Source organism: Salvelinus fontinalis, chromosome 39 (assembly GCF_029448725.1).
Source record: "Salvelinus fontinalis isolate EN_2023a chromosome 39, ASM2944872v1, whole genome shotgun sequence".
Taxonomy (NCBI): Eukaryota; Metazoa; Chordata; class Actinopteri; order Salmoniformes; family Salmonidae; genus Salvelinus; species Salvelinus fontinalis.
Genome location: NC_074703.1, coordinates 10,357,861 through 10,493,678, shown reverse-complemented (window position 1 = coordinate 10,493,678; position 135,818 = coordinate 10,357,861). Strand labels below are relative to the sequence as shown.

The window sequence follows — 135,818 nt, the reverse complement described above, 5'->3', positions numbered from 1 at the left end:
GGCGGTGTCAGAGGAAGGCCCTAAAAATTGTCAAAGACTCCAGCCACCCTAATCATAGACTGTTCTCTCTGCTACCGCACGGCAAGCGGTACCAGAGTCTATTTGCACCCCCCCATACGCTGCTGCTACTCTCTGTTATTATCTATGCATAGGCACTGTAATAACCCTACTGTACCTGCATGTAAATAATTACCTCAATTACCTCGACACCGGTGCCCCTGCACATTGACACATTGACTCTGTACCGGTACCCCCTGTATATAGCCCGCTATTGTTATATTGGGTGAGATTTAGACCTTCAATGTCTCTGGTCCACAATCCAGTCCAGTTGGTGGCGGTAATGCACTTTAAAATTGGTTGCCAACCGCGATATAAATTCCACAGAAGAAGAAGAAGAAGAACCACGCCTTCTGCACCATTCACTTTTCTTTTCTTCCCGCACAGCAACCGTTATTTATTCGTGCTGTGTTGAAAGACGTAGAAAATAGTTTTCTATTTAGATTTAGCAGAAACGCCTAGCTGTAAACATGGGGGTAACCAGATTAACGCGTCATATGTTTTTATGGAGTATGGCAATTATTTACATGTTTGCTTTTGCATCCCTCTATGTCCAGATACCAGGTAAAACAACATTTTACTTGCGTCAATTTGTTAATTGTAATCTAAGGAACTTGATTATTGGTTGACTGTTGATGATAATGGAAATGCATTCAGCTCTGCATCTTTGAATCGGGTGGATCCCACTTTTTCCAAATGTTTAGCTCGCTTCCTCATATTCCAACTGTTGCGATTCTGACGATGCACTGATTGTAGTTGCGTCTGTTCGGTAAAGTACACCGGGGATTGCAAATATAAAATACTGTCATACGAAGTAGCCTGATATGTCTATAGGATGAAATGACTACTTTCTGAGCTAGCCGGTGTTGTTGGACTGATCGGGCGAGCTAATGACAACTTCCACGTGCTAAGCTATTTCGCTACATTCATTGCCTTTGCTACACTGTTACAACTCATTCGCTGTCACTATTGTCTAGGCCTAGAAAAGGAATGTATTTTGATTGAATATTCAGTTTCAGATACTTTACATACACAGATCTATATTGCTGTGTTCGTATTTATTTATAAACATTAACTAGCTGTATACGTGAACGACTTGTTATAGAATGGCCCCTACACGTACTAAGGGAAATCATAACGTAGGGGAGACTTAGCCTAGTAAGAACCATCCTGATCTCGCGAGCTCGCAAGTTCGTACGAAGCTAGGGCAGGCTGGCTTTATGAAGGAGAATGAGGTAGGTTGGCAGCGATAGAAGTGATGTGGCCTTTCATGCCATGGCCACGTCCTGACAGCACTGGACGTTATTGGACAGATGCCTGTTTAGATATTTGCTTGGGGCAAGTGGATGTTTTCTTTGCACGATCGCTGTCGTTGCATTTTTTTATGCCTATATCTGTCTTTGAGGTTTAGGATTTCCCTCCAGAATGTGTACACGTCAGTCCAGTATTCGAGCTTGGCTCAGACCCCTAACAGTATACAATCGATCTAACTTGTAGTATCATTTTCATTTTTTCCCAGTCTAAATACAAACTTGTAGTCATGTTAATTTGCCATCACTGTCAGTACACCACTTTACTTTATCATGCAACCATCTTATTATGCAAATTATATGAGAAATGTACCAAGGTAAAATGTGTTTTATATTGAATATTGGGTTGCTATTTGGTTTTGTCTCCTCAATAGCTATTGAACCAACCATTCCATTATTCTGAAAATGAGATTCTGAATCGGGGGAGGATTGACAAAAATCCACTGCTTATTCTTATTAAGGACATTTTGATTTTCTTTATGGGGGATTTAAATCTTCAATAGCTTTTCTACGCAAAGCACGCTGACTATGAAAATGGTTTATTCATAATCAGGGGAGCTGATTATACGCTATAGAAGATAGTGTAAGAGCTCTCTTCAATAGCTCTTACACAAAGTGTGCCATGACTATGAAATTGATATATTCAGAATCAGGGGAGGATGGACAATTTTTTTTTTTTTTTCTATAGATGTATTTGTTTATTTACGTTTAGTCTTCAAAACCTCTTTCTGTTAAAGAACAGGTTGTTGAGGTGGGAGGAGGGGGTTTAATGGACTGTCCCATTCACTCTAGCTGCTTCACCGCATGGAGTGATTAGGTCCACCTGCTAATCAACTCAGCATTTAGAGAGAGAGTGTGTGTGTGTGTGTGTGTGTGTGTGTGTCAGTCAATGATATTTATCCTTGGAATCCTTCACAGCTCGCTCATCTATTCGGTGCGGTATTGTAGTCGGCTGTTCCTGTGTGGAACATTCCATGGATTTCACCACTATTGTAAACAACACTACACCTTGTATTCCAAAACGCCTGAAACCGACATCCTACGCAGGATTTCTGACTAGACAGCGTCAAATTGTAATCATCATATACTCCCGCTGATGTCGGTTTCAGGCGTTTTGGAATACAAGGCGTATTGTTTGTACTTTTCTTTACACAAACAAACATGTATTTTTGTCCATCCTCCCCCGTTTTAAGCAATAAAATCCGAGAAGGTGTGGTATATGGCCAGTATACCACGGCTAATGGCTGTGCCTTGCACGACGCATTGCGGAGTGCCTGCATACAGCCCTTAGTCGTGGTATATTGGTCATATACCACATATACCCCTTATTGCTATTATAAACTGGTTACCAATGTAATTAGAATATTAAGAGAAAAAAAGTCATACACGTGGTATACGGTCCGATATACCATGGCTTTTTAGCCAATCAGCATTCAGGGCTCACACCGCCTAGTTTATAATGTAGAATTGATCATTTTCATAGTCATGGAACACTTTGTTTAAGAGCTATTGAAGATTGAAATCGTATTATAAAACAATTCAAAGTGTGGATTTTTCTCCATCCACCCATGATTTAGATAAAACTATCTTCATAGTCATGGCATGCTTGGCTCAATAGCTATTGAGGAGAGAATCAAATATCCAACACAAAACACATTTTACCAAGTGCAAAATATGTGTGTGTCCATTACTTGCAATCCACTCCATAGTCAATTTACAGTCAGGCAGCCGGTGTGCTAACTGAAATAACACATCTCATTTGACAAGTGCTGGCAAGATGAGATGCATTGAACATGAATGAGTCATCATTGCACAGTTCAGTGTTTGTTTTACTTTATTGCTCTGCTTCTAGTCCCAAATGTGAGCATGCATCCAGTTGGTCCACTCTGTGTGCCAGGTATGTCGTAGAGCCACTTCTCGTCTCTCAGCTTCACCAGTCGTCTCAAGTGTACACTAGATTCCAATGAACTGTAGTAAGACTAGTTATATGCGTTCAGTTTTTGAATTAAAAAGTTATGCCATGCATAATGCCACATTCCAATCAGTTGATCACGATCTTGGCTCAACTCGTAAGCAATGTTATGGTAATGTAATAATATGCTGAAATAGTGAGATGTTCAAATTTCTGAACTCCCTTATTTCATATGTTCTCTTTGACTGAATAAGCATACATCACAGATTAAAAACAAGTGTCTCGTTTTCACATACGTGACCTTTGACCTATTTAGCAGGGTACCATAAACCCACTTACTGTAAGTATATGAACATGACCTCTATTCACTAACCCCATTCTCAATAAACACAACCCCACCCCCCCCCCCTCTGTTTTGTTTATCCATCCATGCTCTTTGTCTCTGTGGCCAGGTCTCTATGGCAATGAGGGGGTCCTGCCTGTGCGCCTGGTGGAGCCCCGTGTGGACGGCTCCAGGCCAGTGTTGGAGCAGATACATGCCCACCCCTCCCTGCTGTGGCTGGGGCCCTGGCTGGGTCTGGACCTGGACGCCCAGCAGGCAATGGAGCTGCTCTGCCTGGTGGGGGCTCTCTTAGCCCTGGGAGCAGCCCTAGTGGAGCCCCTCCGAGACAGCCTGGTGTTCTTCTGCCTCTGGGCCCTCTACCTCTCCCTCTGTCAGGTCGGTGGGTGGGGGTGGTTGTCTGTCTGCCATTGGTTTGGTTAGATACTGTACATTAAATATATGATACAGTAAATGAATCAACATCTTTTTCTCTTGACAGGTGGGTCAAGACTTTCTGCGTTTTCAGTGGTAAGTGACCTGTTCTCTGACTTCTCGTATGGGCTGAATTGATAGAGCGTAACATAGGCTGCAAATCTCAGACTTTGAAACTAAAAGTATTTTGTTTACTAAAGTGTTATTGCTGAAGGCAAAATCTACTGGGTCTGTGTGACGTCATTTTGTTATCACTAATGGGTTTTACTGCAAGAGCATTAGTGTCAGACAATAAACTGCTATTGGAACCATTTACCAGTAAAATTCACGATCCACTCTTCATAATTCTGCGTTGATTACAAACTACAGTACACTGCACCGGTTGTCAACTTGAGAATAGAACGGATGTTGAAAGTGTTTGTGCATCTTAGACATCATGCATATTCTATAGGGGTAAGCGGACTTTGCATTGAAGGACATCTGTCACACATGTAATATGGTTTTAGAGTTATGGACTTTTAGCTAAGCTTGGAGATGTGCTAGAATCGCAACACATTTACTTCTGATATCTGTTTGTAGCAAAGCAAGATGGTGTAAGGCCAGGGCCGGCTGCCCATTAGGCAGGATTTGGCGGCCGCCTAACGCGGCAGATTGACGAGGGCGGCCTTTTCTGAGCTAAACTGACCAAGACGTACCTCCGACAACACATCAAACCTCACATAATTCTGCCCAAAAACGATGACAATTTCTCTCAAACAGTGGCATATGGGAGTTTTAGGTGAACGCTGATGCCGCCCTGTGATAAGCAGTGCCCACTTTGTCAAAGGCAGGGTTGCAGAATATTTTGCTGGTCCATTCCCAGCGTGCCACTCCAGGGTGTTGTTGGAGAGATGCAACCACCAACATCACGTAGCAGATATAGCCTATGGTAGAAAGAGTATGCAGCCTTTTCTGTAGCCTACAGGCTGGAGATAAAATGTACGCCAATGTAATCTGAGACAGACACTTTTTACATCATGCACGTTTCTCCAATTGGCTTAATGTAAATGGCGCCCAATCAAATGAAAAATGCGCTGACAAGTTAGCGAACACCATATCCCCTCCAAAAAAATGTCACAGGAATCAGGACAAATTAAAGACCTGAAAAGTATGTATTTTTCAGCATCTGGAAAATACGTATTTTTCTACCTCTGATATAGGCGTATTATATTGCGCAATTTCTTTTTGTCTCGCCTAGAGCGTCAGAACGGCCAGGACTGGGCCTGTGTAAGGCAGTGGTTTTCACAGCAACAGCAATTGCATGGAGTGGTAAATAGATAATAAATAGTTGCCTGGTTGTGTTTTTATGAGTAGTGGGTGTGTCTGAACTGTTTATAGTTAGGTGGTTATCCCCTAAGGCACACCATGTGGTTCCGCATGAAGAGAATGCCAACCTACAACCAGTTTTAAGATGCACAGCTACCAATATGTTTTGCCATCTCAGTGCCTCTGGCTCTAATTGGCATTGCTTCTACTAGGCTAACTGATTTCCTGAAAGGCAGTCATTGGATTTGAAGCTCAGTGAATATTTACTGTATTCCACTGTTTTGAGCAGGAATTTCATGTAGCTATTGATTTTAATACGTTTCAACTTTGTAATTTCTTTGAGACCTGAGACTTTGGGTTGTTGGAGGGATTTCAGTGCCCTATACCTTATAGTTATGATGCGAGTTGGGATTGGATTATTGGATTATTAATGTCTCATTTGATTCCCTCCTATAGGGACAGCCTGCTGTTGGAGGCGGGCTTCCTGACCGTGCTCATCGCGCCGCTCAACCTCCTGCGGTGCTCGACGTTCCGTCAGCATGACGGCGTGACCTTCTGGCTGGCGCGCTGGCTCCTGTTCCGTCTCACCTTTGGCTCCGGGGTCGCCAAGCTGGCCAGCCACTGCCCCAGCTGGTGGGGGCTCACTGGTGAGACGGGGGCGGGGGGGGGGACTTCTTATGACACACAACTGTACTGTTCAATGTATACTGAACAAAAATATAAACGCAACAATTTCAATTAGTTTACTGAGTTACAGTTTATACAAGGAAATCAGTTGATTTAAATAAATTCATTAGGCCCTATGGATTTCACATGACTCAGCAATGGGTGGTCCTGGGAGGGCATAGGGGAGTGTGAGGGAACTTGGGAACCAGGTCCACCCACTGGGGAGTGTGAGGGGAAAAATGATGTATTCACCTTATTTGTTTGAGATTAATAGTGGACAATACATTACTTGAAAGGTCCTATTAATGTTATGGTTTTTATGGTCTCCACTCTAGCTCTGCAGGTAGTCTGGGTGTTGGGCACATGGGTTTTTACTAGAGATAGCTTGAAGCTGACAATTGATTGATGTCTCGGTGATAAAAACCAAACAGCCACATTCCAGTCTATGATTAGTGGTGCATGTGAGACATATGTCTCAGGTCTAACTGGGCCTGCATTCTATAGATAGAGAGACCCTGAAGGAATACAGCAAACATTTCAGTGTTTCTCTTCCTTGCATCTGGGAAACTTGACCTGGAGGAGTAGAATACCCCCCCCCCCCCCCTCCCCCCGCAGTTTTAGGTTTGGTATTTAAAGAACTGGTATTCTCTGTATGATTCAATCACTCGGTCCGACAGTCAGGACTGTTTGGATTGACGGCTTCATTATTGCAATAATTAAGCAATATTGAATAAAGATGATTGTTTGAGGAAATGACCGTCTCTCTCACTTGAATAGAATTTTCACCACAGGAGCCAGGCCCAGCCAGTCGGAGTGAGTTTTTCCCCACAAAAGGGCTTTATTACACACAGAAATACTCCTCAGTTTCAGCTGTCCGGGTGGCTGGTCTCAGACGACCCTGCTTGTGAAGAAGCCAGATATGGAGGTCCTGGGCGGGTGTGGTTACACGTGGTCTGCAGTTGTGAGGTCAGATGGAGTACTGCCAAGTTCTCTAAAATGACATTGGAGGTGGCTTATGGTAGAAAAATTAACAAATTCTCGGCAACAGCTCTGGAGGTCTTCTTTTGTCCCCAGTACAATGTGCACCTGTGTAATGATCATACTGTTTAATCAGCTTCTTGATATGCCACGCCTGTCAGGTGGATGGATTATCTTGGCAAAGGAGAAATGCTCACTAACAGGGATGTAAACAAAATTGTGCACATAATTAGGTAGGAAACATTTTGTGTGTCTGGAAAATGTCTGGGATCTTTTATTTGAGCTCATGAAACATGGGACCAAGACTTTACATATTGCGTTTATATTTTTGTTGAGTATAGCTTCGGGACCGCAACTAAATGAGAGTCTGTTGCGACATTGGGCTGAAATTGGGACTCCTGATCCCAGTGTCCCAGTGTCAGACCAGTGTTAGTTGCGGTCCAGAAGCTATGTTCAATGGTACGAGAAATGTAATGTGCTGTACAAAGACTGGTTGAGTAATGATAACATTGGCTATGATTGTACATTGTGCATCATGTAAGGGGTATGTACCTCACCTAGCGGCAGTATGCTCATTAGCTTCCATGATGATGATAATGATGATGCCTGGACCCTCACTACACATCAGTGTTCAGGAAAGGTGTCAGATATTAGCAAGAAGTAAAACATGTGATCTCAAAAAAGGTGTGAGGTGCAGTGTTATGGGTCAATCTTTACTCATCCATGTCTCATACCCTCTGTCACCCCCTCCCTCTTCCCAGCGGTGAACCACATGTTTGAGGCCCAGGGCATCCCCCTGCCATTGTCCTGGTTCATCCAGCAGCTGCCAGACTGGTACCTGAAGCTGGGGACTGTCGGTCTGTTGGTGACAGAGATCGCTGTGCCCCCCCTCTACTTCGCCCCCATCCGCCACCTCAGACTGACAGCCTTCTACATTCAGGTGTGTGTGTGGCTACACCAGCAGCTGCTAAACATGAGCATGTAAAATGTCTGAGAAAGGATTGAACACACTGAAATATAGGCTTCTAGTTTTCCACCCTCCGCCTAAATCGCTATCAAGTGTTGAGGTCTGGTTGAGAGAGGAGAGGTTCAGAAAGACACCTGAATAAACACCTACCTACAGTACAATTGACCTAGTCTGTTATCATCCAGGGAATCGCCAGACTCCGATGCTGCTATAAGGCTCTAGACTGTGTCTGTGTGTGACTTTTGTATGTTTGACGGTGAATTATTGACACCCAATGTCTAAGGGATTTTGAATGTTGCAGGATTGCGACCGCAATGTAATTTGCATGATGCCTTTATGTAACTATATCTACTGTACCTACTTCTCTCTGTAACTGATAACCAGGCAACATACCAGGTGAAGTTGATGCTCTTGGGGAACTATGGCTTCCTGCCCTTCCTCTCCCTGGCTCTGACTTTCTCCCTGTTGGACGACGACCATATCAGCTACTGGCTGGGCCACGGCAAGAAGAAGAGAACCAAGAGTATGACCTCACTGCTCTACTTATGCAACCTCACAGCTCACATTTAACACCAGAGTAGACGTTCAGGCCAGCTTTCTCCCTAATACAGCATTATCCACACCCAGTATGGTGTTTAAGCTGGTGGAAGGTACTATAAAACACAAAGGCTGTTACAGTAATTATTGACATTACACAGTGAGGGGTGCATTGCTGAGTGCATGCCAGCAGAACACTGGTTCAGTTCTGATGGGTGTCCTTGTGTCTCGATGGCAGGGAGAGGGAAAAAGAGGGGGTTATTGTTTCATTCCCGGGCAGAGTGGTCTGATCTGGCAGGATGTCAGGTGTTGTCCTGTTTAAACAAAAGACATCACAGAAGTACTTAACTGCATTTAACATTCCTAATGTCCTAATGGGTAACCCCTTAACTTAATTTACAAAATACATTTTTAGTAGCTGGACAAAAACAAATGATGGGCTCTGTTTGTGATACTAAGACTACCTAATCTAATGAAGTTTTTTTTTTTTTTTTGCAGCCTGGCCCCAAACCGTAATGTCATTGCTGGTTGTACTGGCTGTATTTGCTGTCATCATCTATGGAACTAAACTGCTCTTCACACTGGAGATCGACTGGGATGCCAAGTCTATAACCTCCAAAACCGGTAGGTTATCATCTATATACAGTGCATTCGGAAAGTATTCAGACCCCTTAACCTTTTCCAGATTTTGTTACGTTACAGCCTTATTCTATTTTAATTGCTCAATCTAAACACAATACCCCATAATGACAAAGCAAAAATAGGTTTTTAGATTTTTTTTGTGCAAATGTATAATAAATAAAAAAGATAACCTACTTATGTAACTGTGTTCATCAAGGATCACTCAGCACTAAGGTCTGTTCATATTTGTCTCGATCCTGACTATTCTCCCAGTCCCTCCTGATGAAAAACATCTCCACAGCATGATGCTGCCACCACTACCATGCTTCACCTTAGGGATGGTGACAGGTTTCCAACAGACGTGACTCTTGGCATTCAGGCCAAAGAGTTCAATCTTGGTTTCATCAGAACAGAGAATCTTGTTTTTCATGGTCTGAGAGTCCTTTGGTGCCTTTTGGCAAACTCCAAGCGGGCTGTCATGTGCCTTTTACTGAGGAGTGGCTTTTGTCTCGCCACTCTACCATAAAGGCCTGATTGGTGGAGTGCTGCAGAGATGGTTGTCCTTCTGGAAGGTTCTCCCATCTCCACAGATGAACTCTGGAGCTCTGTCAGAGTGACCATCTGGTTCTTGGTCTCGTCACTGACCAAGGCCCTTCTCCACCAATTGCTCAGTTTGGCCGGGCGGCCAGCTCTAGGAAGAGTCTTGGTGGTTCCAAACTTTTTCCATTTAAGAAGGATGGAGGCCACTGTGTTCTTGGGGACCTTCAATGCTGCAGACATTTTTTTTGGTGCCCTTCCCAAAATCTGTGCCTTGTCTCGGAGCTCTACAGACAATTCCTTCGACCTCATGGCTTGGTTTTTACTCTGACATGCACTGTCAACAGTGTGACAGGTGTGTGCCTTTCCAAATAAAGTTGTAGAAACATCTCAAGGATGATTCATGGAAACAGGATGCACTTGAGCTTAATTTCGAGTCTCATAGGAAAGGGTCTGAATACTTACGTAAGTAAGGTATTTTTTTTTCTTTTCTACATTTGCAAAACAAAACAAAAAACTGTTTTCGCTTTGTCATTATGGGGTATTGTGTGTAGATTGCGGAGGAGTTTTTATTTATTTAATCCATTTTAGAATAAGGCTGCAATGTAACAAAATAAGGAAAAGGTCAAGGGGTCTGAATACTTTCCGAAGGCACTATAAAACAGTATACCTAGTGACCCGGTAGGTTAGCATCTATATATTACGGTATACCTAGTGACCCAGTAGTGTTTCTCGATTTTATTTCCTGTAGGATGTCAATCATTGATACATTATGTTCATGGTTAAGTGATTTTCATGTATTTGTCCTGTTTTGTAGCCTTCACCCAGCAGCAGTTTGGCAATTGGTTGAAGCTTGTGACAGGACCCACTATCTGGGTAGGAGTTCTCTCTCTCACCTGGGAGGTGGTGGCAGCCATGCTTGGGTGAGTAGGCCTATTTCATACTAAAACTGTATCTGGAATAAAGTTTGTGATTCAAAGACTGTGGTAGATCTAGTTCATATCTAGTTCCATTTTGTTGCATTTGCTGACCCCAGAACAGTGGTCTGCCCCAATGCAGTGTGAGTCATTCTTGTTTTGTGTTAATGTCCACTGATCTCAGATCTGTGTTTACTCCCACTAGGTGTGTGTGTGTTAGAGGGTGCCTCTGGAAGCTCTGGGGCCTCGTCCAATGGGCTGTCTTTGCCTCAGCTGCAGTCGCTGTGTTTGCTATCAGTGTGGTGAGTCACACCTGTCAATCACACAGGGAGTCTTCTGATTGGTTAACTTTTTCTTTCGTACTTGCATTCATCTACTGAGTAAAACCCATCTAATTACCTTAAGTCAGTGTTTTGTGTAATAGTGAATCACTTTAATGAAGACGGCATACATCTACCTAATTGGTCTGTTGGAGTTACTATTGGTCTAGTAGATAGCACTGTTAATAAGATTCTCTCTGATTGGTCATGGTGTTTTCCTCATCCCCAGGTGCCCTACTCGTCCATGGAACAGGTGTACAGCAGTAAGATCCTACCGGAGGTGAGACAAGCCTACAAGCTAGTGGAGCGCTACAGACTGGTCAGTGCCTACAGCCTGGACAGCAGGATGACAGGGGTGGACGGGAGGTCAGAGGTCATCCTAGAGGGCAGCATGGACAAGAACACCTGGACGGTAAGAGAGCGGGGACCAAAATAATAGTTATGGATGAAAAGTTTTCAGTTTATTTATTTCTTTCTCATTTCAAAATGTTAGATATGGAATGTCCTCAATCACGTTATCTTCCTCAACTACTTGACTTTTATAAAGTTAAACAATCGTATATAGTTCTGCAAAAGGTGTATCGTGTGTTTCAATGAACCTTTCCCCATTGGCCCTCTTAGGAGATAGAGTTCATGTACAAGCCGGGGAACGTGGGCGTGGCCCCTCCAGTGGTGGCCCCCCACCAGCCACGGTTAGACTGGCAGATGAGCCAGGCAGCCCAGGGACTGGCCAAACAGAGCCCCTGGTTCACAAGCCTAGTGCACTGCCTACTGCAGGGCAATAAGGATGGTATGTACTACCCTCTGGGATAATGACTTTTATTTTTCAATTATAGTATAGAGCACATACGTCTTTGTTTTAATGAGGAAAGCACAAGTTGCATCTGGCAGGCTTCTTGTATTTTGGCTCTTGTTGGGTGGTTTAGGCCTGTGGTCTTTTCTAGGATCAGCCCCCCCCCCCCCTGCCTATTTAATCTTATTGATTATGATCTTAAAGGAAAAACTAATCCTAGATCAGTACTCCTACTCTAAAACGCTTTATGAATACGGGCCCAGAAATTCAGTGGTATGCGCCTGACGTGTAAAACCGCTAGTCAGTGTGAGTGGGCAGGATTTACTCACACATTGTAGATCATTAACCTTCCAACAAAGAAGATATATATCAGCAACACTCAGATGACCACATACCTACATGCTGCACTACGTTGCTCACACATGACTCTTTATCTCTCCCTGTGTCCCAGTGGTGAGACTGATCCAGACAGACTCAGCCCAATACCCATTCAGCCAGGCCCCCCCGGTCTACCTCCGAGCCAGCCTCTACCGGTACTGGTTCACCCAGACCACACAGGACGGGTGAGCAGCCTACGACATCCACTACAACAGTGGGTGTGCTGGGGAGAGTGTTAATGGGTTAGCCTGTGGATTTATTAGATTATTCATTCATAAAATCAGTTAAGATATACACGTGAACTTAAATATTCGCTATATTAAGTAATGTTATTCACAGAATGCCCACAAAATGTACAGTGTGGTATACTTACAGTATGCTAATCGTCAGAATTCGTTAAAGCCACTTGATACAGGTATTCAACCAGACACAAATAAAATAATTTTCTTATGGTATTGAGTGGTGTATTGGTTGTCTTCCTTGTCAGGTCTGGTCCTAATGAGTGGTGGAGGAGAGACTATGCAGAGGAGTTCTATCCTGCAGTGCAGCTGGGTGGCCCTACTCTGGAGGCCAGGCTCAGCCAGCACGGACTCAAGGTAGCTAAGCCTTTTTGCTCAACTGGGTGACGTTGTAACTTTGTATTGTGCTAATAATATCAGACTGTGGCTTGTGGTGATTGCCCCTCAATTTCAGATGTGGTGCTGTATTGGCTATATGGATTTCACGCTCTCCTTTGCGCTTTCATCTGTCACATGGCGTGTGTGTATGTGGTGTGTGTTGTATGGCCAGGTGTACCAAATCTGATTTCTCAGACACGCATACCAACAACACTCACACTCCTACGAGTCTTTGTTGTGTATGTACATGTGCTTACATATTATCTTATGTGCAGGAGAAGTTCCCGATCCAGCCCAGTCCTGACTCTCCTCTGGCCCAGGTTCTGAGGCACGTGCGGGGCCACGTTCAAACTCTACCCGGCCACCTGGTGCTCTGGTCCCTCCTGGCCACTGTCGCCACCATCTGGCTCCTCAGAACCCTGCTCTCTGGGGTCCTGGGGGGCCGAAAGGCTAAACCCTCCCCAGCCGAACCCAAGGCCAAGAAGGCTAAGGACCAGCCAGCAGAGAAGAGTGCCTCGGCCTCCAGTCACAAAGCAGAGAGGGAGAACTCTGAGGAGAGTAGACGGGATGCTGACAAGAGCCCTAAGAAGAGGAAGTGATGTGGGACTGCTGCCATGGGACTTCCTGTTACGTTCTTGTTGTTGCCCCTTGTCTCGGAATGGCGGAGAGAAGGGGTGTTACCTACATGTAAATCTCAGGTGTTTCTACAGTAACTGCCAATCCGACCAGCTCTGTGACTCGGAGACCACCACTGTGGCCTTGTATTCAGTCAGTTCTCATCTGTCTCACACACACACACACAAAAACACACGCATATACTGTACATACACAAGCAAAAACGTCTATTTTCTCTGTGCCTCCTTGCGTCACCATATTCTCAGGTCCGCCTATGGATGAGTCTTCAGACATGCCAACGGATGAGTCCCTGACATTACAGTACAGTGGTGCTTTGCCATGTTCTTCAGGGAACACTTGATCTGAATTCTGGGAATGCATTCATACATTTTAACGGTTGTTGTCCAACAGTTGTTTAATCTTTAATATGATATTCAGGGTCCACAGTCATGCTAGGCTGAGTGCAGTTGTTGTACCTCAGTGAACCCTTTTCATGGACCGCTGAGATCAGTTTTACTGTATCAGACAGACTTTTGTCATGTGAAGTTGTCAAGTGGTTCCATGTAATGATATCAATAGCTAGGTCCTCTATCCCGACCATGAGAAACTGTATAGCTACATCGTCAAGAATACTGTATTCTGCTTTGTCCTGCTAAACCCTTTGCCTCAGAAATCTGTGGATTGCTGTTCTAACTTCAAAAGCCTTTGTCGCATTCTTTTTAACAGCTTAAATGCCAAACTACTCCTAAGAAATCTTTACATTCCACATCTGTGTATATTTGAGACGTAGTATTACTAAAGCTTGGTGTATTAGGTTAAAGCACTACTGCAAAATTACTGGGCTCTAAGGATAAATTCCCAGCCCTAGGGCGCTCTTCAATCTGTATCGCTGAATCATTACAGATTGCACGATAAAAATGGAAATGTACTTTTTACTGGTCAGTGTTTTTATTCTTGGCTGTATGTTGAAACTGAACACTTAGATTTGACAAATAAACTACAGATGAAAAAGACTGAAACATTCCGTGCTTGTCAGAAACTTGACTTTCTATCTAGTTGACAGGTGTGCTTGTGTCCATTACCGGGTATACTAACAGGTCTGTATGTTATGTGACGAAGTCTGTGGCTTGGAGCTTCAATCCTTTATAGTGATTTGACCAATGACCAACATGCTCTTTGTGTTCCTGCATTTCTTCATGACAAATGTACAGAGACGTGTTCAGTGTGAAAGAGCCAGTGACTCTCTGGTAAGGATCTCACCAATGAAGTATGGGGTTATAGGGTCAGCTCCTGTGTGTGGCTGTGTTGGTAGATGTCATGGGGGTGAATCGCTGGGGTCACCTATAAAGAGTAGTGGCAGTTATGGGGAAAAATTCCTGGGGGGAAAAAAGCGGGTACTTCGTTTTTAAAATATATTCTCATTGAAACAAAGTGCCTAATTACGGTAGTTTTTCCTCTAACCGCTGCTATTTCTGTCTGTCACAGGGGGAACCCCAAGAATTTACCCCGTCTGCTTATGTTATCACACCCTTTAGCCAATGCCAGCTTTATGAGGCAGCCACTCCAAGTGGCCTTGACTCACTGACCTGCAGAGTCCTCAGTAGGCAACAATGCCCCAGAGTTCAAACCTACAAACCAATGCTTATGGGGCGAGATCATGACACCAGAGCCAGACTCATTCATGCTTATGCTGTGCTACATAATTTGACATTGAGAGGTTGGTTGATATGTATATTTGGCTGTGGTTAAACATTTTGTTGAGTGTGTTGGTTGGATGAATGGAAAGGTTTGCTCAAGCTTTGCTTTAAATGTTTTATCAACAAAGACGGTTTCATCTGGTTATCGCCGTTTCATACTATTAAAGATCTGAAATTGTGGGTAAACCCTTTTTGACAGACACTTAAAATACTTTCTTTGGTTAATTCACCAACAAAAGATACATCCCATTTCGGTATATCGGTATAAGATTTCTTTCACGATTTTGCCACAGGTAGACTGGTAACATTACTAGACAAGGCACTGAGATTGAGTCCATAATGAGGTTGTTTTGTGGGAGACTGAGTCCTGTTTGTCCTTCCTAAGGCACTGTCCAACTCAGAGGAGAATAGTCCAAAGATGGTAATCTTCGGGCTCGATTCAAGCTGTTCAGCTCTTTAACGGTAACGATCCCGCATTCACAGAGAATGCGTTCATGGTAAATGCTTCTTATGTTGGCGCAATCGGAAATGACCTTTACATTTCAGTATTGCTGAACTTCCGCGATACGGATTGAATTGAGCTCTGGATAGTCCCACAGTGCTGCCCTCCACTGGTCAACACGTGTACAACATGCTGCAGCACTCCTCACAGCTTTATCAGAGGGAGAGTGAGGACTGTGACGTGTGTCTCTCAGCAGTCCTGGAGCAGGTCACACGAGCCACCCTCTACCACCTGGTGTTTGTCCTCCTCCTGTTAAAACACATTCATATGTCATCTGGAGTTATGGTGTCACCCCCTAGAGCAGAGGTGCTACTTCACCACATATAGTTCAGTGGCATTCATATTCATGCACATATATTTTCTCTCCAGTGGTTAGTATACAAAGACAATGGGGTGGACTCACTTACAGGAAGCTCAGATGGAACTGGTTCACTTATGCCTCCGCCCTTGCCATAAGTGGGGTTAACTATGCTAGGGTTGCAGTCTGGAGGTGTGTCTCGTCCTCATCCTGCAAAAGAGGGCAAAGGTCAGTTATCAAGTTTGAGGTCCCCCACGTTTTATTGTACATTTAGCTTCTGGACAAACAGAATAGCAGTAAACAGCTGATTGCCTGCAATGAGACAAAGGGTCATAGTTGAATGATGTCGGAATGTTGTACAACAAACACACCTTAATAAAGTAGTGGGACTGGAATGGTTTGGTCTTGTGGGTGTAGAAGTGGTAGCCTACGAACCCAGCCCCAGCCATCAGCATGATCAGTAGCACAACTCCAGTCCCCATCCCTGCCTTGTGACCCGCGTGGAGCTGGGGGACCAGTCACAGATAGGGTCAGAGGTCAGACACAGGAGTCCACCAATACCTGACCTTACCAACTGATTTAGGATCAGTTCTCACAATTTGAGTCCGTCCTAATCTTAACCATAAACATCTCGTCAGAGATCAAGGAGAGAAACTAAACCGAAAATGATGTAATAACCTCACCACTAACCAAGGGGGTAGGGCTTTGAGGGGTCCCTGCAGCAAATGGATGATCCCATTGGATGCCAGGATGTCGGGAGTCGACGATGAAGCGGTCGTTGATATAACGTGAGGATCTCTACAGAGAGAGACCAGGATGGGACACGTTTGAGCTCACTGAGACTACAATCATGAAGACAAACTCTCTGTTCTATAAAATACACATATGTGGTCTATGAGGCTGGTTAAGTAGCTAATTTTCACATTTCCTCAAACATCTTAGTCCAATCTAGGAGACCCGGTTAAGCAGAGCAACATATAATACGTTCATATAACAGGGGGACTGGAAAAACAACAGAAAACCAGAGTGTGGTACAGTGAGTGGATGAAGAAAGTACAGTAAGCACAGGGCTGATGTGAACAGTACGGTAGCTCCATGTCTCACCAGGGCCTTGGGGTTGAGGAAGTCAGCGATACCCATGACAATGAGGCTTCGGCCCAGCTGGGTGCGGATACAGCTGCCGTTGGTCAGGTCCTTCATGGCCAAGACCCGGCCCTCTGAGAGATGGTACTCCATGTCCCTGTGGGTCAGTTTCTGGACAATACAACACAGGAGAGTGTGTATGAGTGGGTGTACATATTTATACATATAAGTCTGAGGAAGGGCTCTATTCAATCAGGATCGCTGAAGTGGTATAGATTGTGTGATTGACATTTAAAGGTAATTTCCGATTGAGCCGACATATGCAGCGTTTACCGTGAATGCAGTCTCCGCTAACGTGGAAAACCATGTGTTTGATGTATTTGATACCATTCCACCTACTCCGCTCCATCCATTACCACGAGCCTGTCCTCCCCAATGAAGGTGCCACCAGCCTCCTGTGGTTATTTTTAACTAAAAAACAAAATATGCTTCTCTGCTAAAATCTGGGTAAAATATTGAAAGGAAAGAGAGTCTTATTCAGTACATTTAGTAATTGCTTGCTTTTCTAAAGTCTACCAACTTTTCCAAGCATGCAGGCCAGCTAAGATAATTAGACAAGCTAGCTACTCAAGGTTGCTGGAAATTGGCGCGATATCGTACGCGTTGATCCAGAGCATCCCAAACATGCTCAATGGGTGACATGTCTGGTGAGTATGCAGGCCATTGAAGAACTGGGACATTTTCAGCTTCCGTGAATTGTGTACAGATCCTTGTGACATGGGGCTGTGCATCATCATGCTGAAACATGAGGTGATGTCAGCGGATGAATGGCACGACAATGGGCCTAATGATCTCGTTACAGTATCTCTGTGCATTTAAATTGCCATCGATAAAATGCAATTGTGTTCATTGTCCATAGCTTATGCCTGCCCATACCATAACTCCACCACTACCATGGGGCACTCTGTTGACAACATTGACATCAGGAAACCACTCGCCCACACGACGCCATGTTTGCCATCTGCCCGGTACAGTTGAAACCGGGATTCATCCCTGAAGAGCACACTTCTCCAGCGTGCCATTGGCCATAAAAAGGTGAGCATTGGCCCACTGAAGTCGGTTACGACGCCGAACTGCAGTCATGTCAAGACCCTGGTGAGGACTACGAGCGCTCAGATGAGCTTCCCTGAGACGGTTTCTGACAGTTTGTGCAGAAATGTTTTGGTTGTGCAAACCCACAGTTTCATCAGCTGTCCAGGTGACTGGTGTCAGACGAGGTGAAGAAGCCGGATGTGGAGGTACTGGGCTGGCGTGGTTACGTGTTCTGCGGTTGTGAGGCCGGTTAGACATACTGCCAACTTCTCTAAATAACATTTTTATTTTATTATTATTTTGTATATTTAAACAGGACAAATCTGACATCTCTATGGGCATGATGCCTCTGGTGGTAATGTACAGAGCTGTGTGAGACAGTGCCTGCATATGTCTGGTGGTAATGTACAGAGCTGTGTGAGACAGTGCCTGCATATGTCTGGTGGTAATGTACAGAGCTGTGTGAGACAGTGCCTGCATATGTCTGGTGGTAATGTACAGAGCTGTGTGTGAGCAGCTGTGTGAGACAGTGCACAAATATGTCCGGTTGTGCATAATGCATGTCAGTGTGTGTTCTTGTACCTGGTTCTGGTACAGTCCAGTATTATCGGGTATAAACAGAGTGGACTGGATGGTCAGGTTACTGAGGCGCTTCACAGACTGTTTCACAGACTCTGACATCTGGGAGTATTCAGGATTTTCTGCAGATAAAAACAACACTGGATCAGTAACAAACCATTGTGAGTGAACATAGATTAAATCAAATCCTGAATATAATGATATATCTTTCCACTCTTCCTCTCTGAGGAGGGATGCGAGCGCTTTACTCCTGTTTTTTTGTCACACAGCACTGGGATTCAGTGGCAGTAGCAGCCAAGTACACGTCTGAACTCGTATCAAAACATTCCCTCAGAGTCCCCACAGCATACTGTGTCACAGAACCACCAAAACAAAAGCACATACGGGAACCCTCTGTTCCAAAGCAAGCCTTTGAAAAGAGAGCATCTGGGGTAAAATAGGGATTTCAGAAATGTTAGCACCACCGAAATGGTTTGTCTTTTCATCTCGTGTTGCTTTCCTCATCAACGAGGCTTGATGACTCAGCGATGAGCAGCAGTGAGTGATTGCAGTTTTGGATGCAGTGTGTTTTTTTACTCACCGATGCTGTCTGGTCCCCAGTACCCTGGACAGCTGTGGGGCTCAACCACCTCCTTGTAACACAACACCGGACTGGACATGGGACTCACACGGTACCTACACAGAGAGAGATGACATATTACTGTGAGATACCTGCTGTAGGGTATGGTGCTACAGTAGTCACAATGCTTTGTACAACATATCTGGTTGTGTCTTATGTTAAGCAGGGACATTAGATACTACTAAGAGATAGCCCCTTTCATTTACTTATTTCTCCCTCACTCTTCTGTCCCCTTCTCCCCTCATATCCCTCTTCCACCCTCATTTACGTCCCATCACTCTCTTCTCTATCTCTCTCCCTCTCCGTCTGTCTCCTTCAGTTCCGTGATTATGCTCTGTAGTTCGTGTCCTGTGGCCACTACGTCCCCCGTGTCTTTGCCGATACAGATGACACCGGTCCAATTGGCTACAGACGTCGTGGAAACATTCTGCCAACACCAATGTATGATCTTCATTTGAGCCAGTTTGCTACAGTAGGAATAATCCTGCAGCAACAGGAAATGTGAATTTAATTAACTGTTATTTTTGTAGGGGTTGATACATTTTTCGTAAGGGAAAATCAAGTCTGAAATTTTTACGTGGAAATTACAAACTTCAGAAGCCTTTTTAAACCTCAAATACATTACATTTTAATATGTCTTAAAATGTCATGTTTAGAATACATCTGTGCCTATCATCGTGGACAGAACCATTGTTCAGTCTCCACTGGAACTGATATACACTAAAGCTAGAGGACACCGTACATAGTTTTAAAGTGCTACAGTATTATTACTTGACGTGTCTTGGACATCTGCTGTGCGTATAAGCCTTTACAGACACTATTTTAATCAAATTTGACAGCAAACAAATGATACGCTTCCAGTGGTTTCAGGAAATGGTAAGCTTGTGTGACCCTTAACCTCCTTCCAACCCCTTCAACCCATAACGTTTTTATCCATGTATGTCATCTGGCTCTCAGCGGCTGCAAAGGTCAAGGCTCAAAAAGCATTTCTGAAAGCTTAAAGAAAACACTCTGTCCTACTCCTTTGTCACCAGATTTGCTGAGATGACTTCCTGATTAGTCGTCCCAGTAAGAGCATCTATCATCCCCAATACAGGATTAGGCGTTTCTGAATAACATAGCAACATTTTTAAAAAGACGATTTCTTATTTGATTTAGTGGATTGCCTCTGGTAAATATGGGTGCATGTTCATTCATTTTCTCTAGCAGGTTTGTCTTTGTCCACATTATCATGCATTTGAACTCAAGAGGGCAGCAGAGAGTACAGAATGAGAGCAGGGCTGTAAGGACCTGTTGAGGACATGCTGTAAATGCACTGCTCATCATTGGAGGCTGGTGGAAGGAGCTATAGGAGGACAGGCTCATTATAATGGCTGGAATGGAATAAATTGAATGGTATCAAACACATCAAACATATGGAAACCAAATGTTTTTCTCCGTTCCATTTTTTCCAGTCCAGACAGTTGAATGAGCCCATCCTCCTATAGCTCCGTCCACCAGCCTCCACTGCAGCTCATTTTATAATAAGAAAGATAGTGAGTGAGATATATCTGGAAGAAATACAGAGAAAGAGTGGAAAGAGAGAGAAAAATAGAGAGAAGGAAAGTCAGAGAGAGAGATTGAAAGAGAGGGGATACCACTCATTAGGCAGAAAGAGGAATCGAGGAGAGGGAAGAGTGAGTGTTGTGAATCTTAAGAGTGGTGATGTATGCTCTGGATGCCCGCCTTAGGGTTAGATGTCACTGGCACCAAGAATGCTCCGTCCAGCCAAACTCCTAAGGGTTGAACCCATGCCGACTAGCAGGGGTTTGCGATGGACGCCACTGTGAGATTCCGGACACATGAGAACACACAGTCGAGGAAAGACACAGTCTGAAAAGAACATGAAACTTGGCTCAGTCTACTATGTTTTTATGCTTGGATGCACAAGTACTTCCCGTGGAAAACATGAAGAAATATATGTCAAATCCAAACAGAGACAAAACATGACTTATGGTCCACATGTGAATGCGTCCAACTCTGTGGGCATAGAGCACATCAGCTTCAAACAATAGTGTCACTGGGTTTTCACTGGGTCCCAATGTGTTTTATTAAGCAGATATTACTATGCTGTCACGGCTCTCATAGCACCTTTGAAGCAAATCACCCCCTCTGTGATTGGCTAAGAAAAAAGCACTCAGAGAAAAAATAGTCTGGGGTTGACTTACTGGAATAGGCATTGTTTTCAGCTGTGGATCTCCTGTTGACTCATCCCAGAACAGTATCCATCCATATTCACTCTGTTTTTCATTCTATCGTATATAAACAGACCCGCAAGGCCACAATGTGTAGTGGATTACAGAGATCTACATTGATAGACTGTCTGTTTCTCTGAATGTGTTCACATGGGTTCTAGGTTACGTGGCAAAGACCTCCATCTTAGAAACATTTGGTGTATTCATTACGGAAACTGTTTAGAGTTTCTATTGGACAAATTCAGGTAGGTCCCTCCCTGTTTCGTTCTGTTTGCTTACGTTTAAAAAACATTTTACAACAGAGTTGGCGTAATGAATACGCCCCTGGTCTTCATCTGTTTGGTGAAAGTGACATCTTACAAGGCCCAGTTTGTGTTTCCCTCTGTCCTGTTAAAATGAACTCACGAGAAGTCAAACGAGTGCTATGTTCCTCCTCACATACATGTGTCAAACTACGGTCGGCCACCGGCTTCAAGGGAGACTTCAAATGAATCGATAGGAGGTCTCCATGAATAGTCTGGATTAATTTTAAGTGTTTATTTTAAAAGTTGGAAAGGGGGGGGGGGATATTTATTGAGTTAAGCGTAAGAGGTGAAGATTTATTTTGGTCTTGTGGACAGAGAATAAGTTAAAGCATGGCCAAGATATGAGAAAGGAATGAGTGTTGACCTACAGTATGAATCTATTGTCATGTTGACTCAGGCATAGACATACAAGGACACAATTAAGACTGAGGAGTTCAGAAAGATTAGAGACATGAAAAATTATTTCAAAATAACTTTTATACCGGATATTATAGCCCTGTGTGCAATCCCGTGTGGCTTAGTTGGTACAGCATGGTGCTTGCAACACCAGGATTGTGGGTTCAATTCCCACAAGAGACCAATGCAAAACTGTATGCACTCACTAAATCAAATGTATTTATAAAGTCCTTCTTACATCAGCTGATATCTCAAAGTGCTGCACAGAAACCCAGCCTAAAACCCCAAACAGCAAGCAATGCAGGTGTAGAAGCACGGTGGCTAGGAAAAACTCCCTAGAAAGGCCAGAACCTAGGAAGAAACCTAGAGAGGAACCAGGCTATGAGGGGTGGCCAGTCCTCTTCTGGCTGTGCCAGGTGGAGATTATAACAGAACATGGCCAAGATGTTCAAATGTTCATAGATGACCAGCAGGGTCAAATAATAATAATCACAGTGGTTGTCGAGGGTGCGACAGGTCAGCACCTCAGGTGTAAATGTCAGTTGGCTTTTCATAGCCGATCATATAGAGTATCTCTACCGCTCCTGCTGTCTCTAGAGAGTTGAAAACAGCAGGTCTGGGACAGGTAGCTCGTCCGGTGAACAGGTCAGGGTTCCATAGCCGCAGGCAGAACAGTTGAAACTGGAGCAGCAGCACGGCCAGGTGGACTGGGGACAGCAAGGAGTCATCAGGCCAGGTAGTCCTGAGGCATGGTCCTAGGGCTCAGGTCCTGAGAGAGAGAAAGCGCATACTTAAATTCACGCAGGATAAGACAGGATAAATACTCCAGATATAACAGACTGACCCTAGCCCCCCGACACATAAACTACTGCAGAATAAATACTGGAGGCTGAGACCGGAGGGGTCGGGAGACACTGGGGCCCCATCCGACGATACCCCCGGACAGGGCCAAACAGGCAGGATATAACCCCACCCAATTTGCCAAAGCACAGCCCCCACACCACTAGACGGATATCTTCAACCACCAACTTACCATCCTGAGACAAGGCCGAGTATAGCCCACTAAGATCTTCGCCACGGCACGACCCAAGGGGGGGCGCCAACCCAGACAGGAAGATCACATCAGTGACTCAATCCACTCAAGTGACGCACCCCTCCTAGGGACGGCATGGAAGATCACCAGTAAGCCAGTGACTCAGCCCCTGTAATAGGGTTAGAGGCAGAGAATCCCAGTGGAGAGAGGGGAACCGGCCAGGCAGAGACAGCAAGGGCGGTTCGTTGCTCCAGTGCCTTTCTCTTCACCTTCACACTCCTGGGGAAGACTACACTCAATCATAGGACCTACTGAAGAGATGAGTCTTCAATAAAGACTTAAAGGTTGAGACCGAGTCTGCGTCTCTCACATGGGTAGGCAGACCTTTCTATAAATATGGAGCTCTATAGGAGAAAGCCCTGCCTCCAGCTGTTTGCTTAGAAATTCTAGGGACAGTAAGGAGGCCTGCTTCTTGTGACTGTAGCGTACGTGTAGGTATGTACGGCAGGACCAAATCGGAAAGATAGGTAGGAGCAAGCCCATGTAATGCTTTGTAGGTTAGCAGTAAAACATTGAAATCAGCCCTTGCCTTAACAGAAAGCCAGTGTAGAGAGGCTAGCACTGGAGTAATATAATATATTTTTTTGTTCTAGTCAAGATTCTAGCAGCCGTGTTTAACACTAACTGAAGTTTATTTAGTGCTTTATCCAGGTAGCCGGAAAGTAGAGCATTGCAGTAGTCTAACCTAGAAGTAACAAAAGCATGGATAAATTTTTCTGCATCACTACTGTAAATTGCTCTGGATAAGAGTGTCTACTAAAATGTAATTGTGTCCTTAGTATCTCACTTCATGGACTAATTTAACTGAAAAGGGACAGCGAGATGTAAGGCATACGTAATCCTCCATTTATTTTGTAAGTGGAGCACCTGATTCCTGAAAGCTGTCCTCAAAACAAAAACATGACTGAAAAGCCTTGAGGTCAGAGCGCTTTGGGCACACGTCAACTGCTCTCCTCTCCTCCATCTCGTCCCACTTTCTTTAGGTCTGGGTTTCCCCCTTTCCTCTCACCAATAAGTCATAGTGCTGGAAGCTTCAGGGAAATTTAAGGGTCAGTATCGTTAGACTTTTAAAGGCCCTTTAAGAGAAAGCACTCGCGGTATTTAGCATAGCATCGTCACTTCTCACATAGCACAGCCTCTCATTCAGGAGAGAGAGAGAGAGAACAAGAGAGAGAGAGAATGAAAGCGAGAGAGAGAGAGAGAGAGAGGTGGACAGAGGTAAAGGAATAGAGAGACTGAAAATGGGAAGAGAGTGAAAGAGGAAACGAAAGGAGAGAGAGGAAGAGAAGGAATAGGCTTAAATTCTTAGAGACAGCAAGAGGAATGCTCAGAAACCAACTCATCTCCACGGTCCTGCTGCCAGTGGGTCTACTGAGAACAAACTCAAGCATCTCCACGGTACTGCTGCCAGTGGGTCTACTGAGAACAAACTGCTTCATTCCATTCATGCATTCCTTCATTTATAGCTGGTTTCGGATCCAACAAGACACACGCAAACACAGGAAAGAGAAAAAGTTGATTGGACAGCAAAAGTATAACAAAGGACCTTAGTAATACAATGATGACAAACAGAACACCAACACATTAAATGGTACAGTTTGACAAACACATGCTGTATGTCTGAGAGCATTGGATGGGCTTGAATCTTAAGACACTCATCGTGTGATACAGCATAATTTAATATTTACAAAATGTAAACAATTCACAAAAATATTACGTCATCTGACATATTCTCAATTAAAGCACCTGTAGCTTCACTCTGCCCTGAATTTTGCAATCTGAATAGTACAAAACAAATATTTTAGATTTCAAGAAATCTTTCCAAAATATCTCAAATAAAAATGTCATGGTACCATATATTTTTGAAGTCATTAGCAGTTTATTCCAAAAATACAAAGCATTTGAATGATTATTTCAAGACTTATTTCTATGCATAGATACTGCAAGCTTTCCAACAAGAATAAGCCTAATCTATCCACCATCAATCACCATAAAGCCATGGGTCTGTCCTTACTCCCTAGCATGTAAGAGAGCCCTAGAAATGACACAAAAGATGGCAACCTCTGACGGTCTCCCAATCCCTGTACTGTCTATAGCTCTAGCCTGCAGTTGTCTATATGAGACTTGGTTCTGATCTGGAAATGTACTGACACTGTTTGCTGCATCTACTCCGCGTTCCTTTAAAAAGCAGGACTGGGTTGCCGCCCCCTACAGGCACTTTTTGGTCCCTTTCTTCTCCTCTTACACATCATTCACCGAGTCCATTTGAAGACTTGAAGAGTTTTAACTTCCATCAAAGTGCAGTTTGTTTTCATCATTGAGTTTTGTGGCTCATTTCTACTCTGAGTAAATAATGAAGATGGCCATGTTTGGTAGTCAGAGTGTGTGGATCCTCAAGCCTCTGAAACACTGTGGAACTCCAGTCCCATTGGATAGCCTCCTACAAGGCTAGGCCCTGATAGGCCAATCAAAGTCAACTATTATCCACTGTCTTTGTTCACCTCTAATGGTGTGGTGTATAAATACTGTCTTCCTGAGAGTTGAGATCGAGGGTTGTTGATGCGGCGCCCCCCCCATTGTCCATGGGAGAGAGGAACGATGGGGGGAGTCTTTTAGTCTCTCATTGGGGACAGTGTGATTGTGTTTGTGTGTGTGTGTGTGTGCCATCACCTGCCTCCCTCTCCCTATTTACACGTGTGCATGTCATTCATGCTCTCACACTTCTGACACCTCACATAGCAACACCACATAAACTTACACTCACACCTCTCTATGTGGCGAACCACGTGTGTATTATACCCCCGACCGCAGCAGAGCAGGTTACACCCGTCGGGGCCGGCCGAAGTGCGGTTACACTGGCGCCCTCTAGTGCCCGCCACGCCCCAGCGCCGGTCCTCCAGACAGTAGTTAGGAGACTTGTTGAGGAAGATAAGTTCTTCCTTCCCGATGGGCACGCGACGCTGGTCCTTCTCCTTCCTCCTCACCTTCCTCTTGGAGCGGTCCAGCACCTGCACGCTTCCCTCATAGCGCTCCTTCAGGAAGTTGCCCACGCGCTCAAACGACGCCATGGTGCGCCAGCACGTCTTGACGGCGCACGAGCCCGACACGCCGTGGCAACGGCAGTCGGTGGCCATTGTCTTGGCGACAGCCTGAAGAGGCGAAAGATGGAGAGGATGGTGTTAGGACTTACAACAGACTTACAACACTGTAAGAATTACAACACTGTAAATGTTACAACAGACTAGATATCATAACTCTGTTTGATAGAGACTGCCTTTTGTTTACACAAACGCTGTGGGAATGTTATGATCAAAATCATGATCTATTGTTCTGAATGCTGGATCTTGGACTGGGACTGTAACGTGAGTCCTGAGGTTTGTGCATTCTACTTCTAACTCTGACACAATAGACTCCCTGGGCGCTGTGTACAACTGGAACAAAAGTTAAACCGTCCTTCACAGTTTAAACTGAGAGATTGAGGAGACATTTTCTTATGACCACAAACCCCAGGGCTCTTCCATTGGATTTAGGATGACCCCAGAAGAGCCAATGAATTTCACCTCTTTTTCACCTCTTCTCCCACTCCCTCTTCCCTGTCGGTTCAGTTTAGTTGGAAAGGCAGTGTGTGTGCGTGTGTGTGTTACAGTAAACAGATACACTGCTACCATTGTTACCACATCCCTCTCCAGTAGTGAAGCCCTCTCCTCTTGACAGTGGCTAGTAGATAAGAGAGAGACCCAGTAAGTGTGTCTTAGTGAATGCCATTTAATGGTCACGCGCATGCCCCGCCCACCTGGGGATCTTTTTCAGCTATCTATTGCTAGTGTTTGATGGGTGCACAATCCGCTTGTCCGGATTGATTGCTTTCATTTTACTCCTGCTTCACACTCTTGCTTGTGCCTGACGTTTTTTCCCCCGTTAACGTTACGACGGTGGAAATGGTTGTAATGACCTGTAAAACACACTCCGGTAATGGCTGAAATGGGCTCCATGGCAGTAGCATAAAGTATTGAAGTAGTACTCGTTACATTTTAAATGCTTAGCAGGACAGGAAAATGGTCCAATTAACATACTTATCAAGACAATACGTGGTCATCCCTACTGCCTCTGATCTGGCGGTCTCACTCAACACAAATGCATCGTTTGTAAATGATTTCTGAGTGTTGGAGTGTGCCCCTGGCTATCCGTACATTTTCAAACCAAGAAAATGGTGCCGTTTGCTTTGCTTAATATAAGGAATATGAAATGATTTATACTTTTACTCTTGATACATAGGAATATTTTATCAATTACATTTACTTTTGATACTTACGTATATTTAGGACCAAATACTTTTAGACTTTTACCCAAGTAGTATTTTACTGGATGACTTTCACTTTTACTTGAGTAACTTTCTATTAAGATATCTATACTTTTACTCAAGTATGACAATTGGGTACTTTTTCCACCACTGCTTATGTGATACATTGTTATACAGTTGAATATATAACAACACTAAAGCTTTGTCTGGGATTTAACGCACGTCTCGACACACACTGTACATGACGAGAAAGATAACTTTATTTTGATGGGTGTTCATTTTTTGTGGAATTAAAAAAACTAATCATTTAATACAGTTGAAATGTTTACAAAATAGATGCGCTGAAATGAAAGCAACTCCCGAATATGAACACTCGGATTATAGTGATATGTCTGATCTCACAAACCATGTAAAGTACGTTTAGATAGGCGTAATCTAGAGCCAAGCGTGTTGACATTTTTTATCCGTGGGTATCCTGCACACTTGTTGAATTATGCAAGAGTGTGTGACATTAACAGTAATTAATTAGGCAGTCTAGGCAGTGCAGGTGAGTGCAGGTAGGGTATACAGAGAAATTGTTGGGTGGTTACGGCCCTCTTCCACTCCGTTATGTTAATGTATTCATTTATACAGCCTGTGTATTTATATTTAAAAAATACCTGATACACTAATAGAATGTATAGAGTGCCTTCAGAAAGTATTCACAGACCCTTGCCTTTTTCCACATTTGGCTGTGTTACAGCCTGAATTTAAAATTGATACCATTTAGATTTTTTGTCACTGATATAAACACAATATCCTTTAATTTGACAAATTAATACAAAATTAGAAGCTGAAATGTCTTGAATCAATAAGTATTCAACCCCTTTCTTATGGCAAGTCTAAACATTTCATATAATAAGTTGCATTGACTCACTCTGGGTGCAATAATGGTGTTCAACATTATTTTGTAATGACTACCCCATCTCTGTACCCCATACATTCAATTGTCTGTAAGGTCCCTCATTCGAGCAGGGAATTTCAAGCACAGATTCAACGACAAAGACAAGGGATGTTTTCCAATGCCTCACAAAAAAGAGCACCTATTGGTAGATAAAAAAAAGGATAATTAAAGCTCACATTGAATATCCCTTTGAGCATGGTGAAGTTATTCATTACACTTGGGTGGTGTATCAATACACCCAGTCACTACCTTCCTAACTCTGTTGCCGGAGAGGGATGAAACCGCGCAGGGTTTTCACCTTGAGGCCGATGGTGATTTTAAACCAGTTACAAAATGAAATGTGGGAAATAAATACATTTTCTGTCCTGAATAAAGGCATTATGTTTGGTGGTGGTCATGTTATGGGTATGCTTGTCATCGGCAAGGACTAGGGAGATTTTTAGGATAAAAAGGAAAGGAATAGAGCTAAGCACAGGCAAAGTCCTAGAGGAAAACCTGGTTCAGGTTGCTTTCCAACAGACACAAATCCACTTTACAGCAGGACAATAACCTAAAATGCAAGGCCAAATACACACTGGAGTTACTTACCAGGACAACATTGAACATTCCTGAGTGGCCTATACCTAAATCTCCCACCAAAATCCCTGAACTCCATTCATTATTTGTCTGTGCCAGTCAAATGTTTTATATGCTATAATTAAGTCAATATCCGATGGATTATAACATTTCAAAAAGTTTAGAGTATCTTCATCCATTGTTCAACTGTTGCATTTATTAGACTTGTTTTTAAAACCTTTTAACAATGTTGATGACCATTGCTACAATTTAGATGGCCTGGTGTCTGCTTGAACTTTCATTAGTCACGCTGTCACTCATTAACTCACATTATCGAGGATGTTCCACTTTCTTTCCCCTCTCTCCTTCTGTCCCGTCTGAGCATCCCCCTCTCACACTGACCTTCTTATTCTCCCTTCCCTCTACTCTGTTTCCTACAATCTTTCTGCTTTTCTCCGAATATCGTTCCCGCTCTCTCTAACACACACACACACACACACACACACACACACACACACACACACACACACACACACACACACACACACACACACACACACACACACACACACACACACACACACACACACACACACACACACACACTTCCTAGAACATCTCCTGAGAGTACTTTTAACAGTGTGTGATAAATTCTATTAACCACTGAATGGTTTGGTCCTAACTCCTCTCCAACCCCATATGGTGAACGAAACCCATAACTATAATAGCTACAGTAGGATTCCTTTCACGGTGCTAGATTAGTACTGTCATATCAGTCATTCATTCAGACACAATGAACCCTACACCTGCTAGAGACTTGACTACTAGAGTTATAGCTCCCATGAGCCCTATTCAGCGTTTACATACTTCCCAGAGTACCCGAAACAACTGTGTTCACTATACAATACTGTCTCTCTCTAGCTAGGTTGTGGATGTGTGTGTTTTGTTCTAGGGTGTATTGTGTCTAATCTAACTTCATTGCTGCGCTGTTTTTTGTTCTGTACACTGTCTGTGTGTTGTACATGCTCTGTAAGTGGTCTTCGCCCTCAAAGAGTCGGTGTGTGTGTGGGTTGGGTCTGTGTGTGTCGCGTCTCACCTGTCTCCCGGCTTCACTGTTGTGCTCGTTCATGGTGAGCAGTGCATCCCCTCCCCTGGCTGAGGACATATTCTTCACTGCATTATCTAGGAACTTCCTGCTGAACCATGTACCGTACTGGATATGGTCTGAGCAGCCGCCCCAGTGCCACCCTTCGCTGGGCGAGCCTGTGCCCTGCAGGCTGGTGTCACAGCCGCACTCCGTCATGTTGCCCGCACTGCAGGAGCGCGTCACTGCCTGGACCAGCCCCGCCGCCATCACCGCGTGGATAAACGCCGTCTCCTTGGTCCCTGTCAGAGTCAATGAAAAGAGGTTGTCGGAAGGGCAAATGTACGCATGGATTATTGCGTAACAGTGGCTGTGGACCTCTAAAACATGCAATGGGTGGATTCTGAAAAGATTCCACTGCCAGAGCTTTCAGCCAATAACACTTCAGACAGAGGAAGATGGAACAATTCTAGCATTAGAACTTCGTGTATCTCAGTAGCACGGGCCTAGATATCCATACAACTTCCATCCATTGTAGTCGTGTAATACATCTTAGCTCTGGAGGGATACATGTGAGATGTGAGTTGAGCAGACACATAGCCCCATGGGAACTGTCCTGCCCTGTGGGGGGGGGGGGGGGGGGGTTACACTTCACAGGTTAGGGGCCACAATAGGCCCTGAGTGAGGACAGACAGCTCTGGCTCAGAGAGAGACTTAGAACATGTTGGTTTGATGATAACAGTGTAGCATGGATCAAACCGGTATCACAGTTACTTGTAAGGCCATCTGGAAAGCTGACCGCTGGACAGAAACATTAGATTGTCCTGTAATGAACGAAGGCTGAAAAAATGTTACCCCAGGTGAATGTTAAAGGGGGTAGCCTACTAATATGTATAGCTTATGGAATGGGCTTGATAGACAAAACTCTAAAATATGCAGAATCGTCTGGATGGAACAGAAACATAATGACACCTGGTGACATCAATTGTAATGATTCAGAGAGTGCAGCTTCTAAGAATCACATGGTGTTTAAAGGTCATACATAGTCTATCTTTGCTGTCAATCAAGGATAAAACGTAAATCAAAGCTACAAGTTGACCCAAAAGCCTTTCCAGTTATGTAGGTTATCTGTGCTACATTATATTTTAAACATTTCTTGCTGCGCCCTAACCCAATAAGAACATTGTCTCCGAGTCCGATTAGATCAAGTTCCCACTTTTAGAACACGAAGACAAGACATCTGTGGTCAAACAGCAGAGCATACGTTTTTACAGTTGATTGTACGAGTCCGGACATAGGCTAAATCTATGCATTTCCATCCCATTGTATTATGCATAGGCCTAAATCAACATCATCTATATGGTCCGTTTTTTCTCCGATGTTTTGCGTCTGGGTTGAGTGAAGAAAGTTGATAGATGGCATGTGACAGGGTGCAACAAGGAGAGAGAGGAATTTGGAAGAATGAGTTTCATGTGAAAATAAAATGTTGATAGCTAAATCATGCGCTGACTCTTAACCATCTTTGAAATCTGCATGGAAACAGATTTCTGGAACGATATCTCTGAAAACAAAGAAACGGTGTTCTTATGTTACATGTCGACCATGAATCTCCTAATTAGGATAATCCCGGCTGGTTTAGGACCAGAGGGGAGCAGGAGTTCTCTGTTCAAAGACCACACTTGACCGTGGATAAATGCTGTGTTTGGACGGTTAAACCGAAACAGATGTGCGGACATGTTCTCTCTCTCTCTCTCTCTCTCTCTCTCGCCCCATAGGGCATACAGCTGTTCGAGTCGGCAAATCAAATCACGTTCCCTCCCTGGACAACATTAAACATTTTCATGACTCAAACCAAACCGATCACGAGTAAAGAGTTATGGAAAATGGAAGACGTGCTTCTTTTTGACGCACTATCAAACAGAAAGACAATTGAGGGACTGTTTTTATATAGCAATTGCCTTAAACGGTCAAATACCAAATGATGTGGGCACACATATTAAATACAGGATTATGGAATACAACCACTATAATGCACCCAAAATATAGTCTCATTTTCCAAATTAAACCCAATCAAAAAGAACATTATCAATAGCCCAGAAAAGTGCACACTTTTTTTGCCAGCGGGGCACAAAGCACCCTATTGTTTTATGTCTATTAAAACGAGTATTTAAACCGCCTGTCCTTACCACTAGTTAGCTCGTAGCCGAACACAGAGAGCTCTTTGCTGGTAGAACAGTTCCACCGCTCGTGCTCGAACTGCGTCTGGCACTCCGCGATGCCGATGCGCGCGCCGTCCTTGATGCTTGGCAGGAGATGGGGCTTTCTCTTGCACAGGTCCTTCTGCTTGTGCGTCAGCGGGAGATTGGCGCAGCCCAGCTTCTCTGGTACTCCCACGGAGGTTATTCCCAACCACCTGAGACATAAAGCAAGCAGAGGCGACAGACAGTACGTCACTTTCTAAACCACATTCATCCCCAAACGGAATCGTATTTCATGCGTAAACAAAAGAGTGCAATTTGACAAAAAGCCAAGCTTAATCACAAGCAATGAAATATACTTACATCCAACTGGCTCGACAGCAGACAGGATACAGTGAAAACAGTAAGAGAAACAGAAAGCAGATCTGATGTACTCCACAGCCGCTTCTTCTCTCCATGGCCACCTCATTTACAGAAGCTGACTGGCCTCCAGGGCACTGGGGAAGGGTATGTCCATGGAGCGCTGGATCGGTACTGGGTTCTGTCTCATGCTAGCCCCACAGCATAGGACCCTAACAGAAATAATCCTCAATCCGTGGTTATCTCGAGCAATTTCAGTAAAAACATCCACGGGGAGAGAGAGAGGACGCGGGCGGAATGGTGTGGCTCGGCGGCTAGTAGTAGCCTACAGTTGGATGGGTGATAAAATAAGTTCCTGACGGTGTTCCCCAAAACGCAGACAAACAGTTTTATCCTGGACTGGGAGAACCCACACCGAGCGTCTCTAAGAAGCGCGCTACCAGGCTCGGATTGGCGCACCCGTGAATTCATATTCAGCAGACGCGCATGTCCTACGCGCTAATTGGACGGACGCGCAAAGAAAAAACGCATGCCGCCGATGGCACTGAGAGGAACTGAGCAAAACCTTTGGCATGAGAGAGGTGGGGTTCCACTAGATAGCACATCCAAAGTCCAAATTGGCTATAGCCCATCGTAAAAATGTATGACAACCAAATGTACTTCTTGGTCTTAATTTGAGGTTGGGGTTAGGAATAATGTTATCAATGTGATTAAGGTTAAGGTTAGGTTTAAAATCAAAAGTTAAGAAGATCAATTGTAGAAATGGGTGGGGTTTATGACTTTGTGGCTGTGGTAACTAGTAACGACCGAGAAGGTGGAAGGAAGAATAAAAGCCAGCAGAACACTTCTTTATAATGGCCACTTCACTCAAGCGCTGTAAACATAATCATGTCAGGCGAATATAATTCCCCCCCGAAAAATTCCTTGATACGAAACCTTGAGTGACGTAAGTGCATTTATAATATTTATAATACAATAGATTATCTCATACACAACAATTATTTCTTGATAAACAAGGCCTGGTTTTGAATTGTGAATTTAATACCAATTTAATTCCAACTAATCCTTATGACAAACTAATTTATAGATTTGATCTATAATCATATTTATAGATTACATATGCAATGGTTTCCAATGGAAGATTCATATAAATCTTAGAGAAAATGTCCTCATGATTTCAACACATCGAAATCATCCTCCGAGTCAAACATTTTTTTCAGTGCTCGTGAATTGGGTAATATTCGTTAGGTTTAGAATGTCTGGAATCTAATTTAGCCATTTAAATGTATAGTTCAAATGAACAAAGGATTGATTGAAATGCAACGACAATTACAACCACATTGCCCATGTCGCAACCAATTATGTTTGAGCAAATATTTTCAATCCCTGTTGAGTTCTTTGCCTTTTCCTGAATAATCAACATCATATGTACAGTCAGCGAGCATTTTCGACGAGACAATTTAAGGACATTTTAAAGGGGTTGACTGACCACCTTTCTGCTGAGTATATTGGACTGGGCGGTATGGGGCAGACGAGGTGAGGTCTACTCAGCCCCCAGAAATGTCACAACCCTCCCAAGCATTTCAAATTCCCCGATTGAAACAGTGCAGAGTGAAAGGTCTGCCTGAAATTTGACATCAGAGGTCGGAATCGCAGTGCAGGGCAGAGTCCAGCATTCCTCCTTGGCGCGACAAAAACCCAGGCGGCAGGGCCCACCGTCTTCAGGGCGGTTACATGTGCCCAAAAGGCAAGCCTTTGTCTATAACATTTGACATTAACCTTAATTTTGATCGAGACTGCTGCGTCTACCTTACTCTATTCCCTCGACCACTCAATGCTGTTATTTAGCCACATTTCGCACAAGACCATTCAATTTGAAACACTTTAGGCATTTCACCTTGTATGCGTTCCCTTTATTTGATCTAGAAACTATAAAACCAAGGTTTTAAACAAATATGAAAATATGTTCAATATATCGCTACATTGTATTACATTTTATTGCGGTCATATAACCGTGCTTATAACGTTTTTTCGATAGACCTTGGCTACATAATTTGAACACACCATTGTCAGTGTAAGTAGGCCTAAATAAAATAGACTAATAACTTTCTCGAATAAGGCCCTAACAGTACGTCGACTTCAAACACGACTTAGGCCTGCATTTAAATCAACATTAGTTTTACTTCTCGATCCTGTTGCTCGATCTCTGCCCAGATCACACCGTGGGTAGGGTGATTGGATGTGTCGGATTAGCGGCACATGACTGCAAAGGGGAGTCAGACAGGGCTCGTTACGCGCAAAACGGAGTTAAACCACATTACACTGTCATCCATTTTATTATAGCACAGTTATAGCCTAATTGAACATGTGTCTCCCTAATTATTAAGTGCTTCGGAGTGGCGCAGCGATCTAAGGCACTGCATCTCAGTGCGTCAGAGGCCCTGGTTCGATTCCAGGCTGTATCACAACCGGACGTGATTGGGAGTCCCAAAGGGCAGCGCACAGCGTCGTCCGTTATTGCCGTTATTATAAATAATAATTTGTTCTTAACGGACTTTCCTAGTTAAATAAAGGTACAAAAAATGTGTTCTTCTAAACCAGCTGATAGAGATGTATCGCTACATTGTAGGCCTATGCTTGACAAGAAATGATGACCAGGTGTTGGTGGCACGAAATTACAAAACGGAAATTACAAAACGAAGAAGGAAAAGAAAAGAGAGCGCCTCTGAGCAACACACGGCTTCATACCTCTGCATGGTTGAATTGTGATGATGACTGTTAAAGGATTAGTCTAATGCTGTGCGCAAACAGCATGCACAGGCTTATCCTCATGTGGTGCACAACTTAAAGGGGAAATCTGCGAAGCCAACATACAAGCTAGGGCTTTGTGGAACTTTTAAAATACAGTTTCATGCTTTCAGAACATAGTTTCTGGACACAAAGTTAAGTTAAGAAAATATATACTTTAATGTTGTAATGGAATAACTTATATATACCATCTGGAAACACAAAGCTGAAGTTAGTGCCATTTGAAGATAGATGTTCTTTAAAAATAAATGAATAGTGTTGATAATATTTAGCATTAAGCAAATATGTCTTTCTGTTCTTTTCCCTTACGTTTTCCTTCAAAATCACTGAATCAAATGATTAGGTTTGCTAGCAATGTTCCATAGGACCACTAAACAGAGCTAAGCAGGTAGTCTCCACTCGTGTGTGTTACAATTACCTTCATCTTCACCAGCTCACTTCCCTCCATACAAATGATCAGAGGACAGATCAGACAATATGTATAAATCCATAGCACACATTACACCAGTCCTTCATTAGCATGTAAACAATATGCTGCATGTAAAACATTATACACTGATTATCAACATTATAGGAACGAATAAACATCTGTAGAAAAATATATAGAACTATAAGAAAATCATACATAAGACATTCACTTGAAGAATAGCTCAGCTTTCGTCATATCTTTGGCATAGAATAGAATACGCTGTGGTGTCAACAGGACACGCGGATTGATGAGGTACTGTATATGAGGAGGAACAGCTGGATATCAAAAAGTCCCTCCGATGGCGAGAGATAGGCTTTCCTGATGCATAAAGGCATCAAAGGCACACATCAAAAGTCTTGAACCTCTCCTCGGGGACCCCCAGACGTTTCACAATGTTGTTGTAGCCCTCAACTAGCTCACCTGATTAGTTGACCAGTTGAATCTGAACCAGGTGTGCCAGCTCTGGAATACATCAAACACATGGAATTGCCGGGGGTACACGAGGTGATGATTGAGAAACAATGCTGTACAACATTTCAACAACGTTTCCACTACTATAAAACTATACAATTGTAAGGGTTTGTGCTGGAGCGTTGAGGGAGCATTGTCGGTTGGTGGGAGAGCAAGGCTTACATTTGGGATGTGCACATGACACACTCCTTCGACAGTCACTCTCGCTCTCCTCTTTTTTCTTTCTCCAGCTGCTTCCCTAGTCTTTTGGCGGTCGGCCAGCGATCCCCCTCTTCGACCATCTGGAAACCTCTACCTAGCAGAGGTAGCAGTCACATGACGGGGGGGGGGGGGGGGGGGCAGTGTGTGGGCCAATCAGAGGAGGTCTGTGTGACAGACAGTGGTGATGTCTGTCTCACGACTGACCAGTCAGGACTCTCCTGTTACTACAGCACTTCGTGGATGGGATGACCTCTCATTCTTTAGAGAGACGCTGGTATGGACGCGCACGCACACACACACAGTATGGACGCGCACGCACACACAGTCTGTGGTGGTGAGGGCTGGTTCTAGTTTCCTGTGTCTCTCACACACAGTCTGTGGTGGTGAGGGCTGGTTCTAGTTTCCTGTGTCTCTCACACACAGTCTGCTCAGCAGAATCTGCGAGTACACCTGGTTCACCGCTCCTCTCACATGATAGGTGGAGGAGTTAGACCCCGCCCACTGGTCCTGGTGCTGCAGGGTGGGCTGATCCCTGTACCCGGTTCCAGTTCCACTGGTTCCGGTCCCAGGTTCCTCGCCGTGTCGAAGGAGTTTCATCTTCCTGTGCAGGGGAGCCTTGGAGAACGACAGCTTTTCAACCTTCAAGGAACACAGCGAGGAGAACCACGTCAACACCTCACCTCTAACACAACATCTACCTACTGACATTACACGGTAACAAGGTAACTAGACCATGGCCAGAGCTGACTTCTACTACCGGAGGCTAGCTAACGTTGCCTGGGGTGTCACGGAACAGAACAGAGCGGAAACCCATCGTCACAGTCTGGGGTTCCTCTAATATAAATCACACTGGAACAATCCAAGCCTGACCTAAATCCTGACATAATAGAAACCCTGTCCATCCCCTCAGGGTTCGGGTTAGGCATTACTCCATTCATGTATCCCATACTTCCTTCTGGCTTCCTTTTGGGAAATTCTGTTGCCCCTTAAAGACCCATGTGAACTGGGAGGGGATGGGCGGGGGTATGGAGGGGCAGGGGAGGCACATGTACATATCCCCGAAACCACTTCACATGTGCCCTGGGGCCCAGCTGCTACCAACGTGGTGCTTTACTGCCCAATAAAAAGCGGCCTAACGGCTAATTACTGATTAACCGATCCATGGACAATTTTTTATAGCTGAATTAAAACAAGTGACTGTTCTTTTTACAGGGAGCTGGAGGGGGGGGAGAAGGGGAGTGTGTGTGTATGTGTGTTACAGCAGGATTTCCTTCTAGAAAGCTCCCTGACATGGAGGGGGATTGTTCAATCAAAAGGACATAAGAACCGATTTGCTCTGGGCCCAGAAAATGGCTGTTCGCTATTTGGATCCTCCATGGGGTCAAAGCCCAGGATTATTTAAGCCCAAAGATTCCCTCCTGGTAAGTCTGCGTGTGCGCGAACATAAATAGCAAGTATCCATAATGAAGTTCAGATATTACAGTCGGAGAGGGAGAGGGAGTCCTTGGAGAAAGAGCTTGCTGTGGATCTAGCTGTGCTCCCTGGTCACTGAGGTTTAGACAAACCATCAGTTATAATTGGTATCAATTACTGTATCCAGAGAGAGACATATGATACCTGTGTTATTGTGTTGATAACATTGTGCTGTGATTTGAATAACTGACTGGTAGGTAAGCAAATACGGAGAATGAATATAAACTACGATAAACAAAATGAACATACTGAATTAGGACGTTCAAGGTGATACACACTGTTTGAATCAGGGTGGGGCGAGAACTTAGGGTACTGTCGTTTTTTAGACAAGGGTGAAGGCGGGTTGAGGGGGGGGGGGGGGGGTTACCTCATGAAAATGGCAGGCGCACTGTCCCTGCAGGAACTCTTTGTAGCGGCCCATGGTGACGCTGAATGTGTCTATGACCTCATACCCATAGTGCTTTGCGGCGGTGATGATGTTGCTGTTCTCTCTGTACAGCTCCTGTACTCCTCTCTGGGCAAGTTAAAGTAAGACAACAAAGAAGTAATCGCTACTCAACACAAGGAAACATTCCCATTGGGAGCCGTATCGTAGCCATAACATTTTTGTACAGTTCTCGGAGGCCCCTATTGCAACACACCTGAAGTATAACTTAACTTTGAATTGAATTAGTTGTATTGCTGTTGAACAGGTGCCATTGCTGATGTTGGACCAGTCAGCATGTTGGAAGCCATGGACTATTAGCCAATAATGTTTTAGATAAATACACACAGCACGGGCAAAGAGCTATCCACCAGGTGACTAAGCAGTGCCTTTTAAAAAATTTAACAGATAAGAGGTAAAATGAACAGCGTGGGAAAATAATTAGAGTGTAGAGAGAAGCTGAGGGGGAAAGAGAGAGAGAGAGAGAGGAAGAGAGAGAGGAAGAACGAGAGAGAGAGTGAGAGAGTGATCGAGAGAGAGAGAGCCAGAGCGGTCAAACAGAGAAAAGAGTTGAGGAGGAGACACCAAGAGTGAAACTGAACGCACACAAAGAGGAGCATGGACCTACCAGTGAGAGAGAGCGGATGCCGTCCACAGGGAGATGGAAGCCCATGCCCAGAGACTTCACCACCACCATGATATCATGTAGCCCTTCCCTGGAGGAGAGAAATGGGTAATGAGGTCTATTCTTGGCCAGTGAATAGATTTAATTAAGCAGTGGCTAATTCCTGAATGGCGTCAGGAAGGGCGTTTGCCACAGAGTGTATGCAACAGTAGGTTTACCTCTCCAGCACTTCTCTCATGATCCTCAGGTGGTTGGTGTTGAGCCACTGGACACCTCCTGCCACCAACACAGTCTGACGGGAGTTCTCCAGGGGTCGTGATCTTCGGAGGGGATCAAAGGTCAAAAAGACATCAGCTCGGCAGTAGGACTATATCTATTGAACAGGCATAGGCACACATGCTGACAACGTGCTTCTGCCTTCGCACGCACGCACGCACACACACACACACACACACACACACACACACACACACACACACACACACACACACACACACACACACACACACACACACACACACACACACACACACACACACACACACACACACACACACACACACACACACACACACACACACACACACACACACACACACACACACACACACACAACCTGCTCAGCATATCCTTCAGTAGCCACATCCAAAGCAGAGTGCGGTCTCAGAGAGAGAGTCGTGGATGGGAGACCTGCTGTGTTAAATTACACTGTGACACGACTCCTAACACATGACTCTTGAACGCAGCCCCCGGCCCTTTGATCACAGCAACTAATTAAGGCTTCCTCTCCATATGGGGGTATAGGGCTTCAAGTGTCTATGGGAGCTAAGAGCCAAAATGGCTTCTGCATAGATATGGCTTCTTGATGCCAATCTAACAGCTGATGAGTAGACTGCAGTGATTACAGGACATACTGTAGTGCAGCAGGGGCACTTACGGCAACCCTCACCCATCCACCCACCCAGACTCCCCCTCTCCTTCACCTCAGTATGAGCTGCTCCAGGGCCCTCTGGAAGGTGGGTCTGTGGCTCTGCTCCAGCCAGAACTGGGGGTAGTAGGAGTAGGAGACGTGTGTGTGTCCCTGATTGACGTTGCGATAGACCAGGCTGTCGTGGGCCTTGCCCCAGTCCTCCAGACTAGAGTTGACCCGCTCCATCAGGAAGTACATCATCCCCCGGTTAGTGGAGTCACCTATGAACATTACCTGAGTGGCAAGAATAATGGTTTTGACTTGACAGGATCGAGAACACCTGGGTTGTATTCATTAGTGCACACCGTAGAAAAACGTACCAAATTGTTTTGGAGCAGAGAACGAAAATTGACATTTCTTATTGGAGAAGTTCATTTAGTCCCTCCCTGTTTCAGCCCATTTCTTTGATTTGCTGCCTAATGAATATGGCCCAGTTTTCATTGAATTTGCACTTCAAAATGATTTCACTGTAGTTGACTGGCATGTACTTAAATATATAACGGCTGACCTTTCTAACTGCAACACTGCCAAAATGGGAACACATGAAAGGCAAATCCCACTAGGCACACACTCGTTGAATCAGCGCTGTTTCCACGTCATTTCAATGTTGAATTGACATCTGTGCCCAGTGGGATGCTTCTATTACGACCAATCCACATAACACAATATAACAAATCAAAAGTGATTTGACAGTGTCCAAGTCAGTTTCCAGCTAAGCCAATCAGAGCATGTGAAAGAGCCTTTCAAACACAGAACAGAGCCAAAACAGATGGACTGTAGTTTAGAGTGACAGGTGGCAAACATATCATCTTTGTGAAAGCTTCTGGTTGTCCAAATCTGTTGATGAGAAAATGGGGAAGTCCAGAGAAATGTAACAAACACGACATCTGGAGCAAACTGACGTAACTCATAACTCATGCATCAAATCATTATTGATACAGATCCATATTAAAGTAAGAGGTAGACTGGGTAGGGCATGTGAGGACAGGAAGTTGAGAGGCTTTATTAGAATTAGCTGCAATGTGAGCTAAAGTGGCTGAAGTCCAACTTGAATCACACGTTCACACTGACCTCTGACCTGGAAGTAACTGGCAACTCTTTCACAAACCACTAGCCACATTCACCAGAGACAGCTTTAACTAAACCACTATCCACATTCCCTAGAGAGATTTGACTAAGCCTATAGAAAGCCCTAAGACTGTAAATGCCTACTGCAGCTCTAAGGCATTGGTATTCAAAGTCGGGGTCGCAAACTGCAGTGGGCCAAAGTTTTCATTTTTTTAGGAACAAAAATTTAAAGTACAGATTATTGTATGGGGCAATACACAAACATTTTTGAGATAGATAATTTGAAAGATACAATTTAATTGAATAAATGTATTTATTGGTTTCTTTTCATTTTGATAAAATATGAACATGCAATGAATTGAAGGTTATTTGTTGATGTAAAAATCTAAATTGACTGATTTTAAGGTTGTGTCATTAGATTTGGGATGGGATCGCAAAGAAATTCTTGATAAAAAATGTGGTCCCCCAGAAATTCTGGCAGACAAAATGGGGTCTCCTCTGAAAAACTTTGAATACTACTCCTCTAAGGTGTATACCTATTATGCCTGATAGATTTCCTGGGTTGATTTAACGGCTTTACGTCCCTGAGGGCCGCTCCGTACTGTGACACCAGTGCAGCGAACTACATGCCCTCCCATTAGCATTGCTGGAGTATGTGAGCCAAAGGCCAAGACTTTAGTTCATACAGTATACTGCTTCTGTTCCTCCACCACTCCTCCTGTCCTCAGCTCTGCCAACCCCTGCTGGGTTTACAGACCTATTCGTACAGCGTCACATAAACCTCACTCTCTCACCTCAGAGGCATCATACCATAGCCTACCTCATCTACCCTCACCACCTGGCTTCAATGAGACGGAGTGAGGTAGAGAGAAAAAGAAAACAGAGATGTTTGAGGGATGGCTCAGCCCTCAAATTAACTCACGAAGGGAAACGTGCTAGACACTGCCTGTCTTGGTATCCTTACATGATCATCTCTGTCCCATCTTTAGACGAGATACATGCTGGTTAGCGTAGTCTTAACACACATATCTGCCCACACCTTTCTCACACCCAGTGCTGACCAAGCACACGATGAAGAGCCTGACCAATACAGCTGGCTTCCATATCATTCCGTTATCCCCTGTGCAATATCTCTCACACATATAGACATGGTGTGTCTGTGTGTGGGTGTACACGTGCACAAGTCTTATGCATGTGGAAAATATTAGCACTCTCACTGAATCTGTCGGCGCTGCTGTCTGTCTGGATCCATGTGTCGTCTTTGATGACTCAGCTGGAGGGCCTTGTTAGGGCCTAGTTAGCACCCAGTTAGCGCCCACTGCTAACCTACCCCAACTACCTTGCGCTTTTGGGGAACAAGCTAATTTCTAATCTGTACTGTTAGTAGATTGTGGGACAGTAACCTGAGCAGAGAGCTAGCTAGGAACATGAGAGCAGTGCCTGAACTCAGGTCATGGACTTTGGACATACACTGCTCGTCAAAACATCTCATTCCAGAATCATGGGTATTAATATGGAGTTGGTCCCCCTTTGCTGCTACAACAGCCTCCACTCTTCTGGGAAGGCTTTCCACTAGATGTTGGAACATTGCTGCGGGAACTCGCGTCCATTCAGCCACGAGAGCATTAGCGAGATCGATGAATGATGTTTGGCGATTAGGCCTGGCTCGCAGTCGGCGTTCCAATTCATTCCAAAGGTGTTCGATGGGGTTAAGGTCAGGGCTCTGTGCAGGCCAGTCAAGTTCTTTGACACTGATTCGGACAAACCATTCTGTATGAACTTAGTTTTGGGCACTGTCATGCTGAAACAGGAAAGGGCCTTCTCCAAACTGTTGCCACAATGTTGGAATCACAGAATCGTCTAAAATGTCATCGTACGCTGTAGCGAGAACAGAGAACAAGTTTCCACTGCTCCAGAGTCGAATGGCGGCGAGCTTTACACCACTCCAGTCGACGCTTGACGTTGCGCATGGTGATCTTAGACTTATCCCATGGAGTGTTGTACTTTTGTGCATGTTGAGTATGTGATTGTGTCTCAGTGTAAACAAGGTATGACATGATTGTTATTTTCTTACAAAATCTATTTTTGGGCTTAGCTGTGGTTAATTTGCAGAATAAAAATTATTATAATTATGCTCCGGCCCCACGACCATCCACTTCGACAAAAATCATCCCACTGATGAATTTAGTTGCCTACCCCTGCATTTGGGCTTACCTTCCTATACATCATGCAGTCCTGCAGCTGGGGGAGGTCCAGCAAGGGGTGGTAACAGCCCTCGGGTTGCCAAGCAACCTCTCTCCAGTCACAGGTCCGGTTGTCGGCACAGCTGAGGCAAGGAACCACCCAACGACCTGGGGAGAGAAGAAGAGAGGGAGGGAAAGAAATGGAGAGAGAAGAAGAGAGGGAGGGAAAGAAATAGAGAGAGAAGAAGAGAGGGAGGGAAAGAAATGGAGAGAGAAGAAGAGAGGGGGGGAAGAAATGGAGAGAGAAGAAGAGAGGGAGGGAAAGAAATGGAGAGAGAAGAAGAGAGGGGGGGAAAGAAATGGAGAGAGAAGAAGAGAGGGAGGGAAAGAAATGGAGAGAGAAAAATGACAGGCAATCAGAAGTGAATAAAGTGGTTAATTGTTCCTGCTCCAAAAAACATTTTTATTAATAAATATAGATATTTCCATGAACAAAACATAGACAGATTTCTCACCAGCAAAGCTTCACATTGTGCAAGTTATAATTCTCCACACACACTTCACATTGCTCTCCCTGCTGACATTTATTATCTGCCCTGCAGGGTAGGATATTGGGTTTTAATAGCTGAGTTTAACCTCTGACCCTTTGCACTTAAATCAAAGGGCAGAGTGTGTTGGCCACTTAAATCATCCTTGTACCGATACACACAGCAAGGTTTCATATGGACATCTGGGCACGGGTGCATAACATTTCAAAGCAATGAGAATTATTTCTAAGTAGAACATTTCTGAGGAGCGAAAAAACAATTCTGACAGTAATTCATAAAGCCTTTCAGCTATGTATGAATCGTTATCTATGAAAACAATGTGAAGTGATATCTTTAGGGAGGAAACAGACCTGGTACATCCCCGGAGGTGCAGGGCTGCTTTGGGGCATGGGGCTCGCCTGGAGAGAGTGGCCCAGGGAGGGGCTCCAAACCACAGGGCTGATCTGGTTGCACCACCAGGCCACAGTCCTGCGTAGACACAGGGAGAAATAGATGAGATTATGAGGGATGGTCGATCATACTGGGAGGCTGAGGGAACTTCATCGTGCTGAGTTCATGTTGTAAACTAGTATCCATTCAGTGCTATTGTTCTAGGATACATTCAGTGCTATTGTTCTAGGATCCATTCAGTGCTATTGTTCTAGTATCCATTCAGTGCTATTGTTCTAGGATCCATTCAGTGCTATTGTTCTAGTATCCATTCAGTGCTATTGTTGTAGTATCCATTCAGTGCTATTGTTCTAGTATCCATTCAGTGCTATTGTTCTAGTATCCATTCAGTGCTATTGTTGTAGTATCCATTCAGTGCTATTGTTGTAGTATCCATTCAGTGCTATTGTTGTAGTATCCATTCAGTGCCATTGTTCTAGTATCCATTCAGTGCTATTGTTCTAGTTTCCATTCAGTGCTATTGTTCTAGTTTCCATTCAGTGCTATTGTTCTAGCTTCCATTCAGTGCTATTGTTCTAGTATCCATTCAGTGCTATTGTTCTAGTATCCATTCAGTGCTATTGTTCTAGTATCCATTCAGTGCTATTGTTCTAGGATCCATTCAGTGCTATTGTTCTAGGATCCATTCAGTGCTATTGTTCTAGTATCCATTCAGTGCTATTGTTCTAGGATCCATTCAGTGCTATTGTTCTAGGATCCATTCAGTGCTATTGTTCTAGTATCCATTCAGTGCTATTGTTCTAGGATCCATTCAGTGCTATTGTTCTAGTATCCATTCAGTGCTATTGTTGTAGTATCCATTCAGTGCTATTGTTCTAGTATCCATTCAGTGCTATTGTTCTAGTATCCATTCAGTGCTATTGTTCTAGTATCCATTCAGTGCTATTGTTGTAGTATCCATTCAGTGCTATTGTTGTAGTATCCATTCAGTGCCATTGTTCTAGTATCCATTCAGTGCTATTGTTCTAGTTTCCATTCAGTGCTATTGTTCTAGTTTCCATTCAGTGCTATTGTTCTAGTTTCCATTCAGTGCTATTGTTATAGTATCCATTCAGTGCTATTGTTCTAGTATCCATTCAGTGCTATTGTTCTAGTATCCATTCAGTGCTATTGTTCTAGTATCCATTCAGTGCTATTGTTCTAGTTTCCATTCAGTGCTATTGTTCTAGTATCCATTCAGTGCTATTGTTCTAGTTTCCATTCAGTGCTATTGTTCTAGTATCCATTCAGTGCTATTGTTCTAGTTTCCATTCAGTGCTATTGTTCTAGTATCCATTCAGTGCTATTGTTCTAGTATCCATTCAGTGCTATTGTTCTAGTTTCCATTCAGTGCTATTGTTCTAGTATCCATTCAGTGCTATTGTTCTAGTATCCATTCAGTGCTATTGTTCTAGTATCCATTCAGTGCTATTGTTCTAGGATCCATTCAGTGCTATTGTTCTAGGATCCATTCAGTGGTATTGTTGTAGTATCCATTCAGTGCTATTGTTGTAGCATCCATTCAGTGCTATTGTTGTAGTATCCATTCAGTGCTATTGTTGTAGTATCCATTCAGTGCTATTGTTCTAGTTTCCATTCAGTGCTATTGTTCTAGTATACATTCAGTGCTATTGTTCTAGTTTCCATTCAGTGCTATTGTTCTAGTATCCATTCAGTGCTATTGTTCTAGTATCCATTCAGTGCTATTGTTCTAGTATCTATTCAGTGCTATTGTTGTAGTATCCATTCAGTGCTATTGTTGTAGTATCCATTCAGTGCTATTGTTGTAGTATCCATTCACTGCTATTGTTGTAGTATCTATTCAGTGCTATTGTTGTAGTATCTATTCAGTGCTATTGTTCTAGTATCTATTCAGTGCTATTGTTGTAGTATCCATTCAGCGCTATTGTTGTAGTATCCATTCAGTGCTATTGTTCTAGTATCTATTCAGTCCTATTGTTGTAGTATCCATTCAGTGCTATTGTTCTAGTATCTATTCAGTGCTATTGTTTAAGTATCTATTCAGTGCTATTGTTCTAGTATCTATTCAGTGCTATTGTTGTAGTATCCATTCAGTGCTATTGTTGTAGTATCCATTTAGTGCTATTGTTCTAGTATCCATTCAGTGCTATTGTTCTAGGATCCATTCAGTGGTATTGTTCTAGTATCTATTCAGTGCTATTGTTGTAGTATCTATTCAGTGGTATTGTTCTAGTATCCATTCAGTGCTATTGTTGTAGTATCCATTCAGTGCTATTGTTCTAGTATCCATTCAGTGCTATTGTTGTAGTATCCATTCAGTGCTATTGTTCTAGTATCCATTCAGTGCTATTGTTCTAGTATCCATTCAGTGCTATTGTTCTAGTATCCATTCAGTGCTATTGTTCTAGTATCCATTCAGTGCTATTGTTCTAGTATCCATTCAGTGCTATTGTTCTAGGATCCATTCAGTGGTATTGTTCTAGGATCCATTCAGTGGTATTGTTCTAGTATCCATTCAGTGCTATTGTTCTAGGATCCATTCAGTGGTATTGTTCTAGTATCTAGTCAGTGCTATTGTTCTAGTATCCATTCAGTGTTATTGTTCTAGGATCCATTCAATGCTATTGTTCTAGTATCTATTCAGTGCTATTGTTCTAGTATCCATTCAGTGCTATTGTTCAAGTTGTTGTCACGATGAAACACAGTAATGGCCTTTCTAGGGAGTTTTTCCTAGCCACCGTGCTTCTACACCTGCATTCTAGCTGTTTGGGGTTTTAGGCTGGGTTTCTGTACAGCACTTCGAGATATTATCTGATGTACGAAGGGCTATATAAAATAAAATTGATTGATTGATTGATTGATAATGCAAATGGCAGGTTGGTGTAGATTTATGACCATATGAATTTATTTAACAATTCACCTCATCTGACCATATCTACAACCACATAGATGATGGAAATCTCCATTGTCAAAGGCTTTCATAACTGTAGTTGTGTACTGGAATGATCATGTTTTCCCCTCTCTGTTTGAGTCATGGGAGGCAGTTAATGTGGTCACTGACAACTGACTCATCCCTATGTCGCAATTTTTATTTTATTTAACCCTTAATTTACCAGGTAATGGTAATGACCTTTCTGCCATTCTCTCGCTCACCGTGTTTCCATCTCTCTTTTGGGCCCTCTCTATTCTCATAGTCTTTCACTTCTTTACTCATCTCATTTCTCTCCATCTCCCTCTCACCCTTCTTTGTGTCTTCTCTTCGGTATCAGAGAGCTTGGCGGTGGGTGCTGTGTCCCACTCTTTGAGGTTGGTGGTGGTGGGGGGTCAAATGGTTGGAGGTGAGCGGTCAGAGGTGAGACAAACCTAACCAGATGAATGACAGCGGCTGGGAAGCTACGTATCCCAGGGGCCCCGTGGGAGCCGCCCGACCGTCTGGCCCTGAGTACAGAGAAACCGCCAGGCACCTCCCCTTACCATCGGGCTTGCGGCGCGACTGAACCTCACACACACACAAACATAGATGCTCTCCACACACACACACCTAGATACACGTACACGTTCCTTTTCAAGCGGGCCATGAAGGAACTGAACCTCACACACCCAACCTCCCTCCCTCCCTCCGAGGGTCTTCAGTTCACACGTCCACACCACATTCCCCACGGCTCCGGCGCAGCTCTCAACAAAGTGCCACAAGACAACTTAACAGGGATTTTCTTGTTCGTACCTGTGCACAGTGTACACGCCACAAACACTGAAGCCCTGGGGTCTGAGGGAGCCGCCTGGGGCCAAGGCCCAACCGCCGTTATGGAGGAAACGCACCGCGGCCACCTTTCATCCTTCCCTCCATCCCTCTTCTTAAAACGGACCGGAGAGTCTTGCTGCCACGTAAAAAAGACCTGTATCTTTTTTTGTATCGGTCATCTCTTTATTTTTCTCTCTGCCCTTTCTCCATATTTTCCCTCTCTTTCTCTCAACCTCCCTTTTTCTTTTTCAGTGGCAGGTACGCACATATACCGGCATTCTATCTGATGTCAAGTACTCTTTCCACCTACTTAAAATGAATTCTAGAACAGGGAGCAATAGCTTCCCCCTGACACCAGCCCTCAGTGAAAACCTCTGATTCATAGACCATCAATTCTCAGCCAGGCTCCCTGATAGGACTCTCCTAACGTCACATTGGGTTAATAAAGTGCTGAAAACCAAGAGATGGTTTGTGGCCACCTAGGGACTAGAGAGCAGTACTTCAGAGGAGAATGTAGTGTGTGTGTGTGTGTGTGCGTGTGTGTGGGTGCGTATGTGGGCGTGTGTGTGTGTGTGGGGTGACTTGGTTATAAGGTTCTGAGTCCAACACTACAGTAATCTGCATTGATCAAAGAGCTATGCTAACCAACCTCGAAAAAGGGAGTGCTAATCCCCGACACACACACACACACACACACACACACACACACACACACACACACACACACACACACACACACACACACACACACACACACACACAGCTAATCCGACTGTGATCTCCATTAGATCATAGCTGCTTGTCTCTGTGCCAAGAGGCCTTGTTAAGATACAACTACCTGCTTTTGTTGGAACAGACACAAAGCCTGGTCAATCTACCGATCAGACTCCAAATCCTCCAGGACCAAAAGGACCCTACTCATTAGAGAAGCCAGCTTAGTTTGGAGACAAGGAGCCTCCTCCGTTCACTTCAAGTTGGGGTTGAGATCGGAACAAAAAGTTAATTGGGGGAAAAAGGAATAACACACTAAATAATACATATTTGGTGGTATAATAAATATTTGGGGAATTCTATGTCTCAAAAGGGTATCAAGTAGTAGCACAAGGGAAACACACCCAGGCATAGGAGTGTACAAACACACACTCTGAAAATCACTCCTCTGAAGATAGGCTTTGTCTAATCCTGCCTGAATAAAACAATACAACTGTATAAAACAATAAAGCTATTGGAGATCTCTTTCCCCTCAGTCTTCATGCCGGGTCTCCCAGGGGTTGTTGGCTGCTGTTGAGACAACAGGCCAGTCCCTAGAAAGACTGCTGAAATATACACTGAACGTTCTGACTACAAGGCAACAGAGTTCTAGAGTTCCTTCAGGGCAGTTCTACTGTAAAGCGCTGGATTCTTCTCCTCAGAAAGTCAATTTCATGGTTATAGGAGAGCCGCTGACTCCCAAAGAACACAGTGGAAATAAAATAACTGAAAATTCAAAAACGTCAAACCAGTAAAAAGTGTTGTAAATATTGTCGTCAACATACAACAAAAATACCACCCCCTTTTTAGCCAGAGAACTTGAGCAAAATAACTCCTAGGCTTTACGTTTGATTGACCAGTAAGGATCTTCAGAGTAAATGAAATACAGTATTTATAATAATGAGAGGGACATCCGAGGTAACAGTTCATTTATAACCTATGTTGTGACAGCTTGAACAGCCATCTTAAAGCTGGAATACTAAATGGTGAAATTTCCACGCCCGTTTGTGATATTACAACAACAAAAGAAGTTACTGCAAACAACCACCAGTGACCCTGTTTCCCCCTAATGGGTGGTGAGGCGGCCAGTGACCCTGTTTCCCTCTAATGGGCGGTGAGGCATCCAGTGACCCTGTTTCCCCCTAATGGGCGGTGAGGCGACCAGTGACCCTGTTTCCCGCTAATGGGCGGTGAGGCGGCCAGTGACCCTGTTTCCCCCTAATGGGCGGTGAGGCGACCAGTGACCCTGTTTCCCGCTAATGGGCGGTGAGGCGGCCAGTGACCCTGTTTCCCCCTAATGGGCGGTGAGGCGGCCAGTGACCCTGTTTCCCCCTAATGGGCGGTGAGGCGGCCAGTGACCCTGTTTCCCTCTAATGGGCGGTGAGGCGGCCAGTGACCCTGTTTCCTTCTAATGGGCGGTGAGGCGACCAGTGACCCTGTTTCCCCCTAATGGGCGGTGAGGCGACCAGTGACCCTGTTTCCCCCTAATGGGCGGTGAGGCGGCCAGTGACCCTGTTTCCCTCTAATGGGCGGTGAGGCAGCCAGTGACCCTGTTTCCCTCTAATGGGCGGTGAGGCAGCCAGTGACCCTGTTTCCCTCTAATGGGCGGTGAGGCGGCCAGTGACCCTGTTTCCCTCTAATGGGCGGTGAGGCAGCCAGTGACCCTGTTTCCCCCTAATAGGCGGTGAGTCAGCCAGTGACCCTGTTTCCCCCTAATGCGGATTCCATCTGTAGCCCTTTATACTCGTACCCGTATACAGGTTGAAAATGGCAGATTTGGGCACTGAGAAGCGCCTAAATTGGAACATTGTGGCTGTACATGATGTCAGACCTCAGGCTCTGTCCTTCAAAGCGCTGTATGGGTTTTGACTGACAGCCATTCTGAACTTGAGCACCTCATGCGACAAGAAGTTGCCCCCGTCCCTCCTGCTAAATGGGCAACTTTTGCAAATCTTTTGTTGTCTGAGTTAGAGAAATGCTTTAAATTAAGAGGACTCATTGTATTTTGAAAGACGTTGAGGATTATAATAAATACCGATTTGATGTCATACAAGCAAGCCAAACACCTGTGAGTCTAAATGTGCACTTCACATTTCCATATCATAAAACTCATGTCATAACTCACGTCGATGTTTATGACCACTACGTTTGATGCACAGTTAGTTACAAGATGACCTGACGTCATACCCTGGTTTGTTCCGAACCGAATGCACGCATGATTCCAAAGGGCAGTGTTCCAAACAAAACAACTACAGGTGTTCTTGATCTAGTTCCTCAAAGGCACGGCTAGGAGAGATCAAAAAACACCTTATAGTTGAAGACTCTTCTTTGAGATAAAAGTGTATTGAAAAGACTTAGGAACTGTGCACACTAGAGAGGTGTATGGCCACTTGCAGACAATAGTTAGTCCTCTCACAATTTTGTTTGTCTTATGTTGCACCTACCCCACATAGGAATATTCCTATTATGTTACTGAATGTATTCAGAGTATTTTCAGATTTCGTTATCTACAAATGTGGCCAAAAGTACAGTAAATGTAAAATGCCCACACAATCAACAGTGTAATGTTTGGATTCAGTCTTGGTGAACTGTTGTGTCCTCAATTTTGGTCTAATCATTTCCCCATAATCTCAAAACTGATCCCTTTCAATTGCTACCATGGCTATGCATATACATTTCATATTTCTCCTGTAAGAAACATTTACATGTAGCCATATTCATATGGGACAATTCCCACGAGTGTAAAGGGTTAAAGAGCATTTCATATAATCTGTCATCAATAGGATTTGATCAGATGCTATTAGGCTGTAATCCCATATTCGTCATGCTAAACCCCCAATACTCCATAGGTCTTTCTGGTCTCCCCACCGTATCCCAACAACAGAAGGAAAAGGCTGAACGGTCACGTACACTTAGATTCTCTGGCAGACTAGTTGTTTTCTTGCCCTAAACACTGCACAACATCCATTTTTGTCTAATAGTGTGCATTGTATTGGTTTTTGTTATTCGTTTCTTGTGAGAGAGGGGTTAAGAACGAAAGGGTAGAGTATTTTCTGGCTAGAATACTGTTTTCACTTCTACCCAAGTTGAAGTATGTACGCCATTCATTTCATAAATGTTGGCATGTTAACAAGACTGCTGCCTGCCATCTGAGGAAATGTTATTTGAGTTCTTGTGGAAAATGACATTTTACTCTCCGGTGTGGGAATGAATGGGAGGAGGGAGTTAGGGAGGACGAGGGAGAGAGTGGAATATTCAACACATTAGAGAATGACACACACACACACACACACACACACACACACACACACACACACACACACACACACACACACACACACACACACACACACACACACACACACACCCAGACACACCCAGACACACCCAGACACACCCATCCCTGTATTGCTTACTACTTCCCTAAGCATGCATCTGATCAAACCAGCCTCTCTGATGCACCGTAGCCCTCACAAACCATTGGCTGTCCAATCAAAATGAATCACAGGTCACCATGTAACTGTTGAACACTTGGTCTTGAAGACATAAACAACTCTTGTTAGAGTGACATTGATTAGACCATAGGAGTAGACCTTACATCGCCAAGTCACCAGTGCAGACAGATAGAGTAACCAAGAACCACGCCACAGAACGTGAGAGGATGCAGGTTCCACTAGGTTCCATCCAGGGCCCTGGGTGTTCATGTCTACCTCCCTCTGAGCTTCCCAGATGTCTTCTGATCGCACTGCCAGTGGTCCAAGCGGGAGAGGGGAATCCTACCATCAGTCACTCACGGAAGAGGACTATCAAAGAATTTATGGGATGAATACCATCTAGTTTGTCATATCATGTGATTGTAATGACAGGGAAAATTGCTGTGGGACATGCTAGAGAAAAATCCGGACTTCTGGGAAGTTTGTTGTATGTACACCAGTCTCCAGCCACTCTAAACATCAAAGTCGAGCATATAAAAATATCTAGCAATATCCCAAAGGAGATATGGGATGTCACATGAATAGAGCTATAGGATTAGGAGATCATCACGCACGCACACGCGCACACACACACACACACACACACACACACACACACACACACACACACACACACACACACACACACACACACACACACACACAATGCAGTATAACAGTCTTTCAGAATGGATGTGGTTAGCCATCAGATAAGAGATCCTTATTACACACAGAGGAAATGAGAAGAGTTCTGAACTGACAGCTCTAACGCTCAGACATCTACCCAGAACCACAGAGGAGCCGCCGCAACATGATACACACACACACATTTATTACCACACACACATCCTTATCAATCAGTGACCCGCTAACCCACATACACACACACACACACACACAGTTCTCCTGCTCTCCTCCTCTCACCAAGGGGCAGAGTAAAACCTGTACAATGCATCACACTGGAACGTATGAACAAACGTATACAACAAAATCATTATAAAGACATGAAGACCTTTTGGTAGGATGTCCTATGATGGCACCATGAAGTACATGAGACAGAGTGCCAAGTCAAAAGGGGAAAGAAACCCAGCTAGATCCCAGAGGAAACAATGGTCAGCCAATCTGGAATGGTCTACCACACAGCGATATCCACACTGCCAAATGTTCAATCCCTTGCAGCTCACAAGGACTTTTCCCAGCCTCTCAGCGCAGGCAGTGTAAGATATGTACGCAGATTCCTAGAAGTACAATCACAATTGCGCAAGAATGTTACAGATTTAAATTCAGGAAATTCGAAGGGGGATAAAAAACTGTTTCAATTCCAAACGGTTTCAAATTCCATGCCCTCTGTTTCTTTGGGAAAACATAGAACATAGGTTATTAATCTATATCAATTCCCAACTCTCAGCCTGAAAGCTCTCTGCTATATAGAGGAAATCTGAACCTTCAGAGCCACCATATGGCCATCAGGAGACTTTACTACCAATCACATAAACGAATACATCTTCTAATAATGATTATGTGGTCAATTAAAGTAAATTCTAACCATACAGTCTTTCCTCTACATCCACAACAACAACCATGATGTAACCTGGCAACAGAGTGACCTCAGGAAACCGCAGGCTGAGAGGACCAGTCCCTATGACTGTGTAAAGATCATCAGAGCATGAGTAGCTAAAGTTAACATGAGCGTTAGCCGCAAGCACTAGCTCGTACTAAGTGAAATGGACCCATGAGAGCACTATTGATCCACTGCAGTGAGGACCAGAACTGGAGAACCTGGGAAACAGTCCAGGACTGAGTCATCACAACCCAGAGGTTCAACAAGGGTTTGTTTGTGTCAGGTATTAAACTTCATCTGGTATTGTACTGGTTTTCTGGGACTCAGATCTGGCCAATGGTTAGGCAGTCCAGTTCTTATGGGCAGCCCATTGCAAGCTTTGTTATGGTTAGGAGTGTGCAGAAAAAGACACAGAGAGACAAAGACAGGAACAAAGAGACATAGAAATCGAGATGGAGAGACAGGAATAAAGACAGAGAGGAAGAGGATTAAAGTGAGAGAGAGAAGTCTTGGTAAGTCTTAGTGAGCCAGCCAGTCAGTAGTAGACAGCCCAAACTCAGAGAAGGACATTCAAATCGGTGCGTTGTAATGGCGGGAGAACCAAATGAACAGTGACTGGTGTGGATAACGGTACAGTTATTTCAACATGCACCCATAATTGGGCTGCCGCAACCACAAACGAGAGACGAAGGGCCGTGATTAGGAGTCCCATAGGGCGGCCGGGGTAGGCCGTCATTGTAAATAAGAATTTGTTCTTAACTGACTTGCCAAGTTAAAGGTTAAATAAAAAAAAATGATAAAAAAAAAATACTTAAATGAAACCCCTGATTGGGCGCGAGCGTAGAGCTGCATTTACTAGATCATACACCCCCTTTTCTCTTAAACAGAGCCCGCTACTAATGCCAGCAGCCGGATAAAGTCCCAAACACATCTGTAAAGGTTTAACAGCAGTAGGATTCTATGTTTTTACCGTTCCAAATCAATGTTTACAGATCTGCACTTAACAGAGTCGGGAGTGTATATGGGAAATATTTCCCATAAGGTTGAGTTACTACACTGATTGAGTGATGATTATATCCTATAAGGTTGAGTTACTACACTGATTAGTGGTGATTAAAGGTGGAAACAGAGACTTGGAATTGGAGGGAATATGTAGCGCTGTTATTCATATTTGGGTGATTCTCGGTGTGATTGCCAGGGATATGCCTGCTGCTGAACAGTATTCCACAGTCCACACCGCCACATTGGACATGCTTGGCGTTACCATAGAGATGTGTAAAAGCAAAAGAGCGATATTTACGCTTTGGTGAGAGGGAGGATTTTCTTGGCACACGCAGGGCCTAAACATTCCATCACTGTCTAAGACCTCAGATATTCCATTATAAGCAAAAGTTCTGAGATGTGTACTGTTATTTTTTGTGATTTAAATTGTATTTTGTCATTTTTACCGATTTGTGTACCTGTGTCACGATCGTGTGGAGGATTGACGGACCAAAACGCAGCATTTGGAAAATAAGCCATCTTCTTTTATTTTTAATGAAGAAGGCAAACGAAACAAAAACACTTAAACACTAAACAAAACGATCGTGAAGCTAAACAACGATGTGCACATACACAGGCTACAAACGTTCTGACATTGACAACTACTCACAACAAATGAAAGCCTATGGCTACCCTAAATAAGGCTCCCAATCAGAGACAACCGAAATCAGCTGTCTCTAATTGGGAACTCATTCAGGTAACCATAGACTCTCCTAGATAACTAAACATACATAGACAACGCTAGACACATGAACTCAACACAAACCCATATACTACACCCAACAACCCCTTTACCATAGAAACACCCAAAACCAACAAAACACAAACATTCCCCATGTCACACCCTGACCTAACTAAAATAATAAAGAAAACAAAGAATACTAAGGCCAGGGCGTGACATAACCCCCCCCTTAAGGTGCGAACTCCGGGCGCACCATTAACCAGTCTAGGGGAGGGTCTGGGTGGGCTTCCATCCACGGTGGCGGCTCCGGCTCTGGTCGTGGTCCCCACGTCACCACAGTCCCTAACCACCTCCTTAGCTTCCTCCAAATGACCCCCCTCCACATTAACCCCATTGCATTAAGGGGCAGTTCCGGACTAAGGGGCAGCTCCGGACTAAGGGGCAGTACCAGGGTAAGGGGCAGTACCAGGGTAAGGGGCAGTACCAGGGTAAGGGGCAGTACCAGGGTCAGGGGCAGTACCAGGGTAAGGGGCAGTACCAGGATAAGGGGCAGTACCAGGATAAGGGGCAGTACCAGGATAAGGGGCAGCACCAGGATAAGGGGCAGCTCCGGACTGAGGAACGGCAGCTCCGGACTGAGGGACTGCAGCTCCGGACTGAGGGACTGCAGCTCCGGACTGAGGGACGGCCCATGGCTGGCTGACGGATCTGGCTGCTCATGGCTAGCTGACGGATCTGGCTGCTCATGGCTAGCTGACGGATCTGGCTGCTCATGGCTAGCTGACGGATCTGGCTGCTCATGGCTAGCTGACGGATCTGGCTGCTCATGGCTAGCTGACGGATCTGGCTGCTCATGGCTAGCTGACGGATCTGGCTGCTCATGGCTAGCTGACGGATCTGGCTGCTCATGGCTAGCTGACGGATCTGGCTGCTCATGGCTAGCTGACGGATCTGGCTGCTCATGGCTGGCTGACGGATCTGGCTGCTCATGGCTGGCTGACTGATCTGGCTGCTCCTGTCTGGTTGGCGGCTCTGGCAGATCCTGTCTGGTTGGCGGCTCTGGCAGATCCTGTCTGGTTGGCGGCTCTGGCAGATCCTGTCTGGTTGGCGGCTCTGGCAGATCCTGTCTGGTTGGCGGCTCTGGCAGATCCTGTCTGGTTGGCGGCTCTGGCAGATCCTGTCTGACGGACGGCTCTAGCGGCTCCTGTCTGGCGGACGGCTCTAGCGGCTCCTGTCTGGCGGACGGCTCAGTAGGCTCATGGCAGACGGGCGGCTTTGCAGGCTCATTGCAGACGGATGGCTCAGATGGCGCTGGGGAGACGGATGGCTCAGATGGCGCTGGGGAGACGGATGGCTCAGATGGCGCTGGGGAGACGGATGGCTCAGATGGCGCTTGGCAGACGGGCAGTTCAGTCATCGCTGTGCAGACGGCAGACTCCTGCCGGCTGAGGCGCACTGTAGGCCTGGTGCGTGGTGCCGGGACTGGTGGCACCGGGCTGGGGACACGCATCTCAGGGCTAGTGCGGGGAGCAGCAACAGGACGCACAGGACTCTGGGGACACACAGGAGGCTTGGTGCGTGGTTTAGGCACTGGTGGTAAAGGGCTGGAGACACGCACCATATGGCTAGTGCGTGGAGGAGGCACTGGTGGTACTGGGTTGGGGCGGGGAGGTGGCGCCGGAAATACCGGACCGTGCAGGCGTACTGGCTCCCTTGAACGCCGAGCCTGCCCAACCTTACCTGGTTGTATGCTCCCCGCCGCCTGACCAGTGCGGGGAGGTGGAATAACCCGCACCGGCCTATGTAGGCGAACCGGGGACACCATGCGTAAGGCTGGTGCCATGTACGCCGGCCCGAGGAGACGCACTGGTGACCAGATGCGTTGGGCCGGCTTCATGACATATGGCTCAACGCTCAGTCTAGCCCGGCCGATACGTGGAGCTGAAATGTACCGAACCGGGCTATGCACGCGTACAGGAGACACCGTGCGCTCTACTGCGTAACACGGTGTCTGCCCGTACTCTCGCTCTCCACGGTAAGTACAGGGAGTAGGCGCAGGTTTCCTACCTGACTTCGCCACACTCCCTTTAAGGCCCCCCCCAAGAAATTTTTGGGTTGTACTCACGGGCTTCCAGCCTTGTCTCCGTGCTGCCTCCTCATATCGCCTCCTCTCGGCTTTAGCTGCCTCCAGCTCTTCACGAGGAAGGCAATATTCTCCCGGTTGTGCCCACGGCCCCTTACCATCCAGTATCTCCTCCCATGTCCACGAATCCTGTGTAGGTGGGTCCTGTTGCCGCTTTCCATGCCGCTTGGTCCTGTAATGGTGAGTAGTTCTGTCACGATCGTGTGGAGGATTGACGGACCAAAACGCAGCATTTGGAAAATAAGCCATCTTCTTTTATTTTTAATGAAGAAGGCAAACGAAACAAAAACACTTAAACACTAAACAAAACGATCGTGAAGCTAAACAACGATGTGCACATACACAGGCTACAAACGTTCTGACATAGACAACTACTCACAACAAATGAAAGCCTATGGCTACCCTAAATAAGGCTCCCAATCAGAGACAACCGAAATCAGCTGTCTCTAATTGGGAACTCATTCAGGTAACCATAGACTCTCCTAGATAACTAAACATACATAGACAACGCTAGACACATGAACTCAACACAAACCCATATACTACACCCAACAACCCCTTTACCATAGAAACACCCAAAACCAACAAAACACAAACATTCCCCATGTCACACCCTGACCTAACTAAAATAATAAAGAAAACAAAGAATACTAAGGCCAGGGCGTGACAACCTGATAGATATTGAAGCTTGTGTATGTTCATTGTAACGAGAGCTATAGGTTTTGGCTAGTCAAAGTGAGATAATTCATACGTAAGTTATTGACTGGTTAAATTAGGTTTTCATGGGCTCCATTTACATTGGGATAGAACACACACAGAAACAAATGCACACATTTCCGATAACCAATTCAAACATAGTTTATAGGGCCTTTGGAGGAACCGCAGAACCCCACTCCGGGTGGTGGGGGGGGGGGGGGGGGGGGGGGGTCAGAGAGAGGAGGGGAGCGCCCAGACATCCACCCTCTGATCAGAACAACAGCACACAGCTCATTACCAGTTTACAATACCACCCAGAAACAATGTCTAATGAGGAAACAGACGCATACAGGAACATATGCAGAGGTGTGTGTGCTCAGTGTGAATGCGAGAGAAAGAGGCAGACAGAATCAGAGAGAAACAAGGGGGAGTCAGATGGAGAGAGAGGGGGTTAGCAGAAAGAGAGAGTGAGATGGATGCTGAACAAGAGGCTAGAGGCTAAGGGAAGAGGGTATGAAGTAAAGATTGAGAGTCTGTGAGTGTTATGTCAGCTAATGTACAAGTGACCTCAAGTACTACTGTATAATTACACTACTGTGTAAAAAAAAAAAAAAAAAAAAAAAAAAAAAAATATCCCAATGCCCCAGGGCAGTGATTGGGGACACTGTCCTGTATAGGGTGCCGTCTTTCGGATGAGACGTTAAACGGGTGTCCTGACTCTCTGAGGTCATTAAAGATCCCATGGCACTTATCGTAAGAGTAGGGGTGTTAACCCCGGTGTCCTGGCTAAATTCCCAATCTGGCCCTCAAACCATCATGGTCACCTAATAATCCCCAGTTTACAATTGGCTCATTCATCCCTCTCCTCTCCCCTGTAACTATTCCCCAGGTCGTTGCTGCAAATGAGAACGTGTTCTCAGTCAACTTACCTGGTAAAATAACGGTAAAATAAAAATAAAAAAATAAAAAATAATCAAACCTCAAGGTAAAACAAAATGCATAGCACAGCTGGAAATCCAATCATGTGATAGCCTACCCTCTGTGTGTGTGTGTGTGTGTGTGTGTGTGTGTGCCCACATTTGTGTGCGAACATACATGCATGCGTGTTTATATGCTTGTTAATGTGCCTAAAAACTCAAGTGTGTTTTCCTATGTGATAATGTGCATTACAATGTACAAGTCACTCTCCCTGCCAACACAATCCACACACACACATCTTATCATTATAGTTTCCCTCCACTAAGAGCTGGCCTCGCTTCTTCTCAGACGACATTCCCATTTCCCTGGGCCAGGAACGCTGCCGGGGACACCACCAGGAATAACAGAGCTCCAGGAGGGACGCCATAAAGCCTTACTGCTCCATCATGACCGGAGATCTGTCATGTCCTCATGACAACCAGGACAACCATCCATGTAAAATTAAAAAACAGTATTTAACTGTGTAACAGCAAGGAGGTCCATGCATTGATCCAGAGGGGAAAGATAACATAGGAAAGAGAAATAGTGAGAAAGTGATGGCGCGAGAGAAAGACAGAGGGTGAGAGGAACAGAGGGGTGAGAGAAGAGGGAAGACAGAGGGTTGTGTTCGTTCCTGGATGATGATGTTAGGAAAGTTCTGGTTTTTGGGAATCCTGTGGTTGCCAGGTAAGGGATATTCCCAAGTTAGGATATTCCCTCATAGACAGGTGCTGGGAGAGTTGGAGGAGCGGGAAATTAAGTCAGGACAGTGGGAATGTGGGCATTGCCAAGTTTACATAAGTCTTGCTCTCTGGACCTCAATGTGCCCCCCAGTCACGAGGAAACACACCGTTACAACGATGACCTTCATGGACCAGACAACCTATTGCCTGTGTGTGTGCGTGCATACGTGAGGTAGTAGGTACAGAACCAGTCAAAAGTTTGGCCACGCCTACTCATTACAGGGTTTTTCTTTATTTGTACTATTTTCTACATTGTAGAATAATAGTGAAGTCTTTAAAACTATGAAATAACACATATTCAAATCATGTAGTAACCACAAAAGTCTACTATATTTTATATTTGCGATTGTTCAAAGTAGCCACCCTTTGACTTGATGACAGCTTCGCACACCCTTGACATTCTCCCAACCAGCTTCATGAGGTAGTCACCTGGAATGTATTTCAATTAACAGGTGTGCCTTGTTAAAAGTTCATTTGTGGAATTTCTTTCCTTCTTAATGCGTTTGAGTCAATCAGTTGTGTTGTGACAAGGTAGGTGTCAAGCTCGTTGAAATGAGTAGACCAAGGCGCAGCGTGAATAGAGTTCCACATATTTTTTAATAAACTGAAACTCACCAAAACAAAACAATAAAGCATAAACAAAACGTGAAGCTACTGGTGTGCACTCAGGCAACTCAATGTACACAAGATCCCGCAAACACAAATTAGGAAAAATGGCTACCTAAATATGATCCCCAATCAGAGACAACGATAAACAGCTGCCTCTGATTGGGAACCATATCAGGCCACCATAGAAATACAAAACACCTAGATGACCCACCCAAGTCACTATCACGCCCCAACCAACACAGAAAATAAACAGCTTACTATGGTCAGAGCGTGACAGTAGGGGTGGTATACAGAAGATAGCCCTATTTAGTAGAAGACCAAGTCCATATTATGGCAAGAACAGGTCAAATAAGCAAAGAGAAACGGCAGTCCATCATTACTTTAAGACATGAAGGTCAGTCAATCTGGGAAATGTCAAGAACTTTGAAAGTGTCTTCAAGTGCATTTGCAAAAACCATCAAGTGCTATGATGAAACTGGCTCTCATGAGAACCGCCACAGGAAAGGAAGCCCCAGCGTTACCTCTGCTGCAGAGGAAAGAGTTAATTAGAGTTACCAGCCTCAGAAATTGCAGCCCAAATAATTGCTTCACAGAGTTCAAGTAACAGACACATCTCAACATCAACTGTTCAGAGGAGACTGCGTGAATCAGGCCTTCATGGTCAAATTGCTGCAAAGAAACCACTACTAAACGACACAAATAAGAAAAGACTTGCTAGGCCCAAGAGACACGAGCAATGGACATTGGACCGGTGGAAATCTGTCCTTTGGGCTGATGAGTCCAAATTCTAGATTTTTGGTTCCAAACTATGTGTCTTTGTGAGACGCAGAGTAGGTGAACAGATGATCTCTGCATGTGTAGTTCCCACCATGAAGCATGGAGGAAGAGGTGTGATGGTGCTTTGCTGGTGACACTGTGATTTATTTAGAATTCAAGGTACACTTAAACAGCATGACTAGCACAGCATACTACAGCGATACGCCATCCCATCTGGTTTGCGGATAGTGGAACTATCATTTGTTTTTCAACTGGACAATGACCCAACCCACCTCCAGGCTGTGTAAGGGCTATTTGACCAATAAGGAGAGTGATGGAGTGCTGCATCAGATGACCTGGCCTCCACAATCACCCGACAGTTTGGGAATAGTTGGACCCCAGAATGAAGGAAAACAGCTCAGCATATGTGGGAACTCCTTCAAGACTGTTGGAAAAACATGACAGATGAAGCTGGTTGAGAGAATGCCAAGAGCGAGCAAAGCTGTCATTAAGGCAAAGGGTACAATGCAGAAAATAGTAAAAATAAAGAAAAACCCTTGAATGAGTTGGCGTGTCCAAACTTTTGACTGGTACTGTACCTCTAGTTGCTTTAATCTTTCTCTGTATCTTCTAAATATCTTTACGTACTAATAGGTTAGAGCAGCTGTAGGGCTCTATGAGGGGATGACCGTGGGTGTTAACCCCTCGCCCTGAATCACAGACCCCTAAATCATCCCACCCAGACTGGCCCTGTCAACGGCTACGAAACACAGCCCTGACACACACACACACACACACACACACACACACACACACACACACACACACACACACACACACACACACACACACACACACACACACACACACACACACACACACACACACACACACACACACACACACACACACACACACACACACACACACACAAACACACACACACACACACACACACACACACACACACACACACACACACACACACACACACACACACACACACACACACACACACACACACACACACAGAGGGAGAGAGAGAGAAGCTAGAAAGGCAAGTGGTAGAGACAGAGAGGAGGGTTTCAACATACACAGGGTAACAGGGGGCAAGAGTGGGGGAGTCCTCTAACCCAACAAAGTTATTTACCCCCTAAAAGATAAAAGGACCAAACCTTTTAATGAATGTTTCTTAGAATGTCTATCACCCCTCACCCTCTCTGACTGATCAAACCAGATCAAACGCAGCAGCAGCGATTATTTTTATTGGACTGAGGGAGTTTTAATGAGAAGACCCGTCTCCCCCTCTTCCCTCCGTCTCCCCCCTCCCTCCCTCAGCTCCCGTATGAGAACACATCAGGGCGCATAAAGTCAGCCATTGTCTGAGTGAAGTGGCACACTCCTGGGTTGAGCGAGGGAGGAGAGGGGTGGAGGGGGGGGGGTAACAGAGCCAGCTTCTGTGGATCAGCTCTGGGACTGGGCCTCGGTGGAATTCACAGCTGCAGCACATCAAAGAGCCAGACTCCCACCAAGACCCCCTGACAACAACACCAGGAAATCAATGCTTAGTTTCCCTCTATGAGACGGGATACGGATAGGTGTGGAGACCAGGGTTGGGAAACTGGGACAGAGCCGTGATCTCGCCTGTGTTGATGGAATGGGAAGTGTAGGGTTGAATGAGACGGTAATGGAATAAATTGAACACGTGTCCAGCCATAACAGTGGACATATAAAGATATAAAACTGTGTGTGGAAGGGCAGTCCTCCTTCTGTAGTAACAGAAAGTGCTCCTGGTTGGACTTTCTCACTGGTGAGTGCACCAGTCCTAATAAGTGAGGCATGGCTGGTCATAGAACACCAGCATTGTGAAGTCAATACAGACGGAGGATAGGATACGAGACAAGGAAGCTACTCTAGACTATTGAGATCCACCCTCAGCCAGTTTCCCATTCCCACCTGTGGCTATCAACATAGCTAGATAACCAAGCAGCATCAGACAGCCAGACAGCCTGCTGAACACTGAAGCCCTGAGCCTTCACATGATAGCACTTCAAAAGCCCCACACGCCACATCAATAGAGGCCCTGTTCTAGGGCCCAATTCTCCTGTCCCTCATGTAGGATGAGTGGACACTATCTCTCTCATTCTCTCTCACTGACCCACAGAGGAAGAGAGTGAACGACTAGAATTTGAGCGGAAGAGGGGAGCAGATGAGATAGTAGTTGTTATCAGAGCGTGGTTGCCAGTGACATGGAAAGGGAAAGGGGGATACCTAGTCAGTAGTACAACTGAATGCATTCAACTGAAATGTGTCATCCGCACCGCATTTAACCCAGAGAGGTACGGGGGGCTTCCCTTATCGACATTCACCTCTTCGGCACCCGGGGAACAGTGGGTTAACTGCCTCGCTCGTGGGCAGAACGACAGAATTTTTACCTTGTCAGCTCGGGGATTCGACACTGGCCAACACTCTAATGCATGGCAGATCGATGGACAGGGCAGGTTGCAGAGCAGAGAAACCTGTGTCGGAGGTCAACGAAAACACCATCACCTCAGAGAGAGTGTCAAATACAAAAAGGCACATCAAAACAGCAGGACAAGACAAAGTACAACATTGCACAAAGCAGAGAACCACATATCGGTCTTTCGGAGTTCCACACACATTGACAACCCCTCAGTTGAAACACTATTTTGCACAGTGTATGTGTTGTGCAACTCTGAGTGGCGCATTGGAGGGTTACATCAGCTTAAGAGGATGAGCAACCACATCTGAAATATCCCTCAGTAAGAACATAATACTATGGATTTCCTGTCCTATGGGTGGAACACATAAATGTGGGGACTTGTGGTACGGAGAGGGAGTTTATACTGGGTTTGCCCTGGGGTCACATTGCTAACGACTACACCAGGCCCTCTCACCAATTAGCCCTCGTTCTAAAAACACGACATAAGGCTTTGTCTGATGTGATTTAAATCATGGTTTTGTACGCTTGACACTAAATACATTCCATCACTGTCTTCATGATATCCCCTATTTGAATCATCTATTTTATAAGAGCACCATCAAGCAAGAACCAAAACCCTCCTCAATATGGTGAACACGAAGGCCCTTTTCTCACTGCTGTGCCTCAGCTGGTCTAATTGACAGGTGATGCATTCAGGTCACTTTGATTTGGAAAGTCCCTAACCTGTGTTTCAAAATAAATAAAGAGAGGGGCAGGATGGTGATATTAGAGAGGGTGGGGCCAGGGGTACTGGGAGAGAATGACGGAAATGGGAACGTGCTCCGGCATTAAAATAATTCCTCTCCTTTGCCACTCTCCTCTCTGATCCCTTAATGGTTTCCACACCATGGCTCACATGAGGGGGTGTGGTGGTGGTGTGAAACTGCCTGATTTGTGAATATATGTCTGAGCATGAATGTATGTGTGTGTGTGCGCGCGCGCGTGTGTGGTGAAGCACAGAGCTGTGAGAGCACTCTCATGGTCTCTAGGTGTTTCTCACACTGACTTCAGGACAGAAGGAAAGCATGAAGCCTCTAGCCTTGTTATCCCCCAGACCACCCGGACTGGCCCAAGTCTCCCTATCTATACTCTGCCACAATCTCTCAGTGTGTGAGTGAGTGAGTGAGTGAGTGAGTGAGTGAGTGAGTGAGTGAGTGAGTGAGTGAGTGAGTGAGTGAGTGAGTGAGAGAGAGAGAGAGAGAGAGAGAGAGAAAGAGATCAAATCATTCTAACACAGATAAACAGAGGTCTTAAGTCACAAAGACAGATCAAGCGGTCTGCCCAGGAAGGATGCTGAGAAGACTCCATCACATGAAGGATGAGAGGAATGGAGGGATGAGGGAGGAAGAGAGGGGATACAGAAAGGAAGGGGTTCTAGGAGCCTCTGAACCTCTATCCAAATGGGGTGTCCTACAGGAGAGAGAGGGGGAACTTACTGTAGCTCACCTTCCATTCATATACAGTCACCTCCTAAATTATTGGCACCCTTGATAAAGATGAGCAAAAAATAAACAATAGAAATCCGGAGCTGTATTATATGTTCGGGGAAGAAATGGCACACATTTTGACCCACACCCTTCCTTTCATTCCAGTGCAAGATGATACAGCTGGGTGTAGGAGTAGGATGGGTTGGGGTCACAGGGTTATGTGTGATGTGTGTCAGCAGCATTCCATTCGTTCATACACCCTGTCCCAAATCAGCCTCGAGCATGTCTGATAGTAACCCTTCCTGACTGGTGGCTGTTGGATGAGATAGAAGAATTGGACGGTGGTTGGGATTCCCTTTACGCTCCGAGTCAAAACAGATTACAGTCATTACAATGATGATGATTAATATATCTAATGTGGATATTACAGTCACCTCCAAAATGATTGGCATTCTTGATAAAGACGATCAAAAACAATACTGTATTAAATAAATAATACAAATACTGAGCTATATTGAATGCTAAAAAACACACACTTTGGAAAATTAGAGGTATATTATTTTATACTAATCCAATTGCTCAGAGTAAAGGATTTTGTTTAAAAAGTAATAAAACAAATTCTCAAAAAGAATTCCTGAAGATCATTATAAATACATGTTTTATTTTTAAAAAATGTTTAAAGATCATCTCAGTTTACTGTATTGTGGCCTTACATGGCTTCCTGTTTCACTGGGGTATAAAAATTAGGAAACACGTAAATAAAATCCATTTGTAATCCATCACCATGGTTCATAAATCAGGCAAAAGGGTACAAAAATAGCTACAGTTGAAGTTGGATGTTTACATACATTTAGGTTGGAGTCATTAAAACTAATTCAACCACTCAACACATTTCTTGTTAACAAACTACAGTTTTGCCAAATCGGTTAGGACATCTAATTTGACAAAAGTAATTTTTTCAACAATTGCTTACAGACAGATTATTTAACTTATATTTCACTGTATCACAATTCCAGTGGGTCATAAGTTTACATACACTAGGTTGACTGTGCCTTTAAACAGCTTGGAAAATTCCAGAAAATGGTGTCATGGTTTTAGAAGCTTCTGATAGGCTAATTGACATAATTTGAGTCAATTGGAGGTGTACCTGTGGATGTAATTCAAGGCCTACCTTCAAACTCAGTGCCTCTTTGCTTGACATCATTGGAAAATCAAAAGAAATCAGCCAAGACCTCAGAAAAAAAATGGTAGACCTCCACAAGTTTGGTTCATCCTTGGGAGCAATTTCCAAACGCCTGAAGGTACCACATTCATCTGTACAAACAATAGTATGCAAGTATAAACACCATGGGACCACGCAGCCGTCATACCACGCAGCCGTCATACCGCTCAGGAAGGAGACACGTTTTGTCTCCTAGAGATGAATGTACTTTGGTGCGAAAAGCGCAAATAAATCCCAGAACAACAGGACCTTGTGACGATGCTGGAGGAAACTGGTACAAAAGTATCTATATCCACAGTGAAACGAGTCCTATATCGACATAACCTGAAAGGCCACTCAGCAAGGAAGAAGCCACTGCTCCAAACCCGCCATCAAAAAGCCAGACTACGGTTTGCAACTGCACATTGGGACAAAGATCGTACTTTTTGGTGAAATGTCCTCTGGTCTGATGAAACAAAAATAGAACTGTTTGACCATAATGACCATCGTTATGTTTGGAGGAAAAAGGGGTATGCTTGCAAGCCGAAGAACACCATCTCAACCTTGAAGCACGGAGGTGGCAGCATCATGTTGTGGTGGTTCTTTGCTGCAAGAGGTACTGGTGCACTTCACAAAATAGATGGCATCATGAGGCAGGAAAATTATATATTGAAGCAACATCTCAAGACATCAGTCAGGAAGTTAAAGCTTGGTCGCAAATGGTTCTTCCAACTGGACAATGACCCTAAGCATACTTCCAAAGTTGTGGCAAAATGGCCTAAGGACAACAAAGTCAAGGTATTGGAGTGGCCATCACAAAGCCCTGACCTCAATCCTATAGAAAATGTGTGGGCAGAACTGAAAAAGCGTGTGCGAGCAAGGAGGCCTACAAACCTGACTCAGTTACACCAGTCCTGTCAGGAGGAATGGGCCAAAATCCACCCAACTTATTGTAGGAAGCTTTTGTAAGGCTAACCGAAACGTTTGACCCAAGTTAAACAATTTAAAGGCAATGCTACCAAATACTAATTGAGTGTATGTAAACTTCTGACATACTGGGAATGTGATGAAAGAAATAAAAGCTGAAATAAATCATAATCTCTACTATTATTCTGACATTTCACATTCTTAAAATAAAGTGGTGATCCTAACTGACCTAAGACAGGGAATTTTTAATAGGATTAAATGTCAGGAATTGTGAAAAAACTGAGTTTAAATGTATTTGGCTAAGGTGTGTGTAAACTTCCGACTTCAACTGTATTTATTTACCACTTACCACTATTAGGACAATAATTAATACGTTTAAAACCACTGGAAATGAAGTGTTGCTCGATACCAAGTATCCAAATCCACAATTAGACTCAAGTTTGCTAAACGGCATTGGCACTTGGATTGGAACCAGGTGCTATGGTCAGATGAGAGGACAATAGAGGAATTTGACCACAGAAACCAATGGTGATGCATATGCAGAATTTATTTATTAATTTATTTTTATTTCACCTTTATTTAACCAGGTAGGCAAGTTGAGAACAAGTTCTCATTTACAATTGCGACCTGGCCAAGATAAAGCAAAGCAGTTCGACACATACAACAACACAGAGTTGCACATGGAATAAAACAAACATACAGTGAATAATACAGTAGAAAAATAAGTCTATATACAATGTGAGCAAATGAGATGAGATAAGGGAGGTAAAGGCAAAAAAGGCCATGGTGGCAAAGTAAATACAATATAGCAAGTAAAACACTGGAATGGTAGATTTGCAGTGAAAGAATGTGCAAAGTAGAAATATAAATAATGGGGTGCAAAGGAGCAAAATAAATAAATAAATACAGTAGGGGAAAAGGTAGTTGTTTGGGCTAAATTATAGATGGACTATGTACAGGTGCAGTAATCTGTGAGCTGCTTTGACAGCTGTTGTCTAAAGCTAGTGAGGGAGTTAAGTGTTTCCAGTTTCAGAGATTTTTGTAGTTCGTTCCAGTCATTGGCAGCAGAGAACTGGAAGGAGAGGCGGCCAAAGGAAGAATTGGTTTTGGGGGTGAACAGAGAGATACCTGCTGGAGCGCGTGCTACAGGTGGGTGCCGCTATGGTGACCAGTGAGCTGAGATAAGGGGGGACTTTACCTAGCAGGGTCTTGTAGATGACCTGGAGCCAGTGGGTTTGGCGACGAGTATGAAGCGAGGGTCAGCCAACGAGAGCGTACAGGCCGCATTGGTGGGTAGTATATGGGGCTTTGGTGACAAAACGGATGGCACTGTGATAGACTGCATCCAATTTATTGAGTAGGGTATTGGAGGCTATTTTGTAAATGACATCGCTGAAGTCGAGGATCGGTAGGATGGTCAGTTTTACGAGGGCATGTTTGGCAGCATGAGTGAAGGATGTTTTGTTGCGAAATAGGAAGCCAATTCTAGAAGCCAATTCTAGGAAACCAATTCTACTTTGGATTGGAGATGTTTGATGTGAGTCTGGAAGGAGAGTTTACAGTCTAACCAGACACCTAGGTATTTGTAGTTGTCCACATATTCAAGTCAGAACCATCCAGAGTAGTGATGCTGGACGGGCGGGTAGGTGCAGGCAGCGATCGGTTGAATAGCATGCATTTAGTTTTACTTGTATTGAAGAGCAGTTGGAGGCCATGGAAGGAGAGTTGTATGGCATTGAAGCTCGTCTGGAGGGTTGTTAACACAGTGTTCAAAGAAGGGCCAGAAGTATACAGAATGGTGTCGTCTGCGTAGAGTTGTATCAGAGACTCACCAGCAGCAAGAGCGACATCATTGATGTACTGTATACAGAGAAGAGAGTCGGCCCAAGAATTGAACCCTGTGGCACTCCCATAGAGACTGCCAGAGGCCCGGACAACAGGCCCTCTGATTTGACACACTGAACTCTATCAGAGAAGTAGTTGGTGAACCAGGCGAGGCAATAATTTGAGAAACCAAGGCTATCGAGTCTGCCGATGAGGATGTGGGGATTGACAGAGTCGAAAGCCTTGGCCAGGTCAATGAATACGGCCGCACAGTATTGTTTCTTATCGATGGCGGTTAAGACATCGTTTAGGACCTTGAGCGTGGCTGAGGTACACCCATGACCAGCTCTGAAACCAGATTGCATAGCGGAGAAGGTGCGGTGGGATTCAAAATGGTGGGTAATCTGTTTGTTGACTTGGCTTTCGAAGACCTTAGAAAGGCAGGGTAGGATAGATATAGGTCTGTAGCAGTTTGGGTCAAGAGTGTCGCCCCCTTTGAAGAGGGGGATGACCGCAGCTGCTTTCCAATCTTTGGGAATCTCAGACGACACAAAAGAGAGTTTGAACAGGCTAGTAATAGGGGTTGCAACAATTTCGGCAGATAATTTTAGAAAGAAATGGTCCAGATTGTCTAGCCCGGGTGATTTGTAGGGGTCCAGATTTTGCAGCTCTTTCAGAACATCAGCTGACTGGATTTGGGAGAAGGAGAAATAGGGAAGGCTTGGGCGAGTTGCTGTGGGGGGTGCAGTGCTGTTGACCGGGGTAGGGGTAGCGAGGTGGAAAGCATGGCCAGCCGTAGAAAAATGCTTATTGTAATTCTCAATTATAGTGGATTTATCGGTGGTGACAGAGTTTCCTATCCTCAGTGCATTGGGCAGCTGGGAGGAGGTGTTCTTATTCTCCATGGACTTTATAGTGTCCCAGAACTTTTTTGAGTTTGTGTTGCAGGAAGCAAATTTCTTCTTGAAAAAGCTAGCCTTGGCTTTTCTAACTGCCTGTGTATATTGGTTTCTAACTTCCCTGAAAAGTTGCATATCACGGGGGCTGTTCGATGCTAATGCAGAACGCCATAGGATGTTTTTATCTTGGTTAAGGGCAGTCAGGTCTTGGGAGAACCAAGGGCTATATCTGTTCCTGGTTCTAAATTTCTTGAATGGGGCATGCTTATTTAAGATGGTGAGGAAGGCATTTTTTTTAAATAACCAGGCATCCTCTACTGACGGGATGAGGTCAATATCCTTCCAGGATACCCGGGCCAGGTCGATTAGAAAAGGCCTGCTCGCTGAAGTGTTTCAGGGAGCGTTTGACAGTGATGAGTGGAGGTCGTTTGACCGCTGACCCATTACGGATGCAGGGAATGAGGCAGTAATCGCTGAGATCTTGGTTGAAAACAGCAGAGGTGTATTTAGAGGGCAAGTTGGTTAGGATGATATCTATGAGGGTGCCCGTGTTTACGGCTTTGGGGTGGTACCTGGTAGGTTCATTGATAATTTGTGTGAGATTGAGGGCATCAAGCTTAGATTGTAGGATGGCTGGGGTGTTAATGCAACCGCTGTGTCAGATTTAAAAAAAACTTTACGGAAAAAGCAAACCATGCAATAATCTGAGTACGGCGCTCAGACGATAAATCAAGCCAAACAGATATCCGCCATGTTGGAGTCAACAGAAGTCAGAAATAGCATTATAAATATTCACTTACCTTTGATGATCTTCATCAGAATGCACTCCCAGGTATCACAGTTCCACAATAAATGTTTGATTTGTTCAATAAAGGTCATCATTTATGTCCAAATAGCTCCTTTTTGTTAGCACGTTTAGCCCAGTATTCCAAATTCATGAGGCGCGAGCACTAGGTCCAGACAAAAAGTCAAAAAGTTCCGTTACAGTCCGTAGAAACATGTCAAACGAAGTATAAAATCAATCTTTAGGATGTTTTTAACATAAATCTTCAACAATGTTCCAACCGGAGATTTCCTTTGTCTGTAGAAATGCAATGGAACGCAAGCTACCTATCACATGAACGTGCATGGTCAGCTCGTGGCACTCTGGGAGAGACCTTACTCAATCCCCTCTCATTCGCCCCCACTTCACAGTAGAAGCATCAAACAAGGTCCTGAAGACTGTTGACATCTAGTGGAAGCCTTAGGAAGTGCAATATGACCCTATTTCCACTGTATCTTCGATAAGCAAAGAGTTGAAAAACTACAAACCTCAGATTTCCCACTTCCTGGTTGGATTTCTTCTCAGGTTTTTGCCTGCCATATGAGTTCTCTTATACTCACAGACATCATTCAAACCGTTTTAGAAACTTCAGAGTGTGTTCTATCCAAATCTACCAATAAATACTATGCATATCCTAGCATCTGGGCCTGAGTAGCAGGCAGTTTACTCTGGGCACGCTTTTCATCCGGACGTGAAAATACTGCCCCTACCCCAAAGAAGTTAAGCATGTCCAAGTTTAGGTCACCTAGCAGCACAAGCTCGGAAGATAGATGGGGGGGAAATCAGTTCACATATGGTGTCCAGAGCACAGCATTATGAAATCTACCAAGTACCAGGACATTTTTGCAAAGAACCTGGTTGCCTCTGCCAGGAGGCTGAAACTTGGCCGTAAGTGGATCTTCCAGCAAGACAATAACCCCAAGCACACATCAAAATCCACAAAGAAAGCTCCCTCCCAATGTGTTTCATAAACATTTTAGAAAAAGGCTCAGTGTCGTTATCCTCGCAAGGGGAGGTGAATAAAGCATTGAAAACTGGGGTGTCAATAATTTTGATACCTTCCTTTTTAGAAGAAAAAAAGATTACTTGCAAAAACATTATCTCTGAGTAATTGTATTTCTATAACATAATAGTATTATTACTAAAAAATAATACTATAAAATATTAATCCCAAATGTTTTTGAGGATTCAATATAGCTTTTATACATGGTATTATTTGTTGATCTTAATCCATGGTGCCAATAATTTCAGACACTCTTCACACACACACACACACACACACACACACACACACACACACACACACACACACACACACACACACACACACACACACACACACACACACACACACACACACACACACACACACACACACATAACCCTGTGACCCCAACCCATCATACGCCTACACCCAGCAGTATCACCTTGCACTGAGATGAAAGGAGGACGAAGGGTGTGTGTCTATTCCTCCGCAACGACCTTGTTCCCAAGACGAGTAAAACACCTGTAACCTTTACCCCCCTCGCACCCCCCACCGAAGGGGTCACCAGCTGTGTGGGTGTGCATATGTGTTTAAGTGAGGGTATCAGCTGTGGTGGGGTATGATCAATGAGTTAGAATGAGGTACAGTGGACAATGTAGGGCGGTTCACACAGTGTGTTTGCCCAGACACAGACACCTTGTAGTAACCCTGAGGAAGCATGGGGAGGACAACCGTAGCAACACTCCCAACACCAAGGACACAAAGCTGGCATACCAGCCCCACACACACAATTACACAGGGACAAATTCTATCCTATATATAATACAGTGTGAGGATGTGCATGTGTCAATGAGAGATAGAAAGAAAGAAAGAAAGAAAGGAAGGAAGGAAGTAGAGAGAAAGTAGGAAACAGAGAGGGTGTCAGATGTTTACCAACACTCATGAGGAATTAGTGACAGTTAGACACATAATTAACATTAATCTCACAGGCCTACAGCAAATAGCACCAGGAAAGTATTGGTGAACAATTTGTCAAGGATTCAGTATGTTTTTCCTCTTTTCTCTCGTTCGCTTCTGACCATAAACAGGACCACATGTTCTATGGGAGAGGATGGTTTATGCCTGCTGGGATGTGAGGACTGCTCGGTGACCACAATAACAATTTGGGAGACAGTCAGCTCTTCCCAATGGACCATAACAACCCCAGCCCTCACACTACCAGCAGGGGAGAACCATCAGGAGCTGTTATGAGCTGTGTGTGTGTATTTATATAGTATGTGTGTGTCCATATGAGGCTCAGAAGTGGTTGCCCGTGTGTGTAAGTATGTATGCATGTTTGAAGCATCATAGGGGAGAGTGGGGTAAATTGAGCCAAAGGGGTAAGTTAAGCCACCCTTGTTTCTAGGAAACCATACACAAAATGAATCATTTCACCAAATATTTAGGAAGAGTTCATCATTTCATGGAGTCTGAAGGGAAAAAACAGATGGGAAAAGAGGTAAGCAAGTTAGTAATAAGGTTAGGTTTAAAAACAAACTGATAATTTATCATGTTAGACATTCCATGACGCTTTTATTTAAGCCAAAGTAGATCATTTTAAGATTGCTCTATACATCAGTTGGGGTCTCTATAAGCTTCAATACGAGGTCCTAAACCTAGCATGAAAGTGCATCCTTGTATCTGTGTGGGCTAATATAGTCCAAATGTTTGCCTTAGGGTAAGTTGAGCCAATGGCCATGGGGTCAGTTGAGCCAATGGTTGAGCCAATGGCAAGTAGAGCACATTTACGTATTTTCTTGTAATGGAAGAAATTATCACTGGGGTATGAGGTACCACCAGGGCCTATGTTAAACATGTAGTTTAGGTGTGTTAAAAGATGGTTAAAATGATTAAAAGACAAAGTGATTGTGATTCAGTACATAGATTTGTAGGCGGCTTAATTTACCCTGCCCCGCGGCTCAATTTACCCCATAAGTTGTACCAAGAGACCACTTTTTGGGGACAAGCTATGTTTTCAAAACTGTAATGTTAACATGAATTTGTAATATTTCCAGGGAGACACAACATCCTAAAATCTATGTAGATATCATCGTTAGAAATAATACTATATTTCCCTTGACGGAGTGATACTGAACATAAATAATTGACTCAACTTACCCCACTGTCCCCAACTGTTTCTATCACTGTAATGTCCAGAAATGCTCCTCCTCTTAACGGCTCATATCCCTGCATTGATTGGTCAGTTAAGGGTCTGCTCCATCAACCCTGCCCCGCCCCGGGACACTGCCCCATCGCCACCCTCATACCCACGACGCATCAGGAGATAGGGAGGTAGGTTTGGAGAAGAGTTAAGGGAGGGGGGGGGGGGGGGTCAGGTGAGGGGGAGACAGAGCGTCCTGGACCACATCCCAAATCAAACTCTTACTGGGGTGTGAAAGCTCAAATATAGCCCCTGACACAGGAACTCATGGGAACATCAGACCCTCTCAATCCCTTTACGGCTCCCGCCGACCCCGCTCCTCCACATTCCAACGGTAATCTGGAAAATACCGGCTTCGAAATATCAACCAACCGTATCTCGACACGGCTGCTGCTCCACTGCCTCCCGACGCCATTCGCGGCCGTAACCGACACTAAACTTTACACAGACCAGCCACGAAGGCTCCCTCGGCGAAACCCAACCGCCGACATGACAAATACTGTAAAAACAAAGGAACCGCACCGTTCCTTCTCCACCGAATGAATTGATTTTCCTTTGTTTACATGCTATGAAACTTGTGTTGGGTGCCAGACCAACATTGCTCATAAAAGGAAACACTTCACATGCTCCGGGAATTGAAACCATGGCTCTGTAAAAGTCAATAGTGCGTCTCATTTGAATATGGTACAGGATAATAGGGAAATTGTATTTTTTGTTCCTCTGACGTGGTCCTCCAGTAAAGTCAGTGACCCCCAGACAGGAAGTCACTCTTGGTTAACTTGATGGGGAACATGAAGTCCCACTAACCTTACATTTTTACCTTGTTTTACTCATAATGGAGAAGGAAACAAAACACATCTTAGAGTGCTGATCTAGGATCAGTTCCCCCCTATCCAGTACAGTCTCTGACAGTGCTTGTCCATCTGTGAGTGTATGGTAGTGAGTTACAAGCGTGTAGAACCACCCTGCCCGCCGCACCACGTACCTGCACGAAGCCACACATCACATGCTCCCCAAACATGGGCAGGCTGGGACGGCTCTCGCGGTACATGTGTAGAGTGTATATTGTCATGACGACGGGCTCGGGCTCTGTGGCGGCCGACTCGTCCGTCACTAGGATGTTGATTATGCTGTTGCCCAGGCCGACCGGGTAGTTTGCCGTTCTGTGGAAAAACAGAAGCAGAGCTTCTCAGAAACAATGTCCAGGGAGGTCCAGGGAGATGAAACACACATAAGTACAAGCACACACACAGAGCGGAGAGATGAAAACACACACACACACAGGATGGTGAGAGAGAGGACAGGGGTCTGAGGGAGATTATACAATCATTCCTAAATGTCACGTTTAGCGCTATGTGTGTGTGTGTGTGTCTGTCTGTCTGTGTGTCTGTGTGTGTGTGTGTGTGTGTGTGTGTGCGTCTGTGTGTCAGAGGTCAATCCTCTGACCCCAGTGCTACTGAGTCTAATGGGTGCTAATCAGGGATTGGCTGCCGAGATCAAAGCTGCAGACATAAGAAACAGAGTTCTACAATCACACAGAGTAGAACTCAGAATGACATGGAAACATCCCCTGACCACAACACCACGGACTGAAAACACACATACCCAGAATTCAGATGCTATAACTAACTTATCTATATTATAGACCTGAAGACTGTTCAGGTGTAAGTGTAACTGATTTAAAATGGCTAGCTAGTTAGCGGTGGTGCGCGCTAGCAGCCTTTCAGTCGGTGATGTCACTTGCTCTGAGACCTTGAAGTAGTGGTTCCCCTTGCTCTGCAAGGGCCGCAGCCTCTGTGGAGCGATGGGTAACGATGCTTCGTGGGTACCTTCAGTATGAAAGGGCTTGTTGGAGATCTAACTATATGACTGCTAACACCTACCATCTCACTGAATGTGACCCAGGATACATTTGAAAGCCCAGCTTGTGACTCACAGGGTGAAAGGTCATGGCTGGGAGGGTCTCACCTAGGTCCTCTGTGCTCGTCCAGGTGTATGTGACAGGCTGGGCTGATGGGTTCAGGGCGGAGGCGTAGGGTCACCACGTCAAAGGGGACCTCAGCACGGTAGTCCTTCACCCAGGGACTGAAGGGGGGGCTGAGGGTCAGAGGGGGGTCTGTGTACAGTTGTCTGAGGTGGGGGTCCACACAACGCTCTGATACACACCACAGGGAGAGAGAGAGAGAGAGAGAGAGAGAGAACAGATTATACACAGATAAAAAGGCTTGCACACGTCACACCGTACGTGGACCTAGTGTTCATCTGCCGATCGTTCAGCGCGCTGTGTTTTAGGGACCACCCTCTGTAGTTTTCATGCGACTGTACATGCAAAATTGGAGCGCACTCTAAATTACGTTCAGAGGTGTTAAGTACTCTCGGCCAGCAAACGCCATTGGTGTGTCTGAGCCCAAAGATATTCAGAATACTGTTCACATTTAACCATCAAAGAACAAAGATGGTTATCTAAAACATGCATGCTCAGTGTGTGTGTGTGTGTGTGTGTGTGTGTACGCGCTTATTATCCCCATTCAAAGGGATTAAAGTAAAAGACATTCACACCAAAACACACACACACCCAATAATGTAATGGGAGGATAAAATGTTAATACACATAGAGGAATGTTCATAACAAGGTCCACACGTGTTGAGCACAAGCCCAGAGAAAGCTCTCTTTATGTGGAGGAAATTGACTCTGGTGTGTGCCAACCTCAAGCAGTTTGCAGATTCAGAGGGCACAGTATAGGGCCACCTACCCACCCTACCAGCCCAAATTAATATTTTACCTATAACACTGCAGCAGCTTAATATTTTACCTCGAACACTGCAGCAGAAGCAAGCTCCTTCTCTGCTCTTGTTTGAGTGAGGCTACTTCAAGTTTCCCAGGGAAGCTGTGAAGCGAGGGTGAATCTGTGAACCCAGCTGTAGCCAATTGCATGATTGTGTTTATGAGTCTGTTATTACAGAATGTGAAACAATGCTGTGTATGTTAACTATTGCTAACTATTGCATGATTGTGTTCATGAGGTGTATGTTTACTGCTTTCATTAAATCATGTATGGCAAAAAATATTGTTATGGCCAAAAATACATGTTGATCATATGGGTAGAATATTGTAGCCTAGGCCTATTTAAATTCATTAATATGGGTATATAAAGTGTGGTGCCTTGAAAGCGCCTCAGCTATAGCATTTGTTTGTCTGAAATGGTACAGTATGGCTTTTTAAATGCCGCCACTAAACTCTGGAGATAGTTTCAAGCGCCACTGAACGGCCATACTTGTCGGTCGGGGAATGCCGCTTCTGAAGCGGGGCTAAAGTCCATCACTAGGCAACCAAAACTGTCAATCAAATTGTCTCGAGCTCCCTGCAAGCAGCCTGCCTCTCTGCTGACTGCGCACAGACCACTAACTCATAAAAAGTACTTTGAAATTCGTTAAATACAATGGCTTTTAGCGGAAAGAAAACACATCTACCCTACCATTATTCTGCCATACCAAGCAAAAAGGCAGTAACTGCTCATTTGGTTGAAAATTAGTTGATGTAATTTTTTATACATTAAATACATGCTTAATTATGTGGACACGTATCCTGCCTCTATTGTGTTGCGTTTGGGAGAAAATGGAGGTCTTATTAAGAGTAACTGCATAAAGTTACTGTGAAACTAAGGTAAATAAAGCAATTTTTCTCAGTTCCACGATATGCTCGGTAGAGCAATATTGTTGTCAGGCAAACAATACCGAACATTGTATGCCCGAGGAAAATTTTACTTCCTAAAAAGGTACAGAATGCTTCTGATGCGGCACTGTTTTTTTATATTGTCTGAAAGGTTATAAATTGTTGCGATCGACCCGTTACTGTAAAGGCGTCATATGTATGAAAATTGTTCGGTTAACTTGGAGTTAATGCCGTCAGTGAGGGTTATGCGACAAGGATTTATTTGCGGTCTGTTGTTCCAGTTTGTTGGTGTAGCTTTCATGCGCCGGGATATCTTTTCCTCGTGCAGAGGATAACTTCGGATTCCATTGCCTTGTTCTGCTCCTCTGAGAATATGAATAATGAGGGTAGCAGTGAAAGATTATTTTAAGCAGAATATTTAGATTATTAGCATAAGAAAGACTCGCAATTCGATTGGTGGACTGTCATAGCCATCCATCCAATCTTTTTTTTAATTGAAATGTCGGCCTTTTACGAGATACATTTTTTCTGCATTAAATGTTTTATTTTCATAACTGAACAAAATGAGTTATGCTATAACCTATAGATAACATTCTGCTCATATGAACACATTTATTTTAAGCCATATAAAGAAAAGCTATGCATGATGTAATGGCAAGGATCAAACAGAAACATTGTTTCACATTCTTTAATAAAAGACACGAACATAAATAGGCTATATAACTGGCTTAACAGTTTCCCTGACAAATAGGCCTATAAGGAAACTAGATGTATATCGACAACGTTGAGTGAGCGAGAGGGTCTGTGCTTGGTGTAGTACCTTCCACAAACAGTTTTGCTCTGCAAAAAGACATGTAAAGCCTCCCAGGTGTGGAGTTCTGGTGAACTCAGAGCATCACACTTCAAACCATTGAGATATACAGCATTCTAATTCCAATCCATTTCTATGCATCCTGTTGGTGAGGTGCTCCAGAGCCAACCAATTAGCCGACACCTGAGCAGCGCCTCACCTCTGTCTCCAGGGAGGTCCTGGGAGCCTGAGTGTTGGTCCCACCCGGTCTGTGTCTCTGCCTCTTTGGTCCTATGGGAAACATGGAAGACTGTCATTATTTAGAAAATAAATGTCCCATTGGAACAGGGATTGATGGGAACATCCACTCAGTCATTCTGAGGACTTTCCTTGCAAAAAAAAAAAACAAGAGTGATGACAGACTTTAAGCCCTCTAATAAAATGACCTTTTTATAAGTATTTCAAGCACATTCACAGTCTCACACAAACCAACTGCACAAATATGGATATAGCAAAAACACACATATGGTGATCACACACACACACACACACACACACACACACACACACACACACACACACACACACACACACACACACACACACACACACACACACACACACACACACACACACACACACACACACACACACACACACACACACACACACACACACACACACACTTTCCTGGCCAGCGTCAACATTCCAATTGGTTCCCTTCTGGCCTATACGAGGTCCAGAGGTGATTATCAACACTTGTTCTAACCCTCACCTAATCAAAGTAAACTATACTGGCTGTTCTCCAGACACTCCCTCCTTTTCTCTAGCCTGATAAACTCTCCCTTTTCTTCTTCTCTAGGACGTCATTGTAAATAAGAATTTGTTCTTAACTGACTTGCCTAGTTAAATAAAGGTTAAATAAAAAATGTATCCTCCACCCCTGTTTCCTCCATTTCCCACATCCAGCACCCTGTTCCCCCTTCCAGTCCTCTTCCAAACCCTTCCATCACCAACCCTTCCTCTACCCCTTACCATCCCCATTCCTCTAATAACTCCCATTCTTTCTTCCCATCATCCTCATTATTTCGCCTGGTTCCCTGCCCCTGAGCATGCTACATGCTCCTAGCTCCGTGCTCAGCACCAGAAGTCCACCCAGCCCGAGGGCAGAGGGAGGCTGTGTTCTGAGTTCCAGCAGCCCAGCTCCGTGCCACAGCCATGGGAAGGATGGGAGGCCGGATGGGGCCCACCAGTGGAGCCAGCACCCAGCCAAGCAGGGATTTAACCTAATTATGTTCCAGTCCGAGTGGAATGGGCATGAAGCTCCTCTCTCCCGCTACAGCCAGACTAACGTACATGTGCCAGGGGCTTAATGAAGGGATGCTTAGGGGAGGTTGGGGAACGAAAAACATCCTTAAATTCAGCCAAGCTTTATTCCCCCCAAGACCAGTCATTTGTCTGCTCAATTGTTTGGTCTATCCTTTCCAAATATACGGAGAGTAAGACAACACCAAGGGGGTAGAGCAAGGTAACAGAACCTCATGTGAACTGATTGACGTGTGTGTGTGTGTGTGTGTGTGTGTGTGTGTGTGTGTGTGTGTGTGTGTGTGTGTGTGTGTGTGTGTGTGTGTGTGTGTGTGTGTGTGTGTGTGTGTGTGTGTGTGTGTGTGCGTGTGTGTGTGTGTGTGTGTGTGTGTGTGTGTGTGTGCGCACGCTTGTGCTCACCTGTAAGTCTGGTTCCTCTGCTCTGTATAATGAGAACAGATTCTGTCCAACAATGCTGAGAAATGTCGCCCACTCCCAGACTCCTCTGCTCTAGGGAACCATCGAAACAGAAAGTCTTGGATAGGAGAGCGCTGTGGAGAAGCTGCGGGATAAAGCTGGATATAGACAGGTTTTCAGTTACCGGGAATACAGACACTCTAAATAACATGATTACAATCTGGAACCACTGTAAGTGTTCTGTAGCATTGACTACATTATGCTTTACAATTAGTCTGGTTATATTCTATACAGTGCATTCAGAAAGGTCTCAGACTCCTTCCCCTTTTCCACATTTTATTACGTTACAGCCTTATTCCAAAATGGATTAAATCAATGTTTCCCCTCATCAATCTACACACAATACCCCATAATGACAAAGCGAAAACAGGTTTTTAGAAATGTTTGCAAATGTATTACAAATAAAAAACTGAAAAACCTTATTTACATAAGTATTTAGACCCTTTGCTATGAGACTCAAAATTGAGCTCAGGTGCATCCTGTTTTCATTGATCATCCTTGAGATGTTTCTACAACTTGATTGGAGTCCACCTGTGGTAAATTCAATTGATTGGACATGATTTGGAAAGGCACATACAGATGTCTATATAAGGTCCCACAGTTACCAGTGCATATCAGAGCAAAAACCAAGCCATGAACTCTAAGGAATTGGCCGTAGAGTTCCGAGACAGGATTGTGTCGAGGCACAGATCTGGGGAAGGGTACCAAAACATGTGTGCATCATTGAAGGTCTTCAAGAACACAGTGGCCTACACCATTCTTTAATGGAATAAGTTTTGAACCACCAAGACTCTTCCTAGAGCTGGACACCTGGCTAAACTGAGCAATCAGGGGAGAAGTGCCTTGGTCAGGGAGGTGACCAAGAACCCGATGGTCACTCTGACAGAACTCCGGAGTTCCTCTGTGGAGATGGGAGAACCTTCCAGAAGGACAACCATCTCTGCAGCACTCCACCAATCAGGCCTTTATGGTAGTGGCTAGACGGAAGCCACTCCTCAGTAAAAGGCACATGACAGCCCGCTTGGAGTTTGCCAAAAGGCACCTAACGGACTCAGACCATGAGAAATAAGATTCTCTGGTCTGATGAAACAAAAATTTAACTCTTTGGCCTGAATGACAAGCGTCACGTCTGGAGGAAACCAGGCACCGCTCATCACCTGGCCAATACCATCCCAACAGTGAAGCATGGTGGTGGCAGCATCATGCTGTGGAGATGTTTTTCAGCGGCAGGGACTGGGAGACTCGTCAGGATCGAGGGAAAGATGAACAAAGCAAAGTACAGAGAGATCCTCGATGAAAACCTGCTCCAGAGCGCTTAGGACCTCAGACTGGGGCGAAGATTTACCTTCTAACAGGACAACGACCCTTCCAACAGGACCGTACGCACACAGCCAAGACAACACAGGACTGGCTTTGGGACAAATCTCTGAATGTCATTTGATTGGCCCAGCCAGAGCGCGGACTTGAACCCGATCAAACATCTCTGGAAAGACCAGAAAATATCTGTGCAGCGATGCTCCCCATCCAACCTGACAGAGCTTGAGAGGATCTGCAGAGAAGAATGGGAGAAACTCCCCAAATACAGGTGTGCCAAGCTTGTAGCGTCATACCCAAGAAGACTCGAGGCTGTAATCGCTGCCAAAGGTGCTTCAACAAAGTACCGAGTAAAGGGTCTGAATACTTAAATGTTTAATACATTTGCACAAATTTCTAAAAACCTGTTTTTGCTTTGTCATTATGGGGTATTGTGTGTAGATTGATGAGGGGAAACAACTATTTAATCCATTTTCGAATAAGGCTGTAACATAACAAAATGTTGAAAAAGTGAAGGGGTCTGAATACTTTCCGAATGCACTGTAACAGAGACTAATGTGGAATAGAGGTTTACCAGTTCAAATGGCCCTGGTGTCTTTAGCTGACGGAGGAACTGGAGGAGGAGGAGAGTCTGGTGTTCTGGCAGACAGAGACCGTATGTCCCCCCACAGCCACCATACTGACCAGAAACACACAAAACAAATTGTGAAGGTTAATGGAATTACGATATCCATACAACTTTCTCTCTGAAATTGTCATGTTAAAAGGAGTCCATCGTCATTGCCCTCATAGTATTGTGTGCTTTATTAAGTTAAACAGTTGTTTAGTACCCTCTGTCCATCGTCTGTCTCGCTGTGTGAGGGGCTCTTCCGTCTGGCCTGTCCACTGTGTGCTGGGAGCAGGAAGAGAAGAGCATCTTCCAGGATGAACTCTTTTGTGATCTGTCCGTCAAACCCGGGGTCCCTCAGCCCATCAAAGTGCAGGTCAGTCTCAGCCTTTCAGACGGAGATTAAGGGAAACTTTTAGCAATGGCTTTCATTAAAGGAACTGTACTGAAAGTAAGCACGTTCTGCCACCTAGTGGATATATGAGTTATCTTAATACTGTAGGAAACGTATAAATGGGTGACAACACAATGACCTGCTCCCTTCCCTCTACCCTGACTCACACTTAGAGGTATGAACGTATTGGAGAGGTGTAAGCACTGAGGGGAATTCAAGGAAGGAATTGGTCACATTGAACCGAGACATGTTGGTCTTCCTAAGATCAGTACATGGAACAGGCTATACAGCCTACAGAAGGAAATATCATCATGTGTATTGGTGGCTCGGGTTATAAGAGTGGAACCAATGGACACCATGTTTGGAATCTGGAAAAAGGGGAAGGAATCTTTGGGTCAAACCAACTACAACACTTCAAGGGAGGCCCTTTAAGTGTAATGGTTTTTATAACTGTGACTAGTTGTATCACTCAGCAGTGTGCATGCATGGGTATGTGTGTGTGTGAGTGCACATGTGTGTTTGTATGCAGCCCACATGTATGCAGCACAACAGCTAAAATACTGACTCTCTCTTCTCTGCTCAACTCGGAAGTTACACTACATGACCAAACGTATGTGGACACCTGCCCTGAGGTCAGGGCTTTGTGCATGCCAGTCAAGTTCTTCCACACCGATCTCAACAAACCATTTCTGTATGGACCTCGCTTTGTGCACATTGTCATGCTGAAACAGGAAAGGGCCTTCCCCAAACCGTTGCCACAAAGTTAGAAGCACAGAATCGTCTAGAATGTCATTGTATGCTGTAGTGTTAAGATTTCACTTCACTGGAACTAAGGAGCCTAACCCAAACCATGAAAAGCAGCCCCAGTCCATTATTCCTCCTCCACCAAACTTTACAGTTGGCACTATGCATTGGGGCATGTAGCGTTCTCCTGGCATCCGCCAAACCCAGATTCGTTCGTCGGACTGCCAGATGGTAAAGCGTGATTCATCACTCCAATGGCGGCGAGCTTTACACCACCCAGCTAACGAGGTAAACTTAGGCTTGTGTGCTTTTTCTCGGCCACGGATACCCATTTGTTTCCAGAGGCCGTTTGGAACTCAGTAGTGAGTGTCGCAAATGAGGACAGACGATTTTTATGCGCTACGCGCTTCAGCACTCGACGGCCCCGTTCTGTGAACTTGTGTGGCTTACCACTTCGCGGCTGAGCCGTTGTTGCTCTTAGGAGTTTCCACTTCACAATAACAGCACTTACAGTTGACTGGGGCAGCTCTAGCAGGGCAGACATTTGACGAACTGACTTGTTGGAAAGGTGGCATCCTATGACGGTGCCAAATTGAAAGTCACTGAGCTCATCAGTAAGGCCATTCTACTGCCAATGTTTGTCTATGGAGATTGCATGGCGGTGTGCTCAACCTGTCAGAAACGTGTGTGGCTGAAATACCCGAATCCACTCATTTGAAGGGGTGTCCATGTACCTTTTTATATATTTTGTATGTTGCTGTCTTTGAATGTTGCTAGTATCACAGTCTTATGGCGCCACCTAGTGACTACTCTAAAAAAACATCAGTAGAGAGCGGCTACAGTAGCAATGTGCCGACCCAGCAATAACCCCCTCTTACCTTCACTATGACAGGTAGAAGGGAACCACTGAACTGGAGAGTGAATGTCATCAGCTGGAAACACAGGAGACACCACCTACAGGAGAAACAGTCACATAGACTAGTGACAAATCAGAATGACGCACAGAGATTAATAATTGAACAGTTGTGAAGTTGATCCGAGGCTGGCTAACCTGTGCCGAGAGCTAGGCTCCTCATTGGTCAATGCTGCCGCCCTCAACACCTGACCTATGACCTCCTTCACCTGGTCCAATGCCTCGTGGGACGCAACAGGACCCAGCTGCTGGAGAAGAAAGAGCTTGAGCTGAGAGAGGGAGATGAAGAGAAGGAGAAAGCGAGGGTGAAAAAAAGAAAGACAGAAAGAGAGAGAGAGAAAAAAAGAAAAAGCGATAGAGAAAGAGAGAGGGGGGATAAAGAAGATAGAAATGTTTTGTCAGTTAAAATAGTTGGATAGATTACAACTTAATTATAACACCTCAATATCAGTCAAGGCAATAACTGATTTGCGCTCTTTTGGAGAGATTCCATGTAAATGTAATATTTAAAAGGAATTGATCACTTGCTACGCAATGCTGCGGCAAAATAAACACGTAATACTCTGTTCCAACAGGTGGCGGTAATTGTCCACATTCACTAATCCACAACCCCAGCTTTGATATGACAGAACAAAACGCCAACCACTCTCACTCTCAGTCCCATCACATATTACATCTAATAGATCTAATCAGGTTAGATTACATTTCATCTGACAGAGACAGATTTCATTTGAGATAATCCCAATAGGGTGCCAGTGAGTGACGGTTGGACAGGGTTGGGAATCAAGCATTACAGTGCTCAAATCCGAAGCATGTGGTATGGTTGGCTAGTCCACAACAACACATGCACTGGCATACACGCACGCACGCACGCACGAACGAACGAACACACACACTGAACAATATTAACAGGGCCTTTTAAAAAGGGACTGGGAGTCTCCGGAGACAACAACAGCATAAGGGCAGTAGGATCAGGATGTTCAGAGCTCCAGATATTTGGCATGGTTTTGGTCATCTGGTGACACAGCTAGTGTGAGTTTCAGAGACACGTAGGAGATGTCAACGAGAGGTTAACTAGTCAGAAGAGATATGAGATTGGATAAGAGTCGGTAATACAGCCTCCCGGGTGGCGCAGTGGTATAAGGCACTGCATTGCAGTGCTAGCTGTGCCACCAGAGATTCTGGGTTTGAGCGCAGGCTCTGTCGCGGCTGGCCGCGACCGGGAGGCCCATGGGGGGGCCCAGCGTCGTCCGAGTTAGGGAGGGTTTGGCCGGCAGGGATATCCTTGTGTCATCGCGCACTAGCGACTCCTGTGGCGGGCTGGGCGCAGTGCACGCTGACCAGGTGTACGGTGTTTCCTCTGACACATTGGTGCGGCTGGCTTCCGGGTTGGATGTGCATTGTGTTAAGAAGCAGTGCGGCTTGGCTTGGTTTCGGTGGTGTTCCAGAGGATGCATGGCTCTCGACCTTTGCCTCTCCCGAGTCCGTACGGGAGTTGCAGGGATGAGACAAGACAGTAACTACCAATTGGATACCATGAAATTGAGGAGAAAAAAAAGAGTCAGTAGTTGATTAGTATAACAGAGTGGAAAGTTGGGTTATTGGAAAGGAACACAATAGTTTACTGTGTTAATGCCAGTTCTCACAGTAGTCTTGTGTGTGTGTTTGCACATGCTCCAATATTTCAGCATGTTTACGACTAAAGAAGCACAAAAACAACATTAGGCCTGAATGTAACTTTAAGAAATAACTGGCGAAAATAAATATCAAAAACATTGTGTTCCATCATAGCTATATATCCAATCTATCCATTATACTGCATGTGTATCCACTTGGTCTGTTTGCAGCACAGTGTGAATTGAAAGCCCTATGCTAATTTAGGAGCAATATGCTAGGAACGCACTTAGCCAGCTACCAGCCTCCACTACACAGCTGTAACAGCCTGATCAACGCCACAGAGAGAATATGCATCGCAAACATTCTGGAGAGAAGGAAGGAAGAAACACGTTTTCTAAGAGGCATAGCTTAGTGTATAGCTTGAGATCTCTACTATGTTTACTGTAGGTCCAGCTTTATCAAGAACTCAGGGCTACATTCAATAACATTTTTACATTTACATTTTAGTCATTTAGCAGACGCTCTTATCCAGAGCGACTTACAGTAGAGTGCATACATTTTATTACATTTTTTACATACTGAGACAAGGATATCCCTACCGGCCAAACCCTCCCTAACCCGGACGACGCTATGCCAATTGTGCATCGCCCCACGGACCTCCCGGTTGCGGCGGGCTGCGACAGAGCCTGGGGGCGAACCCAGCCCAGCCTGGCCGTGAACCCAGAGACTCTGGTGGCGCAGCTAGCACTGCGATGCAGTGCCCTAGACCACTGCGCCACCCGGGAGGCGCAGTAAAATAGGCGCAGTAAAATAGGTTATGTATACACTACCGTTCAAAAGTTTCGGGTCACTTCAAAATGTCCTTGTTTTTGAAAGAAAGAAACCCCCTTTTTGGAAGAAGTATAGAGGTTCTGAGCATATACACTACGTCTACGATTCTGGTCGCTGGATCTGACTGGAAACAAACCTGAGAACTCTTTGCTCCATGTACAGGAGAACTGACTGCAGTGTCGTTGGGTTAACCCACATGGCAGAGGTCATTGTGATATACACTACCATTCAAAAGTTTGGGGTCACTTGCTGGCCTTCTAGGCAGAGTTGCAAATGAAAAGCCATATCTCAGACTGGCCAATAAAACTAAAAGATTAAGATGGGCAAAAGAACACAGACACTGGACAGAGGAACTCTGCCTAGAAGGCCAGCATTCCGGTGTCGCCTCTTCACTGTTGACGTTGAGACTGGTGTTTTGCGGGTACTATTTAAGGAAGCTGCCAGTTGAGGACTTGTGAGGCGTCTGTTTCTCAAACTAGACACTCTAATGTACTTGTCCTCTTGCTCAGTTGTGCACCGAGCCTCTCACTCCTCTTTCTATTCTGGTTAGAGACAGTTCACGCTGTTCTGTGAAGGGAGTAGCACACAGCGTTGTACGAGATCTTCAGTTTCTTGGCAATTTCTCACATGGAATAGCTTTAATTTCTCAGAACAAGAAAAGACTGACGAGTTTCAGAAGAAAGTTCTTTGTTTGTGGCCATTTTGAGCCTGTAATCGAACCCACAAATTTCTGATGCTCCAGATACTCAACTAGTATAAGAAGGCACATTTTATTGCTTCTTTAAATCAGAACAACAGTTTTCAGTTGTGCTAACATAATTGCAAAAGTGTTTTCTAATGATCAATTAGCCTTTTAAAATGATAAACTTGGATTAGCTAACACAACGTGACATTGGAACACAGGAGTGATGGTAGCTGATAATGGGCCTCTGTACGCCTATGTAGATATTCTATAAAATATCTGCTACAATAGTCATTTACAATATTAACAATGTCTACACTGTACTTCTGATCATTTTGATGTTATTTTAATGGACAAAAAAGGTGGTTTTCTTTCAAAAACAAGGACATTTCTAAGTGACCCCAAACTTTTGTATATATATATAGTACCAGTCAAAAGTTTGGACACACCTACTCATTCAATGGTTTTTCTTTATTTGTACTATTTTCTACATTGTAGAATAATAGTGAAGACATCAAAACTATGAAATAACACATATGGAATCATGTAGCAACCAAAAAAGTGATAAACCGATTCTTCAAAGTAGCCACCCTTTGCCTTGATGACAGCTTTGCACACTCTTGGCATTCTCTCAACCAGCTTCATGAGGAATGCTTTATCCAACTATCCTAAAGGAGTTCCCACATGCTGAGCACTTGTTGGCTGCTTTTCCTTCACTCGGCGATCCAAACAATCTCAATTGGGTTAAGGTTGGGTGATTGTGGAGGCCAGGTCATCTGATGCAGCACTCCATCACTCTCCTTGGTCAAATAGCCCTTCACAGCCTGGAGGTGTGTTGGGTCATTGTCTTGTTGAAAAACAAATGATATTCCCACTAAGTGCAAACCAGATGGGATGGCGTATCGCTGCAGAATGCTGTGGTAGCCATGCTGGTTAAGTGTGCCTTGAATTCTAAATAAATCACAGACAGTGTCACCAGCAAAGCACCATCACACCTCCTCTTTCATGCTTCACGGTGGGAACCACACATGCAGAGATCATCTATTCACCTACTCTGCGTCTCACAAAGACACGGCGGTTGGAACCAAAAATTTCAAATTTGGACTCATCAGCCCAAAGGACAGATTTCCACTTGTCTAATGTCCACTGATCGTGTTTCTTGGCCCAAGCAAGTCTCTTCTTCTTATTGTTGTCGTTTAGTAGTGGTTAATTTGGACTGTCGTTTCTCTTTGCTTATTTGAGCTGTTCATGCCATAATATGGACTTTTTTTTTTAACCAAATTTGACTATCTTCGGTATACCACCCCTACCTTGTCACAATACAACTGATTGGCTCAAACACATTACGGACAGAAATTACATAAATACATTTTTAACAAGGCACACCTGTTAATTGAATTGCATTTCAGGTGACTACCTCATGAAGCTGGTTGAGAGAATGCCAAGCTGTCATCAAGGCAAAATGTGGCTACTTTGAAGAATCTCAAATATATAATATATTTTGATTTGTTAACACTTTTTCAGTTACTACTGTACATGATTCCATATGTTTTATTTCATAGTTTTGATGTCTTCACTATTATTCTAGTAGTAAAAATAAATGAGTAGGTGTGTCCAAACATTTGACTGGTACTGTATATATATATATATATATATATATATATATATCACATTGAATATAATGCATCTATAACCCCAGATACCTGGTGAACAGAATAGATTGAATAGGGTCCTCAGTACCTGTGTGGTGTGGCTGTCCGTGTCTTCGCTTGTCCTGACCAGGCCCGTGTGATGAAGAAAGGCTGTGAGCGGCGTTACCGAGGTAACCAGGACATAAACTGTTACCGTGGCAACAAGGCCAGGGCTCACCAAGTTAAGTGTGGTGATAGCTGGGTTCCTAGGGGAAGGGAAAACGACAACAACGATAACATTAGCTCAGAAAATCAAACCCATTTATTTCAACGAGCGAATAGACACACTTGATCATAATTGAGCTGTAAGTTTCGACTAAGGTAAACGTGTTGTTACTGGCAGAGTTGACTGACCAATCACCCTGTGCCACATCACGAACATCTCCCAGCTTGGTGCGAGGCGATCCACAGGCAGATGGATTTATGCGTAATGCCAGCCCTGAAACAAAACACGGTAACAGAGAAACACACACACAAGTGATGACAGACATTAATCTGTACCTAGTGATGACAGAGATGGTTGAATTTAGCATCTATACTAGACTGTCACGAGGGGTTGACATCAGGGCCGTTATCCGAGGTGGAGTAGAGCAGTTCATTTTTGCTGAGTTTGCATCCCCTGTGCTGGTTAGGAGTTATGAAATAGCAGAGCAGCTGTGTGTGTGTTCTTGCCTAATAATTGTCAACCCCTATACATGCTTCACGTTGCATATCAACAGCCCACTGGGCACAGTCAATTCAACGTCGAATCCACGTTGGTTCAACGTCATTTCATTGAAATGACGTGGAAACAACGTTGATTCAACCAGTGTTTCCCCAGTGGGAGGGAGTGAGAGCATGTTGTCATTCTCTGGCACCGTATTGCTAATGAAATTCTCCACCGGTGGAAATGTGTAGAGAGAGGCTGTGTGCTCTAAGGCCCAAATCACTATCAGTCCTGGGCTTGATCCCAACTCCTCTCCCATCCCCCGGACTCAAATCACTGGCCAGAGAAGGATTCAAATCCGTTCTACTGGTAATCCACATCCCTCACATATGATATCTGAATCACAATCTAACGTTCAATATTTCCAAGTTCTAATGGAGCTGGACTAAATCTGAAAGATGGAGAAAACCACACAACACTGTATTCCCTGAAACCACACAACACTGTATTCCCTGAAACCAAACAACACTGTATTCCCTGAAACCACACAACACTGTATTCCCTGAAACCACACAACACTGTATTCCCTGAAACCACACAACACTGTATTCCCTGAAACCACACAACACTGTATTCCCTGAAACCACACAAAACCCTGAATTAGGCCCAAACCAGGAAACAGACCCCCCTGGCCCTCCTCTCCTCCTGTAACTGGAACATGGCAGTGATTGTTGGTTATGCTTGCGTCAGTCAGATTCACTCTGCCTTTTGTAAGATAAATGATGTTCTCAAACAAAGGGTGGGCAGAGACCTGGGTCCTGGTCTAAGGAAGAGGGGTGGGGCAGTCAAAAGGACCTGAAGAGGCGCTGTGAGGGGGTCTGCAGAACTTCAAGGTGAAAGAGGGCAATTGAGGAGGAGACACTAGCCTTCAACTGGGACTGCACCAATGTCAACATTTGTGTTGGAGATGAGCCAAAAAAGAAGGACAATATAGTTCTAGAAGTGGGAGACAATCTGTTCTGTACAGGGAAGAGACCTCTAAACAAAGAGTAAGGAGGTAGAGGAGAACACACAGAGGGCCCTCAGTTCTTATCAAAGTCAAACCCACTGGTTGTCATTATCTTCCTTCTGAGATATAATGAAGATAAGTGCCTTGACGCCAACCCAAAATATATATTTTTGCCCAAAGCCCCTCTCTCTCTCACTCACTCAATCCATCATCTTTATTTTCATGTGGTTCGAACGGAGGACAAATATAAGCAGAGATGCATTGGGTCATTATTAAGAATCTCTGAACCGATCGTTACTGTGATTATAAAAGTGCTTTCTTTATTTAGGTCTTCTCAGAAAGCCGAGTTATAGAGAGAGAGCATGTATGAAAGCCCTGCAACCCATTGAACAAAATAAACCACGTATCTTCTCCAAAATTCATCTTCAGCTAATCATCTATGGTTTCTATGGATACAACTTTAAAAGTACTATAAGTACTTCAATTTATACAAGTTTATACAAGTTATACAAGTCTAATTACGTACGGGTCATTTCCATAAAAACGCATCTGTATTTAAACGTCTGCTAGCAACGGCCCAAATCTCTACTTTAAGGAACTCAAAGAGCTCGCCTGAAAACTAAAGGTTGTCTGGAAACAGGTGATGACTCACCTAGGTCGTGTTCATTAGGGTACACAACAGAAAATGTTTTCAACGTTTCTTATTGGACAAGTCTCCACCGTTTCAGTCAGTTTTCTTCAGTTTGGTGCATAATGAGCACGGCCCAGATCTCGTGTATCACTCAGCGCTCCACCTGTAGACTCACCTGCTAGCCGGCTGTCTGTCTGGAAGCGACAGAGCCCGCCCACATCAGAGAACGCCCCCACCAGCCCAGGTATCATGTTGACCTGAGTAGATGACAGATTGGATCCAAAAGGCAACGAATTAAAGTTATTGGACTTGTTTGAAGTTGAGGCAAGAGGACAGCCAGGTCCCAGATCTGTTTGTGCTGTAATGCTGACTCCTATAGACCATAGTACTAGCAACAAACAGACCTGGGACCAGGCTAAGGATGGTCCTATACTTTCTCATGTTATGGGATGTTGGTGTTATAGGAGGGTGTGTAAAGGAGAGAGGGAGAAGGGAATGTGATGTTTGTTGTTGGAGTTTACTGTGTGTTTTCCTGTCGTGTTTGAACTGAGATCCACCATCTCAGGACAGAGACATTTTCACTGAATTCTTTCTTGGAAGCCGGCTTCCAAAAATATTAGTCCCCGGCTTCCAAAGATATTTTCGAGAAGAATCTCTGGGTGGATCTGATAACATATGGATATTAGAAAGAAACTGTGGGTCGTTAGGGGATCAGGCTTCACTGCTGGGGTTTGAAGAGACAGTGTTACACCAATATGAAAACTACACAACCATCAAACCCATGTCGGTCAACATTCTGACATGGGGTAACATTCCCACATAGGTCACCAACGTTCCCATATGAGACGACCTTCCAGTTGAGCATTCCCGTACAGTGTGTGTAGCTGGTCTCACCCTCTGGTGGGGCTGCAGATGGGAGAAGGACACTCTCCTCAGACAACTCTTCTCCGAACCGCTCAGACACACCAACACACTCCACTCCACACTGCCACCTGGGAGTGAGGGAGAGGGGGAAAGCAGAGGGAACGAATAGCAGATCAGTAAGCATCTTGTACAAATAAATGAAGCTTTGAAGCCATACCAGATACAGTGCTCCAACTGTGTGTGTGAGAGAGAGAGAGAGAGAGAGAGAGAGAGAGAGAGAGAGAGAGAGAGAGAGAGAGAGAGAGAGAGAGAGAGAGAGAGAAAAACAGAGAGAGAGAGAGAGAGAGAGAAAAACAGAGAGAGAGAGAGAGAGAGAGAGAGAAAAACAGAGAGAGAGAGAGAGAAAAACAGAGAGAGAGGAACGGAAATAACAGAAATCGAGAGAGAGAGAGAAAAACAGAGAGAGAGAGAGAGAGAGAAAAACAGAGAGAGAGAGAGAAAAACAGAGAGAGAGAGGAACGGAAATAACAGAAATCGAGAGAGAGAGAGAAACATCTGGTAGCGATTGTACAGCCAGTATTTGGAGAGGAGAGGAAACGTGGTGGTGCTTTTGGCCAGAACCATGGCTGTTTTGGTCTCAGTGTTCTGAAGCATTGAGAATGGGAGGAAGTGACTTAACAGCTATTATGGCAGCCTAGAGATGAATGGATAGCAAGAACTTAACCTTTGTGTGTGTGTGTGTGTGTGTGTGTGTGTGTGTGTGTGTGTGTGTATATATATAGACATATACACACACCTACCTCTGTGTCTGCATACAGAGAGAGATTAAGTGTGTGTAGTGTTCTTTGTAACCTATAATCATTGCTTTCAAGTCCTGCAACAGCTCCCATATGTTTGAGTTGACCCTGATACTGCCAACACACACACACACACACACACACACACCACACACCACACACCACACACACCACACACACCACACACACCACACACACCACACACACACACCACACACAAAACCTGGAATTTAGTGATTTTAGGGGCAAGACCATTTGGCCTTCAAGAGGTGCTCAATCTGCCAGGGCACCAAGGCCATCTGCTTGGGCACAAAGGCCATCTGCTAGGGCACCAAGGCCATCTGCTAGGGAACCAAGGCCATCTGCTAGGGAACCAAGGCCATCTGCTAGGGAACCAAGGCCATCTGCTAGGGCACCAAGGCCATTAACCAAAATAGCCAATGACATTTATTTTAAAAAGTGTATACTTAGCCTAGGCTATTGCCTGTCATGTCCAGATTGATGCTGACATGAGGGAGGCACCTGAAAATGTAACCATACTGTAAATGAGACTTAATTATATATTGATATATATGAGTGGAGGCTCCTCAGAGGATGATGGGGAGGACCAACCTCCTCAGTGAAATTTCATAAAAATAAAAATAGTGAAAAATTAAAAGAGTCATCATTTGCAGGTAAAACTATACTAAATATATTAATATGTCACCAAATAATTGATTAAAATACACTGTTTTGCAATGAAGGTGTACAAGTAACTTCAACAGCAATGTCTGGGGTAGCACCATGGTGTAGCCGGGAAGACAGCTAGCTTCCATCCTCCTCTGGCTACATTGACTTCAATACAAAACCTAGGAGGCTCGTAAGCCTCACCCCCTTCCATAGACATACATGGTAATTATGACCACTTCCGGAGGACGTCCTCCAACCAATCTAAGCTTTTGCAGTATGAACTGACATGTTGTCCATTCAATCATAGGATTAGGATCAGAGAATGAACATAGTGTGTTGTATTGGGATTGTGCCACAGAGCATTATGGGGGTTCTATGTGTTAAGAAGTTTGCTGACATTGTTGGATAAAGATTAAGAGTGAAGAGTGATAGTTGAGCATTTTTTTATATTATTCAATTCAAATTAGTTTTTTCAAATTACAGGAGACGGAGGAGGTATATTATTTAAAATATTCTTGGTTTTAGAACTTTATTTTTGTATCCAGTTAGTGCAATTTATTTAAATTTGCCTTGTTAATTTTAGTAGCAAGTAGCAGTAGCTAGCTAGCTAGCAGCATGAGCGTGCAGTTTTCTCTGCCAGAATGAATAACGCTACCGAAAATGTTGTGGATTTTATGTTGAAGAACCCCTTTCATTCTCTATGGTACACGGAAAAGGTGAGACTTAAAACCGAGGGTGGACCTCTGATCAGTTTCATGGAGAAGGATGAAAAGGTGAGGGTGTTCAATATCAATTGGTATCAAAAGTATAGCTGGTTAACAGGGAGCCTTTCATCAAGCCACCTGCTGGCCCTGCCTGTATTGCTGGCCCTGCCTGTATTGCTGGCCCTGCCTGTATTGCTGGCCCTGCCTGTATTGCTGGCCCTGCCTGTATTGCTGGCCCTGCCTGTATTGCTGGCCCTGCCTGTATTGCTGGCCCTGCCTGTATTGCTGGCCCTGCCTGTATTGCTGGCCCTGCCTGTATTGCTGGCCTTGCCTGTATTGCTGGCCTTGCCTGTATTGCTGGCCCTGCCTGTATTGCTGGCCTTGCCTGTATTGCTGGCCTTGCCTGTATTGCTGGCCTTGCCTAATTTTTGGAAAGTCTGAGCCTTGGTCGAAACAGTGACCTGAAGAACATCGATCGTTCAGCTAAACAGCAAAACATAAGCAGGTAGCATATAAATGCCCATATCAGACTCAAGTTTCTGGGAAAAAGCCAAAATCGATGTAATGGATAAATTCATACTGTGCAACACAACGGGAAAGTAACTGCAATTTTGGGCATGCAAGAATGAGCTTTTAGGGGACACGACGAGAGGGAAAGTTCCATTAACAAGGGCAACTACAAGGAGCTTGCAGAGGTAATACCACGTTATGATGTGTTACTTACTGAACATATGGAACTTTCTACTGTCTTTGCTTGGTTGTCGAAATCAATTCAGAATGATTTGATAGCTTCCATCGCATCATCCATTAAAAGTGAGATTAAAAGAGAGGTGGACGCAGTGCTGTTTTTTTGCATGGCAAATGGACGAAACCACAGACATCAGCTGTCGTTCACAGTTGTTATTTACCGTCAAGGAATGTGAATGATCAGGGCTTTATTCAGGAACGTATCTTGGGCTACTTTGATCTGTCAAGTTGGCGAGATGCGCAGTCTGTGTTTGACTTTGTGAATTCTTTGATGTCTGAGTTCATGGAGAAACTTGATATCCAAACCTATGAAGGTGCTGCTGTAATGGCTTCTGACTTAAACGGCTTACAGGCAAACCGGCTCAATTTAATTCAGAGTCAGAGCACCAAGTTCATTCCCAAAGTTAAGGCTGGATGTGCATGCTTGCCAGAAAACGCACCAACATGTTGGAATTTCACTTCTAGAATTGTAAAAAGCTATGTGCTACTGAAGGACACATTCACCCATATCACAGAGCACCCTACCATGGATGATGATACTGTGTCATGTGCAGACGGGTTCAAGGCAAAGCTGGAAGATGTTGATATTTTTTTTTTTTTACTTCTAACTTTTGAGGATATATTTGCTCTCACAGATGTTGTGTTTGACATAGTGCAGCAGCAAGCCATGGATGTAGCCTACTGTAAGAGAATAATAGAGAATCTGTCAAGAAGAATGGAGGACCACAAGTCTGATGTAGCATTCCGTGCCATATATGAGAAGGTAGCAAGCATGACAGGGGATCCAGAGATCATGCACAGGAGGAAGCGTCGGCAGGACACTCAGGATGTAAGGCACACCTACAAGTCACTGTATGACTTAATTCATGATCACATCAAGTCTCAGATAGCACAGAGGTACAAAAGCCTGGACATCATGTGATTCCTGGAGTTGTTAGATGGTAGTACATTTGATTCATTCAAGAGAAAATTTGGTGCTGCCATAGAGTTACATTAGAAGTGCCCATCCAAGAAGGTCATTGGCCACAGATAAAATGACGTAAAATCACGATATATGTACCGTAGCTCTGATTGGATTGATCATGTCACCATCATACTTTCAAAATCTTAGCTAGCAGTCAATATCATGAAGCAAGTTGACAACCTACTGGCAAATCTTTTTCAAACCTTGTCAAATGAAGAGAAATAATGAAGAGAAATTATATATAAAACGGATCGGTGATCATCGGCTATTGGACATATACATTGTACAACAAGTTGGAAATCGCAAATTCAACAATGAGTGGTTTGGAAGGAATCAGTGGCTAACTGCAGGCATTTCAAAGCAATCACTAGCCTGATATTCACTGGAATGGGTGCATGGTCCAAGTCTGGGTTTAAGGGTCTCTTTTTCAAGCTTAAAAGGATAAACATTCAACATTGGCCATGCTGTCAATCTAGCATGATTTCTGCCGCGCTCAAAACAACTGGAAACTTGGAACTGAGAAATCTTAGACTTCAAGATACAGGACAAAAAAACTAGCTCCGAGTGGGAAAATGCGTTTTGAATGGTTATCAAACTCCGAATTCTAAGTCAGAAACTCGGGCCTCTTTCTAGAGCTCTGACCTGAAGATCACTCACGTCATGATTCAACCTTGTTTTTTCCCGAGTTCCCAGTTGTCTTGAAAGCACCATAAATCCAGAGAATGCCACACTTTGATGATAAAAATGTGTCACAAAGGACCGCCGTGCCATCTTCCTGTTCAAGTGAGCACAGCACAACAACGTGAGTCCAAAATTATTTCTTGTATGCTGCTGCATGAATGATGTAATATGCCAGGGACATATACATAATGTAGCTAAGAAAGTAATACTAAGTGTATGTTGTGTAATAAGCTGTTAGTAGCCCATGTGCCTAACTCTAATAATTTGCTCCCTTTTCACCTCATAACTTAGCCTACTGTTCTGACTTGCTGGTGCACGTTTAGCCTATAGCCTGTTTTAGAAAAATGTCATCATCAAATATTGTGAAAGCTTTCATTGTCTGCTTATATGCCCCCTTTATTTATCCTACGGTTCTGACTTGGTGAACAGGGAGAATACTGTAAGAACGGCCCATGTTCTGAATTCTGTCGCTGTTCAGCACTTTAGAAATGTACAAATAGTTATTGTAACTACATCCGTCCTAGCTTGCTTATTAATGTCTTAATCGAATTTACGGATTGCCTCGTCGTCCCCTTATACCATAGTTTGTGCATCTCAATTGTCAGTAGAAACCACATTTTTTTAAGCAAGTCAGCTATATCAGCTATGTTTTTTTTAAATGCAGTACATTTTGTTGAAGAACTGTTTCGCTGCCAGACAAGGCTCCGCTGATAGCCAGGTGTAGTAGTGGTAAGGTGTTGGGACTGCTGTTGGGACAGCTTTATGTAAGCCCTAACAGTTTGTGGTCACCATTTGACACCGTTATAGTGCATTTAATGTATTGTTTAGTGTTGTGTAGTGGCTTTGCTGGCATGCATCGAAAACATTTTGGGGGTAGTTTGCCTCACCAAGATGCACATGCTAAAATCGCCACTGCCAATATAATATGTAAACTTTTGGACTATGGGGGATAGTAGATTGACATAGGGTGGTGTTTTTGCTGTTCCTTAGGCCTACTCTATCTTGTTGGCTGACGAAAAGTAACATCTTCAATATGCGCCTCAGCCATGGCCGCCGATGCCATCGGGGAATTGAAGCCCTGACACACAAGCACGCACAGTCTGCTGGGAGACTGAAAAGGCCCTCAGAGAAAACAACAACAGTAACAGTAAAAGCCAATCTCTGTCTCTCTGTTTGGGTTGGTTTGAGTAAACAGGAAATGATTGGCTCCCTCTAATCTGATGCATTCGACCCAATAACAGATAATACAATTAGGGCTCATCAAATTAAAGATCTGGATTCGTTCTTCCAGGAACCCTACCCTTTCATTCCAGTACGCTCCAGTTTTTAAGCCCTGATGTAGATCGGACAAATCCATTATATGGGAGACTGGGCTGGAATATTCTGTCACACACGTAGCATACCGTGGCAATGACACAGGCAGTGTCCCAATATTGTTAAATTGCCCCATTCCTTGTCTCCTTTATAAGCAAAGGGAAAGGCATATCCCAATACTCTTAAACATTCCCCATTCCTTGTCTCCTCTTTCCATCATAAATACGCACACGTGCAAGGACTGACTATGACGCTTTTATAGGACACTTTTAGGACACAGTCCTAAAGACATTTACCAGGCCCATGCTATTCAGTTTCTGGGCTGGTAAAGTCATTAAGGGTGTTGCTGTTTACCTAACAACCTGCTGGGTTCTTTGATCAGGGTGACCAGAGCCCCAGTGTGGTCTACAGGCTGACCTGTCAATCATCACACCGATGGGGTGAGTGACAGCTGGGCGTTCTGACACACAGAGCCTGACCCCTGAGACCTGGCGATACTCTCCTCTTGATAGTAAACCACAGGAGACACACACACACACACACACACACACACACACACACACACACACACACACACACACACACACACACACACACACACACACACACACACACACACACACACACACACACACACACACACACACAGCTAATCCTTGGGACTATCCTTACTAGTAGAGCAGTGATTTATGACCCTGAATGACAAGGGTAGTTTAAACATCTGGTCTCCTATAAGTGTCCCCTCTCTATCGCTCTCCCCCCCTCTGCCTTCCAGCTGAACTATTCACATGTCACTTCTGTGCTGAGCACCAAGGATTTTCCAGTAGCATCCTTCACTGGGTCACTGGAAAACCATTCTCCTTTTCCTAAAACATACACACTCACACAGAGGGAGAGATTACAGAGAAAGTAATGAAATAAGGCAAGAAGGAAATTTGGCCTTATTCCTCACAGTCTTTTTCTGCAATAAATCAACCTTATTTTGGCTGACTGGGATGGGTGTGTATAGTCGAAGGCGGTGTCGGCAGAAGGGAGGATAGTGAGCCCTACAAACAGCTCCACCCTCCAGGACAGTAAACCCAGCAGGGGGTGCAGACCAGGCCCTACAGACCAGGCTTTATAGCTGTTAACCCTTTAACCTCTTCCCACCCACCTGCCTGGCCAGAGCAGCAGGCCTTTCTCACACACACACCTCTGTTAACCCTTCTCTAATGCCTGTCTGTACGTCATCAGTGACTGGAATACGGCCATGCGCGTGTGTGTGTGTGTATGCGCGCAAGTCACTTGCCTGAGGACAAATAGCTAGTGAATTAAACCATTGTGTGTATACTTCCTTTCTCCTCACTTGACGAGGTGAAGCACATGTACATGGAATAAGTGAATAATTGTTTGTGTATGTGTGCAGGCACAGACTGTACCATACAGCATTCTTATGTTATTTATCTATTTATCTATCAGCTTCTACCTCTCTGGGACCCTTTCCACCCATTCCTTGCCTCTCATCCCTCTCCACGATCCCTCCCTCGCTCTCTGCTTCTCTCCGCCCATCCTTCCTCCCCCACTCCCTCCGTCTTAACTGTAAAACCTGCTCACCTCTCTTTATCTTACCCTGATCTCTCCATCCTGCATCTCTCTTTATCCTTCTTCCCCTCTTTCCTCCCTCTCCTCCCTATTTTCTTCCACCTTCTCTCTCACCACTCTCGCTCACTGCTGTCTTTTCTCAGTGTTAGCTGATGCTGTTGAAAAACCTTTCCCTTCACCCTCCATCTCTCTGTCCTTCTCTTCATCCCTCCCTCCCTCCATCTCACCGCTGTTGTGTCTCAGGGCGGTGTTGGTCTCGGCGTATCGGGACAGGCTGACCTCGTAGCCTCGCTGCTCCAGGATCCGCTGGAACAGTTGGACCTCCGTATCCGCGGCTACGTGCTGACCCGTCAACACCACGGCTTGTGTGACCCACCCAGCCTGGTTCTGATTGGACCCCTTGACCTGAGGAAGAGGAGGGAAAGATGAATGTCAACCTGAACACATAGAGAGGTCACTCCAACCACCAACAACATTGCTGTATATTTATAAGCAATACAAACATAGACCGTACAGACAGTCCATGAAGCCAAGACTGATCATTTCTTGGCAATTCATATGGAACTTTTTCTAATTTCAATCCTATTTGTATTACCGGCACTTAAACAATGCCACCATAAACGATTGAAACGGGCATCAAAACAGTGAACAGAACAGCCCTAGAGCACTAGGGAGTAGAGCCTGAGCCAAACAAGCTTAAACCCTTTGCGAGCGAGAGAGAAACCAGTTGTGAAGGGTTAGGCTGACAGAGACACATGAAAGCTCTGTAGCTGCTCAGCTCGCTCTGTTTACACAACTCTGGGCTGGATACGCTGGATAAGGATAGCAGCAGGATCAAACTGTCATGGCTGGGGCAGGGGTGAAGGTAGGGAGGGGAGATGGAGGGTAGGAGAGAGGGAGAAAAAGTTAATCTCCTTTGGTAAGGAGAGGATGGGCAGTTTTCACTATATCATTTCTGAAGTAGAAGGACTTTTCTTTCAGAACTGTTCATCCCTCCCTCTCCGTTGCCTGCTCATTCATTTGTATCTCTATCAAGTCTCTTCCTCTCTCTTATCCCTTGCTCCTTTTCATTTGGTCTCTCTCTCCAGTCTTTCTATCTCTTTTGCTCTCCAGTTGTCCCCCCGCTCTCTCTCTCTTCTCCCTTTAAATCACTCGCTCCAGTCTCTCTCTCTCCATACCATTCCTGTCCAGTCTCTCTATTTTCTCTCTTTCGTTCCTCTCGTTCTTCCGAGGCCTGTGGTGGCATGGCCTGTAAACGTTTCCATCTGGGAGCTGCAGGACACATCAGAGGGAATGTCACAAGACCCCCATAACTACAACCAGTCTCTCTCTCTCTCCCCTCCCAACCCCCTCCAACCAGCTCCGCAGAATCCTTTCCACCCTCCAATACACCCACACCCACTCTCTCCACCTTCCAATACATACACACCCACAGTGCCCTCCTCTCTCCACCCTCCAATCAACACACACCCACACCCCCTCCTCTCTCCACCCTCCAATACACACACTCCCTCCTCCATCCTCTCTTCCCCCAGATACTAATCTCAAACATGCAATTATTCCACAGTGCTCATCCTGCTGCCTCCCTGCCTGCCAATCCACCATGGCCCAGTTCAGACACAAACATTATTATTTCATTAGGAGATTCCCCAAATTGTTAGCCTAGGCCTAGAACTAGACCTCTTTCTGTCCTCTTCAATTTTTCTTCCTCTCCCTCGCTCCCTTTCTCCCTGAGTAATAACAAATACACTCCATCCCCCCTCTCCTCTCTTCTTCCTCCAGCAAGGAAGGAGCGAGTTTACAGTTGGCCCATAACACAGAGTGAAATATTAGAATAATATTACCTTGATAAGCGGGGAATCGAATCAAGGTGTTTATACAACAGAGGCAATCCTCTGAGCAGCGCACCTTCAATATAATCTGCAGCCGAGAGGGACTCATATTAAATACACTCATAAACAGTTTATTTGGCAGAGTGAGAACCACTGCTGGGGAAATTATGTTTGTATTGATTATACTGTTTTGGTATACACAGCACACAGCCATGAGCTCAGGTTTACCGAGGAAATTGCTTCCACTTTTTCATTTGGTAACTGATTTGATGAGCACAGAAGTTTTTAATCAATACTGCATAATGCCTCTTTGCACGTACTGAAATAGTATTGTGAATACAGACGATTGATGATTTATTAAAAGTTGAGTTTTCCAATGATGAACAAACTATTTACTAATGGTTTCTAATGAGTTAACAAGCAGCCCTTAAAATGAAGTGTTTTCCATGTTTTCTAAAATGACCTAATCTGCCAGTGCTGACATCACCAACGAGAAAAAAACCTGACCCCGCCCCTCATCCCCATAACAACCCTGTGACAGACAGTGGAGCACCTCTAGCAGTCAGAGGGGCAGTATAATTGAGTGTACAGTAGTTAGTATATGTTGAATCCCAGTATCCCAGATTTAGTCATATATTAATAGACCTGCTATCTTTAACAGTCCTGGCTGACTGGGCCCGACCTATGATCCTTCCCAACAGGTCACGCTCTCTGGTCCTTCTAGTGGTTAGAGCGTTGGGCCAGTAACCGAAAGGTAAAAATCTGTCGTTCTGCGCCTTAGCAAGGCAGTTAACCCACTGTTCCCCGGGCACCGAAGATGTGGATGTCAAAATTAGGCAACCCTCCGCACCTTTCTGATTCAGAGGGGTTGGGTTAAATGCGGAAGACACATTTCAGTTGAAGGCATTCAGTTGTACAACTGACTAGGTATTGTCACGTCCGTCGTATGAATCGGACCAAGGCGCAGCGTTGTATGCGTACATTCTATATTTATTAGAAGAATGAACACTGAACAAACTAACAAAACAACAAAACAAACCGTGAAGCTAATATGAATGGTGCAGACAGGCAACTAAACATAGAACAAGAACCCACAAACACAAAAGGGAAAATGGCTACCTAAATATGATCCCCAATCAGAGACAACGATAAACAGCTGCCTCTGATTGGGAACCATATCAGGCCACCATAGACATACAAATTATCTAGACCTACAAAACCCCTAGACATACAAAAACCCTAGACAATACAAAAACTAGCATACCCACCCTTGTCACACCCTGACCTAACCAAAATATAAAGAAAACAGAGTTATCTAAGGTCAGAGCCGACAGGTATCCCCCTTTCCTTTTCCCTTCCACCCCATGGCAACCACCAGGCCATAGCCGCGGGAGGTAGGGGAGCTGAGGGTGCTGCAGAACCCCCTGAAAAATCTGAATGAAAACATTTGGCACCAAAACGTACAGCAACCCCTCCCTCAAACTACTTCCAGTGGCTATGCCCCTGGCAACGGCTCTGATGCTAGCAGACATAAGGTTATGGTGAACATCGTCACCTTAACCCCTCGCTCCAGTCCAGATGATGAAGACCCATACACACAGTACGTGAACACACTACCAAACCAATTGTGACGCTAAACTTGACCCCAGACCACAAGACTTCAACATCGTCCACATCCTCCCCCAAATGCATTACTCAATACAGCTTATTGGCTTGAATATGAAGTACAGCCAGGTTATGCCCCACATTCTCTGCCACCACTGCTGAAATTTGAACGCAACAGAGTGATGTGATGTCACAGCAGTTTTTTTGGATGGTCACATGGGAACTGGGTGGTGCTCTGCTCTGGGTTGGTTTCCAGACATTTTAACCCCAGCCTTCCACGACAATAGTAACTACACTGAAACTGTTAGTAAATATGGGGAAAGACAGCTTTCAATGGACTGAGAGTACTACAATAGTTATGAGTGATTCACATGATCTCAGCAGCCCATACAAATCAAAGCGTTTCCATACGACTGTGAAAAGTCAACCCACATAAATCTCCCCTGGGTTTACTTCACATACCACATCCAGTGTGTGATAGCTAGCCCTCTGAGGTGGGTCTGTTAACCGTGCGCTATAAGGACCATGTTTCCCTCCATCCGTGGAGAGACGGAGGAATGCAGAGGGTTAATGGGCCTTGCACTCGTTTAGAAGGAAAATAAATGTGTGAAAGTTTAGCTGTCTGGGGAGAGGGAGGAGAGAGAGGGGGAGAGAGGAAGAGAGGGAGAGATGGGGAATTAGGGGACAGGAGGGCGAGCCAAAAGGAGAAAGGCCTGTTTGTGTGAGACTGCAGGGGAGTCTGGAGAGGCCGAGGCTGGCTGTATAAGCCCCGGTTCTGGCCCTGTCTGTGTGTTAGTATTCATCTGGGTCTGGAGGGCCTGTTTGGTCATGCACTACCATGCTGCTTCTCTGCTTGGTTACTGGTGAAGGATCTGCCAAATAGGCTTTTCTTCTGTTCTCTACTTCTCTCTTTTATTCTCACAGTCATTCTCTCCCTGCCTCCATTTCTCATCCCTCTTTTCTTCCTCCACTCCCTCTGACCCTCTGTCAAAATATCCATCTGAGCCCTTCATTGCCCCGTCTTTCTGGCTCTCTTTCCCACTCTCTCCTTCCATCCCTAACCTTCTCTCTCGGTGACGGGATGTGGCTTAGTCTTACCACTGGCTCCATGGGTAGAGTTCAGTGTGTCTGAGAGGCCCAGGGTTATAAATACTCCCATCTCAGCCATGCACACAGAGACAGACAGAGAAACAGATGTACAGCCCACTGGCAATATATAGACACCCCTTCCATGACTCATATCACCCAGTCACATCCAAGGCCAAACACCCATATGCAGGGGGTCTGCAAAATGCATATCCCCCTATCCCATACAAGTCACATTCAATACATTGAGTAAGACATCTTGTTCTGAGTTGAGAGCAGTCAAAACAAATCAGAAAGTCATCCTTCAATCACAACAAAATAAATTTTACATAACCAAATAAGTAGTTAAAACATAACCGAAAGCTACATGCATAATGAATCAATGTACCCATTTTAAACATGTATCCATAGGCAACTTGAGCATACTTCCTTATCACCGCATTACCTTACAAACAATACCGCCTATTCTATACTCACAGTTGAAATACCTAACCGACAAGGCATTAACCTATATCAAATAAAAAACATCGAACTACACATTGGCTGGCTACTAAACATCCATTCCAAAGAGTGGTGAAGCATGCAGGGATCATACAATTACAATACAGACCTCGGACAAGAACTATGGGTACACATTGGAGACAAACTGTACATGCTCTTAAAACTGCCCTACTGTACTGTAAAGTAATACACACATCAGGCAGGTGGGACGAGCTGTCTAAAATCATCTCCAGTATTCCAAGTATTTGTCTCCATCCTTCCTCGGTACAGTAATATGGTGCAGGTGTCTCCATCCTTCCTCAGTACAGTAATATGGTACAGGTGTCTCCATCCTTCCTCAGTACAGTAATATGGTGCAGTTGTCTCCATCCTTCCTCGGTACAGTAATATGGTGCAGGTGTCTCCATCCTTCCTCAGTACAGTAATATGGTGCAGGTGTCTCCATCCTTCCTCAGTACAGTAATATGGTGCAGGTGTCTCCATCCTTCCTCAGTACAGTAATATGGTGCAGGTGTCTCCATCCTTCCTCAGTACAGTAATATGGTGCAGGTGTCTCCATCCTTCCTCAGTACAGTAATATGGTACAGTTGTCTCCATCCTTCCTCAGTACAGTAATATGGTACAGGTGTCTCCATCCTTCCTCAGTACAGTAATATGGTACAGGTGTCTCCATCCTTCCTCAGTACAGTAATATGGTACAGGTGTCTCCATCCTTCCTCAGTACAGTAATATGGTGCAGTTTATTCCTAGCCTTCTATCAGTATCATATGTTACCACTTCTATTGCTGCTAGCAGTCCATTCAAGTTAGATTAGAGATCATTTAGAAAAGGTACCAAGTAGAGGACTAATTAACAATATTGGAACCTAGCCATTAGAGTACACCAGGGGAGGCTCCTCAAAGGAGGAAGGGAATGACCATCGTCTTCAGTGAACTTCATAAAGATAAAAATTGTAAAACATTTTTAAAAAGTATAACTTTTTTTAGATAAAACTATACAAAATATAATCACGTCACCAAATAATTGATTAAAACACTATTTTGTAATAGTCTTCAGTAGCCTCAACATCACTCTGTAAGGTAGCACCATGGTGTAGCCGGAGGACAGCTAGCTTCCGTCCTCCTCTGGGTACTTTGACTTCAAAACAAAACCTAGGAGGCTCATGGTTCTCACCCCCTTCCATAGACTTACACAGTAATTATGACAACTTCCGGAGGACGTACTACAACCTATCAGAGATCTTGCAGCATGAACTGAAATGTTGTCCACCCAATCAAAGGATCAGAGAATTAATTTAGTACTGAAAGCATAAGCTACAATAAAATATGGTGAGTCGTTGATTCAAAGAGAGAGAAAGACAATAGTTGAACAGTTTCGAACAAATACATTTCTTCCAAAATGAAGGAGAAGCGAGAGAGAAATTGAGAGAGATTGTAATTTTTTTTCACTTTCAGTTTCACTTACTTAGCTAACAAATGTTTAGCCTCCTCAAACACCCTGCCCAAACAGAGGTATGCTATGTTAGCTAGCTGGCTATGACTATCCAACACAACACTGGAACGGTTCCAAGTCAAGGTACGTTTTTAAAACTAATTTATTGCAACAGACGCCAGCTGGTGTAAGTGCTAAACTACTTACTGACTGTACTCTAACGTTACTGCATGATTGCAGCAGGTTTACTAACGCGTTAGTTCTATTAGCTATGTTGACTATGACGTTACTTAAGCTAATATGGTGACAATGATGCAGGATGTGTGTAGCGGTTATGACATGGTTTGGCTTGTAAAGTTTTTTTGCCTGGTCACATACAGCTGATGTGTTGTGCATTGAAGTCCACAAGCGAAGGGACAAGGTGAGAGGGGGAGAGTGCATAGATCCTAGAAAGAATACAACGTGGCTGCTGAAAGTGAACTGTGTTTACATGTGATCAGGGGTATATTCATTCCGCCAATTCTGTTGAAAAACATTTCTTAAACGGAAGCAAACGGAACCAAATGGGGATAAACATACCTGAATGTCCAATTGAAACTCTCATTTGCAACTGTTGGACTAATGATTACACCCTAGATTAGCTAGATGCAGGCAAGAGTTTGCAAGACGGTACTGAATGTATCACCTCAAAATTTTCTCTTGACCTGTGTGCACATATGTTGTAAACTTTCATTCATATGCTCTCTCATGATGGGTATAGGGAAAATTCTAGTATCATGTAGTAGCCTAAACCTATTGCTGTTACATTGAACTAGGTGAATGGAATATGAATGACAGTCATCCAATATGTTGTAATAGAAATAAGGCCATGCTCATGAAAAAAATGAATTGTCCTCCCTCATCTTAAATGATACTGACCACCACTGGAGTAGGTACACACATGGGCAGACATCCATCCCAGCACCCTAACTGACTCCCTGATCCTACCATCCCAGCACCCTAACTGACTTCCTGACTCTACCATCCCAGCACCCTAACTGACTCCCTGACTCTAACATCCCAGCGCCCTAACTGACTCCCTGACTCTAACATCCCAGCACCCTAACTGACTTCCTGACTCTACCATCCTAGCACCCTAACTGACTCCCCGACTCTACCATCCCAGCACCCTAACTGACTCCCTGATCCTACCATCCCAGCACCCTAACTGACTTCCTGACTCTATCATCCCAGCACCCTAACTGACTCCCTGACCCTACCATCCCAGCACCCTAACTGACTCCCTGATCCTACCATCCTAGCGCCCTAACTGACTCCCTGACCCTACCATCCCAGCACCCTAACTGACTCCCTGATCCTACCATCCCAGCACCCTAACTGACTCCCTGACCCTACCATCCCAGCACCCTAACTGACTCCCTGATCCTACCATCCTAGCGCCCTAACTGACTCCCTGACTCTACCATCCTAGCACCCTAACTGACTCCCTGACTCTACCATCCCAGCACCCTAACTGACTCCCTGTTCCTACCATCCCAGCACCCTAACTGACTTCCTGACTCTACCATCCCAGCACCCTAACTGACTCCCTGACTCTAACATCCCAGCGCCCTAACTGACTCCCTGACTCTACCATCCCAGCACCCTAACTGACTTCCTGACTCTACCATCCTCGCACCCTAACTGACTCCCTGACTCTACCATCCCAGCACCCTAACTGACTCCCTGATCCTACCATCCCAGCACCCTAACTGACTTCCTGACCCTACCATCCTGGCACCCTAACTGACTCCCTGACTCTACCATCCCAGCACCCTAACTGACTCCCTGATCCTACCATCCCAGCACCCTAACTGACTCCCTGACTCTACCATCCCAGCACCCTAACTGACTCCCTGACTCTACCATCCCAGCGCCCTAACTGACTCCCTGATCCTACCATCCCAGCACCCTAACTGACTTCCTGATCCTACCATCCCAGCACCCTAACTGACTCCCTGATCCTACCATCCCAGCACCCTAACTGACTCCCTGACCCTACCATCCCAGCACCCTAACTGACTCCCTGATCCTACCATCCCAGCACACTAACTGACTCCCTGACTCTACCATCCCAGCACCCTAACTGACTCCCTGATCCTACCATCTCAGCGCCCTAACTGTCTCCCTGTCCCTACCATCCCAGCACCCTAACTGACTCCCTGATCCTACCATCCCAGCGCCCTAACTGTCTCCCTGACCCTACCATCCCAGCACCCTAACTGACTTCCTGATCCTACCATCCTAGCACCCTAACTGACTCCCTGATCCTACCATCCCAGCGCCCTAACTGTCTCCCTGACCCTACCATCCCAGCACCCTAACTGACTCCCTGACCCTACCATCCCAGCACCCTAACTGACTCCCTGATCCTACCATCCCAGCACCCTAACTGACTCCCTGACCCTACCATCCCAGCACCCTAACTGACTCCCTGACTCTACCATCCCAGCACCCTAACTGACTCCCTGACCCTACCATCCCAGCACCCTAACTGACTTCCTGATCCTACCATCCTAGCACCCTAACTGACTCCTTGACTCTACCATCCCAGCACCCTAACTGACTCCCTGACTCTACCATCCCAGCACCCTAACTGACTCCCTGACCCTACCATCCCAGCACCCTAACTGACTCCCTGATCCTACCATCCCAGCACCCTAACTGACTCCCTGACCCTACCATCCCAGCACACTAACTGACTCCCTGACCATAACATCCCAGCACCCTAACTGACTCCCTGATCCTACCATCCCAGCGCCCTAACTGACTCCCTGACTCTACCATCCCAGCACCCTAACTGACTCCCTGACTCTACCATCCTAGCACCCTAACTGACACCCAGATCCTACCATCCCAGCGCCCTAACTGTCTCCCTGACCCTACCTCCAGAGCACCCTAACTGTCTCCCTGACCCTACCACCCCAGAACCCTAACTGTCTCGCTGACCCTACCATCCCAGCACCCTAACTGACTCCCTGACCCTACCATCCCAGCGCCCTAACTGACTCCCTGACTCTACCATCCTAGCACCCTAACTGACTCCCTGACTCTACCATCCCAGCACCCTAACTGACTCCCTGTTCCTACCATCCCAGCACCCTAACTGACTTCCTGACTCTACCATCCCAGCACCCTAACTGACTCCCTGACTCTAACATCCCAGCGCCCTAACTGACTCCCTGACTCTACCATCCCAGCACCCTAACTGACTTCCTGACTCTACCATCCTCGCACCCTAACTGACTCCCTGACTCTACCATCCCAGCACCCTAACTGACTCCCTGATCCTACCATCCCAGCACCCTAACTGACTTCCTGACCCTACCATCCTGGCACCCTAACTGACTCCCTGACTCTACCATCCCAGCACCCTAACTGACTCCCTGATCCTACCATCCCAGCACCCTAACTGACTCCCTGACTCTACCATCCCAGCACCCTAACTGACTCCCTGACTCTACCATCCCAGCGCCCTAACTGACTCCCTGATCCTACCATCCCAGCACCCTAACTGACTTCCTGATCCTACCATCCCAGCACCCTAACTGACTCCCTGATCCTACCATCCCAGCACCCTAACTGACTCCCTGACCCTACCATCCCAGCACCCTAACTGACTCCCTGATCCTACCATCCCAGCACACTAACTGACTCCCTGACTCTACCATCCCAGCACCCTAACTGACTCCCTGATCCTACCATCTCAGCGCCCTAACTGTCTCCCTGTCCCAACCATCCCAGCACCCTAACTGACTCCCTGATCCTACCATCCCAGCGCCCTAACTGTCTCCCTGACCCTACCATCCCAGCACCCTAACTGACTTCCTGATCCTACCATCCTAGCACCCTAACTGACTCCCTGATCCTACCATCCCAGCGCCCTAACTGTCTCCCTGACCCTACCATCCCAGCACCCTAACTGACTCCCTGACCCTACCATCCCAGCACCCTAACTGACACCCAGATCCTACCATCCCAGCACCCTAACTGACTCCCTGACCCTACCATCCCAGCACCCTAACTGACTCCCTGACTCTACCATCCCAGCACCCTAACTGACTCCCTGACCCTACCATCCCAGCACCCTAACTGACTTCCTGATCCTACCATCCTAGCACCCTAACTGACTCCTTGACTCTACCATCCCAGCACCCTAACTGACTCCCTGACTCTACCATCCCAGCACCCTAACTGACTCCCTGACCCTACCATCCCAGCACCCTAACTGACTCCCTGATCCTACCATCCCAGCACCCTAACTGACTCCCTGACCCTACCATCCCAGCACACTAACTGACTCCCTGACCATAACATCCCAGCACCCTAACTGACTCCCTGATCCTACCATCCCAGCGCCCTAACTGACTCCCTGACTCTACCATCCCAGCACCCTAACTGACTCCCTGACTCTACCATCCTAGCACCCTAACTGACACCCAGATCCTACCATCCCAGCGCCCTAACTGTCTCCCTGACCCTACCTCCAGAGCACCCTAACTGTCTCCCTGACCCTACCACCCCAGAACCCTAACTGTCTCGCTGACCCTACCACCCCAGCACCCTAATTGACTCCCGGACTCTGTGACCTTCTCCGAGCTTAGAGAGTCTGGTTAGTGCCAGTGGTCAAATGCTGGAACCTCCTCCCATACACACTTTCAGCCAATCAGTGTCAAAACAGCAAACAAGCATCCAGATCTTTCTGGCAGGGGTTCCACTCTGAACATCACCAAACGTGCTCCACACATATGTGGTGAGTTTGAATGCCACTCTGATGGGAGTACCAGTGCCATTGAATCCCAGCGTGTATGTGTGTGCGAGTGAGGCTGCGTTCCATGGCTTTCTGATCCCTGATCCTGCTGTGTTCCTGCCTCCTGCCCTGGGACTAAATGGGGCTGTCAGGGTCTGGAAGAGACTCAAAGGGGATAAAGCGCTGGAAGATCACATTCCGTAACTCTGATCTAACACTTCCTACTGGCCTACTGCTGGAGCACTCACCCCGCTAGCACCCCTGGAAAGCCTGGGACAGCCATACACAGGTGCTGACTGCATACACACGCACATGGATACACACTCACACACACGCATTGCAAACCTATAACACAAACACCCTTGCCAAAATGCCCCATCCCTAACAATTCTCCAGCAATTCCAATCACCATCCCACCCCAGACAGATAAAACACTGAACACCCCATACACACAGTGTGAAGCTAGTCATTATGACATGCCACAGAGGGTAACAGGCACAAACACTACAGTGGCAGGGCTTTTGTAACGATGGCTCTAGACATACCCCCCCCCCCCCAGTCACAATCAATGTCAACTATGACAGAGTCCTTTGAGTATTATGAGAGGGGAAATAAGGGCAATGTAATGGCTCAGACATCAAACTTCTGATTCACAATAAGTCCAACATTCAGAACTGTTCGGGTTGTTTCTAGAAGTCGGAGTTGCACTCAACAGCTAAACTGAGGCAGTGTGTCTGTGGTGGGTAACAAATTTGGCTGTGACAGCTCGCTTTCTCCCTGTCAACCACATAGTCAACAAGTCCAACAGACTGCCTCTCTCTGTCTGTCTCCCTCTCTATATCTCTCTCAACACTATCCCTCCTTCTCCCCCCTCTCCTTGTTTATTTATTATGTTCTTCCTCTCCAAGTGGCCAAGACAACCTGAGAGAAGGAAAAGTATGACCTAATAGAACAACTGTTCCAAGAACAATTTCCAAATTTAGCCCATAATGGTAAAGGTTAGAAGTGGGTAAGTAGAGCTGATCTAGAATCAGATGTTAGAGGTAGATGGTAACCAGAGAGCTGTGTGGTGACCTGAGGTACTAGCAGCTGATCTATGGCAGCGGTCAATCTTGTCTGAATACAACACACACTTCCTGAAAGACTGGAAAGCAAACACAGTAACAGTGGGATTACCAGAAAATACTCTCACAATTACAGAGCAGTCTGTCATCCAATTGTGTTACCCAAATGCACCTATGACACACATATGCACAAACACACACTGTTAGTCTTTGTCACACATTCATACACACACTCTAGCTAGCCCAAACAATGTCAACGAAGGCTATAATGGTCAAGGCATAGGCAATATTTGAGGCAGCTGGGTAATAAATACATTTAAATCCCTCATGTTTGGTTTACCTCAGATTATGTCAGCTGTCATTTTATGGATGCATGAGAGCTGTCAAAGGATGGCTTTCAGACAACGAATCACTTAAAATAACCCGGGAAATTGATATGCAACCTTGTTTTTCTAAAGGTTCATACAGGTGTCAATCATCGGTGTGGAGCGAAGAGCTCGCATTAAATAAAGCCGCGCACGGGATACTTCTAGAGCACATGTCCAGCTGACCAATGGGCATTGAGCCTCGAGCTCCAAGCACGCTCATCTAAATACCTCAACACTAATATCCATAGCAAAAAAACGGTTCACTATTCTTAAACAGTTTACGATACTTGTTAGTTATATAGGCTGACAACTAAATTACAATAGGCTCAACCTGTTAGTTATATAGGCTAAGCCAAGGAGTCAGCATCCAATAATGTTGTTGTTAGGCTTGAAGCTAAGGTTGTTGCTCATTAAAGTTAATGAAACTCAGACGGTGTTTTGAGCCCAAAGACAAAACACCGGCTGCATAGAGAGACATACAACTATTGCATGCAACTAACACAGCACTGTTTAAAGCCTATACCCATGTGTTTTGATGATGAAATGTCCTTTCCCATTGTGGGATGGAACAAAGCTTATCCTTGAATCTTCAATATTCAAGGTTCATCACAAGTGCAAGTAGGCTACTTAAAGCACAGGACAAAAATTGGACAATAGACAAGTGCAATTCTATCATAAGCCCACTTACATATCTGTCCCTTTCCAAAGCCTCCAAGGTAGAAATAAGCCTCGCAGGGTCCTGCAGAAGTTCATCAAATACCTCCAACGCTCCAGTCATCGTTGACTTGTTGCCTTCATCAGCCGCGGGTGGGTCGCCTTTGAACCGACTCCGTGCCACCATCAGGGTCTGGTAGAAAAAACACACCGCGACCCCTAGGAGCAATAACCGTCCAGAGCAATAACTGCGGCGGAGCGTCCAGAGCCGCCGAAGAAACATCCCCGTTTCACTCCCAACTTTGCTGGCAGAAGAATAAAGGCATACCATGTGGGAAGATATTTAGACTATTTCTTCTCCGCGTCCCACTCAGACCTCACACCACTCTGGCTGCTCCCCCAGCCGGATAGAAGGAACACAGAGCAGCGGGGCTATCTGTAGAAACACGCACTTCAGGAATACACAAAGACCTGGAACATTGTGCCGCATTTGATCTTTCAAATATGACCTGGTTGGTATTTCAGAGGAGGGTCCACGGTGTCCAATAATCGTCACTATGGCAAACTCGAGTGTTGATTTGTGAGCTGGAACAAACAAACAAAACCTTTTCCCCAAAGTTGTTATTCCGTTATTCGTGAGAATGAAGTTAGATCAAAGTGAGCCACAGTCCAACTTTCACATCCTAGAACACTATGGAGTTCAGAGAGAGATGGGGAAAGTTTTCACTCTCGCTTCCTTTGGGGAAGAGTGCCCCTCAGATGATTAAAAACATTCTCGAGAAGCAGAACATCATGACTGTGGCTAGATCAGACTCTGCTATTGCGCGCTGTCAGAAAACTGCCATTCCCATCCACAACCAAAGGCAGGACGCATGAAAACATCCCGTCAGACACAGATAGAGCCAAACTGAAGTTAGAAAAATGAAGAACTTCACCAAGACTTCAGACCCTGAAATAGGTTACAGACCACAAAGAGGGTTTCCACTATATACGGAGCGCTGGCCGCGCACCGGGGGGAGACTTCACCTGGTTTGGGTTAGGCTACTCTGATAAAAAAGTAAACAGTAGCCGAACTTCCTTTCCGTGCGGACGGCTGGATTACAGTGTCACACACAGGGCTACTGGTTCCCAAAATTAAAACTCCCTCGGGAAAAGAAAAAAATAAGTGGAGTTTATACCATAGATCCGTTTCAACTGGATAGTTGAGGAGTACTTGTAAAGTAACGGTTTTGAAATTCCACGATGTACACGGAGCGGTCTAAATGCGCACACATGCCTCCTCGGTTGGGGTCGAGGTATGCCCCCCTCATTCCAAATTGTGGTAAAAGACAGGGCTCACTCTTTGCTATTTGTGGCACACACACCAGTCCTCCCTTGGCTCATTATTTAGAGAAAGGAGTTGGAGCCCTGCTTTGTTTCAGTCAAATGTGGTGAGAGAGAGGCTATTGAAAATGTTCCCTTTTAGAGCAAGGGCTGAAAACATTTTCCCTTAATTTGGTGAAGTTGTAAGTTCTCCAAGACACCCCAGGTTCCTTCTAAAAAATATAGCTATTATGGCAGTTTTGTATATAACAAAAAAAGTGTATACAATCAATAACCACATTTGGTACAAGCAAATCCCCTTGTGTGTGAGGGCTGCAAAACTGCTGGTTTTTATTACTCTCCTCGAATCAGGGAAGGATTTAGACCTGGGACACCATGCAGGTGAGCTGACTCATGGTAAATCAGTGGCATTCATTAATACATTTCCTGCCAAATAAAGAAAAACAGCAGTACATCAGCCCTTAAGGACATGATTGAATAGCCCTGTTAGTACTGCATTTGTTGAGAGGTCAAATGCAATTTTAATGGGACGAGCAGGTCATCATTAAAAAACAGCGGTGTAATGGGTTAACAGCTTACTTCATTATTTGATGTTTAAAAAAAAAACACAGAGACGATTTCCCCATACACAGAGATGATTTCAAAGCTATCCCTTGCCCTTCATTTGGCAAATCTGAACATAATTCTATCCTCCTGATTCCTACTTACAAGCAAAAACTAAAGCAGGAAGTATCAGTGACTTGCTCAATACGGAAGTGGTCAGATAACGCAGATGCTAAGCTACAGGACTGTTTTGCTAGCACAGACTGGAATATGTTCCGGGACTCATCCGATGGCATTGAGGCGTATACCACATCAGTCACCGGATTCATCAATAAGTGCATCGATGACGTTGTCCCCAGTGACTGTACGTACATACCCCAACCAGAAGCCGTGTAGTACAGGCAACATCCGAACTGAGCTAAAGGGTAGAGCTGCCGCTTTCAAGGAGCGGGACTATAACCCGGACGCTTATAAGAAATCCCTCTATGCCCTCCGAAGAAACATCAAACAGGCAAAGCGTAAACACAGGACTAACATTGAATCCTACTACACCGGCCACGACGCTCGTCGGATGTGGCAGGGCTTCCAAACTATTACGAACTACAAAGGGAAGCCCAGCCGTGAGCTGCCCAGTGACACAAGCATACCAGACGAGCTAAATTACTTCTATCGCGCTTCGAGGCAAGAAACACTGAAGCATGCATGAGAGCACCAGCTGTTCCGGACGACTGTGTGATCACGCTCGCCGTAGCCGATGTGAGTAAGACCTTTAAATAGGTCAACATTCCCAAGGCCACAGGACCAGATGGATTACCAGGAAGTGTACTCCGAGCATACGCTTTACTGACATGTTCAACCTGTCCGAGTCTGTAATACCAATATGTTTCAAGCAGACCACAAGAGTCCCTGCGCCCAACAATACCAAGGTAACCTGCCTAAATGACTACCGACCCGTAGCACTCACGTCTGTAGCAATGAAGTGCTATGAAAGGCTGGTCATGGCGCACATCAACACCATCATCCCAGAAATCCTAGACCCACTTCGATTTGCATACCGCCCCAACAGATCTACAGATGACGTAATCTTTATTGCACTCAACACTGCCCTTTCCCACCTGGACAAAAGGAACACCTACCTGAGAATGCTGTTCATTGACTACAGCTCAGCGTTCAACACCATAATACCCTCAAAGCTCATCACTAAGCTAAGGACCCTGGGACTAAACACCTCCCTAGGCAACAACACATCTACCACGCTGATCCTCAACACGGGGGGCCTTCAGGTGTGTGTGCTTAGTCCACTCTTGTACTCCCTGTTCACCCATGACTGCGTGGCCAAGCACGACTCCAACACCATCCTTAAGTTTGCAGACGACACAACGATGGAAGGCCTGATCACAGACAATGATGAGACAGCCTATAGGGAGGTCAGAGAGCTGGAAGTGTGGTGCCAGGACAACAACCTCTCCCTCAACATGATCAAGACAAAGGGGATGATCGTGGACTACAGGAAACGGAGGGCCGAGCACACCCACATTCTCATCGATGGGGCTGTAGGGGAGTAGGTTGAGAGCTTCAAGTTCCTTGGTGTCCACATCACCAACAAACTATCATGGTCCAAGACAGCCGTGAACACCAAGACAGCCGTGAAGAGGGCATGACAACACCTATTCCCCCTCAGGAGACTGAAAAGATTTGGCATGGGTCTTCAGATCGTCAAAAAGTTATACAGCTGCATCATCGACAGCATCCTGACTGGTTGCATTACTGCCTGCTATGGCAACTGCTCGGCCTCCGAGCGCAAGGCACTACAGAGGGTAGTGCGTACGACCCAGTACGTCACTGGGGCCAAGCTTCCTGCCATCCAGGACCTCTACACCAGGCGGTGTCAGAGGAAGGCCCTAAACATTGCCAAAGACTCCAGCCACCCTAGTCATAGACTGTTCTCTCTGCTAGTCTATGCTTCTACCCCCAAGCCATAAGACTGCTGAACAGCTAATCAAATGGCTCCCCAGACTATTTTCATTGACCCCCTCCTTTTTTTAATGCTGCTGCTACTCGCTGTTTATTATCTATAGTCACTTTACCACTACCTTCATGTACATATTACCTCGACTATCTTGTACCCCCACACATTGACGGTACTGGTACCCCCTGTATATAGCCTCGTTATTGTTGCTGTTTTTAAATGTTTTTTTATTTAGTTCACTTTTTTCTTAAATCTCCATTGTTGGTTAAGGGCTTGCATTTCACAGTAAGGTTGTATTCGGCACGTGCAACAATTTATTTGGTAAATTTTGCAACAGTATACCATTTGTGTCGGTACAACACTTATAAAGCAATCAGTCCACATTGTAAGCCTGCTGTGAATCAAAACATTGGTGATTCAACAGCCATCTACATTTTGATTGTGTAGTCAAATACAATGGATACCTAGAGCTATGAAGTGCTACAGTTTGATCAAGAAGAGAGGCCATCGTTGACAGACAAAACCAGGCAACACGTGAAATACCAAAAGAACTTGATCACTTTATTGGATTTGTTTTTCTCTACATCTCTGGAAATTTTTACACACCATCTCAGTACAGAATGACTAGTGACACATACACACGCACATACAGAAACACTTACACTCACAGACATACACGCTTCAGTTACGACTGATCTTACACTATACATTCCGAACTCTTCAGCTTTACAGGACTCAACGGTGGAGGGTCACTCATATTCATCCATACTTTACCTGAAATGACCACCGTCCCAATCATCACCCTCATATTTTCAAAGTCATAGTTGCGTCTCATCAATTCGTTTCAGAATTCAAATTAAAACTTGTAGAGGGGTTGGGTTTTGTAGTCCAATAAAAACCCATGGACTACATTTCCCAGTCTGTGTAATTTTACTGTAATGAGCACTTCTTGTTGCAGTCGTGCTTGGAAGCAGGAGGGGTGTGGCCCTTCCTGTCACAAGGGGAAAGGCGAGGAATGTCTGATGAATGGGGGAGAGAAGGGGTGCACCGAGGCTAAACATTCAGGAGGGGGACAATGGACACCCAACCAGGGGGTGCGGTTTCAGGAAGTCTTGGCTCGTTTTGATTTTCCAGTCAGGTGTCTCATCCAAATATTCACACAGGACTGACCCTGCAATAACAACCTTTGACCCCACTGTTTTGACCCCTGAGAGGTCACACAGAGAGGCAGGTGAATAAGAATACTGTGTGTGTCCACAACAGGTACACACACTTGTTTGGGAGGAACTACAGTTGATATAGCATTGACAGTTGGTTTGGCGGGGTAGGGGTGTGGGATGGGGGGTGGGCCTGGATGAGGAGCAGGGTAGTAGAGGTGGGTTGTCTATTTGTGCCTGCTGCCTCTCCTCTTCATGGCGGCAGTACACTGGGGGCAGTACCACTTCCCCTTGGGGGCTTCTGTTAGGCCCACGCAGCCGTAGTGGAACCACTCGATGGGGCACTGCACAAACACACACAGGGCACTCAGGTTAGCTCTCATACCTCATCTCTCATTTGACAAAGTCCTATGTGAAAGTAGTGTGGTAACAGTTGTAGAACATGAGAAAAGCACTCCCAAATGGAAATGGGTACTTACGTCTTGATTATCACAGCCCACCATTTCGCCATAAGACACCTTTAACAAGAGAGAAGCCATTTTAGTTAATCTGTCAGCTGTAGGTGTGTGCTGTCCAGTGTGAGAGAGAGTGTCTCTGGATGTGTGTGTACCTGGTTGCAGATGCAGTAGCGGGGCTCGTTGGGGTCGTAGGTCCAGTCCACCTGGTTGTTGGTCTCAGACTCTGGGAGGGCCGAGGCCTGCTGCGACAGCTCCTGGGCCAGGGCTGAAGAAGAGGAGCACGACGACAGGGACGAAGACGAGGAGGACGACGACGACTGGTGGTTGGAAGACTTGGTGTTGCCTCTGTGGAGGGGGAGAAAAGACAGGAACAGTTTAGACGAGATCTCCATTTTTCATCTTAACTTCTTATGGCTGCAAGGGGCAGCATTGAGTAACCTGGAAAGAGGTGGCCATTTCAAACGGCCTCCTACTCAATTCTTGCTCGTACAATATGCATATTATCATTACTATTGGATAGAAAATAGTCTCTAGTTTCTTAAACCGGTTGAATTATTTCTCTAAGTGAACCAGAACTCTTACTGCAGCCCATTTCCTATCCGGAAGTGAGATTTCCAAAAGCTCTTTTTTCAAGAGCTTGTCTATAAAAGGGCATGTCACTTGGGACTATAGAAACACGTCATACACCTTCCCTTGGGTGTCATGCGGAAGTGAGAGCAGAAATGACTTGAATATCTCGTTCTGGGATTGAATACATCCTCTTGGAGTGAGAGGTCCGCCATTATTTTTTTTCTCGAAGGCGCGAAGTTGGACCTGGAATTGCGTCCTGGAAAACCGTCGTTATAGGTGAATATGATCTCCGGCTTCGATTTTATTTGATACATGTCACAATATCATCCTAAAGTATGTTTTTTTCAATATAGTTTAATTATATTATTGAAATTTATTCGGGACTGCGTTGGAAGAATTTGTTCAAGAAGGAGAGGTTAGCGCCGCACGGCCAGTGTGCTTGCTAATTCAAGAGGGAAATAGTTTGTTCTGGATCCAAACAAAGACGGTTCTGGACAATGGACCCCTTTACAACATTCTGATGGAAGACCAACAAAGATAAGGACCCAATTTGGGATGCTATTTCATATATCTGTCGAACTGTGCTATCGCTACCGATTACTTGGAATCAATGCTGTTGTGTGTTGGCTATTGCAGTAAGCTAATATAGCGATATATTGTGTTTTCGCTGTAAAACACTTAAAAAAAAATCGGAAATATTGTCTGTATTCACAAGATCTTTGTCTTTCATTTTGCTATACACCATATATTTTTCTGAAATGTTTTATGATGAGTAATTAGGTAGTTGACGTTGGTGTCTGTATTTACTCTGGCTACTCCCGTGCTATTTCTGACTGTAGCTATGATGGTAGCATCAATGTAAAACTGATTTATAGCTCAAATATGCACATTTTTCGAACAAAACATAGATTTATTGTGTAACATGTTATAGGACTGTCATCTGAGGAAGTTGTTTCTAGGTTTGTTTGGTTGGATCTTGGTTAGTTAGGTTGGCTTTGTGCATGCTACCTGTGCTGTGAAAAATGCCTGTCCTCTTTTGTATTTGGTGGTGAACTAACATAAATATACGTGGTGTTTTTGCTGTAAAACATTTTAAAAACCAGACACGTTGGCTGGATTCACAAGATGTTTATCTTTCAAATGCTGTATTGGACTTGTTAATGTGTGAAAGTTAAATATAAAAAAAAAATAGATTTTGAATTTCGCGCCCTGCAATTGAGCTGGATGTTGTCATAAGTGTACCGATGTCGGGCCAGCCAGCCTAACAGGTTAATTTATTTATTCATTCATGCTGTGGGGGTGGAGTTGGAAAGCATGGCTGGCATAATGTGGCATAACATCATGGGACTGGACACTGAAATGATGTCGCATGATTTGGCATGACATCTGTTCATCCGATGTGGGGTGATGCAGGGTGGATTGACACGGTTTAATAAGGCATGAAATGATGTGATATCACTGGAGAAGACCACCAGCTAGGGCTTGTCATGCTTGTCTGAGTGTACGGGGGCTGTGTGTGTGCGTATGCATATAAGCTGTGTCGTACTTGGTCTTGCGTCCACCGCGGGAGTCGGAGGCGATGGCTGAGCCGGCGGGGGTGAGGGTCTGGGTGAGAGTGTTGGCCAGGGCAGAGGTGGAGTAGGCCCCCGTGGTATCCCGGGAGGTCAGGGAGAACTCCCTCCCTAGCTGGAAGTCATTGTTCTTAATGGCCTCGTAGCTGGCCTTCAGACTGCTAGTCCTCCTGCCCTCCTTCATCTGACATGGAGAGGGGAGGGGAAGGAGGGTACAGAGAGGGAAAGAAGATGAGAAAGGCAGGTAGAGAGAGACACACATAGCCATGAACAGGGTTAGTTACAGTCATAGGACACACATCAGTTACACATTCAAGGACATTTGTCCTAATCAGATAAGATCATCCTCAGAACAGACAGTCTGGGTCAAGATACTGACCCCCATCAATGCAGCACACATCTGAATAAATCAGAGGGCCATGGAGTTGGGTGTATGTCTGTGTGAGAAAGAGAGAGAATGTGTGTGTTTATACCTGTGCGGTGGCCTGTACAGCCTGCGCTGCAGCCATGGTGATGGCCCCTGCCCCAGCCCCGGGCCCAGGAGGCAGAGAGCTGAGGTTGTAGGAGGCCAGGGGCTGGGATGAGTTCACACTGTACACGTTGTTAGAGGCTGACGTCGTGCTGTTGGTGCGACAGCCAGGTGTGTTCTCCTTGGAGGCGTCTGACGTGAGTGTGGAGAGCAGGGCTTCAGATTTGAACTTCTTCTCCGGGACGTGCTCTGTAGTGTGGTGGCTCGGCTGCGTGGTGTACTTCCTCTCTGTCACACACAAACACAACGTGAATTACTACCTTCATGACCTTGCATAGGAAAGCAGCAAATAATCTATACAAACAAAGCGCTTTAGTCAATATACATTTTTCTTCCGACATGCAACTTCAAAAGAAAGTCAGCCAAACAGCCAAGACTTGTACTTACTCTCCACGGTGGTGTGTGAGTGGACGTGGTGGTTGTTGACGGGCTGAGAGGGGCTGTCCATCTCTAGGGATCCTGATAGAGGAGAGAGAATGTTAGAGCTGGCTGTCAGTGACAACACTGACAGACACAACAGTTGACTTAACAGGGTCATTTTTAGGTCAATACTGCCCCCTAGCAGGGCTGAAATATCCCGATGGGAAGATTGATACCATCCCACTATCGCAACCGAAACAAGACTAGAAAAAAAGCAGCCTGTCAGCCCAACATTCTGACAGGGCCAAGAGAGTTAACCTCTCTGGCGCAGGCGTTCCACTAGCGACCCACCTCGACAACATCCGGTGAAATTGCAGAGCGCCAAATTCAAAATACAGAAACACTCACCTTTGAAGATCTTCATCTGGTTACAGTCACAAGAGTCCCAGCTACACAATAAATGTTTGTTTTGTTCGATAAAGTACCTCTTTATATCCCAAAAACTAAGTTTTGTTGGCACGTTTTGTTCAGTAATCCACAGGCTCAAAGGCTGTCAAACATGCATACGAATAAATCCTAATAATACCTGTAAAGTTCATCGAAAAATGTCAAAGGATGCTTATAATTAATCCTCAGGTTGTCTATTGTCTAAATAATCAATAATATTTCAACCGGACAATAGAGTATTCAATAGAAAGGAAAAACAGCTCTGCTTGATTCTACAGTCCACCGACAAAATGGTCTCATTCTTCTTAATTTTTCAGAAAACAAGCCTGAAAAAATGTCTAAAGACTGTTGACATCTAGTGGAAGCCATAGGAACTGCAATCCGGATACTCTATGGGCATTCAATTTGTAACTACCCACATCAAAAAATCCCACTTCCTAGATGGATTTTCCTCAGGTGTTCACCTGCCATATCAGGTCTGTTATACTCACAGACATTATTGTAACAGTTTTGGAAACTTTAGTGTGTTTTCTATCCAAATCGACCAATTATATGCATATCCTAGCTTCTGGGCCTGAGTAACAGGCAGTTTACTTTGGGCACGCTTCTCATCCAGACGTCAAAATACTGCCCCCAAGCCAAAACAGGATAAGATGAAGGGGGCGGGGCTTCTGTGGTGTTGCGATAGACAGATATGACTCACGTCTCTCCAGAATCTCGGTGATGCCAGCGTTGTCAGCCTCCAGCTCCATCTTGAACTTAGCAAGCTCCTGATCCAGCTTCCTCAGGTGACGGTCCACCTGCAACACACACCCCATTATATACCATACTGTTCATACCCCACAATATAGATGTTGAACAAACCCCCCAAGATTTTACACATTGAATATTCACTATGAAATAGATCAATATCAAAAGATAGAGACGTCAATATCTAAACAAACATTAGAAACACTTGAAAAGAATGACATTTTAGTGACTTCCAAATGATTCACATTGTTTGACTGCCACCTAGTGGCACAGACCGCACAGTCCTGAACAGAACATTTTATATTTTTGTGGTGACATGCACCCACAAATCATCCTGAAAAAGGCCACCAGCGATAAAGATTCTCCTCTAACTCCCCTTGTCCCTACCTTTTCATAGAAGTGGTTTCTCATGACCCATTAGACAAACCAGACATCGTTAGACAGAGCTCCGTCTTGGCATTCAAATTCCAACTCACCAGATCATAAATCTGATTGGCCAGCTGTACTTTCTCATCTGCATCCTCCAATGCTTTATAATAATCCTGAAACAGAGAAAAAGCAGTCAAAGGCTGAAACCACCAAAAAAAAAAAAATCAACCATTTGGTAAACCAACACTGGCACTTGTTTTATTCCTCTTACTAGCTCCGACTTTGCTGATAGCTACTTTATTGAGGAAAAATGTACTTACTATGACTGTGATATGTTATCCCACCTAGCTATGTTAAGATCAATGCACTAACTTTAAGTAGCTCTGGATAAGAGTGTCTGTTATATGACTAAAATGCAAATGACAAAGCACAAAGAATAAACACAAAAAGTGTTGTAGTACAGCTTATTGTAAAACATTTATGGGATTAAAAGAACAAAACTGTATTTTTGAAAAGGGAAATATACATAATCTGAGACTTATTTGGCACCTTTTTGATGACTCCCATCTGCTCTTCCCTCCACTCTGGCTTGTTCTTCTTTGCATTGACAAAGAACTCATTCACCCTCTGCTCCAACTGGTCCATGGCATCTACAGCAAATGGGAGGGGTGAGTTATCTGGACAGGTGTGTCTGAGGCACTAATCATATGGGGTTATACTCTGCATGCATGTGGAAGAATTCATATCGATTTGTACTTCAATGCTGACCAGAAGGGCTAATATTACATGCGGTGTCTGTGGACCAGAATGTTGTGATTAAAGCTACCAGTGAACCGAACCAACTTTAATACATCAGTGGGTCCCAACCTTTTTCCATTACTGTACCCCCAATTTTTTGAGTACACACTCATGTGCATTATACCAGTAGGCCTATGGTCTCCTTAGTCTTCTCAAGTACCCCCTATGGAAAGTACCCCACTAAATTAATATTGGTGCATGTTCTAGTTAGCAAACAGTTCGCGTATATGTAGCTAGTCATAGTCACATGAAAAAAAATGTTAAGTAGAAAATGTATAACGTTGATACTACATGTGATGTGTACGCTCCGAATCCATGTCCCCTGTTTTGTTTACATTCATTGTTCAACTTCTGTGCATGCACATATGATCAGCAAACGTTAGTTGGACCTCTATACGGATAACAAATATAACATGGTTTTATGTTGTAATTTCTAACCCTAACTAGAATCATACAAACCCATTAACGTTAACTTTCTCAGGTTACTGAAAGTTGTTGCAATGTTATACTATACAAATAAAAACATTGTATTTAACACATTTTTATTTGGCCACTAATTAGTTTTAAGAGTTTGACTCTTATCTACATGAGCCCAAAAATTGCGAAACTGAGAATGTGTTTTTCAACTTGAAAAATGCTCGCCGGTGAAGTGTTTGTAGACTGTCACGCTGTAACAGTGCATACTCTGAACTTGCAGGTCCATCTCTCTCATTTCCGTAAACCTGTCGCGGAGATCCATGGGTAGCTGCTCGATCACTGCCAGCGAGAAGAAAAAGCGAATATAGGAGTTAGCATGGCTAGGCTAACAGTCCGGGCGCGCTTCGGCTAAAATTATGCACATTTACGACAGTAAATACACAAATAATACCACCCAGGCGTAAAATAAACGTAAATACTCACTCTCGAGGTAATCCTCTAGGTACAGCATCTTGGCAAATTAGATATTTTAGGCGTATATGAAAATAATTTGTGTCTTTCAATATGGCGCCGCTAGCTGCTGTGTCCCGAAGAAAAAATTCCACTGACAAACTGAGGTCAGAGGACCTGACGTCAGTAGCGACGTGAAATGTGATTGGCCAGATATGGAGTTGAGTGCTAAACTTCAAAAGTCCCTTAGTTCCTGTAGTTCATAGACATCAATTTCAAACACTGACTGAAATAACATAATTAAGCTTTTCCAACGAGGTAAATACATTTTAATCATCAAACTTCAATGCAAACGCGCTATTTTAATTTTAAATTAATACTTGATTAAAAGGAAATATCTTATTTTTAGCTTCAATGCAGGTGAGCAACAATAATGCTCATCTGACACAATTTATATTGTGTAGGGAGGGTAGGCCTACACACACATTGAATTGAGATATTATTTAACTAAAAGGAACACATTCAACTATAAGTAACACACTGAGAAAATAAAATAACACCGCCATTTGAATAGTCTAACAGATTTTCAGTTCATTATAGGCCTGATATACAGTGCCTTCAGAAAGTATTCACACCCCTTGACTTTTTCCACATTTTGTTGTGTTACAAAGTGGGATTAAAATGGATTTAATTGTAATTTTTGTCAACAATCTACACAAAATATTATATAATGTCAAAGTGAAAGAAAAGTTCTAACATTTGTACAAAAAAAGAAGATAAAATAAAACACTAAAATACAGTATCTTGATTAGATAATTATTCAGCCCCCTGAGTCAATGTTAGAATCACCTTTAGCAGTGATTACAGCTGAGTCTTTCTAGGTAGTGTATCTTTGTATCTTTGTAGTGACTGGATGTATTGATTTATTGGATGTATTGATACGCCATCCAAAGTGTAATTAATAACTTTACCATGCTCAAAGGGATATTCAATGTCTGCTTTTTTTTATGCCCATCTACCAATATACCAATAGGTGCCCATCTTTGAGAGGCATTGGAAAACCTCCCTGGTTTTCGTGGTTGAATCAGTGTTTGAAATTCACTGCTCGACTGAGGGAGCTTACAGTGTGAGGTATAGAGATGAGGTAGTCATTTAAAAATCATGTTAAACACTATTATTGCACAGTCCATGCAACTTATTGTGACTTGTTAAGCACATTTTTACTCATTAACTTATTTAGGCTTGCCTAAATAACAAAGGGTTTGAATACTTAAAAAAAAAAAAAAAAAACAGAATTCCACTTTGACAATATTATGGGGTATTGTGGTATTGACAAAAGATCTCATTTTTTAAATGTATTTTTATTCAGACTAACACAAAATGTGGAGAAAGTCAAGGGGTGTGAATACTTTCTGGATGTACTGTAGGTCTATAGGAGGGATTCATTAACATTTTGTTGTTCATCCAAAACAATGACAATCTATAGGTTACCATGTCCCCATAAGAATAGACCCACGAGAAGCTAGTTTATTTTCATTCAGTGTGTTGAGGAGCGCAGTAGAAAATTAAAGTTAATAAATCATATGAAACGTGTTTTTTTTTGTCTTATGAATTGTGCAATTGATCTTCACCACTCTTTTGTGCACCTTCATTCACTCTCATTCACTGTCTCACCCCCTTCTCCAGTCTCTCGCACTTGGTATCCTCTCAATAACAAGCTCTATTCTATTCTCCTCATGATCTCTCTCAACCTGACCCTCCATTACAAGCTCTAAACCATCCATCCCATGCACCAAACACTGTCTCACTCCTCTCTCAATTCTCCCAACCCCCCATTCACCATTTCCATCCCAACCCACCCCACCCCACCCCACACCATCCTCATTCCCTCTAATTGTCACATGGGATGACGCTGGAGAGACGAAGCAGGTACAGGGAGTCAAACATTTAATAAAGAACGGGCATGGAACGAGACAGGAACAGCGTCAGCAAACTAGTAATACAAACAAAAAAGAATTAATGCAGAAGCGGGGAATAGAGCTGATGAGTGAGTCCAGGTGAGTCCAATATCACTGATGCGCGTGACGAGGGAAGGCAGGTGTGCACAATGGATGATAGGAGTGCGTGATGCAGGGCAGCCTGGCGCCCTCAAGAAGGAGGGGGGGGGGGGGGGGGGGGGGGGGAAGCAGACGTGACACTAATCTCCTTTATAATCTCCCACATCTCCTTGCCTCCATTGGATTGGCACACTGAATACCACCCAAGCAAGTCTATGCTGTGATGTAATTTCCTTTAATCTATTGAGTCAACATTATTGTTATCAGCAAACACAAGAGATAATGTCAATTTCTTCTATTTTGTTGTATGCATCTCTAACAATAAAGCTGATCAATCCCATTTGGTTCCTGGCCAGACTTTGGACATTAAAAACAGATCAAAAGACAATAAATTAAGATAACAATGCCTGCCGACCTGAGTCTATTGTTCCTCTTTTTAATTGTTGATTATGTAGCCTAAGGAGTAACTCATTCCTTCCCCTTTTTCATTCATGTGTTTTCTTAGAATGAGCTCAGAATCGACAGGGATAGAGATAGACTAACCAATAATCGGATTATCTAATGAAAGCTTTAGATGGTTGAGATATGCTCAGTGTTTCATAACTGAAGGATTGACACCTTTATTAATACACTAAATCATCAAGAATATGTATCAAGAAGAGTATGCGATAGGCTTATGCAATGTCATCCCACAGGGAATATAACAGAATAGAATATAACAGAATAGAATATAACAGAATAGAATAGAATACTACAGAATATAATTGAATAGCCATGCACATCTGTGGGAAAGGGGTGACACGTATTACAGCATTATTGTTGCTCTCTTTAGTGAAGTTCCATGATGAAGTCCCATCCCACATTTACTCCAGACAATAATAGTTTCTCTAGATGTGATCTCTTGACCTATGTATGCTATATCTCGGAGGCGGAAAGCTGTCCACATTCCATCACCCCCTACAGACCCATAGCCTTGCTGTTGCTGCTCCTGCTGTTGTTACTCCTGCATTGCAATCAGACGAAGCGCTAGGACCCCGCGGACAACATCTTTGGATGACACAGAACAAACTGCGAGTTGAGTTTTGGCCACTCAAACATGGAAAAGTTGAACTGACAGCGCATAACTAACTCGGCACTCTGAATTGGACGATAGGTAGGCCTATCATACCACCACCGGGGGATTGTTTTTGTGGAGAGATCGATTTTGGGAATCAGTGTCTACGTGCGCAACTGAAGTTATATTTTATTTGTTTTGATTTAGGCTGCTGTGCAATAGTATGATTTTTAGTGTTTGACGTTTGCTCTGGGAGTCAAAGGAGTGCTGAACATTAATAATTGAACCACATGGATTATGTTCATTTGGCGCAAAAACCCTTATAAGAAGTTGTTTTGTTATAATGTTCTGGATATGTTTTCGCAGTATACCTTGCTAAGTGAGTGATGATTGATTTGGATATGTCAGCACCGCTGAGCGCTCATCCACACACTCCATCATTCCTGGACTGGGGAAAGTAAGAAACCACCTGTTGTGAATGCTTTCTGGATATTCCCACGGATCTACCTCGGCTGCTAAAACAAGACATTGGAAAGGCGCGCGCAGAACGCACAGAGACATGTAAACCCGGTATGTTTTACACGGAACACTGAGAACTCGTTTTGTATTCATGGGACAGACTAACAATCCCAATTTAATTGATTTATATTCATTTTAGTTAATGATGTTGCCATGGTGGCGCGGGTTAGGATGAGGAGTCCTGTTTTGACCACCGGTTGCTGTTGGGCTCAGAATGGCTCGCGAGGACGCGGTGAGGTGCCTGCGCTGCCTGCTCTACGCTATCAATTTACTCTTCTGGGTAAGAGAAGCGGAGACCCCCAACAAGCAAAACAAACTGCATGTTTGGAATTGTACTGCATGCTATTTATAGGCCATTAAATTTGATAAGTGCTCCAGGGTTGTTGTAGTGGATTATGCAAGTGTTGAACACATGGCAAAATGCCCCCTAGGCAACATTTTGTTGCCATACCAAGTTCATGGATTATATTTCACTGCCATAAGCATTTTCAGACAAAACATATTTTGAGTGGAAGTGTTTACTGTAGGCCTACTTGGTGAAACTGTAATGTTATGTGTGTGTCTGTGTGTAATGTGTGTGTCTGTGTGTTCTATCTCTCTCTCCATGTGTGTGTGTGTTCTGCTCCCTCAGCTCATGTCGATATGTGTCCTGGGGGTGGCTGCTTGGCTCAGGGACTACCTGAACACTGTACTCACCTTGACGGCCCACACCAGGTGAGTGATATGCATCTCAATGTTGACACCTCTCAGTGGGCATGTACTGGCAGGAACAGGAGAGAGATAACAGGGAGAAAGTGTGAGAGGAAGATAATTAGTATATATGAGTTGGAGCAGTAAATAAGAAGAGATTGAGAATAGAGGAGGAAGGAGACTGATAAAGAGAGGAGGGTCTGTTGGATAATATATCTCACTTCCTCGACTCATACCTGGCAACCTTTCCACAAATCATCAACGGCATAACTTTTTGAATTCAACAGTTTCTCATCACCTAGACCTGTCCACAGATCACCATCTCACCCCTCACTGGCCCCTGACAGTAACTTCTGCGGTAGAGGAGATCCATATTCTTACGGAGTGTAATCACTATTTGCTGCTGTCTGCTGTATTAATAATAATGCAACAGGCCACACAGAGAGAGAGAGAAGAGGGAGGGGAGAGGGAGAGCAATAGCAGGATGGATAGATAAATAAACAAAAAGACTGCCAAGTTACCCCCCCCCCCCCCCCCCCCCCTCTCTCTCTGTAGGCTGGAGGAAGCAGCCGTTCTCACGTATTCTCCGGCTGTCCATCCCGTCATCATTGCAGTGTGTTGTTTTCTTGTCATCGTGGCCATGGTGGGCTACTGCGGCACACTGAAATGCAACCTTCTACTCCTATCCTGGGTACGTGTCTGAATGAAATGAACGTGTGTTTCTGAGTGTATGTATGTATGTGTGTGTGTGTGTGTGTGTGTGTGTGTGTGTGTGTGTGTGTGTGTGTGTGTGTGTGTGTGTGTGTGTGTGTGTGTGTGTGTGTGTGTGTGTGTGTGTGTGTGTGGAAACTGGGATGAGCTCGGTTTAGTTGGAGAAGCGGTTTGTACTTGCTGTAGATCTCTGAAAGGTTTTCTTTAGCTATCGGTGTTAGTTACACATTTATACAACCTTGAAATACACGCACGCACGCACGCACGCACGCACGCACGCACGCACGCACGCACGCACGCACGCACGCACGCACGCACGCACGCACGCACGCACGCACGCACGCACGCACACACACACACACACACACACACACACACACACACACACACACACACACACACACAAACACACAGAGTGCTCCACACACAGTAGCCCCCCTATCTATCTTCATGTGCTATTGTCCTCATCATCTGTAACAGCCTGATGTCCTCTACATCTCAATAAAGTAATATTATTGTGCCCTCATAAACCCTGGAACAGGCCTGTAAATTCACGCAACAGCAACACAGTCGCATAGTTCCACCGCTCATACACCGGAGGGAGATGCAGCGAGAATTCCCCTCTCGATTTTACAGCCGTTACTCATCCAATGCAGCGCCACAATGGTCATTCATCATCCCGTAAGCGTGTTGCGCCGCGTCTTGTGTTAGCGAACGCCCCCTCTGAGCGAGCAAGGGCCTTGTGCGGGGATGTTGCCGGTGTGTTGTGGAATGACGCTCCTGTGGATAGGTACAGCTGTAAAACTATTCACCACTGCTGCTGTCTGAGCCTGCCTGAGTAATGGTACCCTGGGCACTGATGGATGTCCAGAGAGAAGGAGGGGGAGGGAGAGATAGAGAGAGAGAGAGGAAGAGAGATGGACAGATAAGTGTGTGATTGTCTCAATCACTCACCACTGTCAGTGTGGGACAACAAAAAGAGAGAATGAAAGAGAAACAGGGATAAAAGAAAGGAGGTAAAGAGGTGGATTGAGTCAGAGCAGGTGAAGGAGAGGGAGAGAGAAACCCACTGAGGTACAGAAAAGAGAGAGAGAGAGACAACACCCCAAAAATCCATTTCCATCCGACCATGCATGCAGATGACTAAACAATGTATCATCTCTGTGCTTACAGAGCATATGCTACGGAGCATTACTTTACTACACATGTCTTGCATACATAACATGTATTCCCATACAGAAGCATTCGTGGCAGCATAATGCACTATTTCCGTTGACCAATTTGTGTCATGCATACAAAAACTATAACAGGGCAGGTACATGATTACTCATATTCCTATAGATTGGAAGGGCAGGACATCGGATAGGGTGGGGTGGAGCCTGTTTTGTGGCTCTATCTCCCAGGTGTGCTGTGTGGGGAGACGGAGAGGGAGGGGCTTCCTGTGTCAGTCTCTCCCCGACCAAAGTGCCTGGATTCTGGGTCTCCCTCACGCTTCGTCCACCCCTCCATTGGGACTTCATTCATCCCTCTCTCCTTGCAACTCTGCCCTGGCATTCCAGTGTTTGGACTGTACCATCCGGAGACAATATTATCTCGGTTGAGAGGGACAATGGGTAACGCTATCCCACCCGTCTTTGCCCGCTATGGCGAGGTGGCTGAGATGGGTGAGTGGCGATTGGGTTACCCACATACCCATTCACCAGCTTTCAGAGGAACGCCCCCCACCACCCCGACTCTGCTCTCTACCTGAATAACTTCTCCCTTCAATCATAGCTGTGGTGGGCAATTGATGGTTCCCTGGCTTTAAGCTCAGTTAAAACCTTTATATGTTATGGATAGTTGTGTTTCTGTTGTGGACTAAGCTACTGAAAAGCGTCAAGGCGTCCATTTAGGGTCTCTAAGCGGTTGTTGGGATGTTTGTAGATGTTTATATGCATGCAGTGGTGCGTTGTGGGATATTGGGGTATGTTAGGGACGACTGCAGGGTCTTAAGTTAATCTGAGAAGCTGTTCCAGCGAACGCATAGAAAGGTCGCTTAAAAATAGTCCCTCCTTAAAGACGCCAAACAAATCCCCCTTAGCCTAAACTTATAGCTCTCCCCCTCTCACTCTTCTGTTCCTCCACCTCTCTTTCCCTGTCTTCCCTCTCTCGCCCTTGTATACGTGTTAATTGAGTATCAGCGAGGGAAGGGAATTATGCTGTAAGTCTCTCTACACAGGAGGAAATCCATTCTTGGAAGCCTTGACATTCCATTCAAACAACTGCAACCCTCCTCTAACCTCTCTCTGTGTGTGTGTGTGTGTGTGTGTGTGTGTGTGTGTGTGTGTGTGTGTGTGTGTGTGTGTGTGTGTGTGTGTGTGTGTGTGTGTGTGTGTGTGTGTGTGTGTGTGTGGGTGTGTGTGTGTGTGTGTGAGAGAGAGAGCTTCCTCCGTGAAATGAAATGTGTGAAACATAAAGACACATCTCTATGAGAAAGGTAATACACTGAGTGCACAAAACATTAAGAACACCTTCCTAATATTGAGTTGCACTCCTCTTTTCCCTCAATTTGTTGGGACATGGACTCTACAAGGTGTTGAAAGCGTTCCACACGGCTGCTGGCCTGGGTTGACCCCAATGCTTCCCACAGTTGTGTCAAATTAGCTGGATGTCCTTTGAGGGGTGGACCGTTCTTGATACACACAGGAAACTGTTGAGTGTGAAAAACCCAGCAGCATTGCAGTTTTTGGCCACCCTTAAACCAGTGCACTTGGCACCTACTACCATACCCTGTTCAAAGGCACTTAAATATTTTGTCTTGCCCATTCATCCTCTGAATGGCACACGTACACAATCCATGTCTCAATTGTCTCAAGGCTTAAAAATTCTTCTTTACCTGTCTCCTCCCTACATTGAAGTGTATTTAACAAGTGGCATCAATAAGTGATTATAGCTTTCACCTGGATTCACCTGGTCAGTCTATGTCATGGAAAGAGCAGGTGTTCTTAATGTTTTGTACACTCAGTGTATATTGAAGCTAGAAGGGGCCAAGGGAAGTTTCATATTCTCTTCACACCTGGAAATCGTCCTTGTAGAATGGTGAAGTATTGATGTACTGTATGTGTATGTCTTGGTATGTGTGTTAGAGGGGGGTTCGAAGGGTGAAAAGGTCACACAGAGAGAAGAAGACAGGGGAGATGTTTTTGAGTGGTGAGATGAGTTTCTGGGTGAGAGGTGTGTGAGTGTGTGTGTGTCTGTGTTGTTTGGGACTGGGCTGCTCTAAATGGAGTGTAGCACTAACAAAGGCAAGGCAGAGCCATCTGTCTGCCAATAATATTTACACTCCAAACAAACAGGCTGTCAGACATACCCTGTACCACTAACATGCCCCCAATAGAATGGCTGACACACGCATCACTCTTCATAAGACCTGTGTGTGTATATGTGTGTGTGTATGTGTGTGTGTGTGTGTGTGTGTGTGTTTGCACAGTTGTGTTTACATGAAAGTCTGAAAGATTGAACATTTTAATGTTTTTTCTTTATGTGAAATTGTGGAAATAGGTGTGTGTGTGTGTAATGTGTGTCAGTGTGTATGTGACATGAGTGGAACAGGCGTCTCGAGATTGAAGAACATAACATCACTACTCATTGTGTGTGAAAGCACTTTCTCCCACCATCCACCATGACGATCAATCACTCAGACACGACACTGCACAGTACATCTCTGTCTAGCCTCAACACTAACATTCTCTCTCTCTCTCTCTCTCTGTCTGTCTCTGTCTCTTTAGTACTTTGGCAGTCTGTTGGTGATCTTCTGTGTAGAATTGGCCAGTGGGGTGTGGACGTATGACGAGGTGAGTGCGGCACTGATTTTCTATATGCTGTATCTCTATGCTTTAGCTCTATGCTGCAGCTCTATGTGTGGGGGCTGTCCTTATAGGCTTGTCTATATTTTGTTCTGTGCTATGAATAAACATAAATGCCAGTCATGTTCTGCTCTGCTCAGAGAGCTCGCCTCTTTCTCTGCTTACTGGGGCTACCCAATAAACAACATGGCCAGTGCAGGGCACAGGCCAAAGAGCACAGGGAAATGGTACTGGTGCTATATATGAACAACCAAAAAATCTAACTAAAAGAAACGTCCAGCAGTCCTGATTTAGAACTGGGACACCAGATGGGTGCAATTAATTATCAGGTAGAACAGAAAACCAGCAGGCTCCCGGACCTCGTAGGGTAAGAGTTGAGTACCCCTAAGATAGGGTATAATTGTGTCCCCCGTTCCCATCCCTCCCTCATTCCCCTCCCTCCCCCTGCCTCCTCTCTCCCTCCTGCTCAGGTTGTGGGTGTTTGAACACAATGGGCAGGGCTCTCTATTACAACGGGTTCTCCCCTACAGGGCTGCCCCTCCACTGGGCCAGGGGCTTATCTCTCCACCATGAAAGAGCCCACAGTGGCTTTGATGTCCCATCACAGTAGGTGGGACTCGCTCCGACCGCGCAGGTGTGTTTGTGTCCGTGTTTGAGTCCACAGTGCCACAGGCCTCCCTCAGTGTGACATACCTGCCATGCCGCATGGGGGTTGTGGGTATTGTAGTCTTTGTGCCTTGTCCTTTATCAGAAAACTTCTAGGGTAGCACCAAGGTAGCACCAACCTGGCTTCAGGGGAATTCTGTGTAACCTGGGTCATGTTATGCTTATCACATTACACATCTCATTACAAGACTAGAGGAGAGAGGGATAAAGGGTGAAGGAGAGAGGAAGAAGGAGGGGAGGGAGGCCCAAGGGTGAGTTAGGTGGAGGTTTTATTGGAAAGGAGAGGAGAGGAGAGGGGGATAAGTTATGCATGCTAAGTGTGTCAGACTGGTTCTGCGGAACAGCTCTGGTCTGGTTCCCCAGAGCTCAGACAGTGGTAATTGTTTAGACAACAAGCCGTTGTCAACCTCAGCAACTACATACCGGAGTGTTGGAGGCCTGGGAAACACTAGAGGAGAGAGTCAGAAGCTGTGTGTTTGAAAATATTTGAGGCATGGTCAGAGGATTGGACTATATAACTAGGCTTGAAACAGAGAGCTGATAGCTAAATATACACCACTGTGACTGTTGCTCCAATATGGTTTCAGGGCTTTCTGTTGAGTATCTTGTGACAATAATACATGAGCTGTACATGAAATGTTCTCAGCTGAAGTAGAACTGAAATATATGGCTGAACTGAATGTAACTATACTGAATGAGATGGAGTTTAGGGCTGACCCCATTTAGTCGACTGGTCGATTGTTTGGTCGATAGGCTGTTGGTGGACCGAGATTTCTTTAGTCGAGCAGTAGCAAAAACAAAATATCATGGCGTACAAGACACCTGTCTGATTCACGCCTGTCTGAGTGGACTGATCTATTGTGGAGGCTGTGGGGATGGTACAGTCCATGACTCTAAGACATTTGCTACTGAAATTGTATATGGTTCTTTTAAGTAGGAACAATGGTGCAACACTAATAAAAATCATCTAATTTTATAACAGATTGGGTTTCTCCTGTGTTGGATAGTGGTCGCTGTTCCCGGTTCTGAAACACATCAGTGTGCTGTTGTCGCTATGGGCATAATAGCAAAGTTAACCAGCATATTGGTGTTGAGAACAAAGCAGTGGAGGCAGCAGCAGAGTTAGAAGATGAGAGAACAGCCTTTGCCTTAATTGTCTAAGAAAAGTGAGGAGAGAGGAAATCACAACTGAATTAGGTCTATAATCAATAGCCGTTATAATAAGCTTTAGAAATCATCCATATATATTTGCAAAAATAATACAGATCCTGCTTATATTGCCTGTTTGAGTGTTTGGTTAATAGCATACTGATTCTGTGAGCACCAAGCCTTCGTGAGCACCAACCACAACCTGTCGGTTAAATCATTTCACAAA

General features: G+C 44.8%; 5 protein-coding genes across 6 annotated transcripts in view; 2 read left to right on the top strand and 3 right to left on the bottom strand.

The window, feature by feature from the left end:
• Window positions 1-400: 400 nt before the first annotated feature.
• On the top strand, window positions 401-13,480 carry LOC129838440 (lipase maturation factor 2-like). Its single transcript, XM_055905389.1, has 14 exons — window positions 401-621; window positions 3,732-3,997; window positions 4,101-4,129; window positions 5,795-5,985; window positions 7,744-7,922; window positions 8,334-8,472; window positions 8,985-9,110; window positions 10,462-10,567; window positions 10,767-10,863; window positions 11,111-11,293; window positions 11,503-11,671; window positions 12,126-12,237; window positions 12,540-12,648; window positions 12,945-13,480. The coding sequence occupies exons 1-14, from the start codon at window positions 528-530 to the stop codon at window positions 13,266-13,268; spliced, it is 2,124 nt and encodes a 707-aa protein (XP_055761364.1). The 5' UTR covers window positions 401-527; the 3' UTR covers window positions 13,269-13,480.
• Window positions 13,481-24,705: 11,225 nt separating this feature from the next.
• Window positions 24,706-33,165, bottom strand: LOC129838496 (protein Wnt-16-like). Its single transcript, XM_055905488.1, has 4 exons — window positions 32,626-33,165; window positions 32,251-32,477; window positions 30,077-30,366; window positions 24,706-26,331 (listed from the first exon to the last, which is right to left on the bottom strand). The coding sequence occupies exons 1-4, from the start codon at window positions 32,718-32,720 to the stop codon at window positions 25,867-25,869; spliced, it is 1,077 nt and encodes a 358-aa protein (XP_055761463.1). The 5' UTR covers window positions 32,721-33,165; the 3' UTR covers window positions 24,706-25,866.
• A 2,400-nt stretch (window positions 33,166-35,565) lies between these two features.
• On the bottom strand, window positions 35,566-114,573 carry LOC129838329 (cadherin-like and PC-esterase domain-containing protein 1). Its single transcript, XM_055905259.1, has 21 exons — window positions 113,225-114,573; window positions 100,088-100,265; window positions 92,434-92,531; window positions 91,715-91,796; window positions 89,608-89,692; window positions 89,303-89,459; window positions 84,571-84,701; window positions 84,398-84,473; window positions 82,605-82,769; window positions 82,349-82,453; window positions 80,404-80,558; window positions 78,899-78,969; window positions 76,184-76,370; window positions 75,201-75,378; window positions 44,213-44,330; window positions 43,346-43,482; window positions 40,077-40,297; window positions 39,312-39,413; window positions 39,097-39,184; window positions 38,412-38,558; window positions 35,566-37,210 (listed from the first exon to the last, which is right to left on the bottom strand). Exons 1-21 carry the CDS (start codon window positions 113,519-113,521, stop codon window positions 36,968-36,970), a joined length of 3,021 nt encoding a protein of 1,006 aa, XP_055761234.1. The 5' UTR covers window positions 113,522-114,573; the 3' UTR covers window positions 35,566-36,967.
• Window positions 114,574-117,565: 2,992 nt separating this feature from the next.
• LOC129838454 (inhibitor of growth protein 3-like) lies at window positions 117,566-125,063 on the bottom strand. Of its 2 annotated transcripts, XM_055905404.1 has the most exons (11): window positions 124,935-125,063; window positions 124,719-124,790; window positions 123,786-123,886; window positions 123,344-123,409; window positions 122,821-122,917; window positions 121,698-121,769; window positions 121,255-121,538; window positions 120,757-120,965; window positions 118,793-118,985; window positions 118,662-118,700; window positions 117,566-118,526 (listed from the first exon to the last, which is right to left on the bottom strand). In XM_055905404.1, exons 1-11 carry the CDS (start codon window positions 124,960-124,962, stop codon window positions 118,410-118,412), a joined length of 1,278 nt encoding a protein of 425 aa, XP_055761379.1. In that variant the 5' UTR covers window positions 124,963-125,063; the 3' UTR covers window positions 117,566-118,409. The 2 variants fall into 2 exon arrangements, with proteins under 2 accessions (XP_055761379.1, XP_055761380.1); XM_055905405.1 differs by lacking the exons at window positions 123,344-123,409; window positions 123,786-123,886; window positions 124,719-124,790; window positions 124,935-125,063 and adding an exon at window positions 123,255-123,333.
• A 2,996-nt stretch (window positions 125,064-128,059) lies between these two features.
• Window positions 128,060-135,818, top strand: part of LOC129838710 (tetraspanin-12-like) — an 18,521-nt gene continuing 10,762 nt past the window's right edge. The window contains exons 1-5 of the mRNA XM_055905854.1: window positions 128,060-128,582; window positions 128,671-128,811; window positions 129,163-129,245; window positions 129,777-129,912; window positions 133,700-133,765. Of these exons, the coding sequence (XP_055761829.1) occupies window positions 128,746-128,811; window positions 129,163-129,245; window positions 129,777-129,912; window positions 133,700-133,765 (351 nt within the window). The 5' untranslated portion in view covers window positions 128,060-128,582; window positions 128,671-128,745. The remainder of the gene's footprint in view (window positions 128,583-128,670; window positions 128,812-129,162; window positions 129,246-129,776; window positions 129,913-133,699; window positions 133,766-135,818) is intronic.

Coding starts and splice junctions, on each gene's coding strand:
- LOC129838329 (XM_055905259.1), bottom strand. CDS start 113,521: ATGGTATGCCTTTATTCTTCTGCCAGCAAAGTTGGGAGTGAAACGGGG. Junction 92,532..100,087: donor CGCCCTGAGACACAACAGCG/GTGAGATGGAGG, acceptor CCTCACTCCCAG/GTGGCAGTGTGGAGTGGAGT. Junction 84,702..89,302: donor CGGACAGCCACACCACACAG/GTACTGAGGACC, acceptor TCCCTCTCTCAG/CTCAAGCTCTTTCTTCTCCA.
- LOC129838496 (XM_055905488.1), bottom strand. CDS start 32,720: ATGGAGAGAAGAAGCGGCTGTGGAGTACATCAGATCTGCTTTCTGTTT. Junction 30,367..32,250: donor CGGCTACGAGCTAACTAGTG/GTAAGGACAGGC, acceptor TGACTCTGACAG/GGACCAAGGAGACGGCGTTT. Junction 26,332..30,076: donor ACAGTGAAGCCGGGAGACAG/GTGAGACGCGAC, acceptor TCGCCTCTTCAG/GCTGTCGCCAAGACAATGGC.
- LOC129838454 (XM_055905404.1), bottom strand. CDS start 124,962: ATGCTGTACCTAGAGGATTACCTCGAGA. Junction 123,887..124,718: donor GATGGACCTGCAAGTTCAGA/GTATGCACTGTT, acceptor CATTTGCTGTAG/ATGCCATGGACCAGTTGGAG. Junction 121,770..122,820: donor CACCGAGATTCTGGAGAGAC/GTGAGTCATATC, acceptor CTCCTCTATCAG/GATCCCTAGAGATGGACAGC.
- LOC129838440 (XM_055905389.1), top strand. CDS start 528: ATGGGGGTAACCAGATTAACGCGTCATATGTTTTTATGGAGTATGGCA. Junction 4,130..5,794: donor GACTTTCTGCGTTTTCAGTG/GTAAGTGACCTG, acceptor TCCCTCCTATAG/GGACAGCCTGCTGTTGGAGG. Junction 10,864..11,110: donor CTGTGTTTGCTATCAGTGTG/GTGAGTCACACC, acceptor CCTCATCCCCAG/GTGCCCTACTCGTCCATGGA.